The sequence below is a fragment of the Liolophura sinensis genome, chromosome 6 (genome assembly GCF_032854445.1).
Source record: "Liolophura sinensis isolate JHLJ2023 chromosome 6, CUHK_Ljap_v2, whole genome shotgun sequence".
NCBI lineage: Eukaryota > Metazoa > Mollusca > Polyplacophora > Chitonida > Chitonidae > Liolophura > Liolophura sinensis.
The window spans coordinates 38,194,099-38,338,277 of NC_088300.1; the positions used below are offsets into that span (position 1 = coordinate 38,194,099).

The window sequence follows — 144,179 nt, forward strand, 5'->3', positions numbered from 1 at the left end:
CGGTAGAATGACCCGTATGGTAAAAGAGGCATTTTCCTGGTAGAATGTTGAGGAAGTTAGAGGATCTGATTTCCGAGGAATTAACTCTTAAAGCAGCCAACAGCGTAAGTATTGGATATGTTAGTTGGGTGGAGGTTGGATTCTGTTTTGTAAATGGAAACCCTGAGGATTGCCTTAATGTACCTGTGTTGGTGACAAGAGGAACCGGGAATGGAAATTCCACTGAATAGGTTCAACGTCATAAAGGACTACCTTACACAAGGGGGATTGGATAAAACTGTAAAACTGACTGAGAAAACGGAAACCATGGTGAATCTGATCAGACACGCCCTCCCCGAGAACCAGAAACTTCATGCCAAACGGGTGGTCAGTGTGATCAATCACGAAGAGACCTACAATGCGTTGCAAAACGCCCACGAAAGAGATTTATCATCCCTGCATTGCATACAAAGAAACGTTAGGCTCATAATTAAAGTTAAGCGTTTATGCAGACGATAATCACGCCACATGCGATCGTGTGCTATGAAGCGCGTTTGTCTTGTTTTTTTATGTTTAGCTTTTTGTAGAGTTAAAAGTTAATTCGGTAATGCAAATAATGTTTTCTTGCAGTTAGCAGACGGAAATGTAGCTGTTTGAGTTTGTTATATTTATTCAAGCCTAGTGCAGTTTGAATGTATGGTAGCCCGTTTGGAACATATATCTTGAGTTCTAGGTTATTGTTTCACGAATTAAAATATGTTCGCTGACAAATTCATGTGCACAGTTACCATTTGACATGATACACGTCAATGATAAGTGTATTCATTGAATTACTTTGTTTGTAAGTACGGACGACTAGCGATGACATAAATGCACCGAACACCTGTTTGTGTAACAATACAGCGTTTGTTAATGTAACGACAATTCGGCTAGGTAAAAACAGTTGAGCGATCATGTAATATTCGAGTCGAATTGTATATTATGGAAGAACGGTAGTGCCATACTGTTATGACATAAAGTACAGCATCATAATTACGGAGGATCAACAGTGCCACATTGTTATTACATTTTCAAGTTGTTGATTATGAAAGCTTAACTACAGCACCCGGTCTACACGCACCGACCGGCGGACGTACTGTACGGGATGCTTCACCTAAGGATTTGTTTAACGTAATATATTCCTACTTTCAGGTATTTCCTGCATGTCCTGGAGACTTGAGTCGGCGTTGATAATTTACTTCCATTGAAGAGATCCACACTAACTCCATGACCCGCGTTATACACTGATGACGCAATACGGCGATTGACACCTGAGAGACGGGGGCGCGCCATTATCTTCATTTGAACACAGATCGGCTTTTAGGCTCAGTGCTGTTCCGCGGCTACATCGATCATGTGGACAGATTTAGAATGCCTTGAACACATGTATGTGAAAAAAAAAGAAATAAAGTAGAACTGACATGACCATGACACAAATGGGCCTATATACCATGGTGGGTCAACCATACGCCGACTGCGGAGCCATATATATATATATATATATATATATATATATATATATATATATATATATATATATATTAAAAAAAACCTTTCTGTCTCTTTCCCTCTCTCTCTCTCTCTCTGAAGAAATCTAAGAAATCTATATCCAAACACTAAATGATGCGTTGGGATTTCGCAAAAAATATTCACAACCACTTCTGAAGATGTATTTCAGTTTTTACATTGGGGGTGCAGTATTACGTCTTAACGCCACAATTCAGTCATATGTGGCGATGTTACAATGAAAATACTTTTTTGCAGAATTTTTCAGTATTATTGAAATAAAATTATTAACGAAAGGGATGTTTTGCTGCACTTAATATTGCCATATTTCAACGAACGGAGGTGAAATAATACTCGTTCCTTGTTTCGTAAGATTTCCCATATTGTTTATTAATATTGATAATCAGTTTAACTGAAACAGATATATAAGAGCGCACCGCGCACTGTATTAATTCATTATAGAAATATATTTATGTTGTTATGGTATATACTCAGAATATTTATTTTGTATACGACGGTACCCAGAATTATGGTGGGAGGATTATCAAATCACTAATTGCATGGTCAGTACACACAAAAAAATAGAACTACAGAATACATTACGTGAGCTAATTTAGGGCTTTATATAGTTACTTATATTGCCTAACATAGTGGACAAATGCAATTATGTGATGCAAATATCTGGTGTTCTCATTACACATTTTGAACATGCATAACCCTGTTCCTTACCCATATAGGCCTGTATTTGTGAGACAGAAACTGGATTTGTCACAAAAGCCTGTAAAACGAATTTTAACTACAGTCACACGAGTCGCATATCTGGCGTGTATGTGGCGAGTGTGCCGATGGTAACCACAAAATTGCGAACGTTGCAACCTAACGAAACGAACTTCTGAATATTATAATTCGGAATGATATAGGGGGTCTCCAAATACCGTCTTACAACCTGAAGAACATTCGAAAAGTAGTAGCTACAATAAAGCCTAACATTTTGCAAAGACCTACGTGCAAGTTAAATGCATAATATTTAATAAATGTGATTTATTGTGGTGTATACGAATGTTATCTTGATCAATGTGATATTGCTGAAATCTGATACCGGTATATAATTGTGACATTATTCCAGATAACTTGATATATGAGCCTTATAAATGCGTTTCGGTTTTCGTAAACGATCAGATCCCATTTTATATCAAAGGAATGGCCGTCAGCCTACGGCCGCATCGGCATTCAGAAATCTAGCGACTTCTCGGCAAATGCTCGTGCAATTATAACATGTATGTGTAGTCAGCCTACGCATGGAGGAGACTGTTTTGCCCCATCCTATATACCTCAAACTGACATGCCGTCATTTGGCTGTGGGCCGTCAGGGTGGGCCGTTTTATAGACCGTCCCTCGGTATAGCCTGGACTTGCCATCTCCTACACCAGCTGATCGGAATGGATGCTGTATCCCTTAAACATAGGCCTTGCCAGGGTTTATGAAGAGGAGGTCGTTTTGCCCCAATTTTATTACTAAAATAAATCAAGGTACTCGTTGTATTAGTGTCATGTAAGTCTGCCCCAGAAAAGAGCTCTAAACAGATGTTAACCATAAGTGTAGTATAGTCTCACAATTTCTACCTGGTTAAAAGTAACATAAAAGATAAATAATTAAGAAAAACATGAACATACTGTTTTTGTGCTACATATGAGATATAAATTGAGTGCATCCAAACAGTCACATCACGTTAGTCGTACATACATTTCTATGCAGAAGAGAAAAAAGAATTATACAACTCTATCCAGAATTTTTTCAAAAAATGAAAACGTAGATATGTACAAACTCAACGCTCACAACTGCGATCTCCGGTTTACGGTTTGACGGCCAGTATTCGCAAGGTCTTAAACGTTTGCCTCAAGTTTATTCAAATATGTAAGTTTGCATTCAGACTTTTGCGCGAGCGAAAGTTCAAGAAAGTGTCAACTGCCTTGCGGTAATCCACTTGGTGACCGTTGTGAATGTTCATAAGTGCCAAGGATGACAGACGTTTTGAGTTCATGGAAGCTCGCAAATAGGTCCGAAGTTGGTGCATCGTTGAAAAAGGGCGCTCGCATTCCTCTGAAGTAACACCTAATATGCAGTCTATCTGCAGGAGGACAAACAAATTTGGAAACTGGCCTTTGTCACAAAGCTGAATCGATTTCGCAAGCGAATCAGATTGATTAAGTTTTTCAACCTGACTCCACTTGGAAAGTGGTATACAAAATCAGCATTTGGCAGATTCTATGCACACATCTTAATAGCTTCTTAACTGTGTTGGTTTCGATGCCATCGTCATAAGATAAAGGTGGTGTGAGGTAAAGCAATTGTGCTGCTCTCTGGGACACTGGCCCAAACCTCCTTTCCATTTCTGCAATGAGTGTGTCTAAAAGAGTAACCGCGATTGTGGTACGGTAGTACTCTTCTGGGTTAGTTGCTAGTTGATTTTCCCGATTCACCTGACGTTTTGAAATGCGGGATAATGAAGGCGTTACTCCAAGTTTTGTCTTCAAGTCTCACATATTGAGCGTAAATATTGTGAAACTGAGTGTTTGTGTTTTGTCTCACCGCATTCACGGTGACTTTATAGTTTCATTAATGCGGCGGTATGCATCAACGATGTCAACGCTTTTCCCCTGAAGGTGTCGAGTGCATGAGCCAGTGGACCGGCTGCAACAACAATGATACCAATGACTGTAATTGACTTTAAGCACGTGGTAGCCTCGACTTTCGAGTCACTGTCCCATCCTAAGGTGAACTCCTTTTCGAATTCATCTAGATTTGGTGAGCTCCGTTTAATTATAATTTCAAAGCACTCTACTAGGAAAGGAAGAGCAAAATAAAAGTGCTCACAAGCCCTGTCAACGCTCTGACTAACGCGTCTTGCACAACCCAACAAAACCTTCCGAGTACCCTAATTGTACTGCCTCACTTCCTACGTGCGAGGAAGCTATCAGTTTTGTTAACCAACAACTCGTTACTTGTGAATGAGTAGATGCTTTATTAATGAAATGGAGATATGAAGTCATATGATGATCACAAGGTGTCGAGGTGATGAAGAGGTAAAAAGCTACAATAGAGGAGAAACAACGTTCGTTAGGTATTCTCGTCATACATTTAAAGGATATACATCCACATATTATGAGTTCAATTATGACAAGTGAATTAAATGCAATGCGCCTGGCAGTACTCATATCTCAAAACGTTATAACAGCATGTAAAACTAAATACATTCAAAGTTCTAACTATTCTGACAACTTAAGAAATGGCAAAATTATCCCTGCCACAAAGTGACGGACTACTTTTATGGTCATCTGGGTTACAACATAAGGGCCTTTCACTAGTAGCTGGAATGTAGTTTATTACTACAGAGGTAGAGGTATAATTAGATGAAAGTACAACCGAACACGTGCTTATGGAACTAACAGCATCTTTAACGAAATGACGCTAACAAAGAAGGTATATCGTGATTAAATATTTACAGACACCCTTCTAATGTTATTTAGGCGAACGTGTGTGTGGTAATACAGTAAACAACTAGAATACTTTTAACGTTAACCAGAACACATTCACTTTCGATATCAACAATAACATGCACCGAGCACAACGATATGTCTCTCTCACACTAATCTACACAGTTTCATGATATGAAAATCACAGAAGTTTGTTCTGTTTCGTTCATAGTCAACTCACACTGTGGGCAGCTACACATGCAGGGGGAATCTGAAGGGATTCCAGTCCGTGACGCGAGGTTTGTGTCGTCTGTGTTCAGGGCTGAACATCCGATACGGCTGCAAACTGCTTGCCGTCGCAACTTTCCTTACACGGAATATACCAAGGAATAAACCGTGGCGTTACACTAATGCTCCACCCTTTTCTTGCTTACCATTTGTAACAGACTTTCTCGTTTGTCTTTCATGGATGCTAGCGTATGCTGAATGTTATTTTCTGAGCAACTAGATGGAAGAGATAGATTTAGAATGCGAGAGTTGCAGTGAGTGTATGTAGCTTTATAGGCATGGAGCAAAATCAGTCGTGCGACACCTTTTTCTGACTCGTGCATCCATCGCAGCATTGACCTTGGAGTTATCTTATATCCAAACCCACTTTTCCATGCATAGAATTGTAAGATTCCGCTATTGCTTCATCCGTTATGCTGTGCAAGTCTATGAATTCGACGCATTCTTCGCGGATGGTTTTGTCTCCGTCAACCAAGTGAATTCAAAGCGATAAAATCTCATCGTTACTTGAGGTCACTTCATCCACCATAGGCCTAATGGTCTGGAATCCTGTAGTCTTAATTTCCTCTAATAGGCCTGCCTGAATAATACAATTTCCAGTGACGTGAATCATCTCGTTTTTGGAAGACGATCTTAAGTAAGTTGTATTACACATAGCTGACTCTTGCATGTATGTGGTTACGGAGCAGGCTGTCATCTTTGTGAAAACTCACGCAACAAGGCAATGAAATTTACAGGGTTCTCATCAGGATTTAAGGGTACTATTTCTTTTCTCTGACCCCGCAGAGCAATACCTTGTTTACCAGAGAAGTAGATGGTTTGGGCGATAAAGAATACTGCTCCGTGTTTACCGAGCCGATCTGCATCTATTTATCTGTTAAATGAGAGACAGTTTGATTCTGATTTTAGAAGCTAGCCCTGAAATGTTCAACGTCTCGGACAGCCTCTCGATTGTGGTGGGTTTGGCAGTCAGCTTTTTGTTTTTCTTTGATGTTATCCCAAGATCGACAACATTTGTTGACAAATTGGTGCAAAGATTTTCTCTTTTCCTCTGATAGCATTACAGAACAGCGTAAACAATAAACGGCATCTGCGAATGCACTGTAATGAAAGTTACTGTCAAAACACACCTCCTGTTACACACGCGCTGTTTTGTGACTGGAAATTAATAACTCCATTGTGGTTGGAAGTGGTGCGTCAATATTCTGTACCCCTCACTGTCTTCAAGCGTCTTCAAAACGTTGCTCATAAAGTATGCGTTATCTGTAAACGATTTATCCCCAAGTGGCAAAACTTTACATATATGTCATAGAGCAATTGCGGTTGTGCGCAAGGGGCCAACGAACACGAGAGAGCGTTACAGGAAGCCAAGCCATCAGAGTCGCCAGCTTTTCCCGTTTCCTGTACAACGTTAGTGCTCATCAACATCCGACTCTGGGTCGTTATTTCTTCCCGAATTAGCACCCCAACCCCCACCTCCATTAAGGGAAACTTTATTGCCTTGTGCACTTCATCGTTATCAAAAGTTCATTTTAAATATCGCATTATGACATTTTGACATTACAAAATTGACAAACAGCTAAACTGAGTTAAATGCCTGGGTGATAACTGTGTAAACTGATAATTGGATCAGAGGTCTGTAGATTAAGGGCGAAGATGAAATAACGGTCGAGCTATACAGTAACTTGTCGGTTACCGCTGACACATGTCGGGATGTATAATCCGACTGTATTGAAGCCTATATTGAAGTAGTCAACCAACACCACCACGCGCTCAGCTGAGGTCAAGGAAGTGTGATTTTCTAAAATACAACCGTCGATCTTTACAAGATACGTTCAGTTTTTGTTCGTAAAAAGTACTAAATAATGGTAAGTAAGCATATATTGCCCAGCCTATTTATAGGCTTACTCTGAAGATATGCCACGTGGTCTTGTGGTAAATAAAGCAACTCCTCCTGACAAAGAAGAGTTTGAACGGTGCGAATTACGAATAATAGAGAACACCTACCACAACGCCGAATTCTAATAAACCACATAAGCCTACTGCCATGTTACTTCAGTCTGTAATTCTGTGAATATGTTCACGAAAATCAAGAAACGGTAATCAAAAAACCCTTTGTTTCTAGATTGTAATCGAACCTGCTGGCACAAGACACTTAAACGGCTCGAGTTCCGCGTGAATACCTCCTTTGAAGGAAATGTCCAAAATCTATCAACTGCATCGTTTACCCTGGCACTCCGCAATTTATAGCCTCTTTGGGTCGCCTTCGGGAGGTTCACGAACCGGAGTGCATAGGCGTCATACTTGACATAGATACCAACCAGCTATTCACAGGCGTATTAGAAATCCAAAGCAGAAGATACAACGGCAAATACTTACTTATTTATCAGTTGAAAAACATGGAGATATGATTTTTTTAAATCCATGCATATATAGGCACAACTTAAAAGTTAGAATTTACATACACATATAATGCTTTAACGGCTTTTTTATGTCTACTTGCATGAACTGATGTACATATAAATTGTTGAAAAAGTCTGAAGACAATAGAAAAAAGAAGAAATAATGGATTGATTTAAATTCCCACAGTAGCCCCTATACTTTGCGGCCAGATGTATGTGGTCACACTAAGTACATCCACAGTTCAGTTAATTATCAGCTAGAATTGTGTAATATTTTTATTACACTATTTTCATAGTGTCCTATTTCTGCAAAGAGAAAACTAAACGTAAAAACTATGTCTATGACAAATGTATAAATATTCAACAATAGCGAAATCCAATACATATACATTGGCAATGTTGCATTAATCCTCTCAGTATTTTTTTTATTTATTATTAATTCTTTTCCCCTTCGTCTTGTTTTTTCCAAAATTTTAGCGAGACTAGTTTTAAAAGGTACCGTACCAAGGCCGATTCCACAAGGCCATTTTTGATTGAAGTAAAATATTGAAAATTGTTTTTCGGCATCAGAAATTAAAATTTTGTCACCCTCATCTGTATGAGCTTAAGATAAATCTGTCCAAAATTCTACTTCCTGAACCAAAAACTAAGCATTGTAAAGAGTCAGGAATGACTTTGTGGAATCGAATCCTATTTAGCTGTCAATGTCATAAAAGCAATTGTCTTACCTGTTGCGCATGTTATGGCAACTGACTTTCCAACGTTTTTCATAGATTGTTGGATTTCTCTCACTGTGTCCGTCTTCCCTGTACCGGCTCGTCCAGTGAGGCAAATACTGTGGCCGTCTAGACAAATTCGGACATCCTGACGCTGCTTTCTGTTGGTGTCAACTCCTGACTGCCATTAACAGCTGGATGGCTTCTGTGTCAAACGCACGCCAATTCGTGAAACTCCGTCAGCTCCGGGAGCCGAAGAGGCTATAAATGGCGGAGCGCAGGGGTAAACGATGGAGTTGATTGGCTTTGGACATTTCCTTCAAAGGTGATATTCACGCAGAAGTTGAGTTGTTTAATGCACTGGAGTTAAGAAATATATGTGTCTAGTGCGAGCAGGTGCGATAACAATGGAGAAACAAAGTTTTTTTTTTTCTATTACTGCCGTTTCATGATTTCTTGCCAACGGTGTTTCGCGCCTGCCCATGTACACGATAACTTCGAGCGCCAATGCGCCGAATGAGTCCTGCATCACGGGAGATGTCTGGCATCATCGAGCACACTCCCATCACTTGCTTGTAATACCAGCAATCCGCGGCTTTTGGAGGAGTTACTAGTAAGACGACGTTGAAAAAAAAACAACAAAAAAAACATGCTTGTTGTTTGATTCCACTTCTTTATATCTCATACACGGGATAAGTGCTTAATGGCCACGTGACATCGGTAATGGTAAATATTTCACCCTTAAACGTGGAACTAAGATAACATATTATATTAGTCCCAGTTTAAATTCAACTGCCTAGCCAAGTAAAGGCCTATGTGAATTCAATTTGCCTTTGCCCTCGGAAAATGGGAGCCGTCAGATTTTGAAGAAAACAGACGTCTGACAGAACAATCCATCACCCCCACCCCCACGCCCCCCTCCACTATTTTATTAGCGAAATGGGACCGTCCCAGCGTCCAATCTAAGCACATTCGCTCTCCTTTGGAGGTATATTACAATAAGGAATCACGTGGTCTCTAGATTCCGAACCGTTTTAAAGAATATGTGGATAATTCTACGAGTGAACAACGGTCAGCGTTTTGGTCATAACTTAATTAGCGCTTTTTGGCTGGCTGGCGCTTTCATTCAAAGAGATTTTTCGGAGACGACATCGGCTCTTTCCGCCAGCCATCGGTAGTTCCCGAAGGAGTCTAGAAATGTCCTGACCAGCGACTTGCTTACCAGACATTGTGGCGCCAAAGCCCGTGCTACAACAATAGAGTATAACATGGTGGGCTCAGGCAACAGTTTCATATCCCTCCGTTTATCAGTTTTCACAAGGCAGCCCGTATGGTTATTTTTAGAATTCGCAGGACAACCACCACGACGTCACCAAACTTTGTGCAACCTTTTTTTTAAACCTGAAACTTCTTACCTAGAAACGAACAAACATGTATTAACAATTTAAATGACTGATTACAATTTAATTTAAGACTCCTGCTCCGTATAGAAAGTTACTTTAGGCATGTTTTATTTTTACCGCCAACGTGTGATCAATATTTTTAAAAAATCTTACATGTTTCCGCTGAAGTTGAATGCGAGGTTATTTCCCCTGAAATGTGTTGTTAGAGTCCACCCCCAGGTGTCGGTAGTGTTTACTCAAAGATCCGACTGACAAGATACAGTGGGGTATGGAACAAGGGTAAGATTGGGTGAAGTCGGCATAAATTATCAAAGGACATTGTAGTTTTAATGTTTCAAAGAATTTACCAAATCTTGATATTAACGCAAAACCTTGAAAAAACGATGTGGAAGATTGAATGATGTCTGGAGACAGTGACACGTGAGTATCGTCTGCAGATTGACTGGGTTGACAGATGTACGTAGTCTATTAGGCCCACAGATCGCGTTCCGCAGTTCATTGTGAATGGGGGCCTTTTGTGTATTGATCTGGCTAGCAGTAGCAAAGTTAACAGTGGTTACAGTGACAGACGATACAAAATGTAGAGGTAGGGGGATTGGGGTTGCACTGAGACAACCCAGCTTGAATAGCGAGCGTACAGGGTCAAGGGCCATCCTCGTTCAATTAAATTAAACCTTGAGGTTTATTTTCAACAGTTTCTGATATTAACCTGCCACAACGTTTAATCATTGAATTCAAGACTCCATGCTGCAAGGCACTTTGCAGAATGAAGTGGGCTTTAAAATCCACTTTAAGACCTTTGGTAACACTCCTGCACTGCACCCGCTTCCCGGCTGTATATCCATTCCAGAGCCATTGAAATCCACAGAAATATTTCCTTCTCGCCGAGTGTACTAAAATTTTGGAGCCACGTACCAAAAGATATGGAAATCAACCAATAACAGGATAAAACCATGCAACCAGTCTTAAATGACAAGTGTAACAATGATTTCATCAGTCAACATGGATGTAGAATAGAAAGATACTTTGAATGTTAGTCTTTCAGTGGACATAAACATTAGTCAGGTGCTTTCTTTCACATATCTACTGAGCAAACAAGGCACAATTGAACAGTATTTCCTCGCCACACTATACATTCATTTGTCAACAAATGTGCAAACTCAACGCATGAGGTGCATGTGTGCAACAAATCAATTTTATTTATGTGTTTCCTAAATTTCTTATTATTTTTTGCATTATCTCTCCATAAGTGGGGTCATGTTGTGTTGTTTATTGATTTGCGTAACTTTATTATTGCCTGTGTTGAATAAATATAATTGACAAGTGAAGTGAACATCTGTGAGAACCCCCCCCCCCCCCCTTCTTTGAAATCCCTTCACACAGAGTTGAATTTTGCGACAAGAATGAAGCGAACGTCTTTGATTTTACCCCTTGACGTTTAACGAAGTATGTACAGAAAAATCTCCAGTATAATAGAGTTAGGCATTACTTAAAGTTCTACTGAGCAGAGACAAAAAAATACTTGACGCTGTGCTTGCCCTAGACATTATAAAAATAAGTATGCACCCGCTTCCCAGCTGAGTCCGACTTTTGATGTATCCGCTTCCCAGGCAAGGGTACTCTGGATTGTGCACACACAAAAGGATTGGATTTATTTATTTGTGTGATTGGTGTTTTACGCCATACTCAAGAATATTTCACTTGTGCGACGGCGGTCAGCATAAGGGAGGGAGATGGGAGGAAACCGGGCAGAGCCCGGGGGAAACCCACGACCATCCGCAGATTGCTGGAAGACCTTCCCATGTAAAAGGATTGGAGGCTGGCTCTTTGTTGACCAAGAAGATAAATGTCAGAATGTTAAAAGAGGAAGGAGATCATTTACCTTGCTGAGATGATTATAGCCGTGGAATAAAAATCATGCATATCAAGTCTATAAGTCACAATTTGTGTGCCAAAACCAAAATTTTTTTAATTTTTATTTTTTCTATGCATGTACTTGTTTATATATTTTTCAAAGAGAGGTGGGGAAAGCATCAAAAACACTAGCACAATTCTAGGCTAGGCTAGCCTTATGATAGTCGAAGCCTATCACATCGTTATGGTTTAACCTGGCGGTAGGCGAGATCGTACTTACAGAGCTCCATCAAACTTATACTCTGAATGCCCATGCATGTATTCTTAGTAAAATTCACATATTGTTTGGTTGTCACCGTTGTTTTGTTAATTCACCTGATATGATATATATATATAAAAAAAAAGAAAGCGTTTCAAACTCCTCTGCATTCATGGTACCAGCTTTCAAATCCTTAGCCTCTAGGCTAATTTGGGGTTCACGGGAGTATCCTAGCAGGACACCCCTTTAAGTTGGTTCGGATTATTAGGGTTCATGCAGGTAGCCCTGTGGGACATAATATTGTTTTAGTTCGGATTATTATTATTCTTCATTCAGTTTTGTGTGCCACTTACACAATACCGATTTACTTGAAATTTTGATGCATTAATCACCAAGACCTGAAGTTGTGCACTACAAAGCCCGATTTTTTTTTATCACATGGTTTGGCAGCCATGTGACATTTTATATGAAATCGTTCAAATATCTTTTTCTCAAGAATCACTGAAAGAATTGTTCTAAATTTTGATATGCAGACAGACCATTGGTAGTTACAATAAGTTTGAAGAAATTGTTAATTTCCGGTAAAAACTCATTGACTTCTGGTTAAAAATCTGCTTTCTTTGCCCATCTTTGCAACTTTTTGAGATATAGACAGAAAACTAGAATTAAGTTACTTAACTTCAGTGACCTGTAACTCGAGGACTATGGGAGCCACAAATGTGACAGTTGCACCAAATTGTAGCCCGAAACATGGTCTTTCTGTACTACAGATGTGAGCTACGATCAGTAGTTTTCTCGCAAGAAGCATTTAAATGACAACACCAATTTTTAATTGAGAAATATATGTTAATCCTATTGCTTTAACATGGAGTTAGATGGAAACTGGACTAGGTTTAGGATATTAAACTTTATGCATTCTGCTGCACTGTCCATGGTTTCCCGAATAGGTTGTGGGCTTACATATTTTCTATTTGAGGGCATACAATAATAATGACAGCAAACAGCGACGTGGTCCCCGGCTGAAACTGCCTTGCAGTTCTAGTTATTATTATTTTTAGTCAACTCGTAAAATTGCAATATCTCGAAATCTGGTAAAGGTGGAAAAACCAAACTTTGGAGTCTTCATGATGGACATATGAAGCAACTTTTGATGTTTTGTGTTGTGTTACCAGTGACAGGATTTAGTGGCCATTTTGAATTTCATTGATAAGTTAAAAAAGTCTTCTTCTCCAAAATGATGTGTCATGTGACTACATTTTAGAGTTATTTTTTAGATATATACATATTTCTTTCAAACTTTATTTCCCCAGACATCTTCTATGAGGATATCAAAATTCAGTTCAACGAAATTAGTCGTTCTGGAGAAGAAGGCATTACAATTTTGGTACATGACACTAACATGGCGGCAGAAAGTAATTCGTGCCGAAAGTTGAAAAATCTGCATAAAACTGTTCAGAGATATATTGTGTAACGATGAATGTGTTGTATCTGTGTAGCAATTACAGTTTTCGTAGAGTGATGAAAGCAAAATTATGATAAAAAGAATCCCTATTGAAATCATTGGGATTATTATTCTTCTGAAACTTTTAGTATGTTTTAGGAAGGGATCTGAAGATGTGCTCTTCAGCTTTGGGAAACATTTGCTCATGTAATTTTTTGGCCATATTGGATTTTGTGCCAAACCACAAACATCTTCTCCAGGACTGACATGATTGAGCTGAAATTTAAGCTGCCATTGCACAAAGCTTAGGCATGTTCATTTTGTTCATGAGAACTTTCTAGGTTGAAAATTGTGCATTGAAGCTCATTATTGGGTGAAAATGTCACGTGACCAAAAAATTGTTTTTTGCTAATATATTCTACACTTCTGATTTAGGTGACCTGAGTCACTTGACCTTGTGTCCATTTTGGGTTGAAGTGAAAACTTTTGAGAATCACTTTCTTCAGAACCCCACGTCCGATCATCTTGAAATTTAATACATATCACAAGCTTTCCCTGGGCGCTATTTGCAAAGGAAAAGAATACAATGTACATCAGATACAGTAGAAGTGATGTCATGTGAAAACGAAAAAAATTTGAATTTGAAGATTCTAAATATTAGTATGTTGCCTGAGGTAGTTTGATGCTCTGATCACGAAACTGTTCTGATTTTTTTCTAGCAGTTGTATATTTTTGTTGCAAATTGCAATGAAATAGCGAAAAAATGCATTTTCCCCAGTTTTTGCAAAAAACTGTTACAGCTGTAAAGCTGAAAATCGCTGCATAAAAAAGGCTATATATGTACTTTATATTAGCCAAGGATCTCGGCTGTTATCTTTTAATTTGTGACTAAGCCTAGATCACAGCCGAGGAGTCTTGCAGATTAAAATATAGGTCTTAAGGAACAGTTCGGCGCTTAGAAACTCCGTGCAACAAAAATCCGTGCAAAATGAACCAATAAAACTCCAATAAATTATGTTCTCCCAGGCATTCTCTGTTCATTGTTTTCCATATTCTGTAGCCTTTACAACCAGTATATCCAAGATAGTACACATTTATGACTGTGAACATGCTCACATGCCTTGTTGACATCAGGACCTAATAAGTCGTGTTGGCGCTCCCTGCGCATGCATAGTTGACCTTTCACAACGTCTCTATGTTTTGATCAGCTGGCTGAAAGTTTTGACAGACAGAAAGCCATGTGACTACGTAGGATCAAATTTGCGGTTGACTGAAGACTAACTACATGTACATGTATGGTGGAAATCGTCCAGCTGGGTTAAAAACCACTGGACATGCATGCTTTTATATATTGCCCAAAGGCCAATTACATGTACTACATTTGGTACATTTACATGTACATGATATGTAGTGTCCATGCAATGTATTGATAGCTACGAAGAATTTATCCTTTCTAATTACCCTTTCTAATTAAGTTTGTTATGTACCAGCACATAAAGACTGGAAACACAGGCTTAAACCACGACATCACTGCTTTGTATTGTTGTTTTCATAGTTACCCCCATTCAGGTACATAACGTAATAATGCTTTCATGCATACAGCTAAATGGGCAAGGTGAAGACATTTCATTATCGTGTTTTTATACTCAAATATCTGTATTCCTGAAATATAATATCTGTGAATGTCTGAGAGTTATATCTGACACGAGTCTGACATGTCCTTCTACTTGTTTTAGTTTGGAGATCCGTATTTGAACCTATCACCTGACCTGACAGGTGTTCTTTGAATGTCTTGAACACTACATTCTTGAGCTCCTACTGCTACATGTACGTTGTAGATGGGGTGAGGATTCATTTTGGTTTGACGAGAGGCCTTTATATTTGGCTTAGTTTTACTCACAGATAGGCCATTGAAAGGGTACATGTATGTGTTATGCCTAGTTAAAATTGAAGTTATAGGTCTAGCTCACTGCTAAAGTACTTGTAGGTAGGGCTCAAATGAGAATAATGTGCAGCACTTGTTTTTAAATGATACAGGATACATTTATGTTTTAGAAGAAAAAAGTATTATTCATAATGAAATATGCTAATTTTAAAAATTTTTTGACATACCAGTATACATAGTTTATTGACATTTTAACAGCCCTTATGTTATCTGTAGCAGGGTTTATCTATATTTATTTCATTGGTGTCTTGCGCCATACTCAGGAATATTTCACTTAGCAACAGCAGCCAGCATTAGGGTGGGAGGAGAAGAAAAAAGTATTATTCATAATGAAATATGCTAATTTTAAAAATTTTTTGACATACCAGTGTACATAGTTTATTGACATTTTAACAGCCCTTATGTTATCTGTAGCAGGGTGTATCTATATTTATTTCATTGGTGTCTTGCGCCATACTCAGGAATATTTCACTTAGCAACAGCAGCCAGCATTAGGGTGGCAGGAAACCAGGCAGAGGCCTGGGGGAAACCCATGACAAGCTACAGGTTGCTGTTAGACCTTCCCACACAGCGCTGCAGAATATGTAGCAGGAAGGTGTTTCTTTTGTGTGCCTTGCTCCAGATATGAATACTACATTACACTTACAGCACATTTATTTTGACTTTTGTCCTCAGCAGGATCATCATGAACAACTAACCCATCAACAAGCAGCAACACCACAGTGTCCTCTCCACTGAGTCATAATGGAGGCCTTTTGGACTGCGAAGTGAGGACTCACTTCATACAAGTGTACAGTACATGGTGAAAAGAGAAACAAAGAGTCTTCTCCATATGCTGGTAAGACTTCATCATATCTCTTATGGATCTGTATTGCATTGCCTGTATACTGTATGTATTCATGAAGTTCTATTCATGGTTTTACTCAGTAAGACTTGTACATGTACTTTGATATTCAGTGAACATTGGAGGTACATGTAAGGTTTTATGTTTATTATATCCTACATCCAATTGGATTGGATTATACATCCAATCCCTTGAGCAGGCCGTCTCTTCCATGGATGTATTCATGCAGGAAGATGCATATATTTAATAATAATGATGAGCCATCCTGTGTTTAGGATGTGGAACACAAAATCTACAAGATGACAGTTGTTTCTTAAGTTAGCAAATGCTGATTGCTTACAACTGACATCTCTAAATGGTCAGTGGTCTCTAAACAGAATTTTGATCCTTAGCCTGTGATTTGTCATGTTTAGTGTAAAAGTTGACTTAAAAGGGAATTTACTGAAGTTGGGTATTGCAGTGGGTAGGCTGAATTTCTTATCTGTAATCCTTTATAAATCTGTAGTTTCTCTCAGTTTATTGTAGTGCACATGTAATGTTAACCCGAAAACATCAATATTCGGCCGATTATTTGGTAATCGTCCTGATCATGGCAAAATAAATGAAAGCGAGATCACTTGATTAAACCTTAAAAGAGACATATTGCCGATGGCATAAAATTTGTGCAGTTATTTTAAACGTCATGTACATGAAGTTAAGACTTCCAGATGTCTACTGATAGGTGTCTAACATTGAGTGGACAATCAAATGTTCAGTTTTATCCTGGGTTTCCCTTCAGCTATGGACTATCTTCTGTCCTTGTATTTAGAAGCATAGCCAAGCGATGACTTTCTGGACTGGTAAGTGACCTTGATGAATTGGTAATATTAATGTATTGGGTACAATATTGTTAAATATACCATGCACATACACCCTTTTTAATGTATAGTAGATTTGTATACCTGTTCATATACATATTTATATAGAAATATCCATGCATCTGTATTTAAGCAGAATTCCTGTATTCATTGCACTAAAATTACCTTCAGTGTAGTTAATAGCCAAAATAGTAATTATGTATATCAGCAATTTTGATCATGAGTTCAGCTCATTACTTGCAGGAGTGACAAGGGTCAGTTGGTTTGGCACCTTTATTTATAGCTTTCTGTGAAGTACCATGTGACAGCTCTTAACCAATCAGTGAACTGTTTGTTTTTGTCAAGAAGAAGTATGATGACTTTGCTGTTCTATATTGTTATGGCACTCACATAGCCATGGATTTCTCCCATTAACCTCTGTAGGAAGCATCGTAAAATTTGAGAAAACAGTTGATTACTAACCTTCCCAGCCTGAGCTCTATACATGCAGTACCTTTTGAGATGCCACCCTAAACTTCAGTTCTGTCAGACAGAATGTTGAGAATTATGAACACTGAATAATATATTATGGATAGGAAGGAAGATTGTATTTGGTTTACTAGAGTTACAATTCACTTTCAATATTGTTTCATATTGTTAACATGTGCGATACAAGAGCGAATGTTGCATTGTGGGAATCATTTGGCTGCTTCATTTACAGGTCATCTCATCTGGCAGACAGTTTAGAGATTTCCTCGTATAGTTTTCTTTATTGACGTTTTTCAGAAAACATAGATCCAAGAGGTTTAGTTAGGAGTCAAATGCACCTTTTTTTTGTATTTAACTGAACCAATGAAGAAATTCAGAATTTTTGGCCGTATGTGCCCCTTTTATGCCCAGGAAAAGATGAATTGTTCACATAATATTTCACATATATTTAAATTATGATTTCACACAGCACTAATTTAGTGCTTTTCCTGTATTTGTGTTGGGTTCTCATTATTTAGCTTACATCGTACCCAGAGCGTAGGCGAAACAATAATAGAGAAAGCAATGTCCGGTTGTATCTTTAAGTTGGGTGAATCTTCCATGTTGTTGGCCTGGAATGTATCCGACATAGGGTACGGCACAGCCATTATTCAAGGTCGAATCTGTGTGACTAAAGTTTACTGCCGAATTTGCTCTAAATACATTGATAAAATCAAGGCTGATCACTGAATTTATGGAACTTAACACACTAATTGTTGTATGTGAAAAATTCCTTGAAAATGACATTATTAAACAACAATGAATGAATCAGTCAAGCCTTATTGGGAACCAATCGCTGAAATTGAATAGCGCTCTCCTAGGATACATGCATGTTCAGGGAGCAGTTAATTGCTCCTTATATTTATTTATTTATTTATTTGATTGGTGTTTTACACCATACTCAAGAATATTTCACTTATGCGAAGGCGGCCAGCATTATGGTGGGAAGAAACCTGGTAGAGCCCGAGGTAACCAATGACCATCTGCAGGTTGCTGCCAGACATTCCCACGTACGGTTGCTCCTTATTGCTCTCCTGGGTAGTTAATGGTGGAGTGATCCGTAGTTTCAAATTTCGAGGTCTGGTAAATGACTGAATTCTTGATTGGTGTATTATGTATTAGAATCAATGTTAAATTAAATGTTAGGGGTGGTATCTCAAAGGTTCTGCATGTATTGAGCTCAGGGTTTGCTCACCTGTAGAGCACAGTAGCATGAGAGGGATATTCCATCATTGATTGGGTGTGTGCATATTAAATTTCTGACTATTAAAGTGTATTGTGTTTTAGAATCACTGTTAAACAAAATAATGGGGGTGGTATATGAAAAAAATATTTTATGTATTGATTTGAAGTTTTACATGCAGATAAAGCACAGTGATGAAAGGGAAATGTTCCATTGCTGATTACCAAATTCACGATTTCAGTTCTTTATATATTGAGCTGAAATTTTGCATTCATATGTCTCACACAGGCAAGCTCTTTGGTAGCCTTGCTATCAATTCTAAGTTGTTTCTTTTTAACTTTGTCTCACAGTCAAATTACTTTATGGATTACTGTGCTTTTGGGTCCCAGGTTAGGTCACTAAAGTTGACCACATATTTATACTCATTCTGGAAAAAGCTGTGTACCGTTGTGTAGTATATATAGCCTCACTTTTTAGTGTGTACTGTCATTGTTTATGATTTTTTTTTTTTTTTTTTTTGATTGGTGTTTTACGCCGTACTCAAGAATATTTCACTTATACGACGGCGGCCAGCATTATGGTGGGTGGAAACCGGGCAGAGCCCGGGGGAAACCCACGACCATCCGCAGGTTGCTGGCAGACCTTCCCACTTACGGCTGGAGAGGAAGCCAGCATGAGCTGGACTTGAACTCACAGCGACCGCATTGGTGAGAGGCTCCTGGGTCATTACGCTGCGCTAGCGCGCTAACCGACTGAGCCACGGAGGCCCCCATTGTTTATGAAGGTGTAGAACTTTGCAATCAGGAATCAGGAATTGTGTCCTGATTGTGTTTGCAATCAGGAATCAGGAATTGTGTCCTGATTGTGTTTGCAATCAGGAATCAGGAATTGTGTCCTGATTGTGTTTGCAATCAGGAAACATGAATAGTCAAGCATGAATAATTTTCTTTGCATTTTAAAGTGTGCCGTGTCAGGTACTAAATTGCCATTTTTCTGATACAAAACCTGTGAACCTGTTCACAAACCAAAATCGTGGAAAGTTTTTAATGTGTGCATTAGTGTTACAGGGCGCTTGAAAAGGAACTTTAAAACAGAAATTATGTTTCTATGCCAAATGAATGCTGGTGCGGAGGTTGGGGTGGGTGAAGGGCAAGTTGTGTGAAGGTGTCATTTTATTAATATCTTGGTTTTGAACTGTCTTATTGGTTATTGTGTGAATTTCTTTTAATAAATAATAGCAAAAAAGGGTAATTAATATAAATGTACAGGTCCCAAGTGTAAGGAAATTATGTGCATTTACTCACCAAGAAATACACATCATGCAATCAAGAAGTTATTGTGTTTTTAAATGGAATGTACATGTATCTAGTAATCTATGTAAATGTACATGTGGTGATGAAATGTTTGTCTTCATGAAAGAAAGATATAAATGTGGTGTTATTAAGTACAATGTTAGTTAAGATACATGTAGAAAGATAAAGTATATATATATATATATATATATATATATGTACATGTTTGTTAACCTGTTTAAATAATTTATTATGATTTTGTTGTAATTCCTATATTTAGCATTGCGGTGTGAAGGATGAAAATTTAACAAGATCTTGATTGATAACTTTGGTAACTGCGAAAAAGCATTACCGAGATATCACAGTTTAGAGTAAACAAAATCTCACCCATTGAGAAAATGGAAAGCACTGCAATATTATCAGTATTGATCAATGAGGTACAAGTTATCGCAATAACCTGAGAATGCTAATGTTTCAGCTTACGTCACCAGAAATGCCTAGCCTCTGCTTTACCATTTGTTGAAATGTGCATTGTGAGCGACATTACATTTCCAGTGGATTTAACATTGCACCTCCCATGGTCTTGTAAGAATTCAAGATTAAAAATTGATTTATTGAGTTACCTAGCATGTCAGAAAAAAAAAAATGCCTGTGTCCTTTTAGGTCTGTTTCCACACGTATTCCTGAATAATGGCGCATATTATTATCCAGAAACATTGCTCTAAGGATGGTTTATTATTATATTTATTGACACACGGAGACTTTGGCCTCCGTAGCCCAAAAGACTTGTGCACGCAATAATGACATTGTTTCAACAAAGTTTGTATTAAAATGTTGCTGTTATGAGTAGGGCACAAAGTGAGATACCATGGAATTTATCACTTGTGAATGCCATGGAATGAGACAAACATTGTCCAGAAGACCGCGGATGTAATTCACCTGACTTTTTTCCTGGACAGGTAGGTTTTGGCAGGTATTTTCATTCTGCTGACAAATTTTACTCTGGACATCATCTTGACTGTGAAAAAGACCTTATTCAATATTGAAAGTGCACAGCCGATGTCTTTTTCCACTTACGTTAATTGTCTTTTAACTTTGATTCTAATATACAAGAGACAAAGTCATGAAATTGTTAATTTACAGTAATTAAGATCAACAATAAAACGTGCCGCTGGTGTTATTGTGTTTACATGCAGGGAAAACCTCAGTCCTATGTCTGCAGTATGTTTTGAGATACCACCCCTAACATTTACCTTACCATTGATTCAAATGTACAATACAATATAGTAAGATGTGAATTTTGTAATTTACGGTAATGAATGCGCACACAGCGCATCAACGATGCAACATACCCATATGTTTTTGTGTTTTGCACATATGCAAAACCTATTTAAATACATGAAGTACTTTTTAAGATTCCATCCCTAACATTTACCTTAACACGGCTTTCCTTGATATTCAACTCTGATGCTTGGGGTATGACATAAGCTGTGGCCGTACTTTGTACAGGAGAGCTATAAACTATGTATATGTAAACCATCTGACAGCATTATTCTAAATGAAACTGAATATTGGATTAGAAGTCTTTGAATCTTGAGATTTGAATCTCATTTGCATTATATTTAAAATGCAGTCTCTTATTTATTTGTTGAAGGAAAATATTCATGTTCGGTATCAGTGTGCCCAGGATCTGCTCATTGTTTGTAAGACATACTGGCACATGATAGTATTTGATATTCGTAAGTAGGCTGCAGGTCAACGCGCTCTGCTCTTGTATTGATGACAAATTACGCAGTCACTGCCACATGATGCGAGGTTTCAACTTGGCTATCATGATTTTTCTGATGGCTCTTGGCTAGTGTAATATACATGTATACACTAGTAAAAAAACATAAAAAATATTCTCAATTTTTCAAGTTAAACTCCAACTGCAGTGTAGAACTGTGTGTCTTTGTATAGAGTTTTTTCTATGGCCAGGCATTGTGTTATGATGTATATAGTATATACATGTTATAAATAATTTTTGTGTTTTTTATTTACTTCTTTATCTGAGCAGAGTAATTCATTAACATAAAAAGGCAATTCATTATCACATTGCAGGTTTGTTTGGTGTTACAGGCATGCTTCTTATCATCAGAAAGTACTGGAGAGTTTATATTTACAGCTGCCGTAAATATAATTGGCTGAAGAAAAAACTATTTAGGCCATTATAATAGCAGAGTTCATGGTAATTTTGAAGTAATTCTAAAACTTTTTATGAACCCAGAAGTGAATTAGGTAGTTGACTACATGTACATGTATTTAAACTTGATAGCACATATCAATAACTGTAAACTGTTTATGATGTGTAGATCAGTGCGTAAAACACCATTCAGATAAATAAATGAATCATGTGTAGATCAAAGCTCAGTGCAGCCATTTGATTAGCTACATGTAGGTTGTTGAAATAGGGTTGACTTAAGAAAACCCAGTTGGGTATTAGTTTCACCTTATGAGAACATGGTGACCTAGTCTGGGTCACAGACAGTCACACAGGTTGTAGGGCAGTGTGTCCAGTGGGTTTTAACTAACCCATATTAATTACCCCAGACTGTGAACTGTGATGCTGTAATAGTGTGAAGTTTGTGATGACAGATGGTCAGGTCACAGTGAGATGGAACAAAGACCTGCAGAGAGGAGAGTTGTGTCAGTTGTTTGAACATCATAGGCAACAGCAGCAGCTTCAGCACATGTGTGTGGATGGATGGATGGAGTGGACAATTGATGCACTTGAACACAAAAAGAGGGATGTATAAGTCTTGCCCAACCGGTATGGCTCAAGTTAGTATCTGCTATGCATTTAACATGTATTGGCCTCTCGTTTCTGTTCAGAATTGATGTTAATTTCACATGTACATGTTCTTGAATCTAGTGGTTGAATCTGTGTATGTAGACTAAATTTCTGAAGATTGCATGTTTAATGACGTGACAAGATAAAATTATGTACAATATAAGACCTGAAATGGAATCGATAGAAAAACATTGATACACACTTCCATAATAGTCACATACAATATATAGTCTGTAGTTTTACAATATTGGGACTTATATATATGCATATATAAATTACAAAAATCATACATGTACATTTGAAGACAGTTTGAAAAGCTCTCAATATTTGCCCCTGCATTTCAATTTCTTTTGGGCTGCAATTTCGGAGGCAAATTCTCGCAAACATGACAGCAATAAATTGATGGATGTGCTTGAAATAACAAATACTGTATGCCACCTGGCCAAGAAAATCGTTTGCATGTGACAAGATGCCATTCTGTTTGCAGTGTGCTATGGGCAATAAGGAGCTGTGTACTCAGTATGACATAGTATGAGTTCTGTTAATACTCTGTACACACCATTACCACGCGCAAACATGTGAACAAACAGCCATCTAGAGGAACATAAGGTGTTACAGCCTCTCCTCCTACAGAGTTTTCACAAGAGCTCAAAGCTGCATGTGTAATTAGCTTTAGATGGTATGATGCCTTGTAGATCATGTGGCCCCCTTGTTTCCTCACATACAACACACAAACTGCTGGTTCTGTATCTAATACATGTATGTCACCCGAAGCTCTGATAGGTGAGTCTGATATAAATGTATATGTAGCACCAGACTCTCAGAAAGTCTGATATAACTGAACTGGGATGACAGAACAGTTAAGTGACAGGTGCTATAGTGAAAGGCTGTTTTTCTCATATAAAATTAACAATCTGGATAGAACATCTGTATACTTGGGTACATGTGCTAATGTTGTTAATTGGATGGACGGGTGTCTTGTTTTTCATATTTTATGTGATAGTAGTGTCATTATAATAAAATGGTGTTATACATTTATATGACACATGCTGTGGAAACACTACAGAGCCATGGTGCTCAGTCAGTTTCAAAAAGACTTCTAGCATATTTAGCAAACTCAGTCATGTTTTCTCAGGGAACTAGAGCAATGAAGAGTAATTATTGTCAAATGTAACTTATTTCTTTTTCTTTTTTTTTTGTAAATCTGTCAGCTTCTTTCTGTCTTGCTTATATATTTGTCTAGTTCAAAGAACACGGATGTAAGTATGAGAAGATATTTCAGCTATCACCAGGTGCAAATTTTTACATGGATATTTCAGGAGGCGTGCTGTAGCACATATTCAATAAGATGTATTCAATTATACATGCAGTAGCATATAATGGTAGCTGTTAATAAGATTTAATGAAAGATAGCAAGTATGCATAATAACCACTGTGTACATGCACTACAGATTTATCGTTGCAGCCACTTTTATTACATACAGCTGTATTCTCTGTAACTTCTAACCTGAAGCATTCATTTATGACATTTGTGTACGTGTAAATGCCGTTTCTATCCATACAGTGTCATTAAATTTGGTGGTTCATATGATAAAAAGCAGATCCCATGGGTTTGTTGTAGGATTATGGAATTGTGAATGCAAATGACTATAAAAACATTACATGACTAACATACAATGTATTATGTAGTAACAATAAAGATTTGCAATTTGATGCTGTGATCCACCTATCTTGTTGTGTTTTGCTCCTCATAATTAACAGCAGCATAACAGGCATCTTCTGACTTGAATGGGTACACAATGCTTTTGTTAGATTTGATTAAACAAGCCTTAAGTCTTTCATTTTGTTGGGCATAAAAAGAGAGTCTTATTTATCTCTCTTAAAAACTTAGTAAATTCTATGTCATTGCTCTATTGTGGTTTTTGAAGTGTCATAGAATGTGAAATAATGCTGTCATTAGTGATGGGATATCATTATGTACCTGAATGTTTACCTTACTCTCTGGGTAGGGTGTGTTCATTGTTATATGCATATGTGCTGTGTCAGCGTTCTAACATTGTAGTGTATTAAATACAGAAAATTAACCTGGGCTCTATGACAGCACATAGTTGAATAGTCAAATAAAAAGACTAGAAAAAAAAAAACAAGTATATACCCACATTATTTTATATGCAGTCTGCAGTTTTAGAAATACAGTTCATTGGTGAGCAGAGTATAAGTACTACCTGTACATTAGCAATGAATGTCAAAACGGTTAGCTGAATGGCCATCTCAAGGGTACACACTGATATCATACATGAATGTGTGGGGCTGTCTCAACATGTCAGTAGGTGTGACCAATCTTTATGGGTCACCCACCACCTTAGTGTAAAGCAGGTCCATCTCAGCAGACAGTGAATGTGTAAAGCACAAGTACAGGTATGTACACTCCAGAGTACAGATGCTGAAGCAGATTTAGTTAACAAGATTTGATCCAGCTGCATTCTGTTCAAAATTGTGTGCACTGTTTATTGCATCTGTCCCATATTACATTTCACTCTCTTTGATTAGGTATGAGAAACTATACTTGTATTTTATGATTTTCTTCCCAAATTGTATGGTTTACTAGTTTTATGTTGAAATGTTAGTGTTTTATGATGGCTGTATATACATGTGTACATGGATACATGTGTAAAACCTTTATAAATACATGCACATGTAAATTGAGTGATACATATACAAGTGTAATGGGACAGCTTATCTGGTGTAAAGACTTGCAGGTTCTACAAAAAAAAAAAAAAAATTGCCTGGTGATGCCCTTAAGAACACATGACGTCACTCTTGACTGATGTATGGCCACAAATGACGTACTTTCAAAGGTGCATGATGTCATTCCAAGAATACTGCCTTACCCGATGTCACATAAAAAAATATTATTATGTCACATCCGGAAAATATTATGGAAACTGACAAGGATTTTGTTTTTTGAGGACTTTAACTTTTTGAACCATGGTGCTAGCTATATTCCTTAGGGTATCCTTCATATCATTTTAATATTCCGGCCAGGTTTCTCTTGGCACTGAAGGAGTACTTTAAATGTTATTCTATAACCCTCGACTTTTTTCGTATTACATATAAGGAAGATGGTCAGAGACTATAAATCTCTTGTTTTATTGCCTTTGGTGCACGTGCAAAATGCTCATCTGATGACATAAATAGAACGGACTGTTATAAAATGGGATATTGTTTTTGCTGACAAATTGATGGACAGATATCACACGTGAGGTGTAACAGAACTACATCTCGTGACGTTGTTAATTTCATTCCATCCTCGGTGAATGTCATGACGTCGCAGAAAGGTTAACTGTATGTGTGCAGTATATAGGGAATGGTTTACAACTTATAGCAGACAATGTGTATTTCATTCCTGATTTATTTATTTATTTATTTGATTGGTGTTTTACGCTGTACTCAAGAATATTTCACTTATACAACGGCGGCCAGCATTATGGTGGGTGGAAACCGGGCACAGCCCGGGGGAAACCCACGACCATCCCCGTTGCTGGCAGACCTCATTCCTGATGACAGGTCGAACATGTACATGTATTAACCAGTGTGCAGTGCAGACGATGTTTTACACAGCCACATTTGCCATCAGATTGATACTCGTTTGAACTGAAATCAGTGACTGTATAGATTCATACCCCTTTTGTCTAGAAACAATGGTTTTAACTGCGCTATTCAGAATCTTCCCAATATATGTCGTATGGGTGTGAAAGTCTTTACATGACTAGAATTTTACTCGGATTAAACGTTTAGGGAGGGTTATAGAATATAAACTTAGAATTGGTAGCAAGGCTACCAAAGAGCTCATCTGTACAGGACACATGAATGCAAAACTTCAGCTCATTGCAAAGAACTGAAATTATTGAATTTGGGAATTACAGTAATTAATATGCTCTCAGAGCATCAGTGATGGAACACCCTCTTGTGCCATCGTGCTTTATACACATGTAAAACGTCAGCTCAATACATACATGATACCAACCATAACATTTTGTTTAACAGTGATTCTAATACATAGTGCACATATTCAGGAATTCAGTAATTTTTGGTATTTAATATGTACACATGGAGTCAATGATGGAATATCTCCCCGTGCTATTCTGCTCTACATGTGTGCATACCCTAAGCTCATTACAAAGAAACATCATTTCTTTATTACATATGTCTGCTACTGCTGTTATGGTGTGTGTGTGTGTGTGTTACTTAAGCCAACATTTTACATGCCAAAAAGAAAAATTGTCTCTGTGCTGTAAACCTAGTGAACATACCATATACTTTTAGTACATGTAGGTGTGTTTACCAATTGAGCTAGGGTTACATACATTTACATTTATGTTCATATGTGGTCATGGGTTTCCACTGGGCTCTGGCTGGTAGATCCCACCATAATGCTGGCCTGCCGTCCTATAAGTGAAATATTCTTGAGTACAGCGTAAAACACCAATAAGGTAAATAAATACATGTTCATATGGATATACATTTATGGCCAGGCAAATCTGCTTTACACTGTTACATTAAAGCCACACAAAATTAAAGTATTGTGTAACGGGAAGAGTGAATCGCCTGTTATGTGAGAAATTTGGACTTTCCTAGCATTTTTTTCTTGATGAGACATATGTACATGATTGGTAAGCCTTGAAAAAAGGAAAATTCTAAAATATCAAGATCAGATAAAATAGAAAGGTGGATTTTCATTTTCAGAATTGAATGGTTAAAACCAACATGTAAAAGACACAGTTTACCTGGCATTACCTTATCTAAATTTCACCTCTGTTGTGAATTAAACTACATCTGTACTACATATACAGTACGGTACAGTTCTTGTCTAAAATGATACTTTCAATACTGATTATACCATGCCTTTCAAATACATGTGTAGTACTGTGATTGTGTTAGTCTAAAGCTGCACCCACAGTAAAACCTGTTTAGTCCCTTCCATTTGTAGACATGGTCACACAACAGTGCACCACGTTAATAAAAGTAGATCTACCTGCATGTACTGTACCTGTCCATTTTGTCCAAAACTGAGTTTTGTATCTGTTGAGATTGTCCACTCAGCTTGAATACAGTTCATGTTGTTGTACACTCCAATTGTATTAGATTTATTTATAGATTTATGTATTTATATGTATTTTTTTGTGTTTTACTCCGCATTCAGGAATATTTCCCTTATATGACAAAGGCCAACATTGTGGTGGACAAAATCAGGCTCTGTGGATAGCACAACCATCCACAGGTTCCTCCTGCGTCAACTAGGCCAGGAGAAGTCCCCCCCCCCACCCCTTCCCACACTTGTATTAGACTACTCTTATCTATAATTATATTCTTAGCTACATTAGCTACATTTCGCTGTATCTATAGACAGGCCAACTATCATGCACAGTCACTTTGCGTCATCCTTGTTTTGACTGACCATTTTGATTTCCATCTATGTATTTCTTATCACGATTTGTTTTGGTGACAAATTTGTGTTTTGCGTTGTTCCCCAGGGTAATGTTGGAATTATGATGAGGAGCTGGAAGGTTGTGGCCAGTTTGCTGGGCTTCTGGCTCATCATCCTGCTGTACATGAGCATGAACCTGTTCCAGGCCGACAACTCTGAAAGAGCAGAACGGCAGCTTGTTCAGGCCATAGGGGAACTAGATGTGCTCAAGTCCCAGAATGAAGAGCTCAAGAAACTGGCTGTAGAACTAAAGTAAGTCTGTTCGTATTTTGAGTTATCTCCCTTGTACGGAAATCTTCATGACCCTCTGCATTGATTAGATTTAAGGAGGCAGTTTTTGGAAGCTGAGGGGCGTATGAAGATGGACATGACTCATAGTAAGCTTCTTTAGTCTCCAGATATGAACATTTACCATTGACGTCAATTCACTATAAGAGTGTAGCTTAATTATTACATATGTTTTGTCAATCCTCAAAACATGATTATTAGAACATCTGGCCCCAGTGATTCTAGTTTGAAGGGGTAATGTAACATTTCAGTAGTTAAATACACTCATGTAACGCCTAGAGAATACTTCTGCACATAAGTATATATTTGTAATTGATACTTTCATTTTATTGTTTAATTAGTAATTTTATTCTAAGTGTTGCATAATGATGTTCATATTTTAAAATTGTGTTGATCTCTTTTTAGGGACATAAAGATAGCAAGTCTTGCTGGTGCTGGGAATGTAGAGGCAGTAAAGGAGATACAGAATAAGCTAGATAAAGCCTCAAAAAACATTTTTAAAATGTCAAATAACGTGGACTCAGATGAAAGTTTTCAAAATGGTAAGAGAGCATCATTGCCTGATCTTTTTTTTCCTGTTGTGTGCTGTATCTGCATGAGGTGCACTTTTTTATAAGTGTACTTATTTGAGTTATATATATGTTTTACACTGAACTGTGACTTCATCACCACTGGACAGATAAAAAAAAACCATGCAGACCTTGTTGAAAGGCTTCAGACCTAACAATGACCTTACCACATTTCTAGTCCAAAAATGTATGCATGTACAATGCTGATTTGTAGGCCATAAATTAATAAGGACTTTTTGGCATTGAAAAGAGAAATCACTGATAACGGTAAAAATAGAGCATCCCTTTCATTGAGTAAACTGTCTTTGTGCACGTCTTACCAACCAAATATAGGGTTGTGCAAGTAAAGCTCGAAAAAGAAGACCATGTCAGTGTTCACGGAAATTCTTCATATGGAAAGAAAGAAGGCCATATAAAATGTTAAGGGCGTTATCTCATCAGTACAGTTTAACCTATTTTAGGGTAACCTCTCCACGTACCTACAGCCAGATAAATTAGAACATCATTTAAAAGTGTGAAATTCACTTGATCAGCTAGAGCCGAGCCTTTTGTACTGCAGGTACATGTATATCAGATACCAGGAATGAATGTACTGCTCACTTGCACTTGCTGCCATGATGGATCCCTGACATAAGAATTCCATGGTCTCTTCTGGAGTGTACGTTACGGTATCTGCACATTAAATTCTCCTGTTAGATATCCAGTATGACAATGAGTACTTCTCTCTAAGTACATAAATAGACGCTGTCTTCATATGATTCTGCATCTGCCTCTCAACATTAATGGGTTCATACAGTCACGGCAATGTAGGATCTATGAATATATGATAGCTTCGACAAAAGTTATATAAAGGAACGCTGTGAAGACTAGAATCCATTCCAGTTACATGTATATAACATAGTTTATTACTAGTAGCTGGCGTACAGCATACTAGAACTAATGCCATACATGTATCTGCCCATAACATTATAAAACAAGCAAGGTGGTTCATGGTACACATACATAATATGAAGTTGCGAGGAAATATCTCTCATCTATCTCAAGGATAGACCTAGAGTCAATTCTCTGTATTTGTGTACATGCCTTACTCTCTCTATATATGTATGTTTCCATATCTCTTCTCCTGTACAAGATGTTGATCAAACCTTATATACATCTTTGTTGTTTATATGCAATTATAGTTTCCATAACTATATATAAATTATTTATTTATTTATTTATTTATTTATTTGATTGGTGTTTTGGTAAGAGGCTCCTGGGTCATTACGCTGCTCTAGTGCGCTATCCAACTGAGCTTTATATAAGTAACATGGCAACTAGAACATGTTCTGCCTCGCCTGTAGTGCCTATCCCTACTGGGTGTCATAACATTATGCTGCCTAGCAGGTTCTAGCCAGTCTAATCCTTATTTAATCCTGTATTGCAAATATCTGAATGAATTCAACACTTCAGTAATAAAAAGACAATACAATTGACATCAGATATGTCACTTTGTAATATTCCTATTTATAGATGAACACGCCACAATGTATTCTGGAAAAACTGACTACTTGCTGATAATTACATGCAAACTACCAATTATTTTCCCCTAATTTGTGAGCATCGACGCTTGTATTTTTAATAACATCGCTCCTGTGAGCTATCAAACCAGAGGTAAGAAAAGACATGCAGAGTAACTTGTAACACAATGGCAAACATCTCTCTACTTGTGCACTTCTAGTGCAAATCATTTTCACAGTATTACTTCTTGTCAGATTGGCTTGTCTGGATCTTAAACTCCAAATACAACAAACCTCTAGCGTCTGTGTTGCTTTGCATCGTTTAACAGATAAATCTTCAGCTCCAAATACCAAGTATGAACAAGGTCGTCGCAAAGTTGGCACAGATGCTCAGGAGTTTTGGTTCTATATGAAGGCTAACCTAAAGAAGGCGAGTAGTTTGGCATCGGGGAACACAAAACTGGTGCAAAAATTAAATGACATGTTGTCACTTGGGGCAGCTTTTGACAGGTGAGTGGCTGCACAAGATATGGGATTGATAACTCAAGAACTGCATATAGCTGCATGGGAACAACTCCTGGTTACAATCTTGTCTAACATGCTCTTCGTGGTATCTTATCATAGTCATGGGTAGTGCATGTAGCTTTGAGTCATAATTTATAATAATGAATTTAAATGTTTGCAATTCTTTCATTCAACGTTTGATTTACCTGTTCATGTATCACAGGCTTATTTTTACCTGAGTTACATCAGGTATTATTCTTTGTAGTGTACATCTTGGAAACTTTGCTGAGTTTATAAAAGGTAACCATTATTACTCAGTGAGTTGTGGACATTCTATTGCCTTGCAGGACCCTGAGCAATGATATAAAGCAGTTGGTTAAAGAAGATGGTTTCAGTGGCTGGAGGAAGGCCGAGGCTAAGCAGTTGGGTCAGCTGGTTCAGGACAGGATACATCAGTTACAGGTAGGGGCTTAGACAGATGCCATGTGTGTAAATGATTAAGACAGTATGACAATAGAACGCAATTTTTTGTCAGTGACATTGTAGTGCGTGTGTACTTTATGAGCACATACATCAATGATTGTGACGTAATGAAGGAAAGAACGAGTTCAAAGCTTTGGACTGTCTTAATACAAGCAGGAATGAGTTTTACGAGTTCTCCATTAGTGAACAGTGTTTCCCTTGCAAATACTGTGAATGAAACAGTGTGGTTGTTTCTTGTGCAAGAACAGTGAATAGAACAATGGGATTAGTTTCCCTTGAAAGTACAATGAAGACAACAGTGTGATAGGTTTCCCTTATAAAAGTAATCAATAGAACAGTTTGACTTGTACTTTACATGTATTGGGAATAGAACAGTGTTGTTGGTTTCTCTTGCAAACATAGTGAATAGAATGGTATGATTGGCTTCCCTTTCAGAACCCTAAAGACTGTTATTCTGCGAAAAAGCTGGTTTGTAATCTGAGTAAGGGCTGTGGGTATGGATGTCAGCTCCACCATGTGGCCTACTGTTTAATCATAGCTCTTGCAACAGACCGTACCTTCATCTTGGAGTCCAAGAGCTGGAGATATGCCCCAAAAGGCTGGGAGACAGTCTTCCTGCCCCTCAGTGAGACTTGTTTGGACAGGTCAGGCCAGGATACCAAAATGTGGTCAGGTAAGTGGGTACTGCATAGTATGCTGATATAGTGTAATGTCAGTTAATGGCAAAATAACTCTATACATGGGAGTAAAGAGGCTGAAAGTTACCATGATGATTTGTCTTAATCTAAACTGCAGAAGTCTGTCTTAATTTTTATTTTGCTGTGGAGAACTTTAAGTTTTTCAATTTTACTTTGATTTTTTTAAAAACTAGATTATATGTATTGTTAATAAAGTTTAGAAACGATAAAAGTTAAGAAGACTGAGACACATTTTTGAAGAGTTATTTTTTAGGTAGAAATAACTAGAAACATGTAGGGATGAAGAATGTACAAAGAACAAATTTATCTTTATAATGCATACCTTAATACAAATGGATGTTTAGTACAGATGTAACTGACATCAAGGTTATGTGTTAATAGAGACTAATCATGAGAAGCTGTATCGTTTGATGATGATTAGTTTTAGCAGCATTTTAGCATTTGAGGCTGTTAGTGGTGGCACTGCCCTGATGATTAGTTCAAAGCCAAATAAAAAACCCTGGACCTTTGTTACTTGTTGGTATGAATGCTTTGTTGGGGACAGGAAAGGAGAAAAAATATGTTGCGTAATGTTGGCTAGCAAAGAAGCTGCAGAGATCTGCATTCCAGCCATACCTATTGGGCTGATGTGGATGAGTTCTACTTTTGCCTGGTTGTTAAAGTGTGAACGAGCTAGCGAGTGCAATATAACTGCATGCGGCGTGATTGCCATAACTTTAAAAGATACATATAGGCATGTGGACGGTGTGAAATACATGTACAATAAATAAATATATGTAATATTGTCTTTACCAGGGTCTAGTAACTTGAAGGATGTAGAAGTGGTAGAACTCCCCATCCTAGACAGCTTACATCCTCGTCCTGACCATCTACCCCTGGCTGTACCTAAAGACCTTGCTGACAGACTCACCCGTATCCATGGCAACCCATCCGTCTGGTGGATTGGTCAGATTATCAAGTATCTGTGCCGGCCAGTTCCCAAACTGCAGTTGGATATTGAGGCCACTAAAGCTGACCTGGGATTTAAAAAGCCAATTGTTGGGTAATGTTGCTTTCATGTATAATGTTGTTAGCATGTTATTTTGATGGAGGGTTTTTTGAGGAGGGGCCGAACATAGCAATGTGCTCTTTTTACAAAATCGTCAGGCTTTTTTAGGGGGAGGTGGAGTGGAGAGCATAATCATATGAATTTTTTAATGGTTTAATCTTTGTTTATTTGGTGAAAAGCAGTGTACATTGTGTATGATTTGATGTCTTATCATGGTCTCCTGTTTCTTGCCGTGCAGAGTCCATGTCAGGAGGACAGATAAAGTTGGTTCAGAAGCTGCGTTCCATGCCATTGAAGAGTACATGGAATTTGTGGAGGAGTACTATGACAAGCTGGAGCAGAAACAGAAAGTGGATAAACGACGAGTCTACCTGGCCAGTGATGACACCACAGTTTTAAATGATGCCAAAACAAAGTAAGAGGGGAATTGGTCATCATTGCTTATATTATCAAGGGTACATAGCCCATGCAGCTGTAGCATTTAGTCTGAATACCTTAACACTGAATACTTTTACACTAGCCAGTTGTTTTAGAAAGAGTGCATATAACTAAGAAAAATGTTGGCATACCAGATTCTGGTCACTTTTGTTACTGTGGCACTGTTTGTTAGATTGGTTAAGTCAAGACCAAATTAGCTTTTACAACATTAACAAAATACGCTGTATATGCACATTGCTTTGATGATGTCTAAGGTGATGTGACAATAACTTTGTCAGATATCGTGGTGATCAGCTTTGATGTGAACAGCAAAATATGAATATACATTCAGATCCATTTTGATATACATGGGTACATGGGTTTGTTCTAGCGTTTCACTGTGTCAATCTAGACGGTTTCTTACAAAAAATCAAATGACCTAAAATTATAAGAAATCAAATGTAAATTTCCTTAAAAATCAAATGCCTTATGATAAAAATATCAGGCTTAATTGACGTGTGTATGCTATCTTCATTAAAAACAAAAAAGGTATCCGTATGGTTTTGCCGCAGTGGTTACATGTTCATATTTTCTATGCTGGTAGTGAGGGTCCATGTTTCAATTTAGGTATGCAACTGCTTTATATCAGGGGTTCTGATATAAAAGACGTATGTACAGTGTACCCAATGTATTGTGACATCTTGAAAGTGAAAGATAAGTGTGATGGGTTTTAGTCTTGTGTAATATTAGCCAGCGGGCTGTGCAGCCGTGATTTGCTCAGCCAAGATGGCAAAAGGGTGCCCTAATTTTGCTGACATGGCTTGACTAAATGGACTCGCCTAAGTGCTGCTCCCCTACCTACGTTACTGTCACTGTCCTTTTCTGATCCTCAGGATCACATAACCATCCATATAGAGCAACCCTATAATCAGTCCAGCAGAATCAGGTAAAACTGGTTGCATCATTAAACCCATTGTGCTTTATACTTGTTGAACATCATTTCTCTTGAGCTGACAGTTTCTGATTTCCCATTCTTAGGCATGCACTATCTGTGTAATGTATGAATGTAATAATGTGTGTACATGATGAAACTGCCGTGTCACCCTGGGTGAATATTTACACCCTAAAAGATAACACAGATGTTTATGTGTGGACAATTTTCAATTTATTTCATCAAGGTACATGTTTTAGTTTGCAGTGGCAGCAGGCCCTGTTACCATATTTTGCATAAATTACCTTTATTTTGATCTTCTTGAAGGTTTCCATCATATGAATTCATTAGTGATGTCACCATTTCCAAGTCGGCTGGCCTTGGCACAAGATACTCTGATAGCTCCCTAAGGGGCATAATCCTGGATATCCACTTCCTCTCTATATCAGACTACCTGGTCTGTACCTTCTCATCACAGGTACATAAAACACACCTTTCCTTCACGCTTTCTCATACATGAACTAATCTCATGTAAGCTTCTTTCATGATGATCTTTGTAATGTATTTCCCTTAAAGTTTTTAAGCTGCGTTTTCTCAACTGCTCCTGGCTTCACAAGAATGAATTCTGCAAACTCTGAAATCTTTGGTTCACTTTTTACATTAAAATTAAATGCTGTTATCAAAACAGCTGAGATCAGGTACAGCTTCATGCCTATATCTCATTTGTTGATTGAAAACATGCAGATAATATTTTGGGGAAAGGATAGAAGATATACAATTCTGGGGACAAAATCCCATGGAAAGAAAAGTACTTTGTAACGGGTACAGCCTAAGTACAGTCCACATTAATAACTTGTGTCTGCTTTGTGTCTTTTTTTTTTCTCAATTAGGTTTGTCGGGTGGCCTACGAGCTCATGCAGACCATGCATGTGGATGCTTCTGCAAACTTCCATTCCTTAGATGACATATTTTACTTTGGTGGACAAAATGCTCATAACGTTCTGGCAGTGGAGAAACACGTTCCTGGTGGAAAGGATGAAATTGAACTAGAACCTGGTGACTTGATTGGTGTAGCTGGAAATCACTGGAATGGTTTCTCCAAGGGAATGAACAGGCGTACCGGTCAGAATGGACTATATCCGTCATACAAAGTGGTGGAGAAGCTTGAGGTAGCGGATTTTCCCAAATTTAAGGTATCAGAAGACAGTTGATAGGAAATGTGATCATACATATACTCTGGCCACCTCATGTGCTTAGTTGGTCATTCCAATATGAGTAATTCTCCGAAAAAAAAAAAAAAAAAAAAACAGAAGTGAAGGTGACAGAGGCATGAAGAACTATGTCCAGTTTGTCTTATTTAATTCTACATTTTTGTGATTGTATTTTGTGCCATTTGTTACATAGTTGAATTCCAGTGTAAAACTGCAGATGATTGTTCTGTTGTACTTTATAAATATTCACCTAAATAAAGACACATGTTCATTGTGAAATCCAAGTGTACATACTGGACAGGTATGTACATGTACTTCATATGAAGTAATTATAACAGAATAAGAGGACTCCTTCAACTGCATTTAATAGTTTAAATGTGTATATGTTTGATATCCAAATATTGTAGTGTCATGGATTTTGTTTAGTACGTATCAAGATTCTGCCCGGTTTCCTCTGAGCATGTTTATGGCAGCCGTTGTATAAGTGAAATATTGTCGAGTACAGCATAAAACAACAATCAAATAAATCAAATAAATAAGTACATAAGATGTACTTACAGAACAACATGAAGAGTTATTGGTGTGAAAAACAGCTAGTATTTTCTCATTTAACAAGAAAAATAGTATCTGCATGTTTTAGTGGCCCGAGTTATATTTTACCACATTTTATCAGTAGTTCTACAGCTCTTAAACCACAACACAGTGTCGTTGTTAATATGGGCACTCTGTTCACTGATATGACCAGTGCATACTATGTTAGGGATTTATAGTTAAGAAATTGATTTTTATTCATTATTTTTTATTCATTATTTAAGGGATGGTTATATATTATGAATTTAGACATAGAATTGCAGGTGGTTCCTGTTTCATTCTATGTGTACCTACATGTACTATTTTTACTGAATTTTTAAGAGAAAGTCTTGTTATTGATTTTGTTCAGTTTTGTACATCAAGTACATGTTTTACTGACTGTGTTGACTAAAAGTCTTAACTTTTCCCCAAGTACGCATTAGTATTATTTGTAAAAGATTTGGCTGAGATTTTGTAATGGCATGTATAGAATGACAAGTTCATATATAATATTTATATATATATATATATATAGATAGATAGATAGATACTAAATCAAATTTGTACGCATACATGTACAAGTTGGAATCATTGAAGAATATTTTGATCAGTGTGCGAACACTGTTATGTTGTGATCACATGGACTGTGTCACGTCATTTGCTGATGTGGCAGTAAGAAATGTGAGCGTATGTGTGAGATAATGCCTATATGTACATGATGTTATTTGTACAAGCCATATTATGGTGCAAGACTGCCATTAACTTAATTCAGTCATGATTGATGTCTTATCTCAGTTTCAGTTTGAAATTAACATGAGGTCCTTTTAGACTGATGTACATGTAACTTTGGTGTCATATCATTTTCTAAGTAGAAGAAAAAATCCAAGAATGTCGCATGCACATGATGTGTAAATGAGAATGCTGAGGAATGCATCAGGTGGTCAAACTATTTGGCAAAATAATTACATGTATGTACATTTAGTAAAATGAAGGCGCTTGGTGCACATCTGTTCATAAAGGTTTATGTAGATGACTGACTGTAGATATATATACATATTTATATATATATATATATATATATATATATATATATATATATACAGTGCATATGTATAGCAGTTTTGATCTGAGTCATTTGATGTAGCTTCTTGCGTGTCAAGACAGTCAAATGTGTGTGATTTTACTTCAGAAACAAATTCATCCAAGGTCGTTTACCATATGGATCATACATACATGTATGTATACATATAAATTGTTTTGAATCAGTCATGAGGAAGGTTTCATTGGTCGAAGCAGATTTGTGCTCACATCTTGCCTGTCTCAAAAAAGGAAGTTTTCCAAAAAAAAAAAAAACCTGAATAAATTAGATAAAATAAAATAAGAGGATGCCATAGGTTTGTGTTGTGAATATTTTGTGATATTGATATTTGCCTTTTTCTCCCATAGAATTTAATTAAAACCAGGTCTGACATCATTAGTGTGCTTTTTCATTTTAGACCTTTATTACACTTCCAATGCTCTTTAATATAGGCATAACAACAGTGCAAATACACATGCATGAAACTTACAAGTAACAAGACTCACATTGTGCAGTATGACTGCAATTTTCACCAGCTCAAATAGGGGAGTTACGAAGTCAAACTTTTTTATTACTAAAGGTAAAAAAAAGGTCTCCTGTATCATGTGACCTGTCAAAAATGTTAGGCAACAATTGCAGGATGTTACTATAACAGGGGCATCTGAAAAAAAGTTATTAAGAGTAGACTAAGAGTAGACAGAGAAAACTAAGGAGCTGAACGTTTGTGAACTTGAGAAGCTTCTAACGGAAAGCATTGTTATTTGTGCCTCGTGAACACGGTGAGACAAGTGCCCAATAAATTATTGTCCACAAAGGTTGCCTAACATTTTTCACAATAGGCATGATGCAGGAGGACTGTTTTTACCTTCAACGACAAAAGACTTAAAACATCCAAACTCCCCTGTTCTCAAACATTTATCTGTAAAGCCTAATACTGCTTGCAGGGGCCAGATACTTGAGCTCCACACATTTTTGATTGATGTTTCACTAAATTGTGATGATTTTTGAGTGAGGAAGTTTAAGTTCCCTTCATTTTACTTCATCTTTCCATTGTATACTTGGCCTGTGGGCAGTAATACCATGTAATTGTCAGCTATTTTATTTTTGTTCATTTACCAAAATTAATTTACAGTGAGGTTTAGTTGTTAACATTAGCCATCATTTAAAGTTTAAAATACATGTATGTATATTTACACTAATGCCGAGAGTTCTGTAACTTCTTGCACATCTACACTTGTGATTATAGGACTCTCTTTTACTTCTCTTATACTTTTAGTGCTATACATTCCGAAACTGTTTGATAATACATGTAACGCACACTTCTGTATGCCCGTAGTAGCTTTATACATCTGTGTTCACATTGCTGTTTGAGTTTGTCAACTGACTGACCTTGACTCTTCCATTCTTTTTGTTTATATGCATTAAAGTGTCATTCACAAAATGGCATGTAATATTCAAGATTAATTTGCTGGCTTGTACTTAGATACTTTCAGTGTGATTTGATGTATGGGCAGTTTGTTCTAAAGAAGTGCACATTTTTCTTCAGTGTTCATGAGCAAAGTAGGCCCTACATTTATTTTTGGTGTATAATAAAAATGTCAGATTTCAGTGGAGTATTCCATGGTATATCCATCAGGTAAACATCACTGGTATTGTTTTGTATTTTAAATTGCATTTTATATCTTAAACATAGTATGTATCTGAACACAGGCCTTTCCTACATCCAGATACATCTATGTGTTTAGTCTGAGTATGTGTGTGTGTTGTTGCAGTGTTCTGAAAGTGTGCGCTCTAAAGTATATTCATTGAAAGGTGTAGCAAAGCATATGATGATGGAAGTTGCATGGAGCTTGGCTGGATGAACACACCCTGTATCCCTCAGATATGCTACGCAACAGGATACTTCATTGATTGCTGTTGGTGAAGGGTTTATTTGGTGATGTTTACAGATTTTACTAATACATGTGTTATTTCTTTTGGAGAATAGCATGTGTGTTAAAAGAAAGACAAATAATATAAACTACGATACATCTATTTGAGGTATAGAAACAGACTTAAACAACAACAACCAGTTCATTCTGACATGCTGGTAACTCTTATTTAAATTTCAACTTTTATCTGGAATTCTTACTCAGCTGTGGGATGCACCGTATTAGGGAAACTGAAAATATGACGTTGTGTGAGTCGTATCCCACATTTATATAGCTGTAAGTTCCACGTCATGGAAACAGCTGTATTTTGGGAACATTGAAATGAGAAAAATATTCTGCTGAAGCTCCCTGAACTATATGTAACAGCTATCACAATATTTTCTTTCATCATTGCTTTATGTGAAGTTTATTGTTTGCAAAGTAAGGTTTAGCCATTGGAGTTGTTTCTCAAAGGGCCATTAATTCTGTGTAACAAAGTCATAGGCCCTATTTGGCATGATAGTGTAACGTATTTTAACAGCTTTTAAAACAAACATAACAAATAACATTAATGATATTTTGTATATTTTTCATATTTATAAATGTGTTGTCTGCTAGCCACCTATAATGCTGGCTGCCATCGTATAAGTGAAATATTCATGAGTACGGTGTAAAACATCAATCAAATAAGTAAATGAATAAATAGAAATGTGTTAATGGAGTGTTTATCCAGAAGTATTTGTAAAAGAACTTCAGAACCTTAATTAAATTTTAGTCATGAAATACATTCATGCTCAATGCCATTATCTGTGGGTCTGACCCTTAACTTTTGTCCTGTATCTGTTGAGATTTGGACCTCCTTGTCAAACAGTTGATGATGAACTGAAATATGTATTAGAGCTAGTTGTCTAAAGTGAGAATAGAAAATTAAGATACTTGTGAGATGGCTTGGTAGTATATTAATTTACGTTGGTGCAACACATTTTTTATGTTTTCATTTGTCAAGATCGGATCATTTACAGAACAGGCATGTAGTCCATATGATCGATCTGGGGACTATAGCTACATGTATACCATTAGAGGTATGCATCTATCGTCAACATTAAGCCTACAACCAACCATCTAAGCTACGCGAATGTCGCACTCTTACATTTCAGATCTTCATTTTCATTTGGAGTGATTATAACCTTACAAATTATATAATACATCATAGTCCCAGGTTTTATCAGAGGATATATGGACCATCTGCACCAAAGTTTGTTTAGGCCAGCTGATAACATCTTTTTCAGAATAATTGGCAGCTTGGTGATATTGATCGAATGTGGATGAACACTATTTTCTATATTGTCATTGGCAAATGACAAAATCATTCTACATGGTAACATGTATATGTAATGTTGATTTCGTGCAGTTTAGTTTTCTGGCTGCTTATCACTAATAGTGTTTTAGCCATCTGTGTTTAACTGAAATAAAACCCCAGACATTTTATTAGTTCATTCATAGTCTTTTGTATTATCATTAGTATGGTAAATTAATTATGCTAGCAGTTCCAAACATGGAGAGGGAATTTGTGGATTTTCTTGCTCTCACTATTCATAGGGCTGTGAAGACAGCAATTGAAAAAGTGGCTAACAAAGCTTGTGTGACAGTTTGTACACTCATAACGTTCATGGACCGGCCAATACACCGATCCATTCTCCGCCGCGTAGGCCACGCCTCCCTTACCGACGCCATAGCAACGCCCAAGGTCGGACATAAAATGTAAACATGGCGGCCGGTTCAAATTTCAACTTGCTGCCTCAGGAAATTTCTACTGATTAATACTGTGAAATAAAATGAAATTTCTTCTCAGAATAAATGACACCACTCACTATGAAGATCATGATGGTGATTATAAAGCAATTTCACCGAAATCATTTTGATGTTAATGCCTGCGATTTAAACACCAATCACTATGCAGCTGAAAATTATGACAGTGATTTTAAAAGCTGTTTTTATCATACAGCCAATTAATTTTACACACCTCACTTTTATGTCAGCTCCTGCAGGGAAAGAAAAGCTGAAAATTGGAGTGGAATATGCTCATACATCTCCAGTTCCACAAAAAACTTCAAAATACCCATGTATTAACAGAAAAAAAAAACAGTCATAAAAGGTATTGAATAACTTGCACCATTACAATGACCAAGAGTCTGAGCAGAGCGTCATGGTCGACTGAGCATTTATGAGAGGTCAGGAGTTCAACGCTATGTTCAGTCACATGATAGGCTGTATAGGAGGTATATTGGCCTACATATTTCAATGTGACTTTATGGCGTGGTCACTAACATTTAAGGAAAGCACAATGGCTGGTCAGTCAGGCTACTGCGTCAGGCATAGGCCTACATACACATTATCGTGACTTTTCAGTGGGGTGTAAGAATTCACTTGTCAATCTATTGGTGGGGGGGAAGTTTCATTGGCAAACATTAATAAGCACTGCAAAATTGAATTGCTTGCAAATATAAGTGTATTACAATGTTAACCAGGCCTAGAAGCATATTCCTGATCAACTAGAAGAAAAATTTAAATTAGAAAAAAAAAATTAAAGTAAAACCCGGTGCGGGTCTATCAGCATCTTCCAGTAACCGAAAAAAGAAAATTCCCCAGCCCGAAATGAGTGGGAAAACATTTAAACTAAGGGGAGACCACTCTGAATGACTAATGACGAACCACCGTGTGAAAAATGAAAACGAGGCTTGATATTTCGGAGGGTTTTGTTCTTCCCAGCAGGATTTATTTGATCCTTTGTTTACCGAAAATATGTGGTATTAAGGAGCTGGGGACGACAGCGTAGGCCTGGGAGAAGGCTATCTGACAGTTCTGTTTTCCCAGGGAGTAAAAACTTCTGTGTCACATGTGAAGGAATCAGCCAAAGAAAAGCAATTTCAATCTGCGTGTCATAACTAACACAAGATTAGCGTATTACTTCCCACCAACACAAATTGTGTTCAACGGGAAACACAGTGTTATGTTGACATTTCTTTCTGAAGTTATTTTATGACCTCCGGTCGCCCACTAGGGCAAGAGAAATCATTTATTTAATGGGCGACTTCGTTCTTAACAAAGCCCAGCTCATAGGTACAAAAATAGATATTACCTGCTCGACATTGGCGTAAGATAATATCATCATTCAAAATGGCGGATGTGGATCCAGAAACCCTGTTGGAATGGCTTCAGATGGGGCAAGGGGACGAGAGGGACATGCAACTGATAGCTTTAGAACAGCTCTGTATGCTTCTCCTCATGTCAGACAACGTCGACAGATGCTTTGAGAGGTAAGGAAGATTATTCTGAACCTGACAACCTCATGTCCTTCTACTGTGTCAATGGAGAACCACTTCTTATTAAAGGTTTCCTGATGTCAGATATCTGCGTATTTTTTTCGACCATATCTTTGTTCATCCTAAACATAGCCGAACAATAAAAAGCTCAAAATAGCGTTTTTAAACATTGAATGTATACAACATAGGCCTATATAAAACTACTAGTAATAAAGATTAATCAAATAGTGATCAGAGACAGTGGTTTGGAGTAAACATGCATATCTCTTTGTATTTCTCATATATGTGTGTATACTATCACGTAAAACAACCGTCAGATGGTAATGTACGGCACCCCGCCTGTTCTTTTTGAAAATACCATGTTTTATATTACTAAAAAGCTGAAGAAAAGTAAGAGACATAAATTGTAAACTTTAGATGATTAATTTGACCCTGTTATTGTCCCAAATTTCCAAAAAATGTGAGTTACAGTGTGCTAGAGGGATGTACCAAGCTTGTTTTGTGTCATAGTCTGGGTCACTTAGTTTAAAAATTTATAAAGCTTAGCATGTTCTTACCCGGTGCATTGTCTCACTAGATAATGCCATATGATTATGAATTATTTAAATAATTCTTGATATGATGTGTACACTATATTTGTTCTGAGGATCATTTTGATGGGTTGGTTGTTGTACTGCGTGAAAAAGTGTGAAAAAGGGACAAAGATATAGTCAAATACAGATAAGCACATTTTCTGACAAATGCCACACCAGGTTACCCTTAATTCTTACTTGGTAATATTCACTGAGTGTAGAATTAGAAGATGTTTACATACATATTTTTGTATACAGACGGGCACCCATCAGATGTAAAAGAATAAAACATTAACGTTTAACTTGTTCAACTTAATGTCCTACTTGTATGTAGACCTACATACATGTTCATAGTAGTGTCAGATACATAGACAGTCAACACACAGGATCAAACTTTAAAAAATATGTCTTTGGCATATAAAGTCTTTGGCATCCATCTCAAAGGGTTAGCTGTAGTTCACGATATTGCCACCTTGGCATGAGGAAGAACCCTATTAATTTTCAGTGACCTCTGCCTGGTTCATAAAGATAATTGGGGTCATTTAAGTTAGATTTTATAAAAGACCCTGTAAACATGGTATCTCTGGGAGGGTTTAGTCCAAGTTCACCAAACTTACACCACACTTACACCTTACCATGAGGAAGAACCCTGTTGATTTTCAGGGATTTTGACCTTTTTCTTCAAGGTCATTGGGGTCATTAAATTTTATGATTCTGCAAAGGCAGCCTGAAATAAACAAAAACGTTATCCTGAAAAGGCCGCCCTCCTACTTCATGCTTCACAACTTTGTAAATGCCACTCAAAGAAGATCTGCACATTATTACAAATCATAGTTATGTATTGTTATCTAGTCATTACATTGTAGATGTGCTCAAGGCTGAAGGTTTCTTTGTATGCAGCTTCGAAACAATACATTGTGATACTTCATGTGCATAACAAATACATTGTAATACAGTCAACATATTGATGTTTCAAAAGCTGAAATTGTACTTCATGAACTGTTTACAATACTCCAGCCAGCAGATAAATCTGCGATGAAGTACTCATACATGTGTATATCAATGAATTAGCATTTAGGTTACAGTTTGGCTATTTGTCGCACCATGGGAAGTTATTGGTTAGTGTTACATGATATACCAATACAGAGTGGCAGTTTTAGTGATATTGATTTGCCCTTTGACCTGATAAACTGTGACCTACAGGAAACACAGATTCACAATCGCCTATGACAGCTGTTATGACTGGTATACTACAGAGGTGTCAACTGGAGTTGTGCTCTCTCTGGTCTGGATTACTACTTTGGCTGACCAGGACTGACAAATGACCTTCAAGTCTGCTCGGTCAACTGATAAATTACTTACCTATACCTGCTTAACCCTGAGCTATATATATATATATATATATATATATATATATTATATATATATATAGAGCTGTAATTGTGTACCGGTATATATGTACACATGTAGTGACTAATTGTCTGCTGACCTACATGTATCTTGTGTGTAGGTCTCTAGATTTGATGGCTGTGTGTTATTTATGTTTGTAAAATATCTATTTTCAAACAATCCTAAAGTAGATGTACCATAAACATCTGTTTTACTTTAGCTTATTACCCACGGTAACCATCTGCCAAATGGTTTGGTTATATATTCATGTATACAATACATGTACATTTAGAATTGCATTGGCTAACGTTAATTGGCTAAACAAACCCTATCATTTTTGGTATCTAAAGTTACACACACTTCCATTATTTCAAGATGTATGTATATTCTGAGCTGATGTCCTTTGTTTTTTTTTACCATGAGCTTATTGGCTGGTCCACATGTGCTCTATGATATGAATAGTCACTACATATGCACATGTATTTTACTAGTGAAAGGTTTATCTCACACCCAGTTCATTATTGGTGTTTATTAAACTGTACAAATAACCTAATGGATTGAAAAGAGAAGAAAGGTTGTGAATTATTTTCATTAGGGTTGGATGGGGAGAAGTACTTTACTGGATATTCATCATACACACTAACAGTATGCATCACATGCATGACAGACAGGCTCCCATGCTTGACATCTGTAACTAGCACCAGATTCTTCACAAGCTCCAGAAGCTACATATATATTCACAAGCCCCACGTTCTTTGTCATGTCACAAGTTGCATGTCTGTCACAAACTCCATGTGCTTTAGCCATTACATCTGTCACAAACAGCATGTCAATCACAAGCTCAACATGCTTTAGGCTTTATATCTGTCACAAGCTGCATGTCTATCACAAGCCACATGCTTTAGCCTTTACATCTGTCAAAGGCTGTATGTATATCACATGCTCTGCTGGGCGTTGGCATGAATGGGATAGGGTTGACCCTTGTCAGTATAATGGCTCAGGCGGGATGGCTTATGCCTTCAGTAAGAAACTCATCCTGCAACAAGGAGGAACATTACATGCACTCCTAAGGACTTCTTCGTTGTCATATGACTGAAAAAACTGTTAAGTACGACGTTTAGCCCAAACAGTCACTCACTCACAAGTTCCACATGCTTTAACCTTTACGTCTGTGAAACGCTGTACATGTATGTCTATCGCAAGCTTCATATCTGTCTCAATCCGCATGCATCGTGTGACAAGTTGAAAGAGTTTTAGAACAGTTTATCCTTAACGTTGTACACTTTATTATTAGATTTTGAAATATCTTAGTTTGTACATAATTGTAATTGTAGCTCTGGTGCTAGTTATCTTGAATTTGGCTTCATGACTAACATACTACGGTTTATTGATCAAATAATCTTAACTAGACTATGAATTATATGTAAATAATAATTCATTACCAGTAATATGTTCATATTATATGTGTATAATTATACTATTTACCCCCCCCCCCCCCCCCCCCCCCACACACACACACAGAAACAAAAGAACTCCTCAAGAAATGTATTGCCAGAGCAGATAAATAAATTCTCTGTCTTGTGTTTTCCTTAGTCTGAAAATCCAGTCTAAGGATGGCTTATGTTTACTGACACGCGGAGACTGCTGCTGCCTTTAGCCTGGACGAAATGTGCACCCAATTATGACATTGTATCTGTTTTCAGCTACCCCATCATCAAACTCGCTGCGAGTTTTTTTTTTTTTTTTGTACCACCTAAACATCAACCACGCTTGCGCATGTGCCGTGCACGAAAACAATAGCTGCACGTTTGTGAGTAGGGCTCAGAAAGTGAGATATTATGGAATTACCAATCGTATACTCCAAGGAATGCGATAAAATTTGTCCAGAAGACCATCTAGCCGTCAGTGAATGTAGGCCTAATTTACTCGACTTTTGACGATGACGTCAAACAAACAGTATTTTAATTATGGCCTTACCGTATGGCCTTACTGTATTTTAACACTACATCACTGAAGGATACTCAGTGTATGCTTGTGTTATTGTATGTATTTGGAATTTCCTGAACATTTCGTTTACAGCTACATCATCTGATGTATATGTGTTTAAAGTAAGTGCTCTTGGCATTAAAGTCTGCTGCATGCTCTGATATGCTCAACTGCAAAACAGTGGTGCAGCAAACAAATCAGCTTAACCTTAGTGACTCATCTTGGCTTTATTATTGTGAATGGAAGACAAACATGTATATGGTAGTGTTAACTGTCTTATCACACAGTTGGTAATTTACAGTTCACAGACTTGCAGATCACTCCTTCTCCTTCCTCTCCTCTTCATTGACCTTTAGTTAATTCTAACTCATATATAGGGTGACCATGGCAAGAGTCCTTAATGACACATGTACATGTTGCATGCATGTACACATGCAACGTATCTTGTGGTCACCAAGTTGTAGAGATCACTAAGAGTTCACCATAATAATTTTGTCAAGAACAGTTGTCACCTCAAATCTGATGGCTAACATGTGGTTGTTGAGGAGACAATGCTGTAGGGTAGAATTACTAACATGTGCTTGTACTTACATATGTACATGTATATGGTCAGTTTAGTGTAACTGATTCACTTGGGCTAATTTGTAAACATGTATCCTACCATATAAATTGTATACTGCCTAAAAGAAAAAGGTTTGAACTTCATGTAACTCATCCAGGAATGTTCGAATAAATAATTTTGTGCCCTCTTTGGGGACACTTGTTTTGTGGACACTTGTGCATATATTTTCAAATGTTTGTGACTTTGCTTTTAGTGTCTTTGGTCAAGTGTTTTGAAAAAACACAGAAAACTTGAATCAGTTTCAGTTTAGTTTCAGAATTGTATGTTTAGTTTCAGAATTTTTTAAGTATAGCACAGTAAACATTCCGTAACACAGATTCCCACACAATGACAGACTGAAATGATGCAAAATTTCCGCTAACCACCACTCAGATTGAAAACTATTGTAAGGTAGATTCATTGAAAGAGGTTGATTACATCTGTATATGTGGGGTGTCTGGTGGTCTTCTTTTGCTTTTAAAGTAACGTATAAGGCTAATACTTGATACTACTGGTAGCTTTAAAAATACATGTACATGTATCTTTGATGTTAAACTACAGTTAATGTACACATGTATATGTAGTGCATTGCTACTGTTAAAAAATATAAATTCAGATACACAAGACCTGACTGGTGTTGCTTTGTGAACTTGGGTATAAACTGTAAGTATATAAACAGGGGAAGGAGAATAAACAAATGACAATGCAGCTGAAGCTGTCCTGAAATTATGCCTCTGCATATCTTTTGTAACATAATGACGTACTTTGTATACTTATGTATGCAGAGCAAACATGTTTTTTTTTCTCTTTTTGCTTGCCTACCAAATATGCGGTAATCACAGCAGACACTTTCATTGTGCGATTTCCTGATGTATAGTTGTATAGAGACGTGCATTATTTTCCCAGTGTGGCTTGCTAGCTGGAAGTGTGTCGTCTCTGACGCATAATCAATTCCCACTTGTTGTGGTGGGGACAAACGGGTTGTACAGGTTTCTTTTATTATTGTTGCATGGATCACTTTGTCTTTTACATTATATGCATGTGTGGATGGAATTAAAACTGTATATAGGGGTTTGACTGTATATAGGGGCTTGACTGCATCTACATGTATGCCCGTTCATTTCTTCTCAATGTATAATACCGGTACACCGCCCAAATGTACACGAAATTGATGTTTGCAGCACATGTATAACATGTGTGTGTATTTACACTTGTATCTAAGTGTGAATTGTGATAAGCGTTCAGGGACATCATATTAGTGACATGGGACATTCATCAAGTGACAATTTTTCATCATCACCATGTTTGTAGCTGATGTATTGATTTATCTAGCATCTATTAGACTGCAGTTTGTAGAAATATTTTTCTGTGCATGCATGTACAGCACCCAAAGCTGTACATCTGCAGACTTGTATCACCATTATCAGCAAAATGCTTTCCAACACATGTGATTAGCACCTGATGTACCCAAGTACAAATATGATTGACAACACTGAGGACAACTCTGGCAAGAATGAAGATAATCTTTTATACAAATTTACATTATTTAGACATTGTCAGCTTTGCATAGCCTTATTGCACATCACGTCATGTTGAATATCATCCAGTTGACATATTTCGTGCATGATATACATGTAGGTTTATGTATATATATATATATATATATAATATATATATATATATATATATATATATATATTTATTCTACATGTATTAACAATTAGTGGATATTTGGGAAAGATGAAGGCCTGATGTGAAGTACATGTATGTATGGCTCAGTTGGACTCCTTGCCAGTCTTTTAACAGGGCAGTGATGGTGTTTATGTCAAAGTACTGACATAACATCGTAGTTTTTTGTGATATTGAGAACCCAAGCCCACCTTAGAACATAATTCAGTAGATCAATCTAATCCTTTTCGGTTTATTCTATATACCTCCCAGTGTTAAAATTGACAGATTAGCCCTCCCTTGCCATAAAGCAACCATTTTATTGACCTACATGTACCACTTTGGGATTTTTAAAGTCTTGTGTCATCTCAAACATTGGGTATGTGCAAGAAATATAACCTTTTAAGCTTCAGTATTACTATTTTAGTAATTTAACATTAGTGGTACATTGGAGGTACATGTACATATACATACAAGGATTAGGTTGTGTTTATCTGTATTCTGACAGTGATGGTTATCTTGATTTTACAGCTGCCCACCTCGCACATTTTTGCCAGCATTATGCCGTATCTTTCTGGATGAGTGTGCCCCTGACAATGTACTGGAAGTCACAGCTAGGGCAATTACCTACTACCTGGATGTGTCTGCGGAGTGCACCCGGCGTATTGTGGCTGTGGAGGGGGCCATCAAGGCTCTGTGTAACAGACTGGTCGTGGTGGAAATGTCATCCAGGACTAGCCGCGACCTGGCCGAGCAGTGCATCAAGGTAATAATGACGACTTTAAGCCCCTTTACAACACTGTATGGTGTATACTATAATTTCTTACAAATTTTCATCAACTAATCACACTTGGGCCATTAAGCTGGTGAAAAATCATGTGAAATTTGATTAACAGTCAACCACTTCACCAACTACTCACCTTTCCATACTGTTCGCTTTTGGAGGCGACAGATCCAGGGTCAATCCTGTGTCGGGTCACACCCAAAACGTTAAAGGAGGAAGTTGTAACTTCATCGCTTGGCGTTCAGCATTAAGGGGATAATGCAACGACTGGTTGACGCGTAGCAGTATAATGGCTCAGGCAGGGGGGTTGACTAAGTGGCTAAGTGCAGATGTTCGTATATTTCTGACTGGGTTTGGAATGAAGCCTGTGCCTTCGGCGTTGCTTTCCAGTGAGATAGCGCTATGAATGCACCTGCATAGAGATTAGAGTACAAAAACAAGTCGTGGTCAATATAGAAGAGAAATGATGTTCAAACTAAGCATTGTAAAACTATGAGCAAATGGATAAACAAAAGAAAAACTGATATCAGTATACAGATATATATATAGGATAAAGCGAGTATTTGATACATATTATGACTTTATATCTAACAGGTGTTGGAGCTGATCTGTACCCGTGAGTCGGGTTCTGTGTTTGAGTCAGGAGGACTGAACTGTGTTCTGACGTTCATCAGGGAACATGGCTCCCAGGTGCACAAGGACACGCTCCACTCTGCTATGTCTGTCGTGTCACGCCTCTGTGGCAAGATGGAGCCCCAGGATGCATCGTTGGAGGCCTGCGTCGAGTCATTGTCCACACTTCTGAAACATGAAGATCAGTTTGTGAGTATGCACTGATATGAAATGTTGTGAAGGATCCAGTGGTGCAGTATATCACAATACACGAGGCACTGTTCGGCGACTGACAGACTGTTGAGTAACCCTGTTCTGGCCAAAGTAAAGTAATCTCAAAACTGTTAATATTGTTAAATGTAAACACCCAAGCAGTTTATTAATGATTAATATGGAGATTTGAACCCATGAAAGCTGAAATAAATGCAACATGAGATCAGGTCACGTCAAGTCCAGGTGATTTAAATTCCCATTTCTGACGCCAGGTTGCTGATGGAGCTTTGCGTTGTTTCGCCTCTCTGGCTGATCGGTTTACACGCCGGGGAATTGACCCCGCCCCCTTATCTCACAACGGGCTGGTAGAGGAGCTGTTGAAGCGGTTAGAGAATGTTGGAGAAGTAGGACCTAATGTATCAGTGTCCAGTACCCCTGGAAGTGTAAGCATGACCCCAGAGAGCAAGTCCAGCCCCAGCATTTCCACAGTGATCAGTCTGTTGTCCACGCTGTGCCGGGGGTCACCGGCTATTACACATGACCTCCTGAGATCTGAGCTGCCGGACGCAATAGAGAGTGGACTTAGGGGTGATGAGAGGTAGCGTATCTGTGCCATTTGTGTAATTCTTCTCTCTGCCTGTTATCTGACTAGTCTAAGCTAATGTAAAGGAAAGTAGTCATGTTTAAAGTGTCTACAGTGAAAAACAACTCCAGAACAGCATGTACCTTTTTGCTCGGACCGCTTCGGTGGCCAATAATTAGGGCATTCGCCTCGAAGTTAGGAGACCCAGGGTCAGACCTATGTAGAGTCAAACTAAACGCTTTAAGAATAGTACTTGTTGCTGCCTTGCTTGGCGCTCAGCACTAAGAAGTTAGAACAAGGAAACAGGACTGGTTGGCCAGGTGTCAGTATAATGTGGCTGGTTGGGGCATCATATCTGGTGTCCTTGGCATGATACTTCAGTTTTGGCAGCATGGACTTGCCATGACACAAGCATGCACAATATATGTACACGCACCTAATGATACCTTATCATATGATAAATCAAATCGTTAAGTACCACATTAAACCCCAAGGATACATACATAATTCTTTGCAGTTTTTCAGTGTGATTTACACATTGTACAAAGTGCACAAAGCATGTCATACATGTAAATAAGAAGCTACAGCACTGGTTTTCACGGTAGTTGCACGCATGCTAGGTTTAACTGTAAAAAATGGACTCATCCTTCAGAGCTAAAGCCTTAGAACTCTTGTGTCTGTCATGCAGTCTTTTCCATTAGCAATAGAGTGGAAAACGTCAGCAATATCCTCATCCTTACCAACATGATATAATGGTGCTACATGTAATACAACAACTACAAATATCAACAAATCTAAAGGTACAGCCATATAGATGCCAACCATTGCCTTTTTCAGAGTTTTTGAGCTAAAACCTTGCATAAAACAACAAAATGTGTATGTCAGCTTTTTTATGATTACCTTTAATAGGTGTGTCCTAGATACGATGCGTCTGGTGGATCTACTGTTGGTGCTACTCTTTGAGGGGCGTAAGGCTCTGCCCAAAGCTGGTGTCAGTAGTGTGTCCAGTAGACTGCCAGGCTTGGGTCGGATGGACAGTGCTGGGGAGCGCTCACACAGGCAGTTGATTGACTGTATCAGGAGTAAGGACACTGATGCCCTGATTGATGCTATTGACAATGGTGAGTTTATCAGCAGGATTCCACAGAACTATTCTGTGCTGTTTTTGATTGGGTATACTCGCCACGATATGGCTGAAATATTCATTCATTCGATAAAGTATAGTTTTTATAAGCCTTTGATATATTCTTTTTTCCATTATGGTGTGAAAATATGTGTTCAGAGAAGCAGGAAGTCTTCTGCACAAATGGTAGTTTGGGTCCATGTTTGCATGCTTAAAATTTTTTTGCTTTCTGTGTACAGGGTTTGAGGTGAACTTCATGGATGATGTAGGTCAAACTTTACTCAACTGGGCCTCAGCTTTTGGAACTCAAGAGATGGTATGCGTTTGCGTCATCAGGTTTAAGTGATATTCTATCTGAACTATTACAGTATGGTGTACATTAAAGTCTCACCAATAATTCACCCTAAGATGTATATAGATGTATTCCTTTGCACTCCTGGACAACAGTTTAGTTTGAAAACTTTGATATAGAGCTCCAGTGTTTGAAAATATAATGTGACTACTATAAATAGGACATGCCAGTGTTGTTTATTCTATTTCATAGGTGTTTTAAGTCGTACTCAAGAATATTTCACTTCGACAATGACAGCCAGCATTATTTTGGGAAGAAAGCCAGGGGAAACAACTGATCTTTCTTACCTTGACAGTTGATTTCTTGACTGTTACGCGGTATTTTTCACGGAGTACTGACATCCTAAATATGGAGGCCTGTTTGTTTTCACAGGTGGAGTTTCTGTGCGAGAGAGGAGCTGATGTGAACAGAGGGCTGCGTTCCTCTTCCCTGCATTACGCTGCCTGTTTTGGACGCCCACAGATTGTCAAGGTAAGCATGTCTCACTTGCACGGTGTATGAATATTGTCCCTAGATCAAATATATTACAAATTCAAGTTTTCTGATACATTTTTCTTGTTTTCCACACAGCTAATATGGTTGTACCTTCAAATGTGTAGATATTTGTAGTTTTTCTATTACATGCAGCACATCCATCATATCATGTTTGTAAAGATGAAATACTTTGTTTTGTGGAATACATCAGCTGGGATGTGTTTCTAGCACAAACTGTTGATGTGAAAGATCTGTGTTAAGATGATTTGTTACTATTATGTTACCCCAGACCCTGTTGAGGTATGGTGCTAATCCAGACCTGAGAGATGAAGATGGTTAAAACACCCCTGGATAAGGCCAGGGAGAGGGGTGATGAGGGTCACAGGGAAGTCATTCAGATTCTGCAGTCACCTGGTGAGTACACACACACAGGCACACATAGTTCAGATCACGACAATTTCAGCTAACCTGTACAAAGTGCAGGCATAGCTTATATCACATCCTGAGTGTTGGCGTTTGCGCCGACGTCCAATGACCAGAAATGCAATGTTGAAGAATGTGAGTAAATGATACTGGTTCATGTAGGGTAAGCAAGTGGATAGTGCAGCAGGATACAGGATGGAATATGATGAGGGTTAAGCAATTGGATAGTGCAGCAGGATACAGGATGGAATATGATGAGGGTAAGCAAGTGGATAGTGCAGCAAGATACAGGACGGAGTATAATGAGGGTAAGCAAGTGGATAGTGCAGCAGGATACAGGATGGAATATGATGAGGGTAAGCAAGTGGATAGTGCAGCAGGATACTGGACGGAATATGATGAGGGTAAGCAAGTGGATAGTGCAGCAGGATATAGGACGGAATATGATGAGGGTAAGCAAGTGGATAGTGCAGCAAGATACAGGACGGAGTATAATGAGGGTAAGCAAGTGGATAGTGCAGCAGGATACAGGATGGAATATGATGAGGGTAAGCAAGTGGATAGTGCAGCAGGCTACAGGATGGAATATGATGAGGGTTAAGCAAGTGGATAGTGCAGCAGGATACAGGACGGAATATGATGAGGGTAAGCAAGTGGATAGTGCAGCAGGATACAGGATGGAATATGATGAGGGTTAAGCAAGTGGATAGTGCAGCAGGATACAGGGTGGAATATGATGAGGGTAAGCAAGTGGATAGTGCAGCAAGATACAGGACGGAGTATAATGAGGGTAAGCAAGTGGATAGTGCAGCAGGATACTGGATGGAATATGATGAGGGTAAGCAAGTGGATAGTGCAGCAGGATACAGGATGGAATATGATGAGGGTAAGCAAGTGGATAGTGCAGCAGGATACAGGATGGAATATGATGAGGGTTAAGCAAGTGGATAGTGCAGCAGGATACTGGATGGAATATGATGAGGGTAAGCAAGTGGATAGTGCAGCAGGATACAGGATGGAATATGATGAGGGTAAGCAAGTGGATAGTGCAGCAGGATACAGGATGGAATATGATGAGGGTAAGCAAGTGGATAGTGCAGCACGATACTGGACGGAGTATGATGAGGGTAAGCAAGTGGATAGTGCAGCAGGATACAGGACGGAATATGATGAGAAAGTGACACATGTTTTAATACTATTGTTGCCGTTACAGGAGAGTGGATGGTGCCAGTTCACAGAGAAAGTAACCAGCCTGAGCCGGAGAAGGAGAAGAAGGAGGATGTAGAGGCTGAAAAGGTGGAGGCCGCCATGACCGAGCCCAAAGGGGACCCCGAAGTGGCGCCTATCTACCTACGTCAGCTCCTGCCGGTGTTTACCCGTGTCTACCAGAGCACCATGCTTCCTTCTGTCAGGTTGGCCTCACTTCCTTGTGATCCGAGTTATCAAGCATCTTGAGACTGTATCTTCTGTCTCTTCCCCTTTCCCAGTTTAGGATACATGAATTTCTTTCATATTCTTATTCTTTATGATTATAAGTGAAATATTCTTAAGTATGGAATAAAACACCAGTGAGATAGATAAATCCTCAGACTGAGTTATACAAGTTCAATGTTGATGTGCTTACACCTAGCTGTTTTTATCATGGACAAACTACATGTGACTTAGGGTAGAAAGATGTCTGTGGAATGTTGACTTTGCCCTTTTGTGTTTTACTGCTTTACTGAATGTGTGAGATACGGGTGTATTAGTGTTTTCATGCATCCACTCTTAACCTATTAAATTTTTCACACAAGCTCATATATTTTTGCTGTGCTGTACCTGCAGGAAGTCTAGCCTGGCGATAATCCGGAAGATGCTACACTACATATCTGAGCAGCAGCTTGAGGAGGTGTGTGGCTCAGAATTCACCTCTCCCAACTTTGCTGTTCAGATTACAGAGGTGCTGGGAACTGTGCTCGACAATGAGGTAAGGCAAAACCTTTGCATCAGAAGGCTTTCTGTATGACTAAAGGAGTCATTTGGATGAAGCTTATTCAGTAGGCCTTGAAAATTCCTTGAAAAATTGGCTTTGATTGATATTGCATTATCAGTGTGGATGGACTAAGAGGATAGAAGACTGTAAAATTATAGGTCAAAACCCTCTTTGAAAGGCACAGACTACATTTACTTTAGTTTTAATTAGGGTGACGAGATGAACAACCTTACTAGACTCCAATCCTGGTCCATAAATATTTGTATAAAAACTGTATACATGTATATTCGTTCTGCTAGTTTTAAATTATTGTCCTCCTGGTTTTCGAAAAAGAAAAACATGGCAGTGGCACCTTAATTAAAAATTTCAAGCATATGTCCATGTCATGTATTCTTGTCCAGGAGGATGATGAAGGTCACCTGACAGCCCTCAACACAGCCCAGGACCTCATGCAGAAGGGGGAGGAGATATTTCTGGAACACTTTGCCCGTCTGGGGATCTTTGGTAAAGTGCTAGCCCTGGCAGGACCCCCACCAGAAGAGGAGGAAGGGGCCAAGGCAAAAGAGGAGAAATTAGCACATGTAAATAGTGTTTGTGTGAAGTGTGGAGGTGGAGTTGTCAGTCCTAGGATTGTCTATTAGCAAGATTGGATAATGAAACACATTAAAGAAAACAAAATTATAAGTGTTTTTGACACGGAAATTTCATTCTGCAATTGTTTAAAAAAGTCCCAGAAACTGAGAATTTGTGTAACAAATCAGTGATTATTTTTGACCTTTTGTGGCTTTGAGTGTTAGATGGGTGTCTGGTAAGTAGTTGAACGGGGTTTTAAATCTAAAGATATCCTGTTAAAAGCTTATTGTGAGTTTCCTTATTATTACTTTGCTATCAGTGTACATAACTATAGTTATGTAACAGTAAGAATGTTGTGACTTATTCATCTGTAGGATGAGGATGACACAATGCCTGAAGATGGTAAGGAGGTGTTACAAGGCCGACCTTACCACTGGAAGGACTGGTGTATCGTGAGAGGGCGTGACTGCTTGTATCTGTGGAGTGACGCAGCTGCCTTGGAGCTCTCTAATGGTAGTAACGGCTGGTTCAGGTTCATCCTGGACAGTAAGCTGGCCACCATGTACTCCAGTGGCAGTCCTGAGGGAGGATCAGATAGCTCAGGTAAATCACTCATATCATCTGGGCAAGTCCACAGGTAAACTAAATTTGAATGCAAATTTTTGCACTCCCACATTTAAATTTTGGAAGCGGATTTCAGTGCTGTTTGATTTAGCCAGTGTAACACATAAGGTTTGGACTGACCTAAGTTATCATCACTATATTTCAGAAAAATATGGTAATACCCAAAATAAGATTTAACCCGAAATACGAGGAAGTATGGCTGTTGATCATTAGGCAGCTGTTTTTTTCTTTTTTGGTTAATTTACATTTTTTCTCCACATTTTTGGGGATTTGCCCGTGCTTAAATTGGCATTTTTGTAGGCGTTATTGTGTTTCAAAAGTTTTCAACAGAGCTGACTCTGCCAAATTAGTTCTAGTCCATAAACAGATAATCAGCATGCAGAATTAAAAAAATGTTTTCAGATTTGAGGAATTTGAATTATTATTGTTCTTAATTTGCTGTAGTTTTAAAGCATGTGATTAATTTGATCATGCGTTGGTGTTCCAGAGAACCGTGGTGAGTTTCTGGAGAAACTCCAGCGAGCCAAGAGCCAGATAAAGAGTGGGACACCCAGTCAGCCTATCCTGTCCCACAGCAGTCCTGCCAGGCTGGTGGTAGGCAACTGGAGCCTAGCATGTAAAAAAGAGGGGGAGCTTCACATACACAACTCCGATGGACAACAGGTACGCTAGTGGCGAAGTGCCAATGTGGAGATTAGCCTAATCTACAGAAAGAGTAATCTCTCTAAGTTCAGGCAACAGAGCCATTTGCTGGTTGACTTCGAGTGTCTAGATGATGAGGACAGGCACTAATCCTGAACCTTAGTGCTGTATATGTCCACAGACGGTTCCACCTCAATTAATTTCAGTGCCCTTGCATAGGTACTAATTTGTCATTTTAGCGTGTCACTTTGCTTTTTATTGAAGACTAAAATGAGCTTTTTCTTGTTTCCCGTTGTCTAGGCCACAATCCTGAAGGAGGATTTGCCAGGGTTTATCTTTGAGTCAAATAGAGGAACAAAGCATTCCTTTACAGCTGAAACTTCCCTGGGTCCTGAATTTGCTGCCAGCTGGGCAGGAAAACGAAGTAAAAAGTTCAGATCCAAAGTTGATGCAATTAGGACAAAGGTATGTGGTGACTTTTTTTCAAATATTTCTGTCTTCTGTTTTTTTTTTATGTCATCCCAGCTTAGTTTTAAATTGCACAGTTATTCAGTGGAAAATACTCTGTGAAATTAGATTAGTCTCTGTTTGCATATTACATCCAACAAATCTTCAGTCTTCTGACTACAGGAAAGTTCCAGTCATGTCAGCCAAACAAACTAATCTTCTCTTCTGTAACATTGTGCACCTAATTTTTTTAAATGGAGATTCTAAAAAATGGTATTCTAAAACTGAAGATTAACTTTTTGGGAACTGATTTTTGTTCCAGGCCAAGTGCTTAGCAAGAGAGCTCTATAGTCATTACTTTAAGGCAGCTGAGGCCACCCCGCGGGGAGTCGTGGCAAAACTGAAGAACATTGTGCAGAGGCTTGAGTCAGCCTGTGCGCAGCAGATAAGCCAGATGACGTCCCCAGAGGGTCGGCTACACTGGCAGGAGGAGATGTTCCGTGCCCTGGGAGACTTAACAGTATTACTGAGGGATGAGCACACTGTGTCATCTTATGAGCTGCACAGTAGTGGCCTGGTGCAGACACTGCTCAATTGTCTCAACAATGTAAGTTTCATGGATCTGAAAGATTCTTTGTACATTGTCTTTGAACTACTATGGTATTATAAAATTTTGCAAAAGTATGCACTTTGTGAACCTACATGTAGACTTGTTCCTTATATTTATATGAGTATTTGTAATCTGTGATTATATACCCTACTGAGTTTATATATTATCGTATAAGATTTGTTTAATATCTTATCAAGTTCCATTGCTTTATACAGAATGTTGCTGATCCCTCACCAAAAGCCAGCAGAAAGAAGACAGCAGAACGGGTTAACATTTTCAAGAAAGCCTTCATGGAAAAGGAAGGGTATGTCTCCTGATGGCTGCATATCACAATATGCAAGTAGTCAGTTCAATAACATGCAGATTTTGTACAGGTTTATTTGTACCTTTCATGAAATATAAATATATATATATATACACCATGGAAGGTAACCTTAAATGGTCAGTTAGACCAGAGGTATATGTCATTTGTCTGTTTCAGGATGGTGCCCTCAGCAGTGGCTCTGGTGAGGAAGCTGATAGCGGTACTGGAGTCCATAGAGAAGCTGCCTGTGTACAGCTATGACGTACCTGGGGCAGGATATGGCCTGCAGGTTTGTAGGGTAACAACACTAATTTCATATTAATCACTGCACAAACTGCACTTTTTATCACTGCTGTTGTAAACCTGCTAGTAATTCCCCCTCCTGTGTGACACATAGATCCTTTGTGGGAAGGTCTGCTAGTAATCTGCAGATTTCCTTAGACCATAATGCTGGCTGGCATTGTATGTACGAAATAGTCTTCACTAAGGCATAAAACACCAATGAAATAAATAGATAAATTCTAGTAATTCTGCTTCCCAGAGTGTTGCAACCTGTTTGGTGTATCACACATAAGAAAGAGGATGTTCACATATGTGAAGTTTTACTGCAGAAACAGTATAGACTCCTGATATTTCACAGTAACTCTATGTTTCCATGTGACCTGTGTTGGAGCACTGTAAGGGGATTTGTGTGGCAAGGTTTGTGAAATTGGCCATTGATAATTGCTGGATGTGTGTAGAAGAAGTTTTGTAATTTCAAATTCTGCTTATCTTTGTTTAATAGTAATCTCTCCATATTGAGAAATTGATGCTGCTGAACAGGTTACATGTGAAACAGTCAGATGTTTGTTGATAGGTGACTATGTTATGGGTACAATGTGTTTATAGATCCTGACAAGGCGACTGAGGCTACGGCTGGAGAGATCTGCAGGAGAGACGTCGCTCATTGACCGTTCTAACAGGAACTTGAAGATAGAGCCTTTGACTAGCGTGGCAGCACTAGAAAGATACCTGCTCAAAATGGTAGGTCACAGCAATGCCTCAGTGTTGAGTGTACAGACATACCCACATCACAGCAATATGTCAGTGTTCATTGTACAGACATATCCACATGACAGCTGTGCGTTGGTGTTCAGTGTGCAGACATACCCACATCATAGCAATGACTCAGTGTTCAGTGTAGTACAGACATACCCACATCACAGCAGAGCCTCTGTGTTGAATGCACAGACATACCCACATCACAGCAATACGCCAGTGTTCATTGTATAGACATATCCACATAACAGCTTTTTGTTCAGTGTATCCACATAACATCTTTTTGTTCAGTGTACAGACATACCCTCATGATAGCTGCGCCTTGTTGTTCCGTGTGCAGACAATACCTTCTTGACAGCTGCGCCTTGTTGTTCAGTATACAGGCATACACTCATGACAGCTGTGCCTTGTTGTTCAGTGTGCAGACATACCCACATCACAGCAACGTGGGCGTGTTCAGTGTAGACATATACATCACAGCAACACTTAAGTGTACAGACATATATGTCAGAGTAACGTTTCAGTGTACAGACTGCCAATATCATAGCAACACTCCAGTGTAAACTACACACATGCACAAAAATTCAAAAGACAAATCAAATTTAATGTACTGAATAACTCGTACTCGTACTCTCACAGATGTAGTGGTAAGAAAGAACTGATTGACATGTTACTTTTAAAATGTTTTTTAAAAGGGATTGGATGTGCGGATGTGCTAACTAAATTAGGGTGTTGTTATGTCAGCCCACTAGTGTGTACAACAAAGGCAGTGGTCATTGTTGTTTAATGTTTTGTTGTAGGTGGCCAAGCAGTGGTATGACTATGAAAGGGGAACTTTTAACTTTGTAAAACGGCTGAAGGAACGTAATGCCAAAATTACTTTCTCTCATCAACGGGACTTCGATGAGAATGGCCTTATACACTGGATTGGAACAAATGCCAAGTAGGTTTTAGCAGAGAAACAGAGATTTTAGCTCTGTTCAGTTAAAGCCATGTGGGTTGGAATGATATTATTTTGTGTTGATTTACTTTGTAATTCAGTGTAGAACATGTGTTAAATCTGGTCAAAAGGGTCATGTATTCAGGATTTACATTGATTATGGACTGTCTCCAGCTCAACCTTGTTGACTTGTATAACAGCCTGTTGTGACAGGACTGTCCACCACTGCCGAGGGATTTGTGAGTGTTTTTTTCTTTTTGCTTTTTTTTAGAACTGCCTACGAGTGGGTGAACCCTGCCCAGTACGGCCTTGTGGTGATCACGTCCTCGGAGGGGAGAAATCTGCCTTATGGCAGACTGGAGGATATCCTCAGTCGGGAAGCGTCAGCCCTCAACTGTCACACAAACGATGACAAGTATGTACCAGTAGACAATACATGTACTGCCATGGCAAATAACCACAAGAAATCTGGGGTTCTTGTTCCACAAGAAATTAGGGGTTCTTGTTGCACAAGAAATCAGGGGTTTTTGTTCCACAAGAAACCAGGGGTTCTTGTTCCCTCAGCCATCTAAAGCATTGTCCTTGCTGTAGACCATTGACCCTGACAAACGTCTCCAGCTCTTGATGCTTTGACTGTGGCTGTATATCAGGAGCATTAGCCAGTACCCAGTGAAGAGCAGTGCTTTACTCTGAGCATTCTGGTTACTTCCTTGCATAAACCTTATCACTATCGTATAAGTAAAAAATGTTAGTGTACCACATTAAACACCGGTGAAATACACAAATATAAAAAGTATATATTGTGAGTACTGTGTTTAACTGAACCAACTTGAAGTACAAATTTGTATTAAATACAGTTAATGTAATGCTCTAATTCTCACTTGTTTGTGTTATTGTGTGACAATTTGCATAGCATCTTTTGGGTTTGATAAATTTCAGGAATGCTTGGTTTGCCATTGACCTTGGACTTTGGGTCATCCCTACTTGCTACACACTGAGACATGCAAGAGGATATGGAAGGTACTTCTAGCTTTTCATGAAACTATTTCTACATCGTCATTTATTTCATGTGATTGAAATGAAAATACAAATTTTTTTTAATCAGAGTACAAATATTTCTGAGTAATATTTTGCAAGAGTTATTAAGCACACTATGATACAGAAGTGATTCAATAAAGTTTATCCTATGTGTGCAATGCATGCTCATTGTTAAAGATAGAGTGACTCAGACATGGTTGTTGAAGTCATGATGGTAGATATGCCTTGAAGACAATCAAACTACTGTTGTATACAACTGACATGTAATTTTATGATTCGTTTGTTGAGGTCGGCATTAAGGAACTGGCTGTTCCAGGTGTCCAAGGATGGACAGAACTGGGTGACGATGTACAACCATCAGGATGACTGCTCTCTCAATGAACCAGGGTCAGTCAGCTCTTCTAAATATCTCAACCACAATTTGAGCAAAAAGCCAAAAACTTAATCTTTATTGAAAATAACATGTCAGTTAACAGTGACGCTTCGCAGCCTTCATCGGTCAGGGGAGTATTTGTCTTAAGACATTTCATAAAAAAGAAAAAGTAATATTTTGTGTTTTTATCAGTGCATTTCATTGATGTTTATGTAAAATTATGATTCATGGTTGATTAATTTTTCCAAAGCTGTTATGCTTATATGACATTGTTGTACCATACAGGTCTACAGCTTCATGGCCATTAGAACCAGCTAAGGATGAGACACAGGGCTGGAGACACATCCGCCTGAAGCAGAATGGCAAGAATGCCAGCGGTCAGACACACTACCTGTCTCTCTCGGGCTTTGAGGTGTACGGAACAGTCACAGGCGTTTGTGATGACTTGGGTAAATAGTTATAACAGTTGTACATGTAACCAGCTAACAGCTATCTTCAAGTAAATGATGTAAACTAGCATTGTAATGCTTCAAAGTCGGATTACAGGAGTAATGAACCTGAAATCCATCTTAAAAGAAATTTTTACATGCTTACTGAAGAGCATTGTTTCTTGTGTAACTGTTTATTTTATGTGAGATTGATTATAAAGGAAGCATGATTGGCTAGATTTTAATAGCGGGTACATTTTTCAGGAGTATTGTGTTATTTTTTTTTTTTTATTTGTTTTTGTGATGGTGCTTTAATTGCTGTGTTTTTGTTCCCAGGGAAGGCAGCGAGGGAGGCAGAAGCTAACCTGAGGCGACAGCGACGCATCATGAGAACACAGGTGCTACAACAGATGATGCCTGGGGCCCGTGTCTCGCGAGGAATGGACTGGAAGTGGCGTGACCAGGACGGCAATCCACCAGGGGAGGGAACTGTCACAGGAGAGCTCCACAATGGTGAGTTATGAAGTTGGTGGATTGTCATTCTTATGGGGACAATGGGAAGTCTGTGGTGAAACGTGGCACTTAAAAATGGTGATTAGCCCATGGATTCAATATTCTGTCAAGATGTATGAATTATTCACTGAAAAGGAGATGATTTTAAAAAATAATTAGGGAGTAGGTGTATTTTCATTGAAAGTAAATGACTAAGGATATGTTACATACAGGATTTGCATGTTCTAAGGCAAATTTTACAAAGCCAGTTGTGCAAGTTAAAATTTCAATCATAATTTAGATTACTGTTGTTAGTCTGTAAGATTTGCTAACGTTTAATAGTTGTAAAGACATTATTAGAGTTCAGTTAAGACACATATATGTATGTGTATATATATACCCTATTTCCTCTAATTTTTCACCAGGGTTTGCTCATTTTAGCCAATATATATGCAATTGTAGCAGGAATACTGATTTTCCGTTTACTTACATGGTTAGACCATCTAATGAACAACATACTCATATCTTTACATTCCCAAAAAGCTGGTAAAGAAATGCAATATTGTACTTTCAACACTGATAATATCTGTCCCAAAAATTAGAGGAATTAAGGTATTACAGTTTGGACTTACAGGACAATAATCATTTTAAAAATAGGCTTTGGATTGTGGCAAAAGCTATTGATTGTTTTGTTAAAGTTGTGATTATTAGCATTCCATAGTTTCAGTCTAAGTAACAGAAATGTGTTCAAGAACATTGTCAAATGTAATACAGATACAGCTATACACACTTTGTGTACTGTGTTTATAGGCTGGATTGATGTGACCTGGGATGCGGGGGGCTCTAACTCTTACCGTATGGGGGCAGAGGGCAAGTATGACCTCTATCTGGCCCCATCACATGACCCAGAGAAAGTGAAAGTACAGAGTAAGGAAAAAGTGGAAGCTGGAGCGACTGGAGGGGTGAAGGTGAGGAAACCCCACACCTCCCAGGACAAAGTCAAGGTATTACACCTACATTATTACATCTAATCCATGTTCTTATCTTACCTGGTAAAATTTGAATCTTTGGTTATCTGATCATGCCTTTTTCATTTCTAGATTGTCCTTAGACTAAAACATATATTTTTGGCATTGTTTTCATGACAGTTATATTAATTCGGTATTCTTTTCTCCTTGGCCAACTTTGGGTTCATCGTGAATACCCTATCATGCCTCAAGGCCTCGTACACTTAAAGAATCCTCCTTGTCTTGCACATCATTGCAACATACAAATCAAAGAAAGAGTATAGTTAGGAAAGCTTTTAATAGCGTAAGTATTACTCTTAACGTTACAATTTTAGCGTATTATTTTGCTTGAAGTCCACTTGTGGTTTTAATATGTTAAAATATCCTATTATATAGTTTGTATAACTGATTTAATGATGTAGCTTAAAAAAAAATTAACGACAACTGCTGAGGAACAAATAACTTGATTTTGTCAGATGACTTTCCTGGAACAGATTGGTGCATTGACAAGCAGGAAGAGCAGCTCGACCCCAAGTTTAAGTGATGTGTCAGAGAAACAGTCAGTGGCCAGTACTGAGCAGGCTTCCTCAGCTGAGAACCTTACCTCGTCAGTGAAAATTGTGAGTTGTAACCTCCAGCACTACCAGAAACAGTGTTTTCACCGAAAATATATGCACATATTTTGTATCTTAAATGTAAAGTGCATCATAAATGTTTGCCTACCTGGTTCAACCTGTATCTCAAGGTGATAAATTATAAATAAAGTCAGCGCCAAAATCCGCTGTGGGCGACTCCATTTTGCCTAAGAATTAGTCCTGAAGTCTTCTGTGTTAGGAGGAGAATTGCTGTCGGAAACTGCCGAAGTGCAGTTGGTACATTTCCGGTAGAACTCCTCTTCCCAGAAGGTAGCGAACAGTACAGTTCGTTTTCCGATCGGGGAAACTGGAATGTTGGATGTAGGTTCTGAGTTTACATAAACAAGCCGGCAGTTTTAACTACTCTCATTGACTGAGAGGCAACTCACCCCGAGCATGAATTACAGGGTGTTAAAGATTGAGGATGCGATGAACTCTGCGATTTATGCCAGCTTTGTCTTTTTCAGACTTTATGTCTATGGCAAGGAAAAATCGCAAAATTATGCGGCAGGAACCACAAGATAGAAAAAAAATTTGTTCTTTTCAGCTTATAGTGTCATTGCTTTAAGTTTTCTTCTCCTTGAAGCAAAAGTCGTTATTCTGGAGTACTGCTTTAGACCCAGTCAAATAAATACATAACTTTTACATAACATTACCATGAAAATAGTAATACAGACCAGTTTGATTGTGTACACAGACGGCGGAGAGTATCGCTGAGGGTATTGTGAATACAGCCAGTTCTGACGCCATTGTGACCGTCACTGTGGACCCTGCTGAGGAGGTGAGCTCAACCGCAGAGTCCATGGTTGTGGTTCATCGCGGAGTGGAGCAGCAGAACAGGGATAACTGTCGCCCTGAACACTCGGGTTACGGGTTTGGCATGCTCCAGGGGGCCATAGCAGAGAGGTCAGAGAGCATTGACAGCAATATCTCTGAATGTAAGGAGGACATTGTGGGCGCAGAGGGCGGCAAGCCAGATCAGTTTCCTGATACCTTCAAAGGCCCTCACATTAAACATGTCAAAATGGATAGTCGTAAGGGAGATAACCAGAACCGAACAAATTCCTCCAACCCAATGAGTGTGAGTGTTCCCAACCTGCCGACCAGCATGGAGCAAACAGTGAGCCTGCTGGAGTCCTTTGCCTCGGTGGCCAGGCGGAACAGGAGCAGTAACAGTAATAACATGACACGGAGCAACAACGCCAGCAGTCTTGTCCGATTAGCACTATCTAACTCACCTAGTAAGTATCTTGTCCAAAGAGCTGTCATGTGAAAGATGTTAGTTTCTTGTAGATATACCTACCCATGGAAGAAGAGCCCTACTCAGATGTTCTTATTAAAGTGCTACTTCAGTCCTAAGAGAAGCTAGACAGAAATATTCAAATGAAATGAACAGGGGAACAGAGCTAAAACCACGGTTCAAAAAAATTTATGACGAATAACGCTATATAATTTGTACAAGTCAAGTGTCATCAAAAACAAAATCATGGCAGTTTCTGTAAAATTTTCTTGATGTGACGTTATAATATTCCGTATACGACATCGAGTAAGGCAGTTATGCCGGAATGATGTCATGTGCGTTTGAAAGTACGACTTCATTTGTTGCTATACATCAGCGATGACAAATTGTTTTACATGACATCACACCAGGCAAAATTGGAAACGACAGAAAACTTTTGTTTGCATACTGTCCTCTGAAACTAGTGACCGCGTTTATAATACATTACTATTTATGTACGGTTTAGGAAAGCAGTTCAAACTATCTAAATCATTATCATTGAACCCGGCTTTTAAGACATACAGGTCTTCACACTATAGTAGTTCTTTAAGCTTTTCTCCATAAATTTTCCTTTTTTTTTTTTTTTTTCGGTGCAATTCAGTCCGGTGCAAAAGCTTATTGTGAAAGAAAAAAAAAAACACCCACCCCACTTTTGCCGATACTGTCGGTTTAGGATGGCCAGATTTTCATTTGTGTTGAGTTTCTTTGATTTAGTATGAGTTTTGTGAAAGATGATGCTGCATCTGTGTTTTTAATATGGCTTATGAAGTGATCTACAGATTGCAAACTGGCCCCAGTAGCACAGTTGGTAGAGTGTCTGCTTCGGGAGCCGTAGATCCAGGCTCAATCCTGGGTCGAGTCACACCTAAGACCTTAAAAGAGGATGTTGTAACTTCAGCATGAAGGGGAAAGTGTAACAGCTGGTAGACCCGTATGAGTATAATGGTTCAGGCGGGACGGCTTACTTGCTTTCGGTAAGGCGTCTCGGTGAAGCAGCACTAGATAAAAGAGCGATGGAAATGCGTCCTGCAACAAGGATTCCTTCATCATCATATAACTGAAAAATTGTTAAGTAAAGTTGTAAGTGAAACCCCAGTCACTCACTCACTCACAAATTGCAATGTAAACTATTGAAGATCAAGGAAGTACTGATAGAGAATTGTGTTAATCTGTAGGTTAATTACATAAATTTTCCATGTGTAACACAGAATTTCTAATAATTGTAGTTCACAACATTGCTGAGAAATATTGTTATTATTACAGGTAATTTATTAAGCACCGCCCAAAGTTACCCCAATCTCACCAATACTACATCTAATACGTCCAACACACTGACAGCAGCTCAAACCAGCGGTCATGTGACTTCCCTCAGCCAAGCGCTGACCATGAGCTTGACTTCGACATCTAGCGAGAGTGACAATGATCTGCTAGACAGCTGCCGAGCGACAACACTATTAGCCGAGCTTGAAGATGACGACGAATTACCAGAGCCTGATGATGAGGATGATGAAAATGAGGATGACAATGAAGATGATGAGGAATATGAGGATGTTTTGGTAAGATTTGTAAGTGGACTGCTCGTTTCTTACTCACTTTCTTTTATACTGTACTAATCTGCTGATATTAAAATCTGATGTCTGTGGGCTTGCGTTCTTGGGCCCTGAAACTGGCTCACTCGTAAAAGAGATTTCAGTCATTGCTCTTGTTGCACAGTGGTCTGCAGTGGTATGTTTGAATCAGACATCTCAATTTCGGTGATGTGGTCTAATTCTAACCTGATGGTATGTGCTTGATGATGTTTGATACCTACAGCATATCTGGCTACTGTGCAGAAATTTCCTTTGGCTGTACCTCCGTTTCCTCCACCCTTGTAGAAGGTGACTAATGTACAAACACAAGTGAAATATTCATGAGTACTATACGACATAGAAGAATCTAGCGCTTCTCTGATCATTTCCTGACACGGAACTGAGATGAGGTTGAAACAAAACACGTTAAGATTTCAGACGTTTAAAGTTAGGAATGGACATGACTGTCAATGTATGCCCTGAGGGTTGGCCTGTGTCTGATGACAAGCATGACTGTCAGTGTATGCCCTGAGGGTTGGCCTGTGTCTGTTGACAAGCATGACAGGGAAAATGCAGAAAGTTGCTGTTTATGCAAACAGAAAACAATAGAGCACATAACTGAATTTGTGTGGGATAAAATAACTGCTTCACTGTCTGCAGAATGCATGTGACAGTTATTATTTAACCTTCTTTGGCAAATGCAAAAAGTGGTTCAGTATAGTTAAACAATGACTGCCTGTGTTATATACAGCCAGACTTCTCCTTATGGGTAACAGTATGCATGTTCTTATACACTTCATTCATCTTCATGAATATTCTCATGAATTAATCGTATATGCTTGGCATAATTTCTATCCTAATTCAGTTAAAGTGGACCTTTTCAGAAAGTGCGCTGTCATCAGTAGTCAGCTGTCAGTCAACATTCATCACTAAACTTCATCTTAAGCAACAGAATGAATTGTTGTGTTCACTTTCACTTTCACAACCAGCATAGAGGTGCTATTATCAAATGATGCGCAGAAGTTACATTACCATGTTTCAGTGTGTTAGGAGTAACACGCTCTCTTTAACGTGCTCAGTCGGTTAAAGCGCTAGCGCAGCGTAATGACCCAGGAGTCTCTCACCAATGCGGTTGCTGTGAGTTCAAGTCCAGCTCATGCTGGCGGCCGTACGTGAGAAGGTCTGCCAGCAACCTGCGGATGGTCGTGGGTTTCCCCCGGGCTCTGCCCGGTTTCCACCCACCATAATGCTGGCCACCGTCGTATAAGTGAAATATTCTTGAGTACGGCGTAAAACACCAATCAAAAAAAAAAAAAAATCTTTAACGTGAAATGGTTGAAGAATTACTAGTAGTCCCAGAACCTTGATTTTGAAATTACCAGCGAACAGTGTGGTATTTAAATTGTGAGTAAACTGTGATATGATTTACCAAGCCAAGCCAATTTTCTCTGTAGGACTGAGAACATGTGTAAAGGGCTTGAAATACAGAGAGGTTACAGAATGACAATTTCCTGAGAACGATTTTTTGTTCGCTGAAGACAAACTGAGAAAAATAAAATACTAAATATCCTGAATGACTAAATCTGTTGAAGAGCTGGGTTAAGCAACATGTCGACAATTTATTTTCTGTTTTAGTCACAATTTTCTTTCAAATGGAAAGTGTTGTAAATTCAAATTCCGATGATTGGAAACTTATAACATTAAAAGTTGACGCATCTCGCAACTGTCTTAATGCACCGCAGCTGGAATCGTGATGCATAGAAAGGAAGATTAAAAACACAGTAAATGCGCTTACCTACATCTTTTGAGGACATTCGCCTCACGATAATTGATGTACCGCTTTTCGAATCTTTTTCGCAGTCAAATTTTCTTGCAAAATCCAAAACCGTATTGTTTTAAGAACTAGAATGTGGCGCATGAGGCCATTCACATGATACACTTCTAACACGTGGTCATTTAACTAGTTTAATGTTAGCTCATTTACCGTCGCATAGGGGATAGCACCGGCGTGTAAGGAAGTTGTGCAACCGTGAGCTCTATTAAATTCTACGAAACAACAATTTAATCAACAGCTATGTTCAAAAATCCAGGAATTATTTATAATGATGCAATGCCAAGTTTTAAGTAAGCAACACAGGCATATTTTTACGACGTCATAGTCCGACGAGAAATTCATATTTTATGGTGGCACCAGCATAAATATGACAAAAAAAAAAAAAAAAAAAAATACCAAATATTTTTGAGGAAATTTTAACCTTTGTAATTACTTGGTGTTTAACATCATACGCAAGAGAATAAAGAATTGAGAATACATTCCTCCATATAATAGGGTTTTTGGCTGTGCAATTACTTGAGCTGCCCTTTAACCTTTTGAGTTACAGGTGAACTTAATCCTGTGACGTACAGATAGGTTACTGGTGTGAGGTCTTATTTCAAGCTCTTGGTGATCCTGTTGCAATTTGCACCAACAGTGTTTGGGATCTTCGCTTGGACGTCTACCTCTAGACCAAATAAAACTTCGTGTTGGCTTTCTTGTACACGTATATGGATAGGAAAACAAAGAAACCTCAGTGCAATTCAAGCAACAGGGAGCAATCATAATTAAGAGGCAGAATATGTATGTTCTTGTATATGGAACTTTTGGTCTCCAGGACTGTTAGCTGGATGCCAGATGCCACACAACACGACATAATAGGAGATTTTTGTGGGAATATTGATCATTTTGAGAACAGTGGTAAGCTATATGTTGTGATTTGATTTTCTGCTGACTCACCTTGATTATGAACGGCACTGTATTCTGTGTCCAGGAGGAAGAAGAGATGGATATGAGGGGTGGGAGGCGCCGCACCTGGGATGACGAATTTGTCCTCAAAAGACAATTCTCAGCACTTATACCAGCATTTGACCCCAGGCCTGGACGCACAAATGTGAACCAGACTCAGGACTTCGAGATCCCTGCTCCAGGTTAGGGATACAGTCACATGAACTTTCATTGTTATAGTGATAAATCATATGCATGGTGTGGATAACAAGCGACATCATAGAGCTTCCTCCATCAGCTTATGCATATATGTACATGCACTTTCATTTTAGTAACAATTTTAGTGTTGAAGTTATGTCCTCTAAAGTAATTCTTGGAATTTAGTCTGGCTTGATTTGTCTGTTTATTGATAGACAGGTTACTGTTTGTTCAAGTAGTTGATGTAATTATGTGCAATGATAAGTACACACCTGATTGAAAATAGCTTCTGATGTGAATTTTCAGTGGTCGTATCACAGGTTGTGGGACATAAGGGAGCGTTCCCATCCACCGTTTTCTCATCCACAGTTTTCTTCAGTTGCAGAAAAAAACGCCAGGTGTTGAAACCCACTGTCTTGTAAAAGACGGTAGCAAACCTAGCATCCTCTAGCTGGGGTCGTCGACCCGCTGTGAAAACGGGGTGCTCAGCGGGAAGCGCTGTTACATTCATGCTTGATTAACACAGTCAGACAACACGATTAGCTGTTTGTTGTCGGTTTTAATCGTTCTCTGTAGCCGGTCAGAAACGGCTAACATTACTGTAGGTGACCAAATTACAATTTGTTAAAAGCTCACTCAGTGGTCCACAGGAGACACACAACCACGTGTATCAAAGCGACATTCAGTGGAAGCCAACATGTGTTGGTATCTACTTTTCTTTTGCTTTATCGGCACACACACATGACCACAGCCAACACATGCTTTTCACAAATGCAGCCGTTAGCGATCGAAGTCAACTACACAACACCACGCATATATTTTGGAATGCAATTCTGTTATTATCCAAAAATTTGAGTATTACTTCCAGAAAAACACAAAGTAGCCCCATATACTTCTCCTTTGTTTGATGAAATAGGCCTGTATAAATTTAGCCGAACTTCTAGTTCCCAGTTTATTTCGGATTTTATCTGTGAATGTTTTGGACAGTGAGGTATAGATCTTATGCACTCCCGGATGTCATTTTACCTTCGTCATTGATGACCTGTAATACAAAAACACCAGACAACATTCTGTAGCTAAACACTACTTGTTCAGGCGGTAATTGTTCTATAATTATTTCATTCAAAAGTTTCATCATACACAATAAATAGCGGCGGTGCGGTGTATACTGACTGCACATGCAGGCTCACGTTGCCGATCAGTGTGATTCGGCGACTACATGTGAGGAAGTTAGCTGTGGGTATTAATGCGCTAAGCGACACACTATGTTGATTTCCATGTCTCGTCAAAAACGGTGAAATCAGTTGTGATAGCACTTAACCTAAGTGTCTATTTGGTGTGTTTAGAATACTGTCAACTTGTTGAAAACGGTGGGTTTTGCCCATTACCATGTTTTTTACCTGAAGAAAACTGCGGAAGAGAAAATGCTGGATGGGAATGCTCCCTAAGAAAACCAGATGTCTTTGCGACTTGTACTGATGTGCTAAATGCAAATGTCTTCATGCGTATACATCATTCTGTTTTTTTTTTTAAACATGCGAAGCTATATGTGTACTTTTCTGACAGGTGCACCTGAGAGCAGTGGTCTAGAGAAGGCTGACCAGGTGCCTCAGCCCAGACTAGGGCTCTACCTCAAGGCTCCCTGTCTTCCTGGGGTAAGTACCCACTCTTCTCAAACTAACAGTAAAGCTCTTCTCTCAAATAACATTCCATCGTAATTAACTTCAGACATCAATAAGGGATATTTTTGAGTAACCTAATAATTGTTTTATGTTTATAATATCAAATGATTGTCATTTATGGCTTATGATAAGTCATTACTTATTCATTACGTACACAGCTGGGTGATGAAGAGGTGTTACTGACAGAGAACAACTCCTGTATCTTCAAGTACATCCAGCAGCTGTTAGTCCAGGGGCAGAGTACAGGGCGTACAGAGAGGATCAAGAGAGTGTGGGAACCTACATACACGTGAGTTATCTCCCCTGATGAATAACATCAACAGTCTACAGCCTTGTTATAGAGCCACACCAAATGACCTCCCTTGGGGTCACTCTCCAGTTTAAAACATGCATTTTTATGAGTACGCTGTGGGACACTAAAAATGGCAAATGGCAAGTTTTGGAGTGAAAGCGGCATAAGCTAGTTGAATACCTATAGCTCGTAGACAGATTCTGTAAATTTATTTGGTAAGCCCATGCTAAACGCTATGTATTTTTTTAATCCATTTGGATGTATTTTAAGAATGCTTGCCATAATTAAATACAACAGACAGCTTCAGTGAACCCATTCAGATATATGTTCTATCTTAAGCTGAAAAACATTGACTTTATTTAAGATCTCTCAACATTTCTGTGGCTCTCAGAAGGCTTTTTTTCACATCCTGTTTAACAGTAAATATTTGTCACTCTTGTGACGTAACCTACGTACAACATGCTTTAATAGGCCAAGTCCCACGTCTCATATTTCCACTCCTCCAAACTAATCTCGCATTATATCATAGCCACTGCCGTCTAAAAGGGGAGGTAATTCAGAGCAGACCTATTGTGACACCACATTATTAGCTTTTTAAGACGTGTTAGGTACATAACCTTTCCTTTCTTTAATTACTGAAAACACGTTAGTTAAGTTGTAAAAATGTGATGGTGTTCTTTTTACCCTCTTGACATCATAAATGATAATCCTGAATAATCCTTGGCATGACGTAAATCAGTTTTCTATCAAATACATGGTTCAGTCTTCTTCTCTGCAGTTCACAAAATAAACATAAAATATCTTTTCATGTTGAATCTTTCAGTTTTTCAGTAGGATATCATTTCAAACAGAACTGAAAATACCTCTCTTTGATCAATGGAACTCTCAGAATCAAACAAAATAAGTAACTTGGCCATGACCTAATAAATGTTAGGTCAAATATATGGAAAGTGTAATTAAAACAGAAATACCCTCTTTTCTTGTAAGCAAGAATTATTATTTATTATGTGCATATGATAAATTATATATTATTTTTTAATCATTCAACAACCTGGAGTTACCTGTCAGTGTTTCCCTTTCCTTGCAGGATACTGTATAAAGAGCTAAAGGATGGTGACACCAAGCAGGATTGGGCAGGATTACAAGTAAGACTCATCCTTCCAATTATCCTTCAGCAGTTCAGACATGTTCCAAACTAATACTTGTCTCAATTGCTTTCTGACACCAGTATCTGTACAAGTTTTGTTACATGTAAATTTGAAAAGGGGCCTCTGTTATCAATATTTAACTGTGTTCTGATTTCATGAGAGAAACTCAAACAAGTGTAATGGCTCAGATGGTGTCAAAAAGCAGCGTTTGTTATGAACCATTGAAATAACAGCATGGAGATCTTCAGCGTTACAGTTGTACCCAAATGGCCTTTATACTGCCAAACTGTTAGCAGTCATTAAATGTTGATGTTTTGGGTAGGCACAAGTCATGTGTGGGGTTTTAAACGGTGGAGCTTTATGTTCATATGGCGTACAGACATAATACAATACAAACCTTAACATGGGGAGGGTAGGATATCCTTATGGGTGTGAAGTTAACACTGGGCTAGAGGTAATTGTACTATGTGGGCATGGTTACCCAAACTGAGTTGGTGATGGGCAGATCTGCAAGGGCTGGGGTTGTGTGGGTGTGGTAGTATGACTGAATGGAAGGGGTGACCATGCCCATATGGCCCCCCACCCCCGCCGTGTGTTTGGTGGTAGGCATTGTTCCGCCCCTCATGTGTTACAGGGCAACTGGCCTCTGTCCTATGTGGAAGGCCATTTGGGCACCACCAGCCTGTCCAAATCCGAGGTGATTGATTACCTTCGTCACTACGCCTCGCCAGCTTTTCTCCAGCGCTGGAAACTGATGGGCACCTCTAGAAATATTAGAAAGACTAGGAATTGTCAACAGTTAATAGCTGCATACAAGGTTAGCATGACCGCTTCCATTTGCTCCCCTCTGGCTGATGTGTGACTGTATGGGCACAGCTGGGTGTCTGAGGCCTGCATTACCCCTCACATTGATAGCTTGTGTCAGTTTGTGTTAGCATGGCCCTGCAGCCACACCATATATATATATATGTATACATATATATATATATCTGTATATAACCTGTACTAATGTAACCTCTGAGATGGTATTTTCCTAACATTAACATAGCATGAGGCATGTTTTAATGTGTATACCAATATGCACCTGCTCTTTATAGCTGCTAATGTTTTACCTCCGTGTATGTATTTTTATTATAAAGACAAATTACACATATATTACATCTTAACTTCTACTCACCTGATATGCCTGAATGAGGATGGTATTAACTTTGGTTTGTGTGATGAAATTTTGTACTTTCCTGTGAAAAAAGTGCGAGCAAGTCTTAGGCAGTACAGCTTTAGAGTATTTTGATTTTTTTACGGTTTTACAGTACTTGATGACAAAAAGCACACCCATCTCATAACAAATAATCACTTGTGAATCATCATTAGCCTTTTATCCAGTGTTTATACCAGGGTTCTGATGTCTGCTGATAACCACAGCTCAGGGGACTACATACAATTGCAGGAAAGCTGGAAAATAAAAGTAGCTGTCTTTAATCAGAAAATACCAGATGTTTAAATGTGATCAAAATGATACTGTACAATTTCACATGTGCTCAAATATGAGCACAGCTTTACTTGATTATTGTTTAGGTGACCTCAGAACTATGGGGCGTATTATTTGAACGAAGTATGATAAGGAATTTGTGTCACTCAAATGTTGATAGGTTCTGTAACAACATGAGTTATATTGTAAAACAGGCATGGACTTGGATGTGAATAATGTGACAATTATTTACATAATGTGTTCCTGCTCTTAGGCTGACAAATGAAAACAAGCCATTTTAGTTGGCCAATAGTGTTAAGGAAGAGCATTCTGTGTTATTTTTGTATTCAGAATGTCCTGTACCAATAAAAGGGAATGGAAGTGTAGTGTTCTCTTTTTCATCTCCTTTGGATTTTGGCATTTCAGATCAACAGGAACATTAACCAAAATTGGTCATGTGATAATTAATGCAAACTTTAATGTCTAAACTTTTATTGTATTGAGTTCGAAATCTGTTGGAAACTTACATGATTTATTTTTAGATCAAAGTTACATAAAACTCTTCATCTTCATTTTCCCTAAATATACACTTCTTGAGTTGTTACAGTTTTAATAGGTAGTCTTTCTGAGTTGAACAATGAGTTTAAAACTGAAATTAATAAAGTGAGTTCAGTTAATTTAATGTGTTTGTACTGAAGAGCAGGTGGAGTTTGTTTTTCTATCATATTAAGATGTACATATTGAATTCCATGTCTTCAGAGTTCCTGTCCAAAATTTGCAGATGTTTCATTAGTGCAGTTTACAACACCCCCTCAAAAATGTGTACAATTTAAAGAGGCTTTACTGGAGATTTCAGGCAAAAAAATCAGTATTTGCTGATGAAACCGAATTTTCTCTGTTTACCAAGAATAGCTCAAATCATGCCTGCCTTTCCGAAAATATTAGATGCAAAGTGGTATTTAAATGATCCTAAAATTTGAAAAAGTTACAAGGCAGGACACATTTTAAGGTACAACTTTTACTCTGGATTTTGAATAGCAACATATGCACAAACAAAATTCATATTTTTGGTAAGTTATTTGATTGGACTATTGTAGAGTAGCAAAAAAATCAATTGAGTTTTTACTGATTGATTTTTCGGCAAAAAGCTCTGTTTTAACATTTTTAATAGCATAGATAAAATATTAGCTGTAGTGTATAATGATACCTTATCTACTATACATGTGATAAATAACTCCGTAACAGCCAGGTTTCTTTGACTTGGGGAATATGTGTATGAGTCATTAAGATATGCAGATACAATGATTCGTAATATCAGAGTATACGCTGAGAAGCTCTTACACTATCGATTGAAACTTCTTTCTCTTATACACTGCCTTATATAAGGATTACTTGTTCATAATTTAACAAATTTCATGTGTATATCTGCTGTTAAAACACTCAAATTATCCCCAGGTATTGAAGTCTGTGATGTGCATATGAAAGTTGTTGTATAGAAGTCATAGTATTCATGAAACACATGAGAAATATGGAAGATTCGAAAAGAAAATGAATGGCATACAGATCTAGAACATGGTTTAGGGAAATAGGCTCCTATTGCCATTTGTCAGTTGCTTGGATCTTCTTACTTGCCTACAGCCAAATTAGTGGCATTAACTGCGTAGTGAGCCCACCCCTACTGTTTTGGTTGGCGTAAAATCCTTAGTAGTTTGGACATATTTTAAAACATGTTTGGCTATAGAGAATACATGAAATGGTTTTTTTGTCTTCATATGGAGTAAGTGATGTGGTGTAACATGCAAAAAAGTACAAAAAAACTTATCTGCTTTCTTCTTGATTTGTGAAAATGGCTTTACACTACAGTTTTTTGAAGGCGCCAGTGGTCAGTCCAAAAATTTAGTAGGCTCCTGTGATGATGTCAGCTGTGATGGAGGGAGAGATCCCGAACTGGGACACTAAGCTGGTGCCAGGTTGTCAGTACATGTATGTTCATGAGTGACGTATATTTCCGAATATTTCTGACCACTGACGGAAAATATGTATTAAATACAGCGGCTGTTAAGAAATATGATGTATGGTTCAAAAATGATTATTTTATTTATTTAATTTTTTTTTTTCATTTTTCTTCTTAACTGCATATCTTGCTTCATTTTCGTTAAAATCATACTCTTCATTTTATAGTACCTTTTCATGTATCCTTTAAACTGTGTTTAGCGGTGAATGATTGGCTACATTTGTCTGTCTGTCTGATGTATTACGCAGGGTAATTCTGAAGCTACTGGTATTTACACCAGCCTCATGTTCAGTGCAAACAGCTCTTCCTTCCTTCAGCTATTCTCGTGTTTAAAACTTAAGCTCCTTTTTTTTCGACCTTAAAATCTTTTGGTGGATCAGTATATGCATCTTAAAATGTGGTTGGAAGTGTTTTCTTATTTGTTGATATTGTTTTTGTCTGCAAAGTTTTGTCTTGAAGCCATTCCTGGTATTATGCTCTACATGGGTCTCACATTTTTTCATTTACAACATTATCAGTTCGAAAATGTGTTAAATGGGCCTTGTCCCTGCCTTAGAGGCCTGATATCTTGTTTTTACTTTGTTCCCTAGTCCTCAGCCAATAATGTTACAGGTTTGAATCCAGCTCATGTTGGTTTGGCTGTGGCTTTGAGTCAGAAAATGGTCAGGTACCTAGGGCTGTGTAGTGGTTGTCTCCAGCCATGAACCTAACCCCATTGTGTAAATGAAAAGTTGAGTTATTAATAAATCAATATATTGTTTTAATTTAATATTAAATGAGTTATATTACAGCAATATAAATGTACTTCTCTGGTTGTGATGTGAAGTCAGGTGTACTTAATGTGAAGTTAAACCTTAAAGTGAGTGTGTTTGTTTGTTTTGTACAGGATTTCTGCCACAATGAGCTGGCTAAGCTGCCTCGTTCCACCAGCAGTACCGGCTCCTCAGTGCACATCCTCAGTGAGTGGGATGCTCCTCCCAGTAATGACCCTGCAGCCTGCACTGTTGACCATGTACTCCAGCTTCTACAGTGTCTCTATGCAATATCTATGGATACAGGTAATATTAAACTGGGCTATTAGCTTCCTATACCTTGTTTCAATTTAATACTTTGGTCATGTTGGAGGAGATGATCACAAAGCCATGTTAGCAAAGTTAATGTCATTAATATTGAATAAGTTAAAAATGGTCAGTAGATTTTTTCTTCACATGAAGTATGAGGATTCAGTGACAGACACCATAGACACCAGTACCTTGTTCTGATTTCAGATGTGGGTAATGCTCAGTTCAATGTACCAGCAGAAGAATTCAGCAGTGTCAAGATCACGAACAAGCTGTGTCAGCAAATCCAGGTACATATCTCTCCATTCTGTCAATCAGAATCTCTTAACAGAACAGAATATGTTTTATCCGTACTGCTAAAGCATATTCTAACGCATCTGCCAAACGTGCACTACATGGAGAATTACGACATTGACTGCAAATATCGAAACGTGTATGCAGTGAATTTGTCCACAACGACCCAACAGTGTTGTCGTAGAGTAACGTTATGTGCTTCGTGTGTAGTGCTTGTCACCTTGTTAGCTAAATATCCTGGTCATAATTGTCGATGTCTTCTTAGTTTTATTTCCACATCTCAACACTCTTGACTTAAAGACTTACTTTAGGGAATGTCTGAAACTTATTCAACAACCAGAGTGGACATACAACATATGAAATGTGGTATTCTTATTTGGTGCTCATGGTTGTTTAAAGTGGACTCTGCAGTGAGTTTCATTCACTGTGTATACACTGTGATAACTGCAGTGAGTTTCATTCACTGTGTATACACTGTGATAACTGCAGTGAGCTTCATTCATTTGGACAAGGTCTGCAGCCCTTTTTACTGCTGTTATCACAGGGTATATGCAGTGATTGAAGCCATTATTTCTTAAGTATATCACATGAAATAGGTGGTATTCATCAATAATATGGATGGTGAAGGTAAACTGAGCAGACAGTAAAGATGGGAAAGAAGCCAGAAAACAAATGTTTGGGGGAGGGGGGTGGAGAAAGAAGAAGTACATGTATTCACCTGTACTATGATCACTTGCTCAAGAGTGTGTGGTTAATATCATCTATTTGCGTCAGGATCTGTAGAACTTGGTTATACAGAAAAGCAAATTGGTCCAACATTTGCATGTGTGTAGCGAAATGTAGCAGCTGGTGTCTTATACATGACCCACAAGTATGGTCATATCAAGGAAGAAAACATGCCTTTGCAAACTTAGAAGTACATGTATAGAGCTGATATAAACTGGTTTAGTGACAGCATTACAACCCCACGTCTGCATTTGTAGGATCCACTGGTTCTCTCCAGCAATGCTCTACCAGACTGGTGTGAGAAGCTTACTAAGTGGTGTCCAATGCTCTTCCCATTTGACACCAGACAACTTTACTTTGCCTGTACAGCCTTCGGCACATCAAGGTACAGTGCTTACTTCACCTTTGTCTGATTGTATTTCCCAGTTTTCTTGAATTGTTCTCTTGTAACAAATGTAGTACAAGTGCCATATGTAGCAACGTTATGAGATATATATGTCTGTCATTTCTGCTGGTAGACCTTGAGAGCAACATTTTCTTTAGAATCAGCAAAATAAATTCAAAATATCAAGTGTGGTAAAGATGTGGCCACAAAGCAATATCTATTACATCACAAACGAAAAGCAAACACACCCATTTCAGGTTATAGTTTTCAGTTGCAGTTTGTGAGCCATAATGAAAAGATGCCTATCCCATTCAGGTTTTGTACTTGCAATGTTTGTTCAGAGAAGTGAAAAAAATGCTTAATATATTTGAACACTTCCTAACTTATGATTTCTATTTTTCTTGCTTGCCAGGGCTATCGTCTGGTTACAAAACAAACGCGATGCGTCGATAGACCGCAACCGTGGTCCTTCCCCACGTCGTGAAGATGCCCATGAGTATCGAGTGGGCCGATTAAAACATGAGCGAGTCAAAGTGCCTAGAGGTGACCAACTTCTGGAGTGGGCAATACAGGTGATGAAGTACCATGCTGACAGGAAGTCCATCCTGGAGGTAAGGCTACTGCATGTCTGGGCTAACTAATAACTGTGTGCTTTGTATCACTATTGAGATGACATGGTTAGATTTTTTCCAGCTGTATCATGTTGAGAAAGGGGGCTCTATGTAATGACTTCTTTGTACACCTTAAATCCACCAAATATGAAATATTCTTGCCTAACACACTATTCTATGGAGAGTGGGGGGTGGGGGGGATGGTGTGAGGGGGGAGTTGGTGTTGGATCAGTTGCAAAAGGTGTCTGTTTTGTGTAAGTGCAACACAAGAAAATGATACCAAGGCTCTGGTTATGCTCTGTTCTGGCTTGAACATAGATATAATAAGTATGATTTTGAGCTTGGTAGGCTTCCACCAAATATTCCATGTTCTGCCTTTCAGATTGAGTTTGATGGCGAGGAGGGAACAGGCTTAGGCCCCACCCTAGAGTTCTATGCCCTTGTTGCTGCAGAAACTCAGTGTAAATCTCTGGGGCTCTGGCTGTGTGATGATGAAATTCCGGATGTCATGGAAAGGGAGGTAGGCATGCACAGTAAACCCCCCTTGTGTAGTGCTGGGAAATATATCATGGAATGCCAGAAGAGGGATTCTAACTGAACTGTAGTAGTTCCAGTTTGAATGGAAAGTTGGCCTAATTTATGGATGAAAGTTCAAAAGCATTGCTATGTGTGGATGTAGACATTGCTTGGCAAGCTCATCATATCACACCCACCACTTTTTTTTACTTACTTTTCTTTCCAGTCTCGATGAAAACAGTTCTTACATCATGATGTCACAGAGGGTTTGATCTTTTGTGTGGGACATGATTAATTTAGGAGTTCAGATTACATCTTATTATAAGAGTACGGCATAAAACACTAATGAAATAAGTACATCACATTATAGTGTTGTGTATCTCAGAAAAATGCAAAGAAACTTTGGTATCTAACCTAATTTGGCACCAAATACTGTTCTATTAATACAAAAATATACCAGTCACGATGTAGAAATTCTCCTCTGCCATCCTTTTAATGTAGGTGTGCATTTTGTTTACATTGGCCTGCTACCATAAATGACAGTTTTGTTGTCATTCCCAGGTTGACATAGGTCATGGTATGAAGGCCCCAGGGTACTATGTGCAGAGAGCTGGGGGGTTGTTCCCTGCTCCTCTCCCCCAGGACAGTGCTGACATGGAGCGTGTAGAGCGTCTCTTCTCCTTCATGGGCACCCTGCTGGCCAAGTGCATCCAGGACAGCCGGCTCATCGACATGCCCCTATCCAGACCCTTCCTAAAGCTGATGTGTATGGGGGAGGTGGGTCACAACATCACCCAGCAGTTCAGCGAGCTTGCCCACCGGCTGGGTGAAGACATGACGGGCTCATGGACTAGTCAGCTTAGTGATCACATGATCTCCAGCACTGAGGACATGGACAAGGAACTCATACTTGACCCGCCCAAGTTCCGACAGCCGGCCACGCCCCCGTGGTACGCAGGCATCCTGACAGATGAGGATCTGGAAATTGTCAACCCACACCGGGCTGTGTTCCTCAAACAGCTGAGAGAGCTGGCCAACAGGAAGCAGAAGATTGTGAATGATAAGGAGCTGAGTGAGGACCAGAAAAACTTGCTGTTACAGGAGTTGGCCCTGGAGAACCCCAGCAATCCTCAGATGGCTGTGAGGCTCGAGGACTTAGGGTAAGCGGGTCATAGCCCATTGACCCATTGACACGCCAATTATGACCACACCCACCACAGTGTAAAACACCAATCAATACCACACCCACCAAATTTGACAGACCAACTTGACAGTTGTATAAACATGACTTTATTTTCTGTAGTGAACACAAGTCTTTTAGAAACCCTCCATGCCTACAATTTCTAGAACAAAGGGTCTCTGTGACTATTTTTTTCGAGATTTATGGACTTTGCCAAAGTTACCTCTTTTTTGATCATCTCTTTCTTGTAGTCAAGAATACTTTCAGTTGGGGCTACAATTTTTGTGCTACCTGCAGGAGAACATGAAGGGGATTGGTATAGATGCTCATGTGGTGATTTTACCACATTTGTCATCATATTTTTGTTGTGTGGGCATGCTCTGTTTTCTTGTAAACACAGGTGTCTATAAGCCTTTCTTGTAGGGCTACAGTTTCTTTTGCAGTTATCTAGAGGAGCTTACAGAGTGTTAAAGTTTACCTAATTTTTGGAATTCATTTTCTGTGGTATACACATTAGGTACACAGAAAGCTTTCCACATCAATATTAGTGTGAGAATCCTATGGCACTGGCCGATGCATGCGCCTTCCTAGATTGCGACGGAATGTCTAAACCTTCCACATAGGCAGTGAATGTTGTCAGCTGAATATTTGCTCACCCAATCATATGATTGCAGTGGAAAGCCAATCGTAGGTAGAGATTTGCATATCAAAGACCACACAAGCGAGTTGGTTCTCGAACTCCCCACAAAGAAGTCTTTTAGTACCATAGCTCACCATTTGCTCAGCCGTTCACAAGGTTGCAATTGCCACCCATGGTACACAGATTGCCAAATGCAGTTCGCTGTTTGCATATCAAAGATCATAGCCCATGATGACATTTTTTACCAGTGCAACAATTCACAACTCTGCTCTGCCATCATTAGGCATGTGTTAAACAGTCATATTTGTGACAGTATACGTTTGTCCTTTCTTGTTGATTTAATGACATGGTCTTAGCACTGAGAATAATATCATTCTACTTTATTTTGGTCTAGAGGTCTGTATTTGAACGTATCACTTCACTTTCGAACATTATGCAGTGTTACAAACTGCTCATTGAGGCAAGCTATCAGTGTTCTTTGAATGCCTTGTTTACATTTCTGTTTCATTCAGTAAGATAGGAATTGATAAATCACTGCAACTTCCACTCAAAATACTACATCAGCCAAACAGAAAAGGTGACATTTGTTGAAATTTCCATTTTGCCAGTCATGCTAGGGCAATTGTGTCAGTCCTTTGGTTGCAGCCAGATATGATCATCAGAAACAGTTATCATACTTCTATAATAATTTGTAACTTGTTAATTCCACATTGTGTTAAAACTAAATATATAAGGTGGCTCTTTTGCATTGTATTATTGCTTTTATTGTAGTGATCTATTTGCTGTCGCTTTTTTTGTCCCAGTGTAATGATTCCCTTATGGTGTTACTTTCATTGTAGTAATCTCTTCTTCTTGTTTTTCTTTGTTCCAGTCTAAATTTCCAGTTTAACCCATCATCCAAGGTGTATGGTTTCTCAGCTGTTGATCTGAAGCCAAATGGAGAGGATGAAGTGAGTAAATAAGATATAACATATTAACACAGGGCTTCAGCTGGTCCTTGAATCTTTGAAACTGTTTGTATTTTGTTGAAAAATTTTCAAGACCTTGAAAGTACATGTACTTACTTTTTCAATGTTGACTGCTGTATTACATTCAGTTCAAAATGGAATGACAAATAAGCTACTGAAGGAGTATTCACATGAATGTTTGTACTGGAACTAAATGTACTAAAATACGTGGGAAGGTCTGTCAGCAACCTGCGGATGGTCGTGGGTTTCCCCCGGGCTCTGCCCGGTTTCCACCCACCATAATGCTGACCGCCGTCGTATAAGTGAAATATTCTTGAGTACGGCGTAAAACACCAATCAAAAAAAAAAAAAAAAAAAAAAAACATAGGATATTAGGTCCTGGAAATCAGTGAATTTTCTTTTCTCGAATATGAAACCTGTATCTTCATCTGTAGTATCACCATGTGAATAAACCTCTGTTAAAAGGACACAAAGACCTGTATTTTGCTTCCGTGAAATCATTTGTTATTAGTAGTATGAGACAAAATGTGGCACTTTATGTGGTTATACAGTCAATAGGAATAGTATTTCATAATGCTTGTGATATGCATATAACTTCTCGAAGGGGCCTCCGTGACTCAGTGGGTTAGCGCGCTAGCGCAGTGTAATGACCCAGGAGTCTCTCACCAATGCGGTCGCTGTGAGTTCAAGTCCAGCTCACGCTGGCTTCCTGTCCGGCCGTACATGGGAAGGTCTTGCAGCAACCTGCGGATGGTCGTGGGTTTCCCCCGGGCTCTGCCATGTTTCCACCCACCTTAATGCTGGCCGCCGTTGTATAAGTGAAATACTCTTGAGTATGGCATAAAACACCAATCAAATAAATAAATAAATATAACTTCTCGAATCACTCGATTCTTTTACATTCTTCACCTGAATACCATTTTGTATTTTTCACACTGTAAATGTGTTTTAACAGGAGGTCACCCTGGAGAACGTAGAAGACTACATTGATCTGGTGACTGACTTTTGCTTCAACTCGGGCATCAGATGTCAAATGGAAGCTTTCAGAGGTAAGCCAAACACTAATGTATGTGTACTTTATAACTTATTCAGACAGCACATTATTGAGATTAGTAAACGTTAACAAAGGCAGTAATTCTATTGCAAGTTGGCTAGGAGTTCAAATCATTCATCATTCAACTTCTGCAGAACAATTTCTAATATCTTGATTTCCTCAACCTGTAAATGTAACTTTCAATCATGAGTGAAAATTTTTAAATTGCATTCAACACCAATCAGATATTGTGGATATACGTTTTGGGCTTAAATATGTTTCTTTCAAGAATAAAAGTTAAAGATTCATTTCTGGAAAGAAAGAGTGTACCATGCAGAAATGATGCACATGAGGATGTCTAGAGATTGGCGTTCTCACCAGGTTGGAGTTGTTCCAAGAGAAATTCCATGTAGTGAGCTGGTCATGGCCGAGTGGTTAAGAAATTTTATCTTTCAGCATCAAGGACACAAGGTGTGGGTTCATTCCCAGTCTTAAAGTGGAAATTTGTGGATTCTGTCACACACACTTTGTGGACAAAAAGTGTTTAAGAATGACAAGAGTTGCTGTTCTTGCAGACTTGGGTTCATTGAAAAATATTTGTTTTCCGTCAATATGTTCATCATTGACATGCCCCAGGTCATTCGTTTACTCAGGTACTGTAGTTTTCCTTTACAATACTCACTGTCATGAGGAAAAAATTCTTGTTTATGGTAACAACAATCAGATAAGTAAACTTCCTTGTGTGCTTTCCATTGTAGCTGGGTTTAACAAGGTGTTCCCCATGGAGAAGTTACATTCATTCAGTCCTTCTGAGTTGGGAATGATGCTGTGTGGAGACCAGGCCCCAAGCTGGAGCAGGGAAGACATTCTGAACTATACAGAGCCTAAGCTAGGATACACCAGGGAAAGGTTAGTCAGGTCTCTAGTCTGGAGGAACTCCAGCTAAACATTACACCTAGAGAGCCATTGACATTACAAAGACTACAGTGGTTTTCTTAGATTAACATAAGATGACAAATTGAACACCCTTAGCTCATTGTCAAACTGCAGTTATTATGTATTTTCAATTTGACCGTACATTTTATGATTTTACGCCGAATTAAAGTCAAAAGAGAAAATGCTCTATAACATTTTAGAGGACGGAAGTAGATCCAGTTAAGTTCTGTGTGGTTTGATCTAGCCCGGATTCAGAATGAAATAAATCTATAGGGTGTGATATAACTACAGTTTTAACCTTTTAAGAGGATGTCATCATAAAAGAATCTCTTGTGCGTGTGTGCTTTCAAAAGCTTTTGCTGTGTGACGTCACAGTTGTATCATTTGAAAGTTGCGCTCTGTTTTTAAATTTGTGTGCAAGTCTGCTACTGGATATCAGCCATTCTTTTGTTGCATGAATATCTGCAGCTGGGAAAAATGTTCACACCATCAATCTCAACATTCAGGAAGTATCAGTTTACACTGTTGTGGAATATATTTACATGTACATTTTTGCTACAGTGCCGGATTCCAAAGGCTCACAAACGTGTTGGTGAAGATGAGCGGAGATGAGAGAAAGGCCTTCCTGCAGTTTACAACAGGTTGTTCATCATTGCCACCAGGGGGACTGGCCAATCTGTACCCCAGGTTAACCATCGTCCGCAAGGTGGATGGCAATGACGGTAGTTATCCATCCGTCAACACGTGTGTTCATTACCTCAAATTGCCCGAGTATTCGTCCGAGGAGATCATGAGAGAGCGGTTATTGGCGGCCACCAAGGAGAAGGGTTTCCACCTGAACTGAAACACTCTACAAAGTGGGAACATTGCAGCTCGAGGAAATCACTGTTATATTAAAGATTCAAAAGTTCAGAATAAAGGCTGTGATTGGAATTTGGCTTCCAGCTGTAGCTGTTGAGATGTGTAAAATATGGTGTGGACAAGGACAATGGAGACTGTCGATTAAGTCTGGATCTGTACAAGTTCCCTCATGGCTGTGAAGATGGATTTCAGTAATTTTGTTTTGGTAGAACTTTTAGCGAAAATTGTGAAATCAGCAATGGTGACAAGGCTGTGTTAATCCAGGATCTTGAAGGTGGATGTTTAGTGCCAAGGTGGCAGCCAACATATAAGTTGTGTGATTCATTGTGATAGAAATTTTTCGCTTGCTTTCAGAGAGACCAGATCGTATTAAAGGGAAATGCGTGGTGAATACAGCTCTATAAATACAAGTTGATTGGAATGCTGTAATGAATATGTCCAAGAAGACCATTGTACTTAAATCATGTGACAAGACATGCTTTATTGACAGTCACTACCACTGCAGTACTTGTTCGGCATTTTCTGTTTTGTATATGAATTTTGGGGAATGCTTATAACACTATTCAAGTTTCCTCTCCTCCTGCTTTCATTCATCAGTATTGATCCATGTAGTTAACTATTTAGCGTCTATGGTGATCATGTATTCCAAACACTTATATGAAGTGGTTATTGCTAATTGTGATTAACGTTGGCTTTTCTCCCCCCCCCCCCACTGTGTGCTGTTGCTCAGTCAGGTATGTGAAGGGTGAAGTGATATCTCTTGACCATGTGTGTGTGTGTATGGATGGGGTCTGTGAACGAATGAATGAATGAGCCTGTATTAACAAAAATATGATGCGTGCAAACAGAGCGTGATATGTACATGTAGGCTTCAAGTAGTTTTAAGTTCAGCTTTTCCAACCTAAATGTAAAGTTGCTCCTCCATTCAAATGAGTGAAACTCGTTTACGAAGATATACATCGAAATAAATTGTTTGGGAAATACATGTGAAACTTCCATTAGTTTCCACTTTCACAAAACTGCATCAGTCAGTTTTTTCATAACTTGCCCAGTAAATCATGTCACTTTATGGCGCTCTGACCCAGGAGTCATTTGTGAAAAAAGTTACCTGAACTTGGGTGATGGCCCCATATTGGTAGAGCTGGTTACAATATTTACATTTAGGGGCATCGGCCTTGTGGCACACATCCGCATAGTGTTGGACCCGGTACAGTGTGAGAGTTTTGGTCATCACAGTGCTAGATAGTCTAGTCAGGACCAGCATTGGTTCAGGCACACCTGGCTCCAGGCAGTTTGGCCTTATATTAACTATTTATTTGAGTTTCCTGGGGTCTGTAGTAATGTTCATTGTTCTTTGTGTAAATAAGCACCTTCCTGGTTTCACTCTAGCGATTTTGCAAACATGCGATTAATGTTGTTCTGCATCAAAAGAGTGTAAAATGTGATTGGTTGTGAACCATTTGACCCTTTAGCTAATGAAAAATGATTGGAATCCACATCTTTTATTGATAACACATGCATTTCTATCATCACTGGTTTTGATGTGAAACAATCGCTTTGGTTGGTTTGTGTATGGTATGGTTCTGGAGTGATCAGAGTTGAAGCAGTGGTGGAAATTACTCGATAGAAACACGAGTTGGTATCTCGTAAAGCGTATTACCTCGATATCGGGTGTATCCGCCATGTGCCTTACACTCTTTAGAAACAGAAAAACATTAATCGCATGAAAACCAGGGAAGGGGTTGGGGGGGGGGGGAGTCCTTTTGTGTATAGAAGAGAGGGTGCGTGAGCATGAGCCTGTGTGTGTTTCAATATTAAAAGACTTGCTACCAAATGTACACCCTAAGCCATTCTCAAAAACATTATAATGTTTTCTCAATAAAACATACTGTTTGAACTAAAGTTGTCTCTGTCCTTAATTTAGGCAGGATAGGGGGTCATTCCGTTTGCAGTGACTTCGAGGCGGTTTTTGAAATATGGCCCTTTAGAAACACCTTGTATTGTTCACTTGTTCTGGAAACCTTTTTAGATAATTAATTTACTATTCAAGAGGACAGAATCGGGAAATCCACCTGCTGGGGTTTTCCTACCCAGGCTTTCAGAATAGCAATACCTTTACGTACTGCCACCTGTAAACAGCGTCCATCTGCCATAAACGTCCACTTTCAGCCGTGACAAAACAATTTTCCATGTTAAACAACCTGTAATATCCGGGCACCTGTCCAACGCGTCTAGCGGCCAATATATTTGGCGACCAAATTCTATATCTGCCTGTCCTGAGCGGCCGAGACTTTCAAAAGTAATGATGATTGCCGCGTTGGACATTCAAAAACTTCAAAATGGCGACCACATGCTGCGGAAGTTTTTGTAGGGATTAAAAGTTACAACCTGCCACTTTGTGATGACAAGTGAAGTGTGATCATTATTGGTGAATGGCGATGAAGTCTCTTGTTCTTTAATGAGGCCCAGCTGGCCATAGTCTGGACACTCCGGAAATCCACTGCTGCAGTGGATTAACTCCATGCTGAGGTCCGAGCTATGAATGCCATAAATAGCGGGCAAACTGGGATATAATCTGACCTCCTGTGGTTCCTGCCATGAATGGTTTCTTTCACAAATTACCAGTTGGTAGAGCGTCCGCTTCGGGACCGGTAGATCCAGGATCAATCCTTGATCGAGTCACACCTAAGACTTTAAAAGAGGAAGTTGTAACTTCCTCGCTTGGCGTTCAGCATGAAGGGGATAGTGCAACGACTGGTTGACCCGTATCAGTATAATGGCTCGGGCGGGGCGGCTTACTTACATTCGGTAAGTCGTCTCAGTGAAGCAGCACTAAATAAAAGAGCAGTGGAAATCCGTCCTGCAACAAGGAGGCACATTACACGTACATGCACCCTAATGATTCCTTCGTCGTCATATGACTGAAAAATTGTTGAGTACGACGTTAAACCCCAAGCACTCACTCACTCACTCACAAATTACCTGGCTTGCTTGACCATCATCTTTGCAGGGAAATGGTGGTGTGTTTTCATTTCGCGTTGCCTGTTCCGAACATATGGAGAAATTGATCTTCCTTCACTCGTACATTTTGTTGTTGTTGGTGTTTCACCGGTAATGGCAAATATGATTGACTGGATTTTCGAGCATCTGAGAAGTCTGCCATTTACAGACCAAAAATTTGTTAGAATAGTTATTTATACCTACGCAGGCCAAACTGGCACATGGCTTTCTTGGGTTTGACAATGATAGGAAGAAAGTTCTCCTGTCATACGTGCCCTGACCTGAGACTCTTTCTGTAAGTGCCTGCACCCCACAAAACTTGAAATTATTGAGTTATTATTTCACTACAATTGTTATATTTCTCTGAAATGTATGTAGCAGAACAGATTAATGTTTTAACAATTATTTATAAGTTTACTATGTACATGAGCAGATTTGCTGAAACTTAATTCAGTTGTGATTTGGCTTGGCCTTCACAACCTGTCTTACGTGGCCAACTGTCATATGCGTCCACTTTTTACAGCTCCCTTCACTGTCCGCATAGAACAGGTTTGCCTGTATATTCAATACTTCTTGAGATAATAGCCCTTAAACATCACACTTTGATCAACACTTTTTTTTAATAACATTATTGCTTTCAAGTGAACACAAAGTCTGCCACAATATATAGACAGAAAAAGGATATAGGACAGTTATTACAGAAAATTCTACAAGCTGAGAAGATGAAGTTCAATGAAGTGGCAATAACCAACAATTCACTCTGAGTAACCATGTTATTGAATCCCTTATGAACTTGCTATTTATTTTGCTGATAAGCAGTGTAGAACATTTCTGGAATACTACTTTAATTACTTCATCTTAGTGGCTGACTAACATTTCTGGAATACTATTTTAATTAATTTAGCTTTAGTGGCTGACTTTATGTGACTTCAAATTTTAAGATGTATGATATACATGATCATAAAGTGTGTCACGTGATTAGCTTTTAAGAATTTACTTTCAATAGGAGTAGAGAACAACTCTTGAATTTTCTTCCATCGTTAGTGAAGAGATGTATCTTGATGTGAGAAAAAATTCAAAGAGCTGTCCAACTGTCAAGGCAAACAAAAAAAAAGGGGGGTTAATTGCAAAGTCATTTCTCCTAGAGCATAGTTCAGGCACCAAGCACATGTAAGATAAAGAAAAAGTGATCAGGCCTTCTTGTGAAAATGACCATGTACCTAAATAACACTAACCAGGTAACAAAGATCTATATAATTTCACCTGACCTATGACAGCTCACTGAAAAGGCAAAATTTACCAAAGGCGTTAATCAGAGTGTAATGTTTAAGGGCTATTATTTCAAAAAGTACTGAGTATTTCACTTTTATGAAAGCCTGAGTAGGAAAACCCCATGAGGTGGATTTCACGGCCTTTAGTCCCCTTGAGTAGAAATTACAGCCATCTAAAACTGCTTCCAGAACAAATAAGCATTTCGAGACTGTTGAAAATGAACAGAACATGGTGTTTCTAAAGAAACATCTCTCAAAAACAACAGCTGAAATGGAATGACCCAAAATATTGTAACATTATGAAGTCCAGTTAGAATTAAACAACTTTGTCTTTTTGCCATCAGCTTAGAAAGAACAATCATGCTAAATGACCAAAAATTTCATCTGTAACTTACCCATTTTTTCTGATTCTAATAGTTCTATTGATTTTAATTTTGAGGTTTGCTCGGAACATGGGATGATATTCTGCTGGAAAGTTGTACGTTTCAGTACAACTTTCCAAGAATTGGTTGTTTAAAATTTCCAAGAATTGGTGGTTTACTCCACAGACATGTGTACTTGATTTAAGAATAATTAATAAATAAATATCTATTTATTAGTAAACTGTCCATTTCAGAGGTTGGCATTGGAGTAACCAAATTTTCTATAACCATTCATCAACTCAAAATTCAGGAATGCGCTTGCCAACGAAAAATGATCGCCACACATGTACAGTCATAAGGCAATATTTCTTCTCCTGTTCAGGGCTTTTATTATGTACACTGAAATCATAAAGATGTTATACAAGACAAAACTACATATAAAGGCACATCAACTGTACACAGAAAGACGCATATAAATACAATTAAGAAATGTGGAGTCACAAATTGCTTTATGTACAACTCTAAAAATTACAGATATTTATAAATAGAAGATTTGGTTAGTGGACTCAAATGATGTGACCTTCCAACATGCACCCACCCAGAGCCCTTCTTTCATTTCCTTTCCCTATGATTTAGTTTCGCTCCCCTCGTACAGTTTAACATTCTCCTTTGCTGATTATCAGAAATCCTCTGGTAGGTCAGTCAATGGGACATTTCCTTGTGCTATGTCCATTCGCACTTGCCACCTTAGAGCTGAACGTTTCTTCTCTGTGGGAACTACATAGGAGTTGGGAACATAGGTCTTTTGTGGTCTCTGTATTAAAGAAAAAAATTTCCCTCTTAGTCAAGTCTTGATTTTTTCTTAAATCCTAAGGATAAAGAAATATGCATCTTCTTCTTTTTTAAGAAACAGATTCAAGGTCAATGATGATACTAGCTTTGATGTTCAACTGAACGGAGATTCTAACTGATTTATGCTTAGAAACATGACTTACTTTATACTCCATTGTGTCACGACACAACATCTGTTCTCGGACATTCCAGCGTAGTCTCTTGTGAGCTTTCTCTCCTGGTACACGATTGGCTGCCCATGACTGTCGGAACTGCTGACCTCTGGCAACAGGGTCACACTTCCTCAGGTTACGGGTATGAGGGTGGTCAGCTGACCTTAGAATAACTAAAACATGAACAGCAAACTTCAGGCATTTACAGATTGATTTATTTGATTGGTGGTTAAACAAAAATTATTCACATACATGATGCTAGTCAGGTGTAAAGACAAAGAAAACCCGAAAATAAGTATATGGTAAATGATGTCAAGTTTTGACTGTCGGTTTCTGTCGTTTACTTTGCCACGGGCTGAGTTGGCAGCACTAATCTGCACCACATGGGGTCAAGTCACTAAAAGCGAGGTCTGCAGATCTCCTAACTGGCCATCTATAATTATACCTCTGAATTATACCGAAGAAAGGCGATGACTATTGAAACCCCCAACTAAATACAGAAACATAGTTTTCGAAAACTAAGGTACCATAACCTTTGACCCCTTTTCGGTAGCACTGTGTCCGAGTTCCGTGTATCGTGAGTCAGGATTTGAAGGTGTTGGCATATTAGAAGTTTGCACAACACTGACTATATATCAAAATAAAGTGCATGTTTTATGATTGCCTGTATGCAAATATGCCCAGGTGTTGCCAGCAAAAGGTAACATTATTTTTTGGCCTATCGGTGGCAAAAATCATGTCATCAGGCGAAATAATAAATACACATGTGGAGATTTCGAGCCCTGTGATTGTACGTTGTACGTCGCTTTAAACACAGTTGTCATCTGCTGGTCAACATCGCAAGTAAGGATTTGCTGGGTTCTAAGTTTTGTTATAGTTTTGTTCATGAAGAGTTCTGCATGCATATTAACGGATATTTGACTCTCCACATGTGTAGAGGTACTGGGTGGTTGCGCTCATCAATCTCCAGAGAGTTTTCTCCTGAATTCCCGCTCGTCATAAAATGGCGATCATAAAACCATCAAGGTGCGCCTTTAGTGAAGTGAGCCTTTATGCACTGAATTCATTATGATTAAACCTGAGGAAAACATGAATGTTGGTGGCAGGCGCGCAGACAGACTGCTCAGTGAAAAGTAAGCTTGTTTATTACATTCAGGAGCTGTTCATATAATCTCTGATGCTCTCCCGGGGCGCCCAGTCAGTAAGAACCACGATCAACACATGAATCATGGGATACACTTTCCAAGTCTGAGGGCGAAACTTTTACAGTATATCTGGCCAATATTAAAATATTGTTTGTTTGATGATGCACGTCCTGTATGACAAAAGAGGGTATGTAAATGAACAGTACAAGGTGTTTCTAAAGGACCATATCTCAAAAACAATCTCGGATGGTTGCATGTGGGATACCAGAAAAGTTGTTGATAAATCCTGTATTTTTAGGAATTCTTAAATCCCTATACTTTACACAGGTATCTAACAACATTAGCTAACTTTGTAACCAAAATATTTATTTAGTTATTTATTTGATTGATGTTTTATGCCGTACTCAAGAATATTTCACTTATACGACGGTGGCCAGCATTATGGCAAGAGGAAACCGGGCAGAGCTTTAGTGTATCCAGCAAGGTCACGCCATCCTTGTGGAAAAAAGTTCATCTACCCTAAATCGTCGACAAATTCCACTAGTAAAATTGAAATTTTGATGCCTTTTTAAACATATAATCCATGAGGGCTATAAAGTATTGTTCAGGGAGAGGCACGTGAACTTCATAGACATTATAATATGACTTGTCCACATCAGACAACATCCCTCCAAAATACCAAAACAGCTTGTTTGTGGACGAATTTATAGGGAGTTTAGAGTACATATATTTTAATGAATCTAATAACAGAGGAGTTAGGATTTGTTCACTCACCGGAGGCTGGCCTGGGGTCATCAGGGTCTAATCTGTATGGGGCCTGTGAAGAAATCAGTAATCAATCAGTAATCCAGGGGTTCATAGAAGTCATTTTTCCATGTACCTACCAATTCTTTCTGGGTGAAATTGAGTTTTTCTTTCAACTGAAACTGATTTTTTTTTGTTTCGATGGACCGCTTGAGATACTAAAATTAACTATTTTTGTACTTTACTACCCTTCATTGATTGAAGTAATTATCACTGCATAGATGTGAACAAGTTGGCCTCTTTCTTGATACTGCAAACTGATGATCGGCACACATTGTGGTTATTGTTACATGTATTTCAGACTACCAGTCCAGTGAAGTGTGAAGACCTGCCCAGAAAGCTTACAACCTAGAGCATAAGTCTAGATTGACTGAAACTCACAACATAAGCAATTGGTCTTGACATCACTTTTTAAAACATATTCAACAGTCATGAATAAAGACAGAATGGTAATGCATTAATGGCTTATGGAATATGTGGTTGTCACTTTCAGTCTGTAAAAGGACATGTCAAAAATTATTTGAAGACAAAAAAAAAAAATATTTGAGAAAATCAAAAATCAAGCAACACCTTAGACGTACACTAGAGCCTAAACTGAACAGCGCACTCAGATGAATATTCCATGCATTATCCTCACTTGTCGAAATAAATGAAGATTTCAATCAACAAAATTATTTCAAAACGTCTGATTTCACTTATTGGCCACATGAAATTTACTGCGAAAATGAGCCACCAGTAATGAGAAAATGAAGAGACCCACAAACAGTGAATTTTACCAAGGAATATTAACTATGATGATCTATAAATAGAGAGGCTACATATTTAGAGCGATAAAATACATTGCTACTTTGTGTATCAATGAATTGTAACTTTCTCCACCAAGAATACGACTGTCTGGTACACACGTTAGTCTTTTGAACAAAAAACATGCTTTCATAGAAAATCAATGTCGCAGGTAAAAATTTAAATCTGGCAAAGATTTTAATTTCGCTGCTATAAGCCACTTATCGAACTTCAGACTCCTGAAAACGAAACCTGAAGGCAAACTGTGTGCTTGCATTGAAATGGGCTAAACATATTAGTGCCACCTGCTGGCAGGGGAAGGAAACCAGTCAGACTGCTCACATGCTGTTACACGCCCTACGCTGATTTCAAAAACAGAACAATCTCAAGCCAAAGTAGGTCAAATTATTTTTGGGGACCGATTTGGTAGAGACCAAAGATGTTTACTATGTGTCATGTTTGATTTCATACACCCCTTCGCTTTCAGAAAATGGCTTTCTTAAATCTAATCACTGCAGAGGGACATGAAGATTTCCCTAAGAGGGAGAGGAGTCGTAACACGAACAGGTTGCTTCATGGTACTTTGGAAATGCTCAAATTGAGTTTATGTAAAATTTTAAATATTTCTTTCAAAAAAAACTACGTCAAACTAAATAAATATAACCAGTTAATGAGTTTTTTATTAAATCAACAGACCGAATACTGGCTCGTCCAGACAACTTCTATGAACCCCTGCTAATCAAATACTTCAGAACACAAACACATATCCAAGAAAACCTCAACACGCAGCTGGTTCACAGGACAGCCAAGAGAAAGTTCATTAAAACTATAGTTTTGAGTTCTTCCAAGTAAGGTATTAGTGTTAAAACTGGAACCATATACCTATATACATTCTGAAACAATTTTACATTTAACATAATGCCAAATTACGCTAGGTGATCCCACATTGTATACGGTGAACATTGTTACCTTCTGTTAACAACCAGATTTAATGTATCTGCCCTAATAATGAGACCCAAAAGAGTCTGAAAATATTTATTTTGACGCTGAAACTTTTTTTTACTTAATAATATTTATTTAATTTTACCATTATCCTACCTTCCAAACTGACTTCAAAACACCTTTCAGCTTCAATGGAACTCAATGGAACTCAATGAATCATGTAAATTGTGTAACTCATTCATTGACAAAATTGTAGTACTACTATCAGAGATACTGACATGGGTTATGTACAGAGCTATCTTACCTGGGCAGGTGGGGCTGAAGCTGGCCTCGTCCTCTCACCACGGTGGTTTAACGTGTAATAACTCAGCCGAACCTCTTTTAACCGTTCCTCTATATCTGCTAAACTACCTGAAATACATGGCAGGTCAACACATTAGTAGTAACCAATCTGTCTTCTCACACACTATTATCACTGTCAAATAAAGGACAATACCACTCGAAGATGCTTTACTAGGTAGATTCTCACCTGTACATATTGACTTTAACTGTATCCAAATAAAAAGACAAAAGATTTACTGATCATCTGTAAACCTGGATAAGACAGATGGACTGTATGGCATTTCTCTACACATCCCGCTTTCACTTCACTCAGGTATATGTAGCTTATAAGCACATCAATCATACAGTTTCTCAAGATGATAGAATTACTTTATTATTTGTGTTTAAACTATGGTTGCTTGCTTTCAAATATAAGGTAGCGTCTTTGATGTGTTTCCTGCTAGTATGCCCTTCTCAAAGCCAACATATTAATACTACTGCCTCACTGGAATTCTACACCACTCAAAGTTCTAAATTTCACCCATTTAAACCAGTTTCGGGATTCAACTTTGGTCTCTTGCTTATGAGACAGACACAAAGTGGTTTTGCGCATGATTATGCCCCACTGATGGATATTCACTAGTCTTTGCCCATGTATCTGATATGGACAGTCTTCCACAGACTGTATTTTCAACAAGTGCATCTTGTCAAACTTACCCACTTCACTCTCTGTCACAGATTCGTCTATTATCTTTGATCCATCACTACCTTTCCTGTGAGAGATAACAGAGAACAAAAGATGCAGTGTCGGTTCTGAGACTATGAGACACCATTCAGCAAAGCTTTACAATGTACCAATCCTATCACAAGATCTAGTTTTGAACTTTGAACTTTAGAACTTCTAAAATTGTTTTTATAAACAAAAGATTCCTTTCATAAAAAGCTAAAAGTCTGTTTGACACAATTCTGATGTTCTGATGTACAACGGTTTTAACTCGAATGTAAACTTATTTTGGATTGAGCATGAACATGCAGGATACTTTATTGTTACACATCAAGAACTTGACGTGAAGTAAAATGATCACACAAGTTGCCCATACTACCAAATTCCCATTGCACAGGTATAACCTAATAAACTGAAAGAATAATTTCGAATTGACAAATACATGTATACAGCCACATTGTAAATGATGTTTAAAAGATTAGTGTCCAGATTCATTATTTATTCATAATTAGCTACCCCTGTATATATTGTTAAACTGAGTGTAAAGAAAATATTGAAAAGGCGTACATTAATCTGAGTAATATGGTACTTAAAATCACTAGATAATGAGGCTGCTTTTGCGCATGTTTTCCATGAACACTTGGTAGTCTCCACCGAATTACGTCATAGAAGTCCAGGCTTCATGTGCTGTCTGAGCTTAGCCATTTACATATAGTTCAGTGTTAAAAAAGCTAAAAGAGTAAAAACAAGCATATCGAATTCCTCCATGAAATGCTTTGCTGTTCTGCATATGTTTGTAAAAATAGGTCGAAGAACCCTGGAGTTAGTTTTTTCAAGTTCCAAGCTCAGAGAGGCATGGTTTACAGCACAAGGAAGGAAGGAATTTGTGGCCACCGAAAACAGGCGTATCTGCTCTTGCCAATTTACGGATGAAAGCTGCGACAGGAATACTGCTGGATTTCCATAATGGCACCTGCACGCAGAACTTATAAAATACTATTAACTGAACTGACAACCAAGAAACACCAAAATTATTGTAGTGTCACAACTATGATTGTTTACTGTGGGGAAGAGCTCATAAGTTCGAACGGCGGGTCGGACAAGGTGGCATGCCGATGTAGGATCCATACCTTTCAGGTTTAATCTCTAAAAACGGCCTATGTAGCCATAACGATGGAACACGTGTATGGGATGTGGCTTGATAAGAGACAAGTCACCCAAACAAGTCAAACAAGTAATCACATACATGCTAAATCTGAAGTGATTTGTCATATCTGAACATGGTGTTGGCAAGTGTGGGAATAGCTGCATACGCAGAAATACACCCATCACGGGCTTCACATACCTGAACGTGGTGTTGGCAAGTGTGGGAATAGCTGCATACGCAGAAATACACCCATCACAGGCTTCACATACCTGAACGTGGTGTTGGCAAGTGTGGGAATGGCTGCATACACAGAAATACACCCATCACAGGCTTCACATACCTGAACGTGGTGTTGGCAAGTGTGGGAATAGCTGCATACGCAGAACTACTCCCACCACAGGCTTCACATACCTGAACATGGTGTTGGCAAGTGTGGGAATGGCTGCATACGCAGAAATACACCCATCACAGGCTTCACATACCTGAACATGGTGTTGGCAAGTGTGGGAATGGCTGCATACGCAGAAATACACCCATCACAGGCTTCACATGCCTGAACGTGGTGTTGGCAAGTGTGGGAATGGCTGCATACGCAGAAATACACCCATCACAGGCTTCACATACCTGGACATGGTGTTGGCAAGTGTGGGAATGAATGCATATGCAGAAATACACCCATCACAAGGTTCACATACATGTACAATAAAACAATTTTTAAACAATGTATTACTGTAAATGGGACGCTAACATTTCCTGAGAGCTCACAGTCATGTGTCTGTACACGACAAGCTTAAAGAATTCAACACTGACCAATTATATTATTTATTTTGAGTGACATGCCCCTTGGAATAATCACAACTGTATGGTTTTGGCGAGAATAATAACTGATAAGCAGCTCAGTCCGAATATAATATGAAATATTCCCACACGTTGGCCTGTACTGAAGAGGTTCGTTTGGGGGGCCAATGTGGGCTATACCGCAATGCTATTATGCATTCAGATATAACAGATATGAAAAGATGTTCGAAATATTTTGAACATTGGGATACATCTTGGGAAGAAAATTTTTTCAGGGCTGATCAAACACTTGTGAACCATGCAGGCTCATGGAATATGTGTGGTGATTGAATATAACACCTTTACTTACTCAAGAATTCAAACCATCCAGCTTGTCAACAATACACTGAATTAAATCTTTGGATAGAGTTTTCTTTATTCACTTTGTGTGACAGAAATAGGGTGCATGTGTAGACCTATACACTTGTGCACATATGGAAAGAATCACCTTTTTGAGCCTCATTGTCAGCTATTGAAGGCCGGCTGATGGGGATAGAATGTCTGGCTTGCCCTGAATTTGGAGGGAATTATCCTTTGATGTGACTTGTGGTTTTGTTTTCATTGTGACATCTCCCACCAAATCTAGTCTAGCAGAGGGACTTCAATGAATTCACATACACCTCCACTGTGAAGTACTTATACCTTTTAACCACAGAGAGAATTAGATTATACATATGCAAACCGATAATATTTACTTCCTTGTATCTTAGGCATTTCAGTGAATTAAACCACCACAAAAAGGTAAAACTGGGTGTATTTAAGTGATTTCATAACCACTGAAGATATTGTAAATTACATCTGTGGTCGGATCGGGTCTACAGTTGTAATGATTGACAGGCCGACTCCGCCTTTGTTTATATTTGAATACTTGGTCACTTATATAGATTGATACCTCAATCTCCACAAAATGAGTGGTGTTAACAGGTCATAAGAGCTTACACTGGTAAGGTGTAATAATGTCTGGGTGTACTGGTATGCAAATTAACGGTCCATCGTAACCGAACGGTGAGTCTTGCATTTTTGATGCAGAGAGCTATAGCCCGGCCAGAACCTACCTTGTATTGGTGTCTGTCATTAGTTCTAACGCACCTTCCGTGATGTACACGTGTATAAGAATTTCAACATAATAAATAAACAGGATCATACATTTGCCGTTGTATTTTGCGAAAAATCACCAAATACGTATGAACACTTAAGCCTACAGTCTACAGACCAAACAAAGAACTTCAACAGTGTTTCAAATACATGATCCTCACAGCAAATTCACCAGTTTTTACTTCCTCAAGAGGCTGGTATCACGCTAGCAAGTGCATTTTTGTAGTTGTGTTGACAAGCTGGTACATGTTCACCCATCACGATGTAGGATCTCCTTCATCGATATTAAAGACTTGCTTCGGGAAGCCGTAAAATATCATCCGTGCCAACAAAACATTTTTCTTTTTTTTTTTCAAATCAGCAGACAAAAGCAACTGTATGACTGTACACATTGGATTAGTAATAGAGTTCAAAGAGTGAAATGTTCAGTTATGTGAACAGACTGTAAAAAAGGTTGTTGTCCTCGCGGCTGAGCAAAGCCTCCAGCTGTTGGGAAGCCAATCTTTATTCCTATGAAAACAAAAAATGCTTTAGTGGTTGAAAAGGTTAAGGTTTACAGTAATCACCTTGTTTTCGTCTTGCATCTGAAGTTACACTTCATCTGTCAAACTTGTTGAGTATTTAGGGAAAATATCAAGTGCGGAGACATGTTAAACTGAATGTAATGTGGAGTTACCTTAATATTTTCCGTCGCATGTATCTCCTTTCAGAGTCCGTCTCTGACAAATTGTCATTTATCTGTGGTATTTTGATAAACCTGCTCCCTGAGGGGTCTCCATGAGCGCCCACTCTGTTACTGTAGGATATCAGTCTCTCTCCATCCTCCTGATCAGAACATAGATTCTCCTTACCATGTACATCATGAAGATAGCTGGGCTGCAAAGGAGAAAACATGGTCCAAATGAAGATGTCTGTGAAGATGCATTTTTTTAAAAAAAGTAGCCTATTAGCCTGGATTTGCTTCGTTCACAGAAACATACAAATTCTCATCAGAACCTATATTTATTTTTTTATTTGATTGGTGTTTTAAAGAATATTTTACTTATACGACGGCAGCCAGCATTATGGTGGGTGGAAACCGGGCACAGCCCGGGGGAAACCCATGACCATCCGCAGGTTGCTGGCAGACCTTCCCTCTCACCGGAGAGGAAGCCAGCATGAGCTGGACTTGAACTCACAGCGACTGCATTGGTGACAGACTGCTGGGTCATTACACTGTGCTAGCGCGCTAACCAACTGAGCCACGGAGGCCCCCCGTCAGAACCTATAAGACCTTCACCGTTCAATGTCAGTGAAGCATCATACATATGACACCTAACATAAAACCCCACCCAGTTGTGACATTGTAATGTACGGGTATGATGCTTTAATCTTACCACAGAAGCTTTAGTTCTGTTTCTGTCAGGAAAAGCTGTTCCTTCTAATGGAATCCTTTCCTTGTGAATGTAGGGTTGTGATCTGAAACCTACAAGGAGAACATATGAAATCTTCTTACCACATACATGTAGCTCTCAGATGAAAGAGGAACATTTAAAAACATACATGTACAGTACAATTTTATAATTTGACCATGGCAGTCAGGTTTATGGGTACAGGAAGCCTGAATGCCTGGACTAAAACAACCCCTAGGCACTGTATGCAGCTGAACCACCAGCAGCAGGATTTCACCTTGTGATATAAAGTCATACTAACTTGCTAATATTATGTCAGCAAGTCTATACATTCTAAATCAGTTTTTACATTCATATTTTCTCACCTAGAGCTTAAATTTGAGGACAAAATAAATAAGTGTCACATCATCATTAACTGCTGATTAATTAGCTTTAGAAAAAAACAAGTCTATAAGCCTAAAGCGTTTTTGTATTATTCCTAATTCCATTTCATCCTCGGTGAAAGCTATCGTGACATCATGACGTCACAGAAGGGTTAAGCATGTGTACGCAGTATAGGGTGAATGGCTTGCAACTTTGTATTTCATTCCCGGTTAGGGGAATTACGTCACAGAAAAATCTAATATATACTAATCAGTGTGCTGCAGCTTGGCAGCAGTGTTCATTTCAGGGTGAGAAATGTGTCATTTTCGAAGATTACAAGCAGACCAATACCAACGCATGTTTCACAATTTAAAACTTCTCACAGATAATTTTCAACAGCCACTTGCCATCGGTTTGATACTCACTCAAACTGAAATCAGCTATTATACAGACTGGTACCTCTTTTGTTTACAATCTTTTTGCCTGGTGTGCAGGATGTTGCAGGCCAGGTGCTATATAGAATAATTTGGCTGGGATTTTCCATATTTGATCACAATATTACCCACATTAAAGGAGAATAAAACTTAAAAAAACATGACACTATAGGCTGAATAGAGCACATTTTTTTCTATCTGATCGTGCCTGTCTTTGTGATTTTTATTCACCATACACGTAAAGCCTGAAAACGGCAAAGCTCGCATAAATCGCAAAGTCCATTGCATCCTCCATGTTTAACACTTTGCAATTGATACCTGGGGTGTGGTGCCTCTCAGCCAATGAGAGTCGTTACAACTGCCGGCTTGTTCGTGTAAACTCGGCACCTACGTCCAACATTCAGGTTTCCCGATCATCAAGCGGAAAACGAACTGTACTGTTCGTTACCTTCTGGGAAGAAGAGTTCTACCGGAAATGCATGAACTGCACTTCAGCAGTTTCCAATGGCAATTCTCCTTCTAACACAGACGACTTCAGGACTAGTTCTTAGGCAAAATAGAGTCGCCCCAAGCTGATTTTGGCACTGACATTATTTACAATTTATCAACTTGAGGTACATATTAGAATTTTTTTTGATGGCATGCACCTGCCAGAAAATGCATACTCTTTTCAATGGTATTTGATTGATATTTAAATTTTCTTCTCCTTTAAACGTTTTACGCCGTACTCAAGAATATTTCACTTATACGACGGCGGCCAGCATTATGGTGGGTGGAAACCGGGCACAGCCCGGGGAAAACCCACGACCATCCGCAGGTTGCTGCAAGACCTTCCCACGTACGGCCGGAGAGGAAGCCAGCATGAGCTGGTCTTGAACTCACAACGACCGCATTGGTGAGAGGCTTCTGGGTCACTACGCTGCGCTAGCGCGCTAACCGACTGAGCCACGGAGGCCCCCCAAAAGTGTTTAAAAAAGACACCAGTTGTTAACAATCTAGCAAATTTGAATCAAAACGAATATGATAACATGTTAAAAAAGCAATATAGATGTCTTTGACCTACTTTCATCTCCACGAAACTGTTCTGGACTTAAGAGGCTGCCCTCCTGTGAGCTGTTCTTACTGCGGTCAAATCTTACAAGTCTCTCCAAGTCTGAAATATACATATGAATTTGCTTATACACCTGCAGGTTGCCAGATAAATGATACTGAACATGCAGATACAAGCATAATTTATTGAATGTATGCCTCTGTGTGGCAAGAGTGGCCAGGTGGTGAGCTTCCTAGCTCCCAGATGCTTTCATAAAGAGCCATGCAAGCAAATAACCTGTTTAATATACACCCACTGCCAGCTGTCTAGAACAGTTTATTGATTATTTATATGAAATCCCAGATGGCCCAATATCAGACCATCTTGTCTTGTGACAATGCTATTTTTCATTCCATTCTCAGTGATTCCACATGAAGATCTATTGATCTTTAAATACACATCTCACAAAATACAATTTTATATAATATTGTTGCAGCAATACAGTTACTAAAATATTATCCAATTAGAATAGCTGGGTGTATTATTGGTATTAAGCTATGCCCTCAAAGTTAGTTGAATATCATCATTTAGTGGATGAGGAAAAAAAAATGAACAAACACACTGAAACTTACTCTCATAAATGCACATTACATACATCAACTGAGAAACAAACTTTACGGAAGGCAACCTAAAGTTGACGTTCATTCACAGTGGGACCTTTAACAAGCTTACAGCAATAACAGATTTATAAGCGGTTGCTTGAGACATCAGTTACATACATGTACATGTCAGTAACTACTAGCAGTTCTTCATACTTCACACATGTCATACCTGTTTTAAATTGTTGCAATCTTGAGGGAGCTATATCATAATAGCCCAGTTTTGACAGTTCTTCACGTATCTCTTCATCAGTAAAATCCAAATCATCATCCATGTTGATAACTCACATCAATCAACCAGAGTTTTTGGAGTTGAACGTCTTCAGTTAATCTGAAAATAAAACATGGTTGCATTAATTAGTTTCACTCTTGGATGGCCACTTTAGTGAGTACCATTAATTACATGTAGCATGTGAACACCTTGGAGAGAGAGAGAGTAGAAATTGTCAGATAGGAAACCATTCTATCATCTTTGCGACAGAAATTGGTTAGGATACAAAAACAAAAAAACAAAACAAAACAAAACTATAAGTCAAAGCTTTTGACAGGATCTGCTGTCCTATTTGATCTTTGGTCCTAATATCCCTGTGCTAGTTCGTGTGCAAAATGGTTGGTGTTTTGTCTTGTTTCCCATACTTTTCTTATACAGTCCATCGCTTTTCAGTCTTTTACATGAAAAAGCGGTACAGTTTTCCACTAATGATTAGGTTCATGCTTATACATGAACAAAATCCTCCCCATATTGGCCTATGGTTAATAAGGCTGTTGTTGTTAAATGAGCTTTTTTGTACGGGTACTCATGTAACTTACCAAAAGTGTAAGTCAGCAGGGTTTCAGAAATGTTCGAAAATACAACCCTTGTAAAATTCACATAGCTGATTGTGTACTACTGTAACTTATGGTTGTTAAAGCTGTTGTTGTTAAATGAGCTTTTTTTGGACTGGTACTCATGTAACTGACCAAAAGTGTAAGTCAGCAGGCATTCAGAAATGTTCGAAAATACAACCGTTGTAAAATTCACATAGTTGATTGTGTACTAGTGTAACTGATGGTTGTTAAAGCTGATGTTGTTAATTGAGCTTTTTTGTACTGGTACTCATGTAACTGACCAAAAGTGTAAGTCAGCAGGCTTTCAGAAATGTTCGAAGACACAACCCTTGTAAAATTCACATAGTTGATTATCTACTAGTGTTACCTATGGTTATTAAGGCTGCTGTTGTTAAATGAGCTTTTTTGTACCGGTACTCATGTAACTGACCAAAAGTGTAGGTCAGCAGGGTTTCACAAATGTTCGAAATGGATTTACTATGTATACTGACCGAAACCTACAAATGGAAGACACAGACATGCTCATATATGTCTGATCTCGTCAATAACATATAAATATACCAGTTCAGTCCTTGCTATAGTGCATTTCTGAAGCTTTCTGGCAGGAAGCAAGTTTTTCTGCTTCAACCACCGGGGATTTAATCCGAGGAGTTGTGAAGCTCACCTACTCAATACCTTAGTACATTGTTAAATTGGGTGCCAGCTTCACTTGTGGCGCCAGGTCTTATGCAATCAATCACATTGATACCACAGGCATTTCTATGCTCACAGTGCTTGTCTCTGCTGCTCACGATTAATATGTGCATATCACATCACACCATGGCTTCCACCATGATCTATCCTAAAAATGTGGAAGAAACTACTGACTTGTATTTGTTCGGAGCACATATGTAGGATTTCACAACCTTGAGGCTTTGATACACATTACACTGTTGTTGTCATTTTATTTTTCAATACTTCTGTGGGTTCACTATGAGAGTTTTAGCCACCCATCTTCTGATTTTTCCTACATCAGTTTGCAAGAAATTGCCCATCCAAAAGATGGGAGAAAAAGGATTGTAAGTCAATGGAAACTCTGGAGCTAGTTACAGGTAAAATGGCTGAAGGGAAGGTTAAGGCGTTAAAAAGGAGTTAAAACACCCTGTCGTAGTGAAATTTAACTAAAAAAAAAACCCAAAAAAGATTGGAGAGAAAGAGTGTGCAATTATAAACAATAATTATTGGAAGATTGGAAAACAAATTTCAAAAAAACTTCCTTATCTTATCTTTTTATACAGTACTCTCTACATATTAGATCTCTTAGAACTACATATATAACAATAGACTGCAATTTGCAAATACGAAAACGGCTGATGTATATAATGGCAAGGTGCTGCAAGCAAGTCCTAAGAAGAGTGAGAGAGTGAGTGCTTGGGGTTTAACATTGTACTTAACAATTTTTCAGTCATACGACGACAAAGAAATCCTTAGGAGCGCATGTAATGTTCCCCCTTGTTGAAGGACGGATTTCAACCGCTCTTTTATCTAGTGCTGCTTCACTGAGACGCCTTGCCAAATGCCAAAGTAAGCCATCCCGCCCAAGCCATTATACTGATTTAGGTCAACCAGTCGTTGCACTATCCCCTTCATGCTGAACGCTAAGGTTCTTAGGTGTGAATCGATCCAGGATTGACCCTGGATCTACCACTCCTGAAGTGGACGATCTACCAACTGTGCTATCGGTGCCGGGCAGTCCTAAAAAGAGCCTAATTCATAGTTTTACAGTGATGTCAAAGTTACTGCATGCCCATCATCAGCTCTATCTGGGGTCATCATCATGCCATGTTAAATACAGGTGTGAGTGAGAAGTTATCTTTAATACATTCCCTTATTCCATTTACATAGTCTACATGTACCTCCTATCAACTTCTAAATGCAATTTATCATCCACTAGATAAATGTTCTAGCTTTGGTTTTAGTAGACCAATTTATTACTTAAAAGCCTACCAAGCTCCACAAGTTTTTGACAGATTTGAAATATTTAGGGAATAAGGTTGATGAAACTTTGAAACTGTAAGATTTAACTAACAGCTGGTCACACTGGATTGCTAGCACATCCTAACATTCCTAACACATTCCTAACTGGTTGTCAATATCAGAAGCTAAATATATTGATTGTTAGCTAGTGATAACCCAGTACTTATAAGTCATTGGGACGGGTACACAGGCTACTGGTTGACGAATATTTGGATACTTTTGGATAATTCTGTGTGGTGATAGGAAGGTGAGATCTTACAGTGTGGATTTGACCAGCTAGAGGTAAGTTGAGCGGGCTGCCACCTTTGTCCTATCATTAGCTTATCCAAACTACCTGGTCTAGCCCCACCTGCATCTGAGACCAGCAACCAAATGCTCTACCTGTACCTGACCATGTGATCTTTTTCATTGATGTCACTGGTTATGTAAGGCCTTTCATCCATGTAAACACTCTCCAAAACATTCCAAATTATAGTTTATTTCTCTTAAAACACACAGCTAGAATCATTAAGAATAGAATTTTCTCGTGTAACGTGCTGCAACAACAACATCAATCTAATATGATCTTCTTCACAATTTAATCTGAAACCCCCCTGGATTATTACATACAGGCCCAATCACAGTAAGAAAATAATTTTCTATACCCTTAGCTGCTTTCCCAGAAAGTTACTTGCTTCAAAAAAGACTGTTTTCCTGTGTAGTTGGATATGACATAGAAGTAATCCCCTTCTGTGAGGGCTTGGACAGCGCCACGTTTCCACAAGGCTAGGTACGAGAGCCTCACTTTTATATCTTCCCAACTATGAGAGGAGGCCAGTGTACCGAAAAAGAGGAGATTTGACAAAGCTTAACCCAAATTCATAGTTACAGATTGTGAATCTAAAGTGAAATGAACTGTTAGTTACATGGTAATTGATCTATTTTACAGATGCAGACTACAGGTTTTCAATTTTGACCAGGTTTTTGTCACAAATGTACACCCTACCACCACAGAGACAACATGCTGGTCTGACTGTAAGTTGAGCAGCCATGAATATGGTTGCAAAATATGTAACTCATCTATCTATTGTGTGGTGCAACCACAGGAGTTTAGAAAGCCTCCCTGAAATGTTGACTTTCTGATTGAGGACATTTATGAGTAAATATCTTTAAAAATAAGACACGCTGCAAAGCAAAAGTTATACCAAGAGTTCAGAGTGATTATACGGATTCGCCAAGGCCAAAAATCACAAAGACAAACTCTTTCTTTTCGTGTTTATGAATATTGCTCAACCAAACAGTGTGCTCGGTCTAGTAAGACGTAAGAAATGATTTTCTTCTTCCAAGTAAAGAAAAGGAACAAACCATACACAGCACTTCGTTCAAAATTTGTGACGGCACCTAACCTAAATGCATGGGATAGTACTCCACCATTGAGCTGAATGACAACAGACGCTCGCTATCCACGAGCCTAGGTTGATTACTAACTGGTAACTTGTTACAACACGTCGTTGTTGTTGTTCTGCGTCATGTCAGAACACGTTGACAGGTACAGGTTGGTCTTTCAACTATTTTCAATAATTAGTAAAGTATACCCGTATATTTCATATATCATACAACAAAAAGCCATTTCATTTATGTAACATACTATTACTCACCTAATAACAGCCTACTTGCATTGTAAAAGGGAACAAAATTAAACGGGATGCTCGCTGTGCTTCAAAATACCGCCATTTTGTAACTACAGATTCACGGTCAATCTAAAACTGGAACTGGAAAATATCCGAGAAATGGGACTGTCATTTAATAGGTTATCGCATTAGCTTGCAAACATCAGGCCTAAACATTATAAGAATTTTTGTAGTTACGTATAGTTCATATAGGACAGCGTATGGTGACTTGAAAGATTTCTAATAAGATTTGCAGTTATACAATTTTTATGATTAAGTTCCACAGGAGAAGCCACCACATATTACTATATGAATAAAATCAATTGATGGTATACTTGTTCAGTGAAATCGAATGGCAATTTCTGCTGATCGAAGAACATGTACATGTATACACTTATTTGCATGTCAGTCCCTGATCCTCGGAGGAAGATTGAAAATCTTTAACATTGTTTAATTGTTAAAATTGACCATTATTGTTGCACAATAATCCGAGGAAACAGATGTGGGTTTTGATGCTTGCATTGGTGTAATAGCACTTTGGGAATATATTTATAAAAAGCCACGAAGAGCTAGGAAGGCCTACAAGGGGATAGAGTAATATATACACCTGCTTGTACTGTTTAAAAAATGAAACTTGCAATCCTTCTATAATGTTTTCAGTGATTTCGATGTTTTTCTTCTTCTTCAGAATGTCACATTGAGAGACATAGCCTCATAAACTTTCCCAATCACACTTGTACCAGTTAGTTAGTTAGTTAGTTATGTATCTTAATTGGTGATTAACGCTAAACTCAATAAGTTTTCAGTATATATGTAATATAAATTACACCAGTGTGAAACCAGTCTAATCCAGTCTGCTGTGAAATATGTGCACAGCCACAGGGCACCAAACTTTTGCTCACAACCATTGTCTCAATTTATCCTCTGTATTTGTCATACTATATTATCTGTAGTGTTTTTAATGTTTTTGCACTGGGATAGTGTGTCACACCAGCATAAGTTTATATCATTTATATCACGTAAGCCCTGTATAGAATGTAAGGTAATGTCAGTGAACAATTATTCCAGATTGTGTATTGTATAGCCTAATTTAGTATAGAGAAGCGCCCCCAGTATAGCATACTGGTATGCTGTCAACAACGCCGCAAGTTCGAACCCATCCGTCGCTGGCTTTTTATCGTCATTTTTTTGTTGTCATCATGATTGGAAACGTGTGAAGTATTTCAAAAACAGCAAATCCACAAATGATTCCTTTAATTCCAGTTTCTTCTTTCTATCGTAAAATATTGCGACTGTGAGATGAAATACTCGTGCTACACACAGCAATATGCATCAACTTATATGTATTTGTTTGTACCGGTACTCCAGTTTATGTATTTAAGACATTTATTTACGTATTCTGTAACCTGGATCATTCCATGCTTTTCTTGTAGATGCCCCTTATACGTATAACAAATCGACCTCTGATCTATGAACCTTCGCTTGTTCAACCACATGAATTTTGAAGTCAGGGTGGGTTTATCAGGTAGTCTGTAGGCCTATATGCCTACTGTCTGGCATAAAACTGCTAACTTCCTTAATTACACAGTAACCTTTAACCATCCATTTGTAGGCCTATATGGGCAGAGAGTTTGTTGTTTTGATGTATATAATTTTCCTGTGGAAAACATTCTCGCCTAAGTTATTATAGTATGTTATTCAATCTTGCTTTACCGTGAGTGTGACGAGTTGTGCGCAGTCTGGTAACGTAGTAGCCTATAGATACAAAGAGTGTGACGAGCTGTGCGCAGTCTGGTAACGTAATAGCCTATAGATACAATGAGCGTGACAAGTTGTGTGCCGTCTGGTAACGTAGTAGCCTATACCATGAGTGTGACGAGTTGTGCGCAGTCTGGTAACGTAGTAGCCTATAGATACCACGAGCGTGACGAGTTGTGCGCCGTCTGGTAACGTAGAAGCTTATATACTCATACATTATAAGAGAACAATGGCCAATTCATTGTCGAGGTCATTGGGCAAGAAAAGGTAAACCATCAAGCCTACAAAAATTTCAAGTGACAAGCAAGGTAAACCTTTTGGTTAACAAGTTTCTAATTTAATTAACTTAAGAAATATGTTTTCGGCAATTTAACATTTGAAAAGCCATGTCCCTGTATAATCAAACATAAGCAAAACATGCATTGTGTCCAGACAGCTACATCCAAAAGTACTCGATAATTCACGATTTTAAACACCATGTTTTTAGGTAATTATTATTCGTCAGATTTTTTAGCTAGGTAATCAGTTTGTATGCACATCATGTTTCGAAAACACATTTGACATATCGTGTTCTGAGCTTGTGATGAAGAATTGTTTAATCATTCCCACGAAAAGGTAAAGGATTAATTGGTGCATAAAAACTCAACGCTCAGCTGTTTCCCAAATATCATCCAGGGCCGTATTGGTGCTTAACCCAACTCCCTGTTGTTTCCCAAATATCATCCAGGGCCGTACTGGTGCTTAACCCAACGCTCAGCTGTTTCCCAAATACCATCTAGGTCAGTATTGGTGCTTAACCCAATGCCCTGTTGTTCCCAAATACCATCCAGGGCCGTATTGATGCTTGACCCAGCGCTCAGCTGTTTCCCAAATACCATCCAGGGCCGTATTGGTGCTTAACCCAACGCTCTGCTGTTTCCCAAATACCATCCAGGGCCGTATTGGTTTTTAACCCAACGCCCTGCTGTTCCCCAAATACCAGTTTATGACAGGCATGCAGACAGACATACAGATACACAGAGGCAGACAGACAAAGAATCAGATATTTGTTGTTTCAGTGGAGCCTAACGCCATAGTTAAGAAAGCTTCACTAATGCATGGCGATGGGTGGTTATGGGTTTCCCCAGGCTCTTTTTCCACCATACTACTAGCCGCCGTCGTATAAATGAAATAACCATGAGTACGGCGTAAAACTCCAGTCAAATCAATAAATACGTGGCGTTGGCGATGTATATGGGTGAGGGAAAGGGTAGTACCCTGAGTACACCATCGCCCTTTGACAGTAACCTGACAAACCATGCTGACAACAAAACACTGGCAATAACATAATCCGCTGTGGCCCAGGTAATAATAAAATAATTGATTTTATGAAATGCACGACCGTTACCATATACTAAGTTACCGTCAGACCATTGTGCATAGTCATTTATTTATTTGACTATTTGTTTGATTATTTGACTATTTATTTATTTATTTATTTATTTATTTATTGTAACGTCGTATTCAAGAATATTCCACTTATACGACGGCGGCCAGCATTGGTAGGAGTAAACCGGGCAGAGCTATCCGTATAGGTTCCTGGAAGACCTTAAGTCTCACGTTTATACGACCAGAGAGGGAACCAGCATGTGGAAGACCTTAAGTCTCACGTATATACGACCGGAGAGGGAACCAGCATGTGGAAGACCTTGAGTCTCACTTATATACGACCGGAGAGGGAACCAGCATGTGAAAGACCTTAAGTCTCACGTATATACGACCGGAGCGGGAACCAGCGTGAGCTCAACTTGAACTCACACCGCTTTGGCGAGATATTACCCATAATTAATAGGGATCGTAATACTGTTGACAACTCTCAGCACAGCATTGGTTTTGTATAGATGATAAGATTTGGGTTGCACATTTATTTGGGTTGTACATTTATTTGACAAGGTCATCATGAAATGTGAGGAATGACTGCATACAATGATAACGCATCTTGCCAAATTTCAAAATCACGGCAGGAATTAAATATCTTTTTTGCATACAGTTGATTCTTTCTTCCACACATGAACGTAACATCGAGCGGAATGTATTAAATATTTGCTTCATATATATATAAATAAATAAACATCTATTCATATAGCAAAATGTTTGAGTTATATGTAAATCCCCACCCTCCTCCAGAGATCCCTGTATAGCACTTCTCCTCCCTGGGGAATATATTTCGTAAACGTCTCCAGAGATATCACACAAAGTCCTTTTCCGTTCATAGGTAAAATATTCACATCCACGTCCAGGTTGTTGTTTAGTTTCACACAACTTAACCATTGGTAGACGTCGTCACGTGACCAGCATTTGGGATCTGTGGAGAAAATGCCAAAAAGTAAATAAGTTTGCAGCCTAACTATCATGTTTAATTGGCTTAGCGCCATTGTCAAGGATTTTAAACCTCTACGATGACGATCAGTTTGAGGCCTATCAGTTTGAATGGTTGTTAACCAATATGATGTTTTAAACGAAAAGAAAATACAAAACAAGTATGGCCTTTTAATTAGAACAACCCAAATAATCCTCTTTCACAAATTATCAGCCTCGTTTGTATACGTGTTACCATTCCAAACGGCAATAAAGATCGTATAATTTATAATCCGGAGGGCATTCTAACTTTTCAAACCTTGGTAACGTTTTACCACTTTAAATAATACCAGGTATAAGTCTGATAGGCAATGCTTTGAGCTATTCTTGGTAAACAGAGAAACTTTCGTTTGACTAACGACTATGGATACGCATTAATGAGATTTTAAACAACATAGTGTCTGATCATTTCTCTGCCGTCTTTTGATGCCGGCTTCTTTCATAGTATTGCCTTCAATTATATACAATTACCTGGCTGGATATATAATAATTATGCCGATAGAATTGAACAGACGGTTCCCAGAGAAACCACATCCTGTAAAAGGCTGTTATTACACAGAACCACACAGAAAAAACACCTGCTCCCAGTATTTTAGCCAGGTTTGCTGACGCCCATTGTGGCTGTCTTACAAAGGATTTCCGCTACACCATCACCAGTATAACAGCAACTCTCACCTGTTTCCATCCAGGTATTCTCACAGGTGAGTCTTTGAAGTATACCTCCGTCTCCGCGCGCAATACCTGCCATGTGTGGAGCTACTTGGTCAGGCAACATGGCGAGGATGGTGACGGCTGAATTCACAGAAAAGAAGTACTAATGTAAAAGATGCGAGTTGTAATAATTTTACTTACACTTCTACCTATAAAGCTGACAGCCACCATGAGTGGGAGTAGAATCCGTTTAAGCACAGTCAGATGAAATAAATAGACTGGTCCGTCACCTTGCTGTCAATTTATAGTAGGCCCTATATACCGTTATGATATCGCAATGGAAATTGTATTTCATGAATTATAATCCCCCCCACCCAATCGTATGGGAAACGTCATTTAAGAGTTTGCATTTCAATTATCACCGCCTATCAAACCGTAGGAATATTTTCGAAAGCATATGAGTTTCAGTCATTTATCTATATTTGTTTGAGGCTTCAGTCCATACCTCGGCCATAATGTGGCGAAAGCGACCCTTTATTAAAGAGGCTATACAGGAGATCTTGGGCAAAAAATCGAACAACGCACATCCAATCGAATTTTATCTGTTATTATAGAATATACATAACAACATTATTACCATCAAATAATTATAGGTGCAACTTGCACCAACTATCAGCCTGGACAGTGCACGTGTTACCGTTCATAACTGCGAATAAGTCTTTAAAATTTGTAAAGCGGGTCGCATTACAACTTTTTCAAACACTGGAATCATCTTAACACAACAAATAATACAGCTAGAAGTGTGATATTTATTGAACGGCAACAGCTTGAGTTGTTCTTGGTAAATATTGAAAGTTGGAATTGACTAGCCAGTACAGGCTCTTTAAGCAAGATAATGCTGTACTATCATACATGCCCCCCTGAATCATTTGAAGATTTGTGTAACGGTATACTTCATACATGAGCTCCAACCCAATTAACTACACTGTTCTTGCATTTACACCTTAACATGACATAACCTTCATGCAAAAATATCCGAGGCACTGTTATAGTATATTTACCTGTTTTGACGTCAATGTCGAATTACGAGTATAAGTCTTGGAATTTTCAGCTGTTTCGCCTCTCCCTACAGACTGCACGGACAACGGATGACAATGATGAACACACACCCTACATATTCAACACCTTAGCATATAATGCCCATCACAGAACAGCTTGCTATTTAATCAGCACGCGCCATGTCACGTGGTTGAGCACCTGTCGGTGTCCCTCAATGGAATGGCGGACAATGATCTCTTGACAATAACGGGTTTGGGGAACACACGACGTACAATTTAGGGAGAGGATAACAATGACTTTTCTCACGAGAGGGACGCGCATGGACAAGTAACAACAGGTACAATTTTCGGTCGACCGATACAACACGCGGACTAAGTTCGCACAAGTACTTATCTGGCTTAATTGGGAAATTTTTCAACAAAAGACCTTACCTGGCTCAAGTTGTACAGAACAATATTGCTCAGATAGAAATAAACTTCACTTTTGAAACAACTGCCTTTTGCAGATAACTCGGATCAGTTAACCCAATACACCTTTAGATGCTAATTCTTTAAATATCGTTGATGTCTCGACTGATGGTCTTTAGACGGTTAAACCTGCACTAAGATTGTTTTACAAATACGTGATCGTGGCTCGGCTTATGGGTGAAAGAAATCATGTAACCAGAGCGCAGAATAAACCAGACAATGTCAAGGGGAAACCGACACTTCGCCAACTGACAAATCATGTGCTCGCTACATATAGCGGCTGACGAATCATTCGGGTTGACTACTGGATGGCTAGTCTTCCTACTGGAAAACATATGGTAGATAACTACGTACTCTGTATTAATGTAGGGGGCATCGTAAGCCAGATATATGAATTGCTGAAAAACATTTCGCAACTCAGTTTAGGCACTCAGTTCGCTTTCTCAGCTTACCATCCACTTTTACATTATTTCTGAAACGGCGAACCGATCTCAGAGCTATCTGCTGCCGTGAGATGATATGAAACTATTGTTTTGTTCACATCGCACGTGTGGGTTTTTTCTGAAGCAAAAGTGTTTTGGTGACTCTTGGGTAAAAGCGTCGATCTGCGATCGCCTGCCAACTTCCATTTTCTTGAGCATACAAGGAGAAATGCTCCTAGGAGAAACCAAACACACTTGACAATCGCCTGACAGGAGAGGGTGGAATACAAAATGTATACTATGGTTAAAAACCACTCATCTGCAGGTTGTTTACGTAACATAATGAGCTCACACCATCATAGCATGGGCTAGAAGTTCTGGACAAAACATTGGTTAATTTGAGAGCGTGCTTCATTTTCACACATTAGCTTTTGCGCCTAATTTTTTTTCTCACCCGTAAAATGCCATAGTTTAGATAGTTAGCGTAAGGTAAAGTACACGAAACCAAGTAAATTATGGCGTAACTGACTACTTAGTTGAGCGTGGGTGTGGGATCAGCCAGGAAGTTATATCATGTACCAAGCCTGTACACATTCGAAAACCTCCAACATATGTACCGGCCAACAAATATACATATCAATAACAACAAAAAAAAGTGTTCCGTGAAAAAAAAGATTGAAAAAATGAAACACCAGGAACACTCAAAAAATTAAATCTGTTAAAGTCTGTTGTCTGTGTGATGCTAGAATGTATACCGGTCTTATAATACATCATTGTGTGGCGCTAGCATGCTAACAACTCGGCCAGTGCACAAGTATCTTATATGATACACATTAGCGAACTGCTGAGTAGATTTTCCTTCTGGTTTTATATAGCTTCAGATCTCCCTATAAGTTAACTATTTAACACATCACAGCTCTATTTCTTATAAACATTATAGTGGAGTTAGCATCCCATGCTTCTGACCATTCTTATGTTGCTTAATTGTTCTATCGATCAAATGGTGTTAATTTAACCTTTTCTCCATCCATTAGTGTCACGTGTCCTGTCGAGTTTTTCAACAAAGAACTTCACAAAATTATTAACACAACACTGGAGCAAATATCAAGTACTGGGCTAAATTGTTCATGCATATTCCAAAGACAAGCATTTCCTCCTAAAATAAACTGCTTTTCCTTGCTGAAAATCATAAATTTTTCACGAAAAAGAGTGTTGTAACTGTGAACAGGTATTTCAAAAAACAACTGAGTAGATGATGATTTGCCGAAACTACCTAGTTTTGAGACAATCCATGCATATATTTTTAGATAATATATATACATGAAAACATATCAATAAAAATCATTGTCTAAAATAGAGCTTAACTCTTGATAATATATGGTTTAATGAACAAAGCGTTGTTGTCAGAGATAGATGTGCCATAGCACAGAACTACTGAAGTTTGCATTTTTGGTGTTTACGATTACAACAACATCTACACAAAAACATTACGGATTTGTAAATCAGTATCACCAAAGTCAATAAAATCGCTGAAACAAAACAGACAATGTCGTATCCAAGGTAGGTGAATGTCGACATCTCGGGATGCACGTGACCGGAGGTGATCTCCACCAAACTTTAGGACGTTTTCTATCGAGAATACCGCTCGTTCTCGCGGTGAGGAGGGTCTGCTATGATACATGGTTGAGGCTCTCTCCATGTTCGTTTTGTACGTAGAATTGTTTATAATGTTCGTAATTGCAAGGAATATTTCATCCTCCGTCGCAAGCAGTAGGCTTATCACTTTCCCAACCTTCCATTCCTCAACGCGAGCAGCGTTTGTAAAATTGATCCCCAAATAAAGGCAGGCAGAGGATGGGTACCCCGTGGTAGAGAGCCTCAAAGATTCCATTATTCCCACAATGACTGACAAATACCTTTGTTTTCGCATTGCCCAAAACATCGTTTTGTGGGAGCCCACTGAACTCGAAGAACATTCTTCTCCTGTCCCGTGGCTGAGTACTCCACAAATATTGTAGTTGAGACGTTTGAATGCGTTTATGCAACTTTGACTCAAGGGCTAGAGGCAAGGATCAAATGTAGATCCGAACGTTACCAAGACAACGCCCTCTGTTGACCTTTCGTAGAACTTTCTAATCTCTCCTGCAAGTGGCTTTGCTGTTTAGTCGCAATTCCCCCAATTTGCACGTGATTTGGCATTTGAGGATAGGGAAATCCTAAAATTCATCGGTATTGTACAAAAATAACTGTGATTGCGAGACCAGATTTATAATGTTCCATCTGGAGATATCTGGTGCGAATTGCCAAACGATGTCCATTGGTATCACGTACATGGCCAAAGCATGGATAAATATATCCACCAATGCCTCCGAAAGCTTTTCAGTAAAGGTAAAGCTAGTTCCTCTAGACTGAGAGTGCGTGGATGGATAAACGCCTGGAAGAAAATGGTCGCCCACTAACGAAGTCCTCGAAAAATGTACTTGAAGACACATAGGGTACTCCCAGTTTATAAGGAATCAAATAGTAACAGTACAATGGAAATATTCCGTCAACGATAACCAGGTCAAAGCTCCGTTGTTCCAGCTTTGCAAAGCCGTTTTTGTCAAGTAGCTTGTTGGAGCATATTGATCGGGGCGTTGTTTATCACAACGCCAAGGTTTGCTCTATATGAAAATTCTCACCGTTAATTAACCTTGCTATCAGAGCTTTCGATGCCTCTTCTATTGGGAGGGAATTTTGGATTGTCTTGAAACAGTTCAACGCTTATCTGATTCGTTTCATTGTCGTTTTCTTTGTAACAGTTTTTATGTTTAAAACTTGTGCCCAGTAGAACTGAAACATTGTGCCCACGAGCAGCCAGTCCTGTGCCTATGGAGCTTATCTCCAAGCAATGGCTATACATCGGAGCCGGAAGTAGGAGTATCCGGGCACCTTGACACCTGTCCAGGATGTGCAGACCGAGTGCTGCCAAACAGACGAAAACCCAGTGACTTTTTGCCATGGTCGATCTGTAGAAAAAAAAATGTTAAAAAAGAGTGTGGAAAACGGAAGATAATTTCCAAACAATGTGTTAACCCTAAATCATTAGCTTAACTGAAAAACGTTCGATAAAGTTACTGCAAATTTCATGAACTATGAAGTAATTACATTGACCAGTTATGTACCCCATTGTACAGTTGTATCATTCCGAGAACCAGATGTCATTTGGTTTGAAATTTTGTTGACGTATAAGCTCCAAAATCAGAGGCAAGCTGATCCTACTCATAAACCGTGGAGTATTGATACGTATTTATTGTTCATCGTCTCATGAGGAAGTTACTGTGGGCGGAAGCAGGATATTGAAAGTACTTGAAGTACTGAACAGAGAAATGATTCACCCAACGCACCGTTTACTGTATATGCAGCTGGCAATGAGACAATTTCTTCCTAAGGGCTTACGCGTACGCTCATAATGTATCACTATATATTACTACTGCTAATAATAACAACAACAACAACACGCTACTTTATGTTATGCTATGTTTTACCTTAATTAATGCGGAATTATTCCAATCTATAAAGCTCCAATAAACATGCATCACGCCAAAGTCTAAATTCCTTCAATTCCACAATCATTTTTATGGTTGACCTGGTTATCCGCCACTGGAAGTATGCCCATATACCTCTGTTCTTTGTTGTATCTCGTGGTTAAGTCGTTACTGGTGTACTGCATGAAGCACGTGCAGTGATATATGCGTGTATATTGACACACTATATGTGTAGCCGCATCAACGTCATTTCTCAGGGGTTACGACACACTGGGTGAGCGGATACAACAATCTGGAGAGGCACAGTGCACTTTGACACGTCATGCCTCATATCAGCAGTTTAGGCCTTTGAAACCCATATACATACTTACTTACATGTATGTTTATGTTCAAGCTGATAGTATAAAACACTATTTCCCAAGGTAATCTATCCATACGTATATGTTCCTGGTTGTTGGCCTGCATGCATATGTTAGCTGAAAAATGATATCACTGGATTTATCATACATGGTATTCGCACGGCGATCTAAATACAGCGCCTATAGCTTGTAACTCCCGTAGGCAGAACGATGCGGCACATTCTAGGCGATGGAAACACGATGGAAATCAGAATGCGAGACAACATTTATGCGCAAACAAATGTCGATATTTTTCTTCCGATGTTCCGGTGTAATGATCTGAAAATCTCGACATTATCCCGAGAGTACAGTTTTTTACTGTTTATACGATACACAGAGTAGTGACATGCACAAAACTATCAAAATAGTAAACAGAAGTGAAAATCGGTTGGAATAAACCACGAAATATCGAATTATAACGTTTATATCCTCTAACTTGCAACTTTTATTGGAGCTGCAACAATACACCATTCCAAAATGCTGCCTAAGAGTTAATGGGCGTGATTGCTCAACATTTACCTACACACTGATGTCGTTTTATGTTATGTTAAACTGCAATGATTTTTAGGTGTTATGCTGTAGGGCCTGCATGAAGTTTAGCAGCCGGGTGCGATCTCTCGCGTTTTCTTACGTTCGAGACTATAAATATACGGCCCCAAACGCGAAAACACGAAAGGGCGAAAGCCGAAAACCCCACTACCAGCATACGCCCATGTATTCATATATTTGATTGGTATTTCACAACATGTACTCCAGAATATTTCACTTAAGCGACCACGGTTCCGTTTATGCATTGGTGGAAGAAACAAACCAAAGCGCAGGGGAAAATGGACAGTACCAAGAGTAAAGCCATGTTCTTTGTCGAGCCAGCTGTCTAATTAAGCTGAGAGAGAAGACCTCACGATGGCTATTTATCGTTTTTCTTGCATGGAGAACATATCAGAAGGCACTACCCTGCATTAATGTATAAGATATTCACACGTTAGTTATCAGAAGAATACTTCTTGAAACATTTAGTTGTTGTTGTAGTCAAAAGGAGGGAATTGAACTTATCGGATTCTACATATCTTATTATAAAAATAGATGCATAATTTGTAGTATTTTGTCTTGGACAATGATCATGTAATGATCAGGCATACATAGGCCCTGTGTGAGGTGGAACCCTTATTTCTTAGGGAATAATACATAAATACTTAAAGTGAAAGACAGCACCAGACTAATGGTTATGTTCACTGAAAGACTACCATTCAAAGTGTCTTAAACCAGCATTAAATATTTTTTTTACATTTTTTCAACCCAGTAAACGGTTAGTGAATCTTCGTCTTTATACGGCTTCAGCACGTCTCCATTACCGAGAGCAAGGTGACGTCACGTTTACTCTAGCTCTCTAACGTTGAAGGCATTTCGTCTGATATTATCTCTGTGTGATAGTCTAAACAGTAAAGGGCGTTCCAAGTCGATAATCTCAAGATCCATTTCCAAAACAACGTTTAACACTAGCCCCCAAAGACAAAGATATGTAAGAAATTATGCAAATAGGAAATGAAGCCGGCAACAAGCAATAGAGAAGCGGTCATCAGTTTTCAATGATGCCGGGCAGACAGTGGATATTCCAGACATGAATTCCATATCAAAGTTCAAATTTTGACCCCTATTAAATGTTCTCAAAATTACATCTAGATTTATGCTCAGTTCAGAAAGCACTGGAAATAAATCTGAGCATCACTGAGGTTGATCTAGGCATTCGACTCTCGCTGGACTTTATGCTTCAATTTTGTGACGGTGGTTTCTAAATTGAGAGCAGTACTGGTCAAGTTATCGCGTACGTCAGAGACAGCACACAGCTTGAATAATTTTACTGTAAAAGAAAAGAGAAAAAACATCCCTTGTATGCGAGAAAAACGAAGAAGCAAAATTTGAATTCTTTAGTTTTAATAAATTCAGAAAAAAAGTGATATCAAAAGATTTAATTAATTTTGAGCGTTGTCGGGCGAGATGCCATCCTCTCATTTTCATCAACCTTCGACATCTCTAATGAATTTTGCTTGTACTTGTATGGGCTTGTACTGTACTACTGAGCTATTTACATGATCAGTTGAAATGAACCCGAACTGAGGTAAACTGACAGGAGGCCGTAGTTTAACTGATAGGTGCGCCCAACTGCCAACTATCACACTGTTGTCGTTGCTCTCGTTTTACTTTTTATGCTGTGTGGTCTTTTTTAAATTTCATAATCGTATTTTATTGTTGTAACCCCAATTACAAATCATGGTCACCATTACATTGTGGACTAGTTTAGTTAGACATCAAATGCATGGACCAAAAGCGTTAACATAGCCTTTGACTTGACGTTAAACCTGAGCCAGAATAATACGGGACTAGAGGAGATATTTTGTATTCAGTACGAAAATAAGCGTTTTAGTAGTGACTGCTTGACCAGGTATATGTCTCATTGACCAGTTGACTAATGGTTTTTAGCAAGAATACATTATATCGGTGGACCTTTATTCGATTAAATTCTTATACTTAACGTACATCACTATATATTTATTTATTTATTTATTTATTTATTGATGGGTGTTTTACACCATATTCAAGGGTGTTTCACTTATACGACCGCAGCCAGCATTATGGTGGGAAAAAGCCAGGCAGAGCCCGGGGGAAACCCACCACCATCCGCAGGTTACTGTCAGAGCTTCCAACGTATCGTGGGAGAGGTTGCCTACATGAGCTGTACCTGAACTCACAGCAATCGCATTGATGAGAGGCTCCGGGGTCAATTTCGTTCGTATATATATACATATACATATACATGTAATGATAAAACGCTGCTCAAAGGTCCTCTGGGTTACGGTATTTTAGTTAGAACTTCTTTCAAGCTCCAAAAAAGCTACTTTGGTGTCCCTTCTGCTCCACTGTTATTCTCGTGTGTGGCCCTCGGATTTCGTCATTGGTGAGTGAGTGAGTGCTTGGGGTTTAACGTCGTACTCAACAATTTTTCAGTCATATGACGACGAAGGAATCATTAGGGTGCATGTACGTGTAATGTGCCTCCTTGTTGCAGGACGGATTTCCACCGCTCTTTTATCTAGTGCTGCTTCACTGAGACGCCTCCGCCCGCGATAACAATATATGCATGGACCTGTACACAGTGACACATATATTGAGAGGCTATATCTTTCACCGCATCAATTTTCTCAGGTGTTACAAGAATCTGCATGGGTGAGCGGACATAACAATCTGGAGAGGCACAGTGCACCTTCACTTGCCAGGCCTCATACGTAAACGCAGGCCTATATATAGAAATATATAATTTAATTTACTTTATTTACCCTACATGACATGCATGACAGCCTCTACTATTTGGTGTCTCCTATTTATGTGTCCTATAGAATAATCACATGCATAAAGTTATCAAGATAATACACAGAACTTAATTCTTTTTTATCGAATAGAATAAGCCGCGAAATATATCGAAATATCGAGTCAAAACGAATCACCTGACTGGTACATGTATCTTTTATTACAATGATATACACTGCCGGTATTTCAAAATGTTGGCTCACAGTTAAAGGGGCGTGATGGCTGAACATTTCCCAAGCGAATAGAAGTTGTTTCCAAGCAGTGTAAAAACGCATCATTCGCTGTTGTTACGCTGCAGTGCCTGTCAACAAAGAAAACGAATCAGTACAGCACTTGGAACGACCTGTTTTAGGCGGGAAATGTTTTGGTTCTTTACACTACCTTCACCAACTAGGCTAGAATCGGTAAAATCCGAAATATCAGATCACGATCAGATTGACGATTATGCATTAAATGTACACAGATATATCAATCAATATATCTGTGTATATAGTCCTTCTTCCTTAATATGCAGTCGCGTAAGTAAGGATTACAGTAATCATTGTCCCTCATCACACAGTGCTTGACGTACTTCGCTACACGCAGAGAAGGAACAACTGTGCTGTTATTAGGGCGTTAGTGTCACATTTATGTGATGAGGAATTATGAATGTTAAACGTGTGTGGTTAAGAATCAAACGGACACAAGACCCTATTGGTTGTAGGGGATAGTGAGGAAGGTGGGTGGGGTGTATGGGGTGGGTCGGTGATGAATATGGTCAGTTTCAAATTTGTGATAATATGAATGCATAGTTCATCCGATGATACATATAAATCTGGATGATTATTATCAAATTGATAGACATTAAAATAGATTTATTTATTTATTTATTTATTTTTTGACTGGTTTTTTACGTCGTTCTCATGAATATTTCAGTAAACTAGGTCAAGACAGACATCAAAAAACTCGGTGGGCCAACAAAGATATTGAGTAGGAGCGGTACATAGTATTGTGGCAAAATGCACATTCATTTATCATCCAAATGTCGTGTTGATATATTATCAAGTTGTTAATCCAAAGGAAACACCATGTCTCGAGTATGTGCGTACAGCTCCACACATATGTGAATTGATATGTGTGTCTGTCAGACGAGGTATAGCGTTTTCACAACATTGAAGAGTGCTTATAAAAATGTCTATACTTGAGCATGACTTTACCGAGAACTTTCAGATTACGAAATGGTTTTTCATTTACGAGAACAGGTATCCAGGGCAACGAAACATTACACAGATCTGATCACTCAAATCCGTGCATTTCACCCGTTGTACACTGGATTATGCAATCTGTGATCGTCAGTCCTTTGAATGACCAGTTGACCGTAGTGTGTATAGGTATATTGTTATGTCATTAGTGTCAAACGAGTCAAGTGCGTGGTTTTGAATATGATCTGTTAAACGAAGGTGTTGATGTGTGCAAACACAACCATGTCAAGACGTAATGAAGTGTTTAAACCACACCTGTGTCATGTTAATGGACTATTGGCGTACTACGTTTTGTGGCGGATAGTGCACCATTCAGGATAGTATGGTATTCAGCATTAATGACCTTGGATCGATGGTTTTGGGAAAAGTTAATAAGGATGTTTATGAAGTATACGTGGAGGATGATATATGTCGCTGGTGATAAGGTATCTTGCAGATACTGCATTAAGTAGCTGGTTTGAAACCTGATCTGGCCTCATCCACTTTCCAACGCTATAGAATTTGTTCTTTGACACCCGAAATGCAACACAAAATACATTGTTCAATTGTTTGATTGAAAGTAATATTTCCCATATTCTTTGAAAGCTTTTTCACTATATTGGTGGGTCTTAGCGATTTCTGCTGTTACCATGTGAAAACACAGATGTAGAGCTCGAAATCTGATATACTTTACTCGCGCAAAATTTACCGAATAGTAAAACCATAAAATTGATAATGGAAAAAAATCTGTTCCATTGATTTAAATTAAAATTTTGATAGGTAGATAGGTAGAATAAGGTCTGACTTATATATATATCACTAACTGGCTAGCCGATGTTGGTCTCAGGGTTAAATCAAGATATGTGGAACAATGTCATACACAGCAGTTACATGGGCTGTGACGTCATCGATTTGCCTGTTACATGCCTGCTCACTTACTCACTTACCGCGCTTACGTTACTTAACCACTCCCAGAGGTGCTATAATCCCACTTATATACATTATTTCCCTTGGACGATGAAACCGTCATGTTAGTTAAACTAGTTGTTTGCATTCAAAATTCGAATCAAAGAACACTTGTTCAATAGTGGGTTTTGATGAATGGATTGAGGATCCGTTTTTATTTCACATTTAGAAACCTTTGCTTTGCATACCATTCCATTCAACATACACGTGGTATATACATGTATTTCTGTGCATGCAGGGAGAAATATACGCGCAATGTGAATGTATGCTGACCTACATCAATGGATAGCTCAACTTATTCTTGAAAACTGGAAAAAGGCACAACAGCAACAAATCCCGAAATATCTAATGACAACTTTTTGACTGATTTATTCATTTGATTGGAGTTTTAAACCTACTCAATAATAACCGGCTCTATTTGAGTCATAGTGTTAAATTTTGCAAAAGGTTAGCTTTCATCCACCTGTTGTGGGGTTTTACACTGAAACCCGTCCTGCCGCCATGGCGATCAATATGATGACCTAACCTGGCGGATCTTGTAATATTGTAAACACATCATCGGTCAAGAGTACTTATAATGCATGTATAGTCACTCAAGTCAGGATTTATTGTAATCATTGTTCCAAATTACACAGCATTTCTTCGCTACACGCAGAGAACGAACAACAACTAGGGATTTAGTGTCATACTAATGTGGTAAGGAATTAGGAACGTAAATAGTCTAAGCGTGCGTGAATACCTATGTGTCAGGCTGTTAGGGGCTAAGCAGGCTAACGCGCGAAACGTTGGGGGTTGGGGGGTGTCAACTTTGCCTCACGAATATTGATTATCGATGGAATCGGTGGTTTTCAGTAGATACATAATACTAAGTCCTGCCGAGGAAGTACACGTACGTATTATTATTGGTACATTCGCGTACAATCAAAGCACCAATGAAATACATAGTTTATTATCAACAATTCATATACTAGCATGATACACGATTTCACTCACGATTTGCCCTGAACATTCCTTGCCTTTTTGTCTAACACCCTTGAAAACTGTTAGTTAACTGCTTGTCTCTGCACGATTCCGCCTTAATTTTGTTCCTTATATAGCTCATAAATCTTTGGGGGTTTGAGTTAAACGTTATTTCTGGGAATCATTCAAATGGACCTAGAAATGGAACTGGCTCACTTCACTTTTTTTTCCTTTGTCATTGATTCATCTGACACGTTATTATGTTTCATCACATTTTTAAATAAAGTTTTACTGCCTTATTGTTTATACATGTTGTTCCCTCGATGTGGCTGCAATGTAAAGTTAAAGTGTTTCATTTATTCAAATAAAACCAACGAACAACGAATTCACAGCATAGAAAATCCAATCGATAAAGACAGTGTCCCACTCATGAAAAATAACTTTTCAATGGATGAGCCTTAGCAAACAATCAATTTTTTAGTTTTAAGCAACGCTATATGGTTTACGGTCCTTGAAAAAACCATACAACACAATGGAAAAAAAACACACACCATATACAGGATGGTAAATGAAATTAGCTCATACGACGTGATGATTGTTAGTGCTCAGCCTATGTTGTGTGGAGGTATCTCCCATTTGTCTCCTGCTGATCTCGTGTACAGCGTCAATCCGGTCTCGTGCTGACCTAATCCTCACGGGTGCTATTATCCCACTTAAATAGCAGTATAAACCACTGTACCGTTATCACTTATTTAGACTTATTTGCAAATCAGGAAATCACCAGTGAGTAATCAGAATTAAGTGACATGCCATACCACGTGACCGAAACATATGCGTATAAAAAACGAGTTTTTCATTGGAGTCATATGCTTAATTGGTGTCTCGACAACCAAGCTTACATCAAGAAAACATACCATTGGATAATTTATCAGGAAAGAAGTCGATTTACAAAATTTCAGGTACAGTTTGGTAATACATTTCTTTATCCGTACAAATGAGCAGTTAGTGACCTTGGATGTATAGATGAACAGTTTTGGAATTCATTAAATTAAGCAAAATTAAATAAGTAAAAGTAACCACGATAACCATGTAAGATTTTCATTGACAGAAACAGAGACACAGATTCCTTCGTGTTTGCTTTAAATCAAGGTCTATAACCTAGAATCCATTCATTACATTTACACTTGACGGTTTCACTGTATTTGTTTTATGTCCATTTAGTCAGAACATATGCAAGCATCGATGATTTAGTCAGAATTTATACTAATTGGTTTGTCATGACTGTTATTTCCAGAAACTACGTTGGAAGCGGTGCAATGGCTGCAGATCAAGTTGTCCCTGAAATCAGTGATGTGCTAAGTGAAGATTTTACATACCTGACATCTCATTCGTGGCATGAAAATGGTATATTAACGCTTTTTTAAAGACAGATATTGTCTTATTTCTTAAAACTACTTATTTGTGACAATGATTTGATTAATTGTCATTTCATGGTGGCCCAAGCCAAGGTGAGACTATTTTTGACATAATCTGACTGAGAAGAATGTGGAATTTAAATTGACAAAGCTTTTGCCTTGCACAAATGGTACATGAAAACCTATGTGCATATACCTTTATACAGACCGGATGTAAGGAAAGTAATTACGTGTAATTTCCATGCAGGAAATGAACAAGAGTGGTCAGTCGGCTTCCAAGGTGTGTACAGTAAGCCTCTGGTGCCATTTTAGTTTATAACTTCCGTTACGCCATTAGTCCACTAACAGCGGAAGTGTCAAAGTCTTCTTGGCACCATAGGATATCGACGCCTTGAGTTAATGTTTGCACGGTATAATTTGCAATGTTTTGGATTAGATTTTTTGGCAAAAGATAACCGAATTGCTTTTATAATGTGTTCCTTTAACATTTTTAGATCCCCTAAGCTGGTCACGTGATGACGTACGCCAATGGCTGTGCTGTATGAATTTAAACAACAACCTGGACGTGGATGTGAATATTTTACCTATGAACGGAAAAGGACTTTGCCTGATATCTCTGGAGACGTTTAGGAAACATATTCCTCGGGGAGGAGAAGTGCTATACAGAGACTTCTGGGCTAGACAAAATCTCGTAGCTCGATGAGGTTTAGAGTGAGCTTCTTGTGACATAATATATCCACAAAAGTGCTTTACAAATGTAATATATATATATATATATATATATGGGATATTCCCCTATGGCGTGGGCATACTGGAAATGTTATTCTGGTTAAAGGTGAAAAGAGCTTCCCCATTGTTGGGAAGATTTACTTCACTTGAGTATTAAATAAAACTACGGCATCACATATCTTACTCTCACTTGTTAGTTTCTTCAGGATCACGCGTTTCTTATCGTATTCTTATCGTATCATTCAAGTTTTATGCATGTACGTCTATTACTGCGTAAATTGTATCTTAAACGACGTAGTCTGCACAAAGCATAGTTTTCGCCGTAAGTGATCGTCGCTTAAGACAAAGTAAAACCCCTATATCGAGTCCAGAGGGCCTCCTTAAGTTGTAAGGGTTGTCAAGTATCTTCCTCCACCAAGAAATCTGACCTTTGTTGTGTATAAGCATCGCTGTCTTCTTGGTTGATGTCCAAGACATGGCTGAAATATCGTCCTCTTGCTTGACCTTCCATTACATGTGTTGTATAGGTGAAGCAACCTGAAGACCTGCTTCGCAGCGATGAGCCACGTTTATTATACGTCATTCATCGCCGTAACTATATATATAGTTCAGACGAAAGAGAGCTTACCGCATGTCTACTTATTCTTTTGCCAGGTCATGCCCGTGTTCGGGTTGATACATGTAGTGCAGAGTTGGTAAGAGTGGACTACACAACTTGGACCCGAATTTCTTCAGGGTTCAGCACTCCACATTTGTGCGCGAGAATCCGAAAACTGTCACAAAATAATATTCTGAAAAATGGTTTCTCCCAAGACTTTTTCTCACCATAGATAGGTGGATAAAGCTGTCAATCTGTCAATCGACTGTTTCCTAAAACAGTTCACTGGTTATCGTCTGTCACAAAGACGGCGAAAAGAGAGATTTAATACGCGGCCTAATCCAAACGTCACTTTTTAACTGTATACGTAAGTCATACGGCGAACTGTATACATAGAAAGATTTGGGTCTTACATAGTGACGATAAACAACGACATGTCTCTGCATTTTGTATAAATCATTTACAAGAACTTCAGCATAGTTTCAAGCCGATAAATTGTAAAAAAATACACAAAAGGTGACCTGAACAGAATTACCAAGGTCTATAACGTTACCCATCTAAAAGTATAAATCACCATGTAAGGTCAGTTCGGTGCGTGCGCACTGATGCGCTCAGCAAGCTGCTATCTTGGCTGTCTTCGCTAGCAGCTTCTATAAAGTATATATACAATATAGGCAAGACGCATGAGAATGTGCGCTAGACCTAAGCGACGAAGACAGCTTTCAAAAATAAGATTATTGAAGAGCAGACTTAAACTTAAGACTTAAACTTAAGACTTAAACTCTTCAGTCAGTTGAAGGATTTGTTGTTTATTATCTCAAAAACCAAGCACTAGAACAGTTAAGTAATATAGTTGATTACACAAATCCATTTGCTTTAGCTCCGTTGTTCGATGGATGTGTTATGTAATAAGTTATTCGACAATCCTTGGGTTCACTTGAAAGGCCAAATAGCCGTGTAGCTATACTGTTGTGTCATTAGTGTCACACGAATTAACAATGAAAACAGTTGAACGAAGGTGTCGATGTGTGAAGACGCAACCATGTCAAGTGTTTGTTCTATCAATTGTTGACTTACTGAAGTGTTAAAACCACACCTGTGTCATGTTAAATGTTTCTTAACGCTCGGGTTCTGGAGTGTTCATAGACCATTGAAGGATAGGCTTGGCAGAGAAGCCATCGCATTTATTCAGCATTGGTCACCTTATTTATATATAAAGTCGACAGGTATTGCTGGGAAGTGGATGAGTCATTTGAATTTTTTTGCTTCGTCTCTAAGGCATTCAACTGACACGTTCGATCTGCGCGAAAGTCGGATAAAACATGTATACCTTAAATCACAGCCTATCCGACACATAAAAGATGGTTGAAACCAGGGACGGAAAGAAAACTTATGTTTACACATTGGTTTATAAACAGGCATAGGTTTGGATATGCTTGAGAAAGTCGTAAAGCCCCATAACATAAATAAATAAATAAACATTTACAGGTTTGCTTACCAAATTCCAACCAGTGGACATTTATGAAAGCGCGCGGTGATAAATTAGTTACCGGTAAGCCTTGGCAACTTTATATGTTAAACCATCCCTGGTACAACAACATTGTAGAAGTAATATTTAAAGAGGCTCATAATGTGAGAAAATGTGAACGGCAAACATAGTAATCCGCGCTGAAAGCTCTCCACGGCGAACTGCGTCTCTCTATGCGTCAACCGAACACCTTCTTTGTGAACCAAACACCTCCTTTGCTCACATCCATCCACAAACGCAGGAAGTTGACAAAGTGTCAAAGGAACGGGTTCACAGCTTTGCCCATTTCCGGATAGTAGGCAAATACGTAGGTAAAACATTTCCAGCATGTGTTTGCAAATCTCCGGAACTGGCACATCCCGAATTAGTGATATGCGCAACAATGGGCCATTCTATGACACAAAACGTATGGTACTTCTAGCCATACTTATTAATTTTTTGTTGGAAATCGTGGCACAGTCAGACTCTTGGCACTATATCTTTGGTTTAACGGGTTTCTATGCTATATACTACCAAACCCAACATGGACTACAGCGTTCTGAATCCCAGAAATTTTGTTTGAACTGAGCGAAACCCAGACAGGCACGGGGTACATCCATATAGCTTATCTACGTTAGTTGTCCACTGGAGGCATGTATTATAGCTCAGAAATTACCAGTGGGCATTTACTGTAAATAATATGCTCTTCCACTGATGTATGATAACACATTATTTGCGAGTGCCATGACTCCCTATGCCGTTTCACCAGCTTTATGAACTCCATCTGTCTCTTTGTACTCAAAATGACGTGTTAAAATCTCATAAACCCATTTCATATCGCATCATATATTACACTTTATTAGCACTGTATACAGAAACCGGTATAGAAATGCTATACCTATATATATCAGGGTGAACAAAAATAAATGACTACATTCTGGAGAAGTAATGTGGCAAAGGAAAATACATTTTGCATAACCTCACAAATCGTTTTATCGCCTCAAATATCGAATCCTCATCCACAGATCCCGGTACAGCACTTCTCCTCCCCGAGGAATATGTTTCTTAAACGTCTCCAGAGATATCAGACAAAGTCCTTTTCCGTTCATAGGTAAAATATTCACATTCACGTCCAGGTTGTTGTTCAGATTCATACAGCGCAGCCATTGGCGCACGTCATCACGTGACCAATTTTGGGGCTCTACAAAGAATATCACAGTATAAGGTACAATAGGTTTCAAAATAGACAATGATAGCTATTCTGTACTCCCGAAATAAAATCGTAAATATGACAATCCACAATAAAAAATTTTGAAGAAGGCCAAGTTGCTATCAAATGTATACATGAATTAAGAGTTTCATTTGGTCTATATAGAACCTATATATGTATGGAAACGTGTTAAGTTCATGTATCAACATAACTTTACCTATTTCCAGCTACTAAGGAAACAAGAGATTGAGAAAATTTTCTGGGTACTAGCTAACCTCAACGTAAGTCAATCAAAGGTGTAAAAAACGAACTAAATAACACTATAGAGACAATTATTCCCTGACACCCGTGGTAAATTTTTTGTATTCATTACACATTTTTGTATGCAGAAGTATTACAATGATTGTACCTGTTTCCGTCCAGATGTCATCTGTGAGATCTTCTGCGTGATCACGAGGGAAGTCTGTGACGTCAGGTACCACCTGGTCCGCATACATGTTGCACATCTTTACCTAGAAGAAATAACATTTAAAATTTTACAATAACGAGCTTTACACAGAATTTACAAATCATCAGATGTTGCACATCGCTACGGAGAATAAATAACATAATTTAAAGAAAAAAAAACGAGCTCTAGACACAAATGAAAACGGGACGGTAGATTTGGAGACCAATCCATGGTCATCCTCACTTCGTACGCAAACCGGACTTTAAAAGGTATTATCTTACAAAGCTGTTAGGGGAAGCATACTGGCCTAAAAAAAAAATAAACTGGGATGAAATTTCAATGTTAAAAACGATGCCAGGGCTGTATTTAAAAAAAACGTCTTTGCGGAATATGGCGTACATATACCTATATAAGAATCTATTTATATTTCGTGGTTGCTCAAAACGGTAACTTGAAGAACGACAATGTAAAAGCCCTACCTTAACTGAATAAGGAATAATCCCGTTTTTGACAGTAGAAATGGATATTTGGTAGACCACTTAGTAGTAGTGTTGCGACGTTGAACAATGACAGTTATTCCGATGTTCGTCTCCACTCGAACCCTGAAATTGTAGCCTCGTTGCAAGTTTCCGTACTAGTGACTTCCTTATATAGGCCGTGGAATGGTATATGTCACTCACCTCTTCGTTCTGATTGGTGGATGGCACATGTGTGTCTCAACTCTTCGTTCTCACTGGTGGATGACACACTGGTTAATGAGTCTAATTACTGATAACGGTAGAGTAGTTTACATAGCTACTTAAGTGGAATTATAGCGCCTCTGGAACTTGAGACAGCACGAGGCCGGATTGTTCTCAAAGTAAGCGAGCTGCAATAAGTCTGTTTCATCAGCAGGGGTGTGAAGGGAAATGGAATACCCTCAGTCTGATGGTGCTATAATCCCTACCCTATTTCCATTTTATATCACCGGCTTAGTAAGAGTATGTCAGTTTACTGTGTATAGACGTGTGTATCCCATAAGGACTGAACAAAATCGTTTCAACAACATCTGTTACATTGAACAAAACCAAAGGGGTGATCGGAAAAATATTCCTCAACAACGACGATGCGATGAGAACTGAAAGTCCTGTGTTCATCGCTCTGACATAATTTCTGTATTAAAAAAAACAGTACACTTGACTCCAAATTAAATTAAACCATGACATCTCATGGTAAAATTTTGCATTCGTACTAACAAACCTGTGCAGTTTTCACAGAGCTGTTTTCGATAATGTTTTTGTTTTCATTGTTACATTCTTGAAAGTCTGTATTTTCCAAAAGGTTTTTCCAGGCCTGTCAGTTGACTTTACAAAAATATGCTACGTATACACATTGGGAAACGCGGAATTACTGACAATCCAGAAGAACTATTTAGGATTACAGCATTTGGGAAATTATAATATATAGAGCATACTTGTTAATAGATTACCCATGCACAAGCTACACAATGAAAGGTATACCGACTGTTAACTAAATGTTGTTGACTGGAAATATCTGATCGCATGTGAGCAGTGAACCAGATTTTCGAATTTCAAATTCACCATGAACAATGAACAATACCTCATGCGGTTTCCTGAGTGCCAGACCCCGACGTTACTTGCACAACCAGACAGTATAACCTAGGTATATTCCCGTGCCATCAGGAAGTGTGGACGTAATGTACGTGTGGATGTAATGTACATGTTGATGTAATTTACATGTGGATATAATGTACATGTGGATGTAATTTACATGTGGATATAATGTGCATGTGGATGTAATGCACAGTCTGTAATAAACACCTTACTGTGGTTCAATGAAGCTTTCCATTTACATGTGTCAGGCGTCATTTATAATTTACAGTTTAAATGTCTTCAGGCAAAACAGACTACCATGATTGTAACATAATGACTCCTGTTGTTAGGACTACGCTGCATTGTTTGGGTGTGACGTCCAAACGCTGTGTATGATAATCGGCAGCACCGTGTAATCAGTGAGTATATAATTCACGGGGTTCAGCGACACAAGCCATTCAGTTCTCACTTGACACGTGGATATAAATGTTATTTGATCAAACAAATTATAAATCATTTATAATTAAACAGAGACTAAAACTGCAGCTGTTTGAACTGTTTCATAAAACAAGACGATGTCATGAAAGAACTTAGGGCAAATAATAAAAGTTGTATATGGGACTTCCTTACCTAATATTCCCGTTGTCATGTTCTGTTCACTTCAGTAAACCATCACTTAAGTAAGTTTCATTAAAAGGTTGAGATGACATTTACTGTTCATCAATTGAGAAATAATTCCGATGCGTACTAATCACTCATCACCATTAATCCTTATTGATTACCAGACACAAGTATCATGGTAATCACGGAGCTTCAGAGTTTCTTTATCACGTGACAGGTAACATACTTCCAAATTTTAGTCATACTGTCAGTGGTAAACTTGTGCCCTAAAGTAAAGTTTCTACATACATATGGAATGAATTACCCCCTACCCCATTCCCTTGTACGGTACAGTCTAATACGGGATATAAATTTATCCCCTTAAGCTTCATTAGTATTTTTTCTCAATAGCTTGTTTTTACAAGGTGCTAAACGCCGATTAAGCTGTTTTATGAATGTTTCTGGGAAAATATTAGTTCACAGTGAGAGAACATTCTTATAATTCTCTTCGGTTAAGCGTCGAGTGGTTTAACCAGTTTCAGAAATCGTGTGACATTGTGAATTTTCACAGCATGCAGTTGGAATGCGTCAACCTCAGTTGGACAAATCGCAGAATGTAAGTCTGTATGTCCTGAATGCCCCATGAAAATGTTAAAAAAGTATAATTAATGAAATATTTGTTGGCTTTTTTACTTCTCTTGTAACTATGTTTGGAAAGGTATTTTGGTCTTTTGTTGCCCGTAATCTATACCATGACCTTGTCAATACTGGCGGCCATGTTGGTTCTCGCACAACTGCATGACTTGTGCTGTTGTTGGTTTTTGAACCGAACTGTGTTTTACCTCACGGTTTGCCATCTGACCATCAGTTCCAGTTTACATGTTAACAGTTCTTTAGTTTAAAGCTTGTGTCGTACGTGGGAAGGTCTGACAGCAACAATGATGTAATTCAAAAGTTTTGATATAGGATTTACATTAAAAAAAAACCCTCAAGAGTAAGTCATTGCCTCCTCAAGAGATAGTGACTATTGATCAGAGGTTAAAATGTTTCAGCACCTTACAGTCTATATCAGTTGTAATAAATAAGTGCATCCAAACGAGTATTACCCACTTTGTGGTTAAATATATACGCGTGGTTTTTGTGACATATCAATTAGCCCTTACCAGTTTACCATGTGTGATATTTCACACGGTCCACAGGTATAGTATCATCCGCCAGGCATGTGCCAATACTAAACTTAACCCGGAATATTTTCACACCTAAACACACTAAGGGATTTCAAAGCCTGTCAACATTTTGGGGGTAAATTTTTCATTCTGAAAAACCAAGGGAAACCATAATAATTTGCAGGTTATTTTGAAAATGCGATGAAAATTAGAAAGACAGACTGAGTTATGAGTTTTCAAGAATGGATTTAGGCAACATAAGACGTGCTTTTCATATTTTAATCTATTTATACATATTTCCAAAAGCTATAGATCAGTCTTTAAGATGAATCAGATAAATGAATGCTTCTAAATATATATGTAGATCAAACATATAACTGATCAGAGATTATATTGGCTGGCCCTGATCAGGAACTGGTGAATTTCAAAACTTCAAACTCTTGAACATTTGGACACTGAGCAATATAAAGAGCGGTTTCCTGAGTATTATAGGGCATGCTATATACACTACTTATCAACAATTACATTACATCCAGGTATATACACTTCCTGTATGGGAGCACGCGAAAAGTGTCTGTTTTTGTCTAGTTTTGATAGTTCAAACTGAAAGAAACACCTGAGGGTGATACATAAACTGAAACTTATATTTGGTACCTTTTAGATGAATTTTTGTGTAAGGCTTAATAAAGTACTTAATCAGAATTAACATAACGATTCACGTTATATGTCTATACGCAACACCCTTCGTTAGCTTATGTTAAATATTCACTGGAAAATTTGAGCGAGAGTTAGTTATAAATAAATAATTATGTATAAATCAGGCTAAGGTAGAAAACGATTTTATCTGCCTTCTGTTTCAAATGTATGGTTCATAGTCCTAAGAAACTGTTTCACTCTTTAAGTTGTAAAATATACATTACTAAATTGCCAAGTGTATAACTCTGTCAGAAATATACAAGTGAAGCAAATCGATACACTAGTAAAATATATTTCAAATGAATTTCTTGTTATTAATTTATTTATTGGTTTCCATATGACTTCCTATAAGTGAGATTAAAATTTCACACTGTTTACAACACGCTGTAGTTCCTAACAGTTTTGAAACGTACATGGAAAGATTTTGGAACCTCATGATAATATTTTTAAGAAATATCTGTGTAAATGATGAGATCAAACAGTGATCAACATCACTGTGAATAATCTACGTGATCACAGACACGTGTCACTCTGTTCAGACTTGACACGTGAACTTGACTACAAATGTTATTTAATCACAATGTCGTTCCTGATTAAACAGGTAGCAAAGCAATGTTTAAACTGATCCACAAACATCATGTCACGGCTGAGATCATTACATGTTTATAGTAAGTATTTTAAATACATCCATTCTTTTATGTTTTGTTCTATCCTTGTATAATTTTCTTCATTATACGAATATTGCAGGATTTGTGCATTCTTAAAACGATTGCATACTAATCAAATTTGACTTGAAACAAATTTAGTGATAATGTACAAAACAATGTCCGTAATCAATGAAAATATTAACAATATCTCCTGTTGGCAAATGAACGAGTTCGCTAAGCTGTTACACATACATGCGCGGTACTGATTTGACGCATGGTTTGACGCATGTTTCATGGTGCACCCATGACGTTTTCACGTATGGAAGGACAGTCCGGTTAACGAATCTGTATCTGCTGAGTTAAGTATGTGACAGAGTTGGCTAAGACCGATGGAAGACTGCACTTACAATTTGCTCATCAGCGCCACGTGTATAATTACTCCGTCCTGTGGCAACAAAAGGTCGGTAAGATGAAAGGACAAAAACAATGCTGCACTATGAAAAGAAACATATATAAGTTATATAAATTATAGCGTTGTGCTGAACAATGGACCCGGGTAATTTAGGCCCAGAATGGTGCAAATCCTCATCCTCTCTCTCTCTGATTCCCATGTATACAGCTCTGCATGCACCTCTAACAAAACGTGGGTGATAAAACCATTGTCTAACTTAGCACCTCGAACCTACGTTAAATATATTCTTTACAAAACGGCCACCTATAATTATTGATAATGCCATCGGAGGTGCATGCCCTATGGCGCTGTTTTATATAGGCTACCAGTTTGATCTTGCTCACGATCTCCACCTACCAGTACATGAAAGGACCAGACAATATTCCATGAGACCATCATCATCTGGCAATCAACCAAAAACTTTCTTAACTGTGTTTTAAATTTTCTTAAACAGAATAGAATGCGTTCAAATATGACTGATCAGATATAGTAACATCTGCCAGTTGGATGACAATACTCTACTTAGTGCAATACTATATTTAATCGGGAATATTTTCGCACATCACATCATGATTTAGTGATTTAATTGTTTGTTCAACATTTTTGGGGTAAATTCTTCGTTGTGAGAACCGTTGGGAAACCAGTATAATTTGCTGGCTGGTTTGAAAATGCGGCGAAAACTTATAACAACCGCGATCATGTGACAACTGCTTTGCCACAAGCCCGAAAAATTAGATGAAACAGATCAATTATATACTCAGTTTCCCGGAATGGTAAAAAAGAAGTGTATACTTTTAATATAATAAATGATTGCTGTATATAAAACTTCAAAATCGACCTCAAAACCTAGCCTAGTGTTCAGATGAGTTAATTTCACTAAATATATGCTAATGTTCATAGAGGTTATATTGACGGTTGATTAGATGTTAGATTGACTGTTGATCAGAGGTTATACTGACTTGGTCAGAGGTTATACTTGCTGTTGATTAGAGGTTATGTGGACTGTTGATCAGGTTATATACTGGCTCTTGATGAGATTATGTACTGGTTGTTGATAAGATTATATACTGGCTGTTGATCACAGGCTATACTGGTTGTTGGTCACATGTTTTACTGGCTGTTCACCAGTTATATTAATTGCTTTTCACATTGGCTAGCATTGTATGATCATAAGTCGATGAATATCCCAGCTATACACCCGCTGTGAGCAACAGACATGGAAGAGTACCTCTGATTTGCTGATTTGAAAAAATAAATCCTATAACGCTACTTTACAAGTATGATACGTGCAGTTACATAGACGTCCTGCAGGCCGGTGGAAAATATCTGTTATATTGTCTGCTTGCGACACTTCACACTGGAATAAACACTTATACACAACTGAAAGTCTTCCTTCATTTTAGATGACTCTTGTATACGGCGATTTACTTTAATCAGGCAGAATATTAGATAATCAAAATTAACATAATGATTCCCGTTGTAAATCTGCAAAGAATTCTTGGTTACATTATGTTTAATACTCATAACCAATCTCTGATATATCCAGCCTAGCACAGATAAAACGACGGTCTTATCTCCATCCTACCTGCGGATGGTCGTGGGTTTCCCCCGGGCTCTGCTCTGTTTCCTCCCACCATAATGCTGGCCGCCGTCATACAAGTGAAATATTCTTGAGTACGGCGTGAAACACCAATTAAATAAATAAAATAAAATAAAATAAATAAATATCTCCATCCTTTTGCCTGAAATGAGCGAGATTATCACTTATTTCAGATTTATGGTTCTTGATTCTAGGTAATTGTTATATTCTATACTTATATATCACAAAATTGTCGGGTGCATAACTGCCAGAAGTTTGTATACCTAGTTTTCATATAAGTGCATATAAGTAAAATAAATCGGAAGAAAATATAACCCTCTGTCAATGCTGTACTTGTTTATTTAAGCGTTTATTTATGTGTACATGTAGGGCCAATATAGTTGAAGCACACACGTGAAAGTTGCTTTTTGTAGTTTTTCTAAGAAAATTAAGAGAGCGAACATAAGTGTCTGTAAGACAGTGAACAACAGGCATTGTGAACAATGCACTTGATCACTGACACGTGCCACTCAGCTCTCGCTTGACACCTAATTTAGACTATATATATGTTAACTGATCAGCGTCACTCATGATTAAACAGGTAGCAAACAATACATGTACATGTTTTAACTGCTTCACAAACACCATGTCATAACTAAGCTCTTTGTGTACAGAAATTATTTTAAATATATTCATTCTATTAAGTTTTATTAATTTCTTCCCATTCTCAGAAAGCGGAGAATTGGGATGTATTTTTTTAAATAAGCAATTCCCTGTGTGTGTTTCTTGTATGGGCTTTATTTTTTGTAGGAAGTTTTAGTTGAGAAGGCTAAGGTAGGATAAAGATTTGTGGTATGAAATTGTCCTATCGTGTGTTAAAGAAGAATGAATTAAACTGTAAGAAAACATGTGTAAACAACACGAATCATGATTCACAAATTAAAAACACAAATTTTACTTATTTTTTATGATTCATGTAAAATTGCTTTTGACCCTCCAGAAGTATCAGTGTTATTCACACTTTTGAAAGTTTCGCTGATTTAAGTGTATTTGGCCTTAAAGTAAAGTCCCAAAGTAAATGTCGCCCATTGCTCGTGGTTTCTGGGGTACTATTTCACCACTGAGCTTAGAATGTGCCAACCTAGGCCAATCTGATGAGTTATTCAGACAAAGTTCGTTTGGTTTTACATGTTGACTAATCAAAATTAATGAAAGACTTTTTAATTCCATTGGTTATAAACTACATCAAGTTTCTAACTACTGCTCAAATCACACGGTTTAAATTGTTTAAAAGCTTTCGGGCTAGTGTTTTTTTTTCTTATTTGAATGTGTCAAATAGTCACTATCGAAGTGTGTCACTTGTAGTTGTTTGTTAGTTAGCTAGGTGCACGTTGGAACGTGTAAACCTATATGAATATTTCCCTTCGTGTGACGAAAACGTTGAAAAGACTAAATTGGATGTCAAGTTTTAAAAGTCGACTTGATCTTTTATTGTCAATCGAGTCTTTATAAGTTAAGGCTCAATTTAAAACTCGATTTCTCGTATCAATTCACGACGTCGAGTTTTACATGGACTGTAAAACTGGAGCTGGACCCGCAAAAGCCGACTCTGGTTGTAATATACAGAAACAACATCCTAAAGAAAATAGATTTCCTTTAACCTCTTGTATATTGAAAACTTGACGTCGACTTTTTGAAACTCAACGAAGGTCGAGTTTTGGGGATGGATATAAACATATATCTAAATTCCACTTAGCATTTTTGCCGAAAAATTTGAAAAAAAAATGCACAGAACTCTGAAGTTACCACCACTTTTTCGATTTTTAATATTCCTAGAAGATTGTTACTTGTGGTTTCTACATTAACAGCACCCTTCAGCCCCTCTCTCTCCCCGACCGTTGTGGTGCTATCTTAAGGGATATAAATTAATCCATTTGACTTCATTAAAGTTTTCTCAATTGGTTGTTTTTACAGCAAGGTGGTGGTAATCGCCGATTAATCTGTTTTAGGTGCCTGGGAAAATATTACATATGGTGAATACAGTCAGCATCAATTATTTTTAAGCATTGCATGAGTCTTGAAGATTTCAGACTATTTGCTGATTATTTGATGCTTGGTTTCCTGTGTGGAAATATATATATAAATATATAGTATACTAGTACATATTCGGGTGAATTGTGCATATCCCCGACTGATGACCATTCGTGTTAAGTCCTTCTCATGTTAATTCATATCTAACAAAGCACAGCACGTCTTAATAATTGCTAATAATCATTTCTCAATATTGTTTTGATGAGGGGGCGGGGAGGGGACAATAACTGTCTCAATTCCTAAGGACGTTACAAATGTCAAGTAAACAATGAAATTATACACTGGTTTGCCTGGAAGCCGATCGAGGACCAGTCGTTATTTGGTTAATGGATTGATGAAAAATTAATCATCTTAATATCTTCAATATAGATTTAATTCTCACGAACGACCGAGAGGCCATGTTTTTTCCTCTCATGCATCCCCTGGTCAACACAACTGTGCCTCTGTGGTCAGTCTTTGGACCGGGCTTGTCAGTTGCTGTGTCCTTATCTCACCTGGTCAATCTGACCGTTGTTCTCAAGAGCTAAGTGGCCATGGACTCGTCCCGTGACAAAATACTCTCACGGTCACGTGACCTTACGTGCAGTATTCTGAGCATTGTTATGCTATCATAAGGGACATAAATTAATCCATTTACTTCATTAAAGTTTCTCAATTGGTTGTTTTTTACAGCAAGGTGGTGGTAATCGCCGATTAATCTGTTTTATATGTGCCTGGGAAAATGTTGGCTTGATGGACAGAAAATGGCCTTGTTCACATAGGCCGACATCGTGTGGTTTTATCAGTTTGAAAAATAAAATGTATAAAGTAGTGAATTTTCCGCAGACAATTGAGTTACAAATCGCATGATGTAAGACTTTACATTTTTAATTACGACCGAGAATCTTTCGTGCTATTTACAAACAAAGATTCTTAGAAAAATAATGGAAATAACTTGTACAAAATGAAATGAAATGAATAAAGCCGCTTGTGGTTTTATTAAAAGAAAAAATTACAACCTCACAGTGTCTTGGATTCTCCTCCGAAGCATGTCTTTGTCATCTCTATACAGCTTGACCATACTCGCCGCCTAATGAGCGGTTTCCTGTGAGGATATCTCAAGTACATGTTCGGGTGAAATACACACATGGTGGCATAAACAGTTATGTCTGATGTTTATTCATATCGATTAAGATGTAGCAAGCGTCATAATAACTGTTAATGGTGTTTTGTAGAGAGGGACAGATTACCAGTCACCATTCTGGACAAAAACGACATGTCCGGGTGAAATATGTACACTGCGACTCAAATACCCGTTATGTCTAATGTTATTTCATGTCAGTAACAATGCAGCACGTTTAATAACAACAGACAACAAGGTTAACATTGGGCATTCTCGACAACGTTACAAGAGAATAATAAATTCATCATATGAAGAACAATTTGAGGTTTTCTGATAATTTCACCATACCAAGCCACAAAAAGTGCCATTTGTTATCTCTCACTACCTTTTCCTCTACTATACAGGATCAATCAGCGAGGTTCTCTATCGGCTTCCATAATAAGTAATCTGAGGGCTTATGTATTAGTTGCTATGTCTCACAATCGATAACATACGTCTGAGTGATTATCATTATTTACACACATCCAACTGAATACGAGAGATTTGCTAAACAAAATCTGCTAAAACTACCTGAAAATTGGTATAATTAAAAGAAAAATAATATATGTTTGTTAAAACTTATGAGTGTGTGGGTGTCTGTGTGATTAAGTGACATCTTCAATGTTCATTACATCCTCTAATCTGCAAGAACCACTAAGAGCTAGGTCACTCTGTGGTCCGTCGATATTGGGTTGATGGATTGATGATTAATTATTTGTTTTAATATCTTCATTATACGATTTAATTCTCACGAACCATTGAGAGGCCATGTTTTTCTCCTTCATGCACCCCCTGGTCAATACAACTGTGCCTCTGTGGTCAGTCTTTGGACTGGACTTGTCAGTTGTTGGGTCTTATCTCACCTTGGTCAATCTGACCGTTGTTCTCAAGAGCTGAGTGGCCGTGGACTCGTCTCGTGACACGATGTTCTCACGGTCACGTGACCTTACGTGCACTATAAATTCTGAGGAATGCCGTCCACATGTCACAAGTCTCTGGTAAATCATCCCGATGTCAGCGTCTGAAAACAGAACTTTTCAGAGAAATTGAGCTTATCTATGAACGAACTACGGGTGGTGAATATAAAACAGAAAGGTAAACCACGTATACTGTTTATTGGTTTGTTATAAATATATCTCAACAAACATATAACATTTGCAACCAGTGGAGATTTTTATGTCTTAACAATGTTAAGATTTTGTGAGAATTTGCTGTGAATACACTTGTTCTACAATAAATTATAAGTTACAATTTGCCATGAGGTCGGGGTCGATGGAACCCCGATTGAAAGCTTGATATTCCTTGTACCACGATGTTAATAATGTAAATGTTTTTTCATAACCGGTTTTGTCTTATTCTATTTCAAGGTTCTGCTGCTTAGTGAGATTGAATTTACGCTGCGCTGTATGAAACTGAACAACAACCTGGATGTGAATGTGAATATTTTACCTATGATCGGAAAAGGACTTTGTCTGATATCTCTGGAGACGTTTAGGAAACATATTCCCCGGGGAGGAGAAGTACTATAGCCTACAGGGATCTCTGGAGGAGGGTGGGGATTTACAATCACTGAATATAATAAGTGCTATATATACAATTGAATATATTATAACTGACAGCTCATTATATAATATACAGATAGTGCATGGTGTGGAGTGGATCACCAGGAATGGTCAGCTCGAGAGAAGTAACATTCAACTTATTGAGAGCTGAGAGACTTACATCGCCGAATTACTACGTCGATGAGGGAGCTATAACCACCGTCCGGTTGTTTACTTAATAAACAAGTAGACGCCAGAGAGCTCTCAAAGGGAGATAACTGCTGTGGAATAAACGCACGTGATCGTTGTATAATAGCATGAGATTGTTGGATATTGACTTGTGAACGTGTGATAATACTTTGTGAACGTGACGTTGCATTCCTTGGCGCGCGTGAACGTTGTACATCACGTTTTGCCAAATATCATGTGACCATCTCTCGACCAATGGAATCGAGAATTACCCTATGAGGTATAATAATATAAATTCATAAACTATAAATAAATATCCAAACAAAACATTACCTGATGTAAGTCTTCTGTTGACGAACTTGGTTAACAGGAGTGTACTAGAAGTATATATCTGTTTGTATATTTTGGAAATTGAATACTGTATATTTGAAACAAGCGTGGTGGTAATCCAAAATAAAGTATCTGTTCTGTTATTTCAACCTGTCGCCATTACTCATTACAAATGTGTCCTGTAGACTAATCTACGCATATCTCCAGCAATGGACGAGTTAATTAAGTTGTTACAGTCGCATCGTACTGATTTTAATGGTGGTGCTTTATGTTGCACTGAACTGTTTCACTTACACAATAATGGTAAGTTTTGTAGATGGAACTTCTAACTTAAGACCACGGCGGAACCCGCGATATCGGGTTTCGAGATTGAATTTTATTCGTATGAACGGTTACGGCGATTTCAAGGATAAGGCTGAAATGCTGCCAATATGGTGTGTGTTTATTTATTTGTTTATTTGATTGGTGTTTAACGCCGTACTCAAGAATTTTTCACTTATGCGATTGTGGCCAACATTATAGTTGGAGGAAACCGGACAGTGGCCCGGGGGAAACTCACGATCCTGTGCAGTGGAAGTCACCAAGAACTGGACCAATGCGTCTGCATTAATGGGAGTGTGTTAGCACAGCACAATGACACAGGGGCCTAAAACTAGGCCACAGTTGAACAAGACGACCATGGGCCTGGCAATTCGGTCGGTTGTCACATGTATTCTCAACAAAAATATTAACGCACGAAGAAATGTTATGCTGTTTTATCTCGGTAGGATAAATAACGTGTTAACTCAATAATTTGGGTAAGAATTCATTATCAACTGTGGCTTCAATTTCCACCAGATGTATCACATTTTAGAGCAATAATCCATGAGCTATGGATAGGTCGGTAATCACACATTT

The 144,179-nt window shown here is 38.4% G+C and overlaps 3 protein-coding genes across 4 annotated transcripts; 2 read left to right on the forward strand and 1 right to left on the reverse strand.

The window, feature by feature from the left end:
• Nucleotides 1-10,051: 10,051 nt before the first annotated feature.
• On the forward strand, nt 10,052-37,014 carry LOC135466376 (alpha-(1,6)-fucosyltransferase-like). 2 transcript variants are annotated; one of them, XM_064743820.1, is made up of 11 exons: nt 10,052-10,085; nt 15,984-16,143; nt 28,353-28,558; nt 29,000-29,136; nt 30,992-31,172; nt 31,514-31,628; nt 32,085-32,322; nt 33,143-33,389; nt 33,634-33,810; nt 35,071-35,221; nt 35,634-37,014. In XM_064743820.1, exons 2-11 carry the CDS (start codon nt 16,105-16,107, stop codon nt 35,952-35,954), a joined length of 1,812 nt encoding a protein of 603 aa, XP_064599890.1. In that variant the 5' UTR covers nt 10,052-10,085; nt 15,984-16,104; the 3' UTR covers nt 35,955-37,014. The 2 variants fall into 2 exon arrangements, with proteins under 2 accessions (XP_064599890.1, XP_064599891.1); XM_064743821.1 differs by having other exon boundaries at nt 28,452-28,558.
• A 5,258-nt stretch (nt 37,015-42,272) lies between these two features.
• On the forward strand, nt 42,273-88,100 carry LOC135469368 (E3 ubiquitin-protein ligase HECTD1-like). The gene is given in 44 exon segments (XM_064747999.1): nt 42,273-42,829; nt 49,583-49,817; nt 50,430-50,657; nt 50,933-51,258; nt 52,153-52,364; nt 52,606-52,682; nt 53,091-53,189; nt 53,482-53,529; nt 53,531-53,606; nt 54,829-55,027; nt 55,440-55,581; nt 55,989-56,168; nt 56,535-56,763; nt 57,272-57,447; nt 57,727-57,891; nt 58,196-58,480; nt 58,699-58,787; nt 58,965-59,076; nt 59,676-59,810; nt 60,626-60,768; nt 61,037-61,180; nt 61,705-61,785; nt 62,092-62,190; nt 62,462-62,625; nt 62,941-63,117; nt 63,907-64,100; nt 64,580-64,723; nt 65,436-65,979; nt 67,281-67,573; nt 70,393-70,549; nt 72,111-72,199; nt 72,385-72,515; nt 73,606-73,663; nt 74,301-74,483; nt 78,035-78,206; nt 78,417-78,499; nt 79,487-79,614; nt 80,027-80,225; nt 80,608-80,745; nt 81,303-81,901; nt 83,433-83,511; nt 84,485-84,578; nt 85,321-85,471; nt 86,060-88,100. Coding segments are annotated over 44 exon segments (7,680 nt in total). The 5' UTR covers nt 42,273-42,689; the 3' UTR covers nt 86,343-88,100.
• Nucleotides 88,101-91,366: 3,266 nt separating this feature from the next.
• On the reverse strand, nt 91,367-108,247 carry LOC135468735 (centriolar and ciliogenesis-associated protein HYLS1-like). The gene is made up of 10 exons (XM_064747135.1): nt 108,153-108,247; nt 103,844-104,002; nt 103,046-103,135; nt 101,171-101,259; nt 100,471-100,670; nt 96,709-96,764; nt 95,975-96,081; nt 93,916-93,958; nt 91,988-92,169; nt 91,367-91,806 (listed from the first exon to the last, which is right to left on the reverse strand). Exons 2-10 carry the CDS (start codon nt 103,944-103,946, stop codon nt 91,672-91,674), a joined length of 1,005 nt encoding a protein of 334 aa, XP_064603205.1. The 5' UTR covers nt 103,947-104,002; nt 108,153-108,247; the 3' UTR covers nt 91,367-91,671.
• Nucleotides 108,248-144,179: the final 35,932 nt, after the last annotated feature.

Excerpts from the sequence above, each read along its gene's own strand:
- LOC135468735 (XM_064747135.1), bottom strand. The coding sequence starts at position 103,946 with ATGGATGATGATTTGGATTTTACTGATGAAGAGATACGTGAAGAACTG. Across the intron at positions 101,260-103,045 it reads ACAGTTTCGTGGAGATGAAA|GTTTCAGATCACAACCCTAC; the intron begins GTAGGTCAAAGA and ends TTCTCCTTGTAG. Across the intron at positions 96,765-100,470 it reads ATGCGACGGAAAATATTAAG|GAAAGGTAGTGATGGATCAA; the intron begins GTAACTCCACAT and ends TATCTCTCACAG.
- LOC135466376 (XM_064743820.1), top strand. The coding sequence starts at position 16,105 with ATGGTGAAAAGAGAAACAAAGAGTCTTCTCCATATGCTG. Across the intron at positions 33,390-33,633 it reads TTTAAAAAGCCAATTGTTGG|AGTCCATGTCAGGAGGACAG; the intron begins GTAATGTTGCTT and ends CTTGCCGTGCAG. Across the intron at positions 35,222-35,633 it reads TCTGTACCTTCTCATCACAG|GTTTGTCGGGTGGCCTACGA; the intron begins GTACATAAAACA and ends TTTCTCAATTAG.